General features: G+C 33.7%; 10 protein-coding genes, 1 long non-coding RNA gene and 6 other non-coding genes across 19 annotated transcripts; 6 read left to right on the forward strand and 11 right to left on the reverse strand.

Moving 5' to 3' along the window:
- Window positions 1-5,363: 5,363 nt before the first annotated feature.
- On the reverse strand, window positions 5,364-8,560 carry LOC25480537 (protein CHUP1, chloroplastic). The gene is made up of 4 exons (XM_013587005.3): window positions 8,318-8,560; window positions 7,785-7,870; window positions 7,111-7,695; window positions 5,364-6,439 (listed from the first exon to the last, which is right to left on the reverse strand). The coding sequence occupies exons 1-4, from the start codon at window positions 8,406-8,408 to the stop codon at window positions 5,504-5,506; spliced, it is 1,698 nt and encodes a 565-aa protein (XP_013442459.1). The 5' UTR covers window positions 8,409-8,560; the 3' UTR covers window positions 5,364-5,503.
- A 30,616-nt stretch (window positions 8,561-39,176) lies between these two features.
- LOC25486787 (translation initiation factor eIF-2B subunit delta) lies at window positions 39,177-48,344 on the forward strand. Of its 3 annotated transcripts, XM_013608508.3 has the most exons (8): window positions 39,177-39,278; window positions 39,375-41,121; window positions 43,691-43,825; window positions 44,660-45,015; window positions 45,727-46,471; window positions 46,588-46,684; window positions 46,769-46,823; window positions 47,251-48,344. In XM_013608508.3, the coding sequence occupies exons 2-8, from the start codon at window positions 40,662-40,664 to the stop codon at window positions 47,311-47,313; spliced, it is 1,911 nt and encodes a 636-aa protein (XP_013463962.1). In that variant the 5' UTR covers window positions 39,177-39,278; window positions 39,375-40,661; the 3' UTR covers window positions 47,314-48,344. The 3 variants fall into 3 exon arrangements, with proteins under 3 accessions (XP_013463962.1, XP_024632447.1, XP_024632448.1); XM_024776679.2 differs by lacking the exon at window positions 39,375-41,121 and having other exon boundaries at window positions 39,203-39,278; XM_024776680.2 differs by lacking the exons at window positions 39,177-39,278; window positions 39,375-41,121 and having other exon boundaries at window positions 43,687-43,825; window positions 44,626-45,015.
- A 767-nt stretch (window positions 48,345-49,111) lies between these two features.
- On the reverse strand, window positions 49,112-52,552 carry LOC25486788 (uncharacterized). The gene is made up of 4 exons (XM_013608514.3): window positions 52,208-52,552; window positions 51,976-52,097; window positions 50,174-50,329; window positions 49,112-49,454 (listed from the first exon to the last, which is right to left on the reverse strand). The coding sequence occupies exons 1-4, from the start codon at window positions 52,445-52,447 to the stop codon at window positions 49,361-49,363; spliced, it is 612 nt and encodes a 203-aa protein (XP_013463968.1). The 5' UTR covers window positions 52,448-52,552; the 3' UTR covers window positions 49,112-49,360.
- An 11,794-nt stretch (window positions 52,553-64,346) lies between these two features.
- LOC25486789 (E3 ubiquitin-protein ligase ATL6) lies at window positions 64,347-65,056 on the forward strand. Its single transcript, XM_013608515.3, has one exon. The coding sequence runs from the start codon at window positions 64,380-64,382 to the stop codon at window positions 64,968-64,970; it is 591 nt and encodes a 196-aa protein (XP_013463969.3). The 5' UTR covers window positions 64,347-64,379; the 3' UTR covers window positions 64,971-65,056.
- A 5,228-nt stretch (window positions 65,057-70,284) lies between these two features.
- LOC112419216 (zinc finger BED domain-containing protein RICESLEEPER 2-like) lies at window positions 70,285-72,644 on the forward strand. Its single transcript, XM_039830586.1, has 3 exons — window positions 70,285-70,444; window positions 70,836-71,553; window positions 71,900-72,644. Exons 2-3 carry the CDS (start codon window positions 70,850-70,852, stop codon window positions 72,042-72,044), a joined length of 849 nt encoding a protein of 282 aa, XP_039686520.1. The 5' UTR covers window positions 70,285-70,444; window positions 70,836-70,849; the 3' UTR covers window positions 72,045-72,644.
- Window positions 72,645-73,809: 1,165 nt separating this feature from the next.
- Window positions 73,810-73,896, reverse strand: LOC112419571 (small nucleolar RNA SNORD25). Its single transcript, XR_003009698.1, has one exon. It is a non-coding gene; the product is annotated as a small nucleolar RNA SNORD25 (small nucleolar RNA).
- A 119-nt stretch (window positions 73,897-74,015) lies between these two features.
- Window positions 74,016-74,100, reverse strand: LOC112419636 (small nucleolar RNA snoR8a). The gene has a single exon (XR_003009761.1). It is a non-coding gene; the product is annotated as a small nucleolar RNA snoR8a (small nucleolar RNA).
- A 74-nt stretch (window positions 74,101-74,174) lies between these two features.
- LOC112419630 (small nucleolar RNA snoR97) lies at window positions 74,175-74,285 on the reverse strand. Its single transcript, XR_003009755.1, has one exon. It is a non-coding gene; the product is annotated as a small nucleolar RNA snoR97 (small nucleolar RNA).
- Window positions 74,286-74,449: 164 nt separating this feature from the next.
- LOC112419612 (small nucleolar RNA Z278) lies at window positions 74,450-74,565 on the reverse strand. Its single transcript, XR_003009737.1, has one exon. It is a non-coding gene; the product is annotated as a small nucleolar RNA Z278 (small nucleolar RNA).
- A 64-nt stretch (window positions 74,566-74,629) lies between these two features.
- On the reverse strand, window positions 74,630-74,721 carry LOC112419605 (small nucleolar RNA Z223). The gene has a single exon (XR_003009730.1). It is a non-coding gene; the product is annotated as a small nucleolar RNA Z223 (small nucleolar RNA).
- Window positions 74,722-74,782: 61 nt separating this feature from the next.
- On the reverse strand, window positions 74,783-74,867 carry LOC112419637 (small nucleolar RNA U36a). The gene has a single exon (XR_003009762.1). It is a non-coding gene; the product is annotated as a small nucleolar RNA U36a (small nucleolar RNA).
- A 1,786-nt stretch (window positions 74,868-76,653) lies between these two features.
- On the forward strand, window positions 76,654-77,775 carry LOC25486791 (protein ASPARTIC PROTEASE IN GUARD CELL 1). The gene has a single exon (XM_013608517.1). The coding sequence runs from the start codon at window positions 76,654-76,656 to the stop codon at window positions 77,773-77,775; it is 1,122 nt and encodes a 373-aa protein (XP_013463971.1).
- Window positions 77,776-78,363: 588 nt separating this feature from the next.
- Window positions 78,364-86,369, reverse strand: LOC25486792 (DEAD-box ATP-dependent RNA helicase 27). The gene is made up of 12 exons (XM_013608518.3): window positions 85,900-86,369; window positions 85,005-85,190; window positions 84,691-84,879; window positions 83,920-84,003; window positions 83,112-83,153; window positions 82,807-82,878; window positions 82,422-82,721; window positions 80,290-80,328; window positions 80,089-80,193; window positions 79,750-79,818; window positions 79,531-79,656; window positions 78,364-78,854 (listed from the first exon to the last, which is right to left on the reverse strand). The coding sequence occupies exons 1-12, from the start codon at window positions 86,242-86,244 to the stop codon at window positions 78,738-78,740; spliced, it is 1,674 nt and encodes a 557-aa protein (XP_013463972.1). The 5' UTR covers window positions 86,245-86,369; the 3' UTR covers window positions 78,364-78,737.
- Window positions 86,370-92,711: 6,342 nt separating this feature from the next.
- On the reverse strand, window positions 92,712-93,903 carry LOC112419024 (uncharacterized). The gene is made up of 2 exons (XM_039830587.1): window positions 93,181-93,903; window positions 92,712-93,100 (listed from the first exon to the last, which is right to left on the reverse strand). The coding sequence occupies exons 1-2, from the start codon at window positions 93,529-93,531 to the stop codon at window positions 92,981-92,983; spliced, it is 471 nt and encodes a 156-aa protein (XP_039686521.1). The 5' UTR covers window positions 93,532-93,903; the 3' UTR covers window positions 92,712-92,980.
- A 6,100-nt stretch (window positions 93,904-100,003) lies between these two features.
- Window positions 100,004-100,688, reverse strand: LOC120578211 (uncharacterized). The gene is made up of 3 exons (XR_005644150.1): window positions 100,584-100,688; window positions 100,339-100,472; window positions 100,004-100,253 (listed from the first exon to the last, which is right to left on the reverse strand). It is a non-coding gene; the product is annotated as an uncharacterized lncRNA (long non-coding RNA).
- Window positions 100,689-102,975: 2,287 nt separating this feature from the next.
- On the forward strand, window positions 102,976-110,558 carry LOC25486795 (kinesin-like protein KIN-8A). The gene is made up of 7 exons (XM_013608521.3): window positions 102,976-103,580; window positions 105,607-105,880; window positions 106,743-106,793; window positions 106,888-106,980; window positions 107,072-107,437; window positions 107,718-108,407; window positions 110,115-110,558. The coding sequence occupies exons 1-7, from the start codon at window positions 103,168-103,170 to the stop codon at window positions 110,151-110,153; spliced, it is 1,926 nt and encodes a 641-aa protein (XP_013463975.1). The 5' UTR covers window positions 102,976-103,167; the 3' UTR covers window positions 110,154-110,558.
- Window positions 110,559-122,071: 11,513 nt separating this feature from the next.
- On the forward strand, window positions 122,072-124,316 carry LOC25486798 (isoliquiritigenin 2'-O-methyltransferase). The gene is made up of 4 exons (XM_013608524.2): window positions 122,072-122,556; window positions 122,662-122,975; window positions 123,349-123,413; window positions 123,693-124,316. Exons 1-4 carry the CDS (start codon window positions 122,141-122,143, stop codon window positions 123,987-123,989), a joined length of 1,092 nt encoding a protein of 363 aa, XP_013463978.1. The 5' UTR covers window positions 122,072-122,140; the 3' UTR covers window positions 123,990-124,316.
- The last annotated feature ends 12,809 nt before the right edge of the window (window positions 124,317-137,125 follow it).

The following is a 137,125-nucleotide window of genomic DNA, read 5'->3' on the forward strand; positions in this document are numbered from 1 at the left end:
CTCACTCATGTTCATTGTAGACATAGAGAAGAAGAGAGAAAGCATAAAAGTAAATAACAAGAAAGTAAAGGAAAAGAAAAGAACTTTTATTAGAAAGACAATTGTCACTTATTGAATTCCAAAGAAAAGATGAATATTTGTGATGGCTAACTACTCTATTTATAGTTTACATTCGACTTAGAATCTAAGCAATTACATCACTAGAATGTTCCCCAAGCAAATGGCTTTTTGGTAAGACTAAAATAAAATAGCTTAAAATCTAAGCAAAAGCAGCAAAAGGCTGTCCTGGGAGGTGCCACGGCCGTGCCAAGCTTAGCACGGGCCGTGCCAAGCTTCTGACTTGAGGGAGATGTATTTTTGTCTCCGAATCTTTGTATTTTTCCACCGAATCAGCTCCAAAACCCCTTTCTTTCGCTCCAAGACTCAATCCATCAAATATTCATTCCTGAAATATAATAATATGCAATTGAAGTAAAATAGCTCAAAAAGGAAATAATATTAAAATAAAATAAACTTAAATCTAATTAAAACGAAACTAAATATTAAACTAAAATAGATAATTATTGACTCATCATATATATAAAAAAGAGACTAAATAAAATAAATGAAGAAAACAAAATAATAAAATAGAAATAGAATCAAATAATAATAAAAATAAAAGCAAGAATTAAAATTGTCCCTCTTGGTAACCAAAATGAGGTACTTCAAAGTAACCTTCCTCCCGAAATTTCGTCTGAAACAACGAAAATTCTCGGCTTTAAAAGTACAAATAAAATGGGTAAAAACAGAGAAAAGTGGTCAAAATTTAGGGTATGACACAACCGAACTAAGTCGAACCGCATGCTTTTGTATCTCACGGTTAAAATGACTTTTTTCTCAAAACCGCACCGCGAACATCCCTACTTTACACAGTCCCCAAAAGAACGATATATTCGATCTCTAACCCTCTTTATAGCTCAAATACTGACTTGAGCGTCGAAGAACCTACAGGTACACCACCCTCATCGTTAAAAACATTCAATTAGCATCAAGCTTACCACACCAGACGTCGTTCTTCTGATCGAATCAGATCATTCATAACATTTAAAGAGTGTCCCAAATCAAGAACACTCATTAGAAGACCCTTTTTAAAACTCTATCGATCTAATCATTTCTCAACCGTGGCAAGTATGACAAGAGCAATGTTATTGAGCCACATCATCTTATGATTATCCACGTTCGATGAGGATAATAAAATATGTAGCTGCACATATTCTATAATAGATTTATTTGTCATCATGATAAAAAAAAGGGGGCAGAATTGAGGCAAATGTTCAGGCGCGCATACAAATTTTCTATTTTTCGGTCTTCTCCTTCTCTAACTTAACGTGACTCTCCCTCTCTCAGTGACTCAATCTCTGTTTCAGTTTCATTTGCTTCTCCCTCTCTTAATTTGCGCCTCTTCCTCTCTCAACTCTCAGTCTCCATTTTCATTCCTCCTCCTCTTCACTTCCTCCAGGTTTGTTCCATGTTTTTTCTTTGTTATTTTTTCTATTTTGTTGCTGAATGTTGATGCTTGTTAATGGGTGAATCAATGAGTTGATTATTTAAATTCCAAACTGCAATTTATAATTGTTGATTATCCCTAATTTTGATTTCTCAATCCCTAATTTAGAATTGTTGATTCTTCTCTTTGTTTGTCCAAAGAGAATTGTTAATTTCAGAATTTTGATTCTATGTTGTATAAGTTGATCAAGTCCAATGTAATAACTTGAATAATGAGAAGGTAAGGATTTCTTAGGATTATTACTTCAAGAGGCTCAAATTTTCCTAAATAGCTTAAAACAAGTTAAATACTTTCATGGATGTGTGAATAAATTAGAAACTTTGCTCATTGTTTGATATATCAATATAGCATAATTGTTATAACCACTTTGTAGTATTTTTGGGCGCCTGTTGGTGTGTTTGTTTGGCCTGTGATGCTTTGATTTGGCTAAGTTGTTATAGCAGCATTTTTTAGCTTGTCATGTAGGTGTTTTTGAGGGGCTTTGCTGTCATGTAGCTCTGTCATTTTTTAACTGCATTTTTTGTTAAAAAATTCATGAATAAATTTAAAAAAAATGGCTTAAATATGAAAATTGTCCCTGCAAATATCTAACATTTTGGTTTTTAGTCCCTGTAAAAATATTTTTTTGGTTTTAGTCCCTGCAAATATAAAAAATTTGGTTTTGGTCCTTGGTATTTTGTTTTAGTCCTTGTAAAATTGATTCATATTGGATTTAGTCCTTGTAATATGTAGAATATTTGATTTTAGTCCCTCAAAATGAGGATTAAAATGAATATTTTAGGGACCAATTTCAATATGAAATGATTTTACAAAGATTAAAACAAAATACCAAGGATCAAAACCAAATATTCTATATTTGCAGGGACTAAAACAAAAAAAATATTTTTATAGGGACTAAATCCAAAACGCCAAATATATACGGGGACCATTTCCATATTTCAGCCTAAAAAAAAATACACATTTCAGCTAAAATGCATTCCTTTACATCTTATATTGTATAGTGTGATTACTACTGTAATTTTGTGCATTCAAAATTATTGTTAAAAGATTCTGATATTGAATATTGTTATAGTTTCTGATAAAGCCATTAGCGCAGATGTTTATTCAAAATTATATTTCTGATAAAGCCATTAACGCAGATGTTTATAGTTTCTGATAAAGCATTACTGCATTCAAAATTATTCGAACATTCACTCGAAAGAGGTCGTAGAAAGGACATTTACCTCCTAATTTTATTTAGGATGCTTTTTTTAGGTTATATTTCATCTTTCTTATTTCAAATTGTACTTTTGTTGAAAAAATGACGAACCTCTTTTATTTTAATTTATGACTATTTATATATATTATGTCACATATCAATTTGCGATAAACTTTTTGTTCAGACTCTATAAAAATTCCTAGCTCCGCCACTGCATAGCATCATTCACAAACTTAACCGATTTGATCCGATAAACTATATGCACTATGTAACATATAACCCATAGTTTTACAAAGCTTCTCTAATACATATTTGTTTGATCCAAAAGTATTGAAATAGTGCCAAGTTAATTCAAATTAGCATTTTTATCTCCTAGATAAGATTCTACAGACGAAATGCAAGAGTGAATTTGAAGAGAAAAAACAATGTGAACAGAACAGAAAAATGAAAGCACTATGAAAAGCCATTGTGTATTTTAACTTAAATGTGCAGGTTACCCTAACAACATTCAATTGGTAGTATTTTTCACAATTATTTGGACAACATTTTCCACCAAATCATAAATGTAACTGAAAATATATCTATAGAAACATAAAATTTGCATTTTTAAACCAAGTTGTTTTGACTCCAGTGACAAGGAGCTCCTTCCAAGGATGTATCTGAGGAATACCGGATTCGATTTCCAGGGGGAACAACGCTTGGCCAGTGCGCATGCCTCTACGCACGAGCCGGATTAGTCGTCCACCTTTGGTGGGTCAGAAACCAGTGAAAAGCCAAAAAAATAAAATTGGCATTTTTAATAAATCATAAATATATTAAAATATCCACACAATTTTCAAGAATTATGGAGAAAACTCCACACCTTGGGAGAGGTAATAAACTCAAGAGATATATCATATATATATATATATATATATAGTGGAACATTGGAAGTAAACTTGTGTTCTTTATCATGCTTAATTCGTAGCATCAATCAACTTGCTCTACAAGCCAAGATGATGGTGTAAACCCTTGAAGTAACGGAAAATCCAAGACAACATAGCAAGTACAACAATACCAAACCCACAAGTGAACAAAAAGCCCACAATGAAAACAAAGAGAACGGCGAAAACCGGAACCAATATTGGGCTTAACAAGATGATCATTGGCGCAAAGAGGATAAAACCCATGATGGTTACTACGAATGTTAGGCATGTGAGAAAGAGAGAAATGGTGCAAACTATGAAAAGGGTGAAGAGGCCAAAGAGTTGGGTTGAGTTTGAAACATGTTTCCTTAGCAATGGTGATGATGATGATGAATTGGTGGTGGGTTTTGGTGGTTTGAGTGTAAGGGGTTGGATTGAGTAGTAGTGGTCAGCCATGGTTATTTGATGGCTGGAAATTAGGGAGTTAAAATATTGAAGTTGAAGTGAAAGTTGGAATAGCCAAAGAGGATAATCATAACTTGAGGGACATGACATGTGTGACATGCAGGACACACGTGGAGGGTATTGAATCTTTGGTCATCGTCTAAAAAAAATAATCAGACATTGATTTAATGATTTATTTATTGTGAAGGATGTTTGGTTTAATTGATAAGAGTTGGCTTGTGCTCTAAAAAAATTGGGTCCAATTTCTACGGTTGATATCTTTGTCAACATTCTTTGATTTTTAAGTCTATCCAAATAGATGTGCCGTAAAATTAAACTCACCCGAACTTTCTTGTATAAAAAATAAAAAAATTGGCTTATCAAAATTTAGAGTGAGGAAATGATGTCTTAATCCAATTCTAAGGGAGTTCGAAACGGAACTTATAAAGATACAGTAACTCCGTGTGTTGGGTGTTAATAAACTCCGGTAATTCAGAGTTTAATATGAAGGTAAGTAAAATTTAGGAAAATAAATAACTGTTTCATTTAAAATTTAAGTTTGAATTTTCTCGAATAATTTTTAGGTGGTGTTCATTAATCACTTGAACTCAATCACTTGACAAAAACACTTGTAAATCTACGTTCAAATAAGCTTTTTTTATTCAAGAGAAGTTCAAATAAGTTGATAAGCTATTAAACCCTTTTAAACGTTAAGAGGGTTTAAAATGTAATTTCTGATTAAAATTCTTTCAGCATCACTCAGTTCACCAACCGATAAGAAATTGATGCAAAGGATTTATCTTAATACCAATAATCATCCGTTTGCTGCTAATATTAAAGTTGATGATCAGTCTATTAGACGTAAGGACGTACCAAAAGAAACAGTAACTTTGCATTGTCATACTTACTATAGCCTTTTCCCGTAATTAAATTGGCCTCACTGGGTAACATTGCGGTCACATGAAAGTTTTTAATGTCTATCTAGTCTCATCGTTTGGGACACCATGAACATATGAAATACGGATAGAGACATCAGACACGAGATTGATACAGACACATGACAATGAAATGACATAGTTGAGCGTAATCATGATTGTCGATGTCGGATACAACTTGTGTAGATACCGGGAACGCTTTCAATCAGAAGTGTCCGTGCAACAGAGCCATGAACTGTATTTCTAAATGTATCCTAGTGGCTGTTTCGCATCTATACCAATTAGAGCACTTTAGTTGACAACTTTTTCACTTTGCATTGCCACAAACTATTTGATTCTGTAATATCAGTTGAAATAACTGCAAGTTAAAATTTAAGGGTTATGTTTCAATCTAAACACTGAATTTAAGAGTCAAGTTCTGTGTGTGACATAACAAGCTACACACTTAATATAATATAAACAAAGAAGGGTAATGTTAATTGATCCTGAAATATGCTAAAAGGACTAACAAAAGGAAGAAATATACTAGCAGCTGCACCAGCAGGCTTTTAATCCTATCATCTGAACAACCAATTTGATCCTTGATATTGCTACCTTCATTCTCTGCGGAGGAATCGACTTTTTCATGGTTACAAACCACATTTTCATATGAGTTGCTCATTTCATCATCATATTGTTCTTCTTCCTTATGTTCCTTCAACTCCAAGCATGTAATAGTTGAATTCAGATCAGAGTTAGTTTCATTTTCATCAGTTACATCCTCAACTTCTTCTTGCATAACATGATAAGTCGATTTTTTAACCGAATCACTGAAAGACACTCTCTTCAATCTTGTCGGTGGTTTCTCTAGATTCATAAATGGACTATCACCACCAGCACAACTATTCTTTGGCTTTGATAGATTCGATTCAACCATCGACATCGAAAACCTACGTATTAGTCCAGGTCTGCTTGGTCTATTTCCACCCTTTTGCGAACTCTTCTCATTGTAATATTTTGATTTCTTCCATCTCTTCAATTTATTAAGCAAACTAGAATTGCTACTGCTGTTACTTTGACTACTAGAAGAACTTTCGAGGGTGGTAGTTTCGATTTCATCAAAATCATCGAATGTAGCATTCGAAGAGACGGTGTCATGTTCAGAATCAGATGCGAATGAATGAGCTTTGTTGTCGTGCAACAATTCTTTGCCTAAAATCTTGGTGCAGTCTTGTCTTGTGGCCTTTCTAATTTGCTTTTTATTATGATTGTTGACTTCATACCTTAAGCATATGAAAAGCCATCTTTGGTACACAAGCTCTTGTACCAGGTCAAATCTGTTCCTCTGCAATATTTCAACTTGTTCTGAAAGTTGTTCATGAACATGTTGTAAATCATTTATTTCTTCTTGTATCTGGATCACTTTTGTTTCCTGTAGAAAAAATTATCGAGCATAAGAAACTTATGGCTTAGTGCTTCAACTAGCCTTAAACAATAAATTTAAGCTCATGGCTTATTTTGAAATTATGAGTTAACACAACAAAACTAAACAACTATTACCTAGAACCTATTATTCTAACAAAATTTAGTTTCAAGTAATGTTCATTAATTATAGGTAGAGTACATTTAAAGTTCTTTCACTCAATGACTTTTAGGATTAACCATGAACAAACATGGTTTCTGGTTGTATTGTATTATAAGAAACTCCTTTCACTTTGCTCTCAGGACAGTCGTATTGAAAACAACTCAAATCTCACATCGAAAATTGATAACGTCGGAAAAGAGCTTATAAAGAGTGGCACATCTCACCTTATAAGTCGGTTTGTAATAAAGAGTTAGAATTATATACAATATAAAAAATCTAATATGATATCAGAGTTTATCCATTCGGGTCATCCACAGAATTAACCAGTCGCTAAACCCAATAGTATTGGATGTGAAAGGGTATATCGAACAAAATCGAAGTACCATATTAAAAACAGATAAGTTTTAAATATTTTAATAATTTAAGATGGTATATTCGGAATAATCCAAGTCCCATATTAATGAACATGAGAATAATGAACTAAAAAAATCTATTTCTTCATGATGCAGTGTTCTTACCTCTGATTTGTTTCTTGCTAATGCAGTAGCTAACTTAGTTCCTACTTCCCTCTTTTCCAATTCAAGCTCTTTGTTTCTCCTCTTCATTTCCAAAACTTCTAATTCTCTATCTTCAACATGTTCATGTTCCTTATTCACCGTAGCAGTAGCAACGTTATACTTCTCGAATTCGTCTACTTGCTGTTGAAGCATCAACATCTGATCCTTGACATGGCTTCCAATCATATCCTTCTTACTTTCCATCTCATTTATAATTTTATTTGCAATCTCTAACTGCATTTTACACATGATATCCTCTTCTATTTTTTCTTTAATAATTTTGCTTTCGAACCGAAAAGAAGCAATTGTTTCTTCAAGAGATTTTAATTTTGCTCTCTTTTTCTCCAGTTGCATTTTCAGTTCGGAAATGACGAATTTCTCTTCCTTCAGTCTATTCAATTCAATAAGTTTCCTTTCAAGGCTTATTTCCCTCTGCTTGTAATTTTTTATTAAATTCTGCAGCAACTCCTTTTCAGTGATATACTCCATATTTTCACAACTTTCAATTTGTGGCATTTCAATTTTAATCTTCTTCTTTTCTTCATTCTGTAGCAAATTAAAGACAAATCATTTTTTTGGGACACATTTCTACAGAACTTATCATAAAAAAACAAAAAATAACACATAAAAGGTACCTGTATTACATCACTAGCATAAGCAATGCTATTTTCCATTTCCTCAAACTCATGTTCAGAGTGTGAATTATCACTTCTTTTGCTTGCTGAAGGCATTATGGAAAAAATATAAAAAAAAAATCCAACTTAATAAAAAAACATAAATGGTTATTGTGAACATAGCTCAATCGATAGAGACATTAAATAATATATGCACGATCTAAGGTTCGAACTTCAAGACACCCCACTTATTCACTCTAATTTTTTATTATTTTTTTTATATAAAAAATAAAAAATAAAAAAATTCTAACTACTAGATTACTTGATAAAAAAACATAAATGAATGAAGTGGAATAGGGAGTTATAATATTTATCTCTTAGAGAAATGGTAATTGAGCTTATCTCAATTAGTAGGGACGTTCATAATATATGTAGGAGTCGGGTTCGAACCCAGAGACCCTAATTTCCTACTTCTCTACATTTAAAATGTGTAACCTCCAGCCATCGGACTCCTTAACCAAAAAGTGTGAATTAACTAGGAAAAATTATGGTACCTTGAGATTTTACCAAATGGTTTCTTTTTGACGCAGAAATATTGAGTGCAGCAATGGAAGCTACAACGATGAAGCTGAGTCTGATAATCATGTTGTCCAGCAAACAAGTGAATTAGTTCAACATTCACTACCTCATTATCTCGTTCATAGTAATAGAACAAAGACAAAGTTAAAATATCAATACGATTGAAGCTCATCACTTAGTAGTGGTTGGCTTTCGTTTAGACAATTCAATTGAATGCTTTTGGAAGAAAGTGATATACTATTTTGTATTTATTCTTCATGGTTTTAATGGCATGCGTATATCAAAACTCAAAATGACAAACATCATGGTAGGACACAATGTGATTTCATGCCACGTGCTTGTTGTGCTTCAGAAAATTTCTTTTTAATGTTTTTTATCTTTCTACATATTTAAACTTTCTCTTTTAGTCTTTCTAAAAAATTTCATCAAGTAATAATCCTCCTAAACTTTTTCATTTGCATCAATGTTGGGAGGGTGTTATGTAGATGTGGGATTTGACGTGGAAAGGCCATTTTTTGGTGTTATATTGTCAAGAGGAGTTACTTTTCGTGTTGTTCCAAAACAGGCCTTTGAAAAGGGTAGAACTTGGTGGTAGAAGTTTGAACCGAAGAGGATGTTCTCGATATAGTCCACTTATGGGGTTCTTACCAAGAGTGTGGAGGTGGAAGGGGCGTTGCAAGTTAAGGTGGTTCTTAGGGCCCATCAAAGGTGGTTGTTTTCTCTTGACAAACTTCAAAATAGCGTTCGTACTTGGGATAATTTCCTTAGGTGTAGGGTGGTCACTATTGGGTGTTGTCTTTGTGGTGATCATGTGGATTCGGCATCTCGCCTTTATGTTGTGCAATATCACCCTTTTTGTGTGGTACGATATTTTTTCGGTGGTGAGGTTGGCAGTGTCTCCTCCATCGGAATGTTGGCCATTCTTTCATGTATTTCTCAGGGCTAGTTTCTAGTAAGAGCAGGCCCATCCCACAGTATGTGCAAGTGTGATATGACGCCATGCCTCACCATTTTGTGGGCCTCGAGCATTTGGCGGATAAGTCAAAGCTTTCTTCTTGGAAGTGGTTCTTTGGTAAGAATCCTAGTAGCCTCGCATCCTCCTATGAATTGGAGGCTCACCCCATTTGTTGTTGATTTTTTTTAGGTATTCGCTTTAGCATTGAAAGTCACTTGAAGTCAGATCACTGTAAGAGTTTATGTCTTGAATGTTTTCTTAAGGTGTTGATTTGAAGTTTTTTATTATGTATAACTTTTTTAAATCAAATGTTATTCAAATATTAAATTGTAGAGTTGGATTTAATTTGGTGGTTTTATACATAAAATTTACACGGCCGACGACAAACAACCGATTATGCCCGCACTTAAGTCATCACTCTTCTTCAAGAGCAACGACTTGGGGGACTACTGTTCTGGACTGGCCAAAAGGACCTTTGGTCCATTTACTTAGGCCCAATACAACCCAAAGCCCAAACACTATGTTTGGAAAAGTTACATGCGACACACCCCTTTCCCACAAGGGGGTGCACGGAGCGAATGAGACTGGTTCAAACGAACCACAACATCTCTCTGCACGTTCCCGCAATAAACTCTCTGGTGGTTACACTTCCCACGATTTTGTAACCGCCAGAGCCAGGTGTACCATTACAATGGCTCTGCAGCCCTCCACCTCTATAAATAGGGGACTCAAAGCAGTCCCCCAAGGTAGAATTTATCTCTTCCTTTAAACTCTCACTCTCTGATCTCTACCGACTTGAACGTTGGAGTGCCTGTAGGTACACACCCCCCATCTGCTCCAAGAAGCATTCTGACTTATTCCACCACCACTCAGACCACCGCATTTAAAGCACCGGCAGTCACCAATTAAGTCAAAGTCGTATAACATCACAAACATAATATTCAGAACCTTGAAGAATATACTATATCATCTCAATCCATATTAGTAGAAAATATCATTACAACTTAAGAACCAAAAAGCTTCACAACCATAATGACACAATTCAATTCCAAACTAGTCACAACACATATATAATCACCAATAACCATCTTCATAAGAACATCAACAGATAATCACCTTCGTCGTCTCACACAATTACACTTATTCACCAAATACAAATCATCGTCAAATTTTATGCATATGGACTCATTTCTAAGACCTATATGAATGTGGTACCACACCTATCGTCATAATTTTCCAGAGGTATGTTACTCGACTATCATCGTCATAATTTGCCAGAGATAAGTTACTGGACTTTCATCGACGTCATTTCGTCATCATGATTCCTAAACACAACTCTATATGTATGCATGAGAGAGACTCTTCAAGTATTAAAATATCATAACATCATCAACAAATCAGAATCATAGATGCAGACTCTTCCTATTATGCACAACATCAAGACAAAACACATCATTGTCATTCATATCGTTATCATAAGTAAACATCGTCGTTCTCATCATCAATGTATATTATACATCATCATTCAAATTATCATCATAAATATACGCCATCATTCTCATCGTCAATATAAATTAGACATGGTCATTATTGTCATCAATATAAAATAGACATGCATTTTATCATCATCGATATAATTAGTAACATCACCCTCATCATCATTATAAAATGAACGTCATCAATATGTCTGAATGAAATCAAACCAAAGCTAAAAGAAATTTCATACATATATCTACAACTTTCATGAAGAACCCTATATCCAATTCGATATAGAGAGGGGTGAAAAGGTTAGTTTGCCTAAACCTAGGCAGAATGTACGACCGTGCTGAACTCTGTGTAGTATTTTGATCATAACTTAAGTTTTTGAAGTTCTATTGTAGTCTCTCCAAAGCCACATGAAAACTGACATCCATATCTACAACGTTTATGTTTACATCAAAACCTAGTTCAGAACATAAAATAGTCGAAAATTGGTTTTCCTAAGCCTCGGAAAAAAGCACGACCCTGCTGACCCATGTGTAGTATTTTGATCATATCTTGAGTTCTAGATTTTTAAATGAGGCCAGAAAAACGCCCAAATAAAGCTAACACTCATCTCTACAACCTTCATGAAGACACTAAATCCTAAATATTAACAGAAAAGTCCCGGTGTTTATATTTGTTTTCGGTTACAGAAATCGCAGATTTTCTGCGCTTTCGCCTTAGGGGACCTTTCCTAACTTCATTTTTAACCCTAAACTCGCCAAACTCGACCCTAATCTTCACTCTGTGATTACCTATCATTCAAACACTAGTCATTTGTTAACCTACGGATTATTCATTCTTTTTAAGACTAAAAACTTAATTAAAAAAAAAACAAAAAACTAAACTAGTTTTCCTCAATTCTCGTCTTTCAACTTCATCTTTTTAATTCGTTCATCATCATCATTCTTAATAATGTTTCTAATTCTTTTTTAACCTCTCACGTCTAAATTTGCACATTAATTAATTATTCCCTCAAAGGGCTACAACCGTCGCGGTGAGCCCCGAATGAACTTTGAGAAATATAGCTTTCCCATTAATCTCAGTTAATTTACACTCATGATCTCGAACTCTTCTTTCTCACCCCATACCTAGATTGAAACTTTCACACTATACAAGAGAGCATAGAGAACTGAAGGACAACAACAAATCTGAACAACCGATTGTATACATGTTTCCTCTTCATCAATTACGAATCTATCAAACCAATGATTCAATTTGTTTCACTCACGGTGTGGCCGAATGAAGATTTTGGCAACATATTTTGTGTCACGCCTCTTAATCTAATGGAATGTGCATCACGCTTCTAACCTAATGGGATGGGATGTGTCTATATATACTAAATATTTGGGCTTTTTGATCACATTTATATATTGTGGTTAAGGTCATCCGTATTACAAAATTACTTAACTAATATTTTATTAATTATTTTTCTTAAAATGATACTATCTAATAATTCTTTTTTCTTAATTATATTTATATTTAACATTAACAATTTACTTTTCTTCTAAATCAAATAAATATGTATAAAATTATCACACCATAAAAACTAAGCATATAAGGGAAATAATCAAAATATTACTAAGACACCAAGATAGTTATTAATTATTAATAAAATAAATAATTAAATAAGATGATAGTTAGAAATAATTAAAAAAATATCAATAATCTTAACAACAGCCATAAAAAAATCCCACTATTCAAATGCGAATAAAATATATTATTTCAATCAATGAATTAAATCAGATTAAATTAACATCCACTTGCAATGGTTTGTCATTTTTTCCATCCACTTGCTAAATAATCCTTCCCAGTATAATACCTACAGAGCTACTATATAGGTTACAAACCTACTATATGAGTTTGTCTTATTTGGATTTATTTTTCTATATGTTATCTTTGTTGAAGTGCATTCCATCCCTTGTAGGGGTGGACAAACGGTCGGTTCGGCCGGATTTTGGTTCAAAAATCTAAATCCGAACGTCAACCGCGGGTGGTATTAAGCAGTCCAAATCCGCCCATCACAACACTCGGTTATTGCGGTTTTCGGATTGGGTGAAATACGGTTTCGACGGGTGGGTTGAACCGGGTATGAACAAACAAAATCCTCTACAGAGCCATGAAAGTTCAGAAATTCTCCATTGATGAAAGCACCAACAATATACATGAAAGAATAAAATACAAAATAAAAAATCAAACAACATCCTATACAACAAACATTTGATAAAAAAAAAAAAAAAAAAAAAAACAATACAAACAACAAAACCGCAAATATCATGAAAATTCTTTCAGATCTAGTTGCGGTTGCAGCTTGTCTTCTTTTTCTTGAATCATATTTGGAAGCTTGTGTAGATCTTTGAACCTTGAGCAGACTTAATGCAAATGTTACATTTACTTTTGTTCCTTGAAATGTTGGCAATTATAGAAAATAAGTTTGTTGAAAAAAAAGAGATAGATTATTTTGTATGGAGAAGAAGAAGAAGAAAGATTATGGCAGAGAGAAGAGAGATGGAGGAGTGTGAAAACATGAGAATTTTTTTTTCTGCCCTAGTTTATGCAAAAAAATATAAAAATGCCCCACTTTTTCGAAAAATTGCGCAAATACCCTACTTTTTCAGAAGTCCCTGATACCACTCCACTTGGAGTTGCGGGATACCCTAAAAAGTCACAAATTTTTTGTCGTTATTGTACCCCGCTACTTGGAGTTGCGGGGTACTTTCCTATTTTTTTTTTTCTATTTTTATACTACCCCGCTACTTGGACTTGCGTTTTAGATTTTGGTTTTTTTAAAAAAAAATTAAATACCCCTCTACTTGGAGTAGAGTGGTATAATAAAGACAAAAAAAAAATCAACGGGTAATAATTACTCTAATAATAAAAAACTAATTAAAATTATATAACAAATAAAATACCATAAAATCTACAATTATTTGTGGAAATAACCAGGCATTCTACAAACGAAATAAAGACTAGATTTCTACTGGTGTCTATTATTAATGCAATCTTTGCGGGAATGACCAGGCATCCTACAAACGCCGCATCTTCTCTCAGTTTCCACATCGTCCATCTCGGTCCTAATGCGAGTAATTGGTGGACGACCTTTCTTTGCCCTACACATGGACTTGTTAGGAACCACCTTCAGTCCTTCATAATTAGGCCAATATGTCTGGTGGTGAACCACGTCGAAGTGGATGTTGTATACGGCGTATACACACTCATTTGTAAATTTGTTATCGATAAAAGTCTTGTAGTCGTGACAAAAGCTAGAACATGCGGCAATGACATGTGAGCATGGTAGGTGTAACGCTCTGAATCGTCCACAGTCACACCATTTATTTTGCAGGTCCACCTTGTATTATCCCTTTGGAAATCCTTCTTTATGGTCGATGGTTTCACGGACGGAAAAGGTATACCGATCCCGGTCAAACTGAGTGACATGATGACTGTTGGATTTAATCACCTCATTCTTGAGATATTTCATGCTGTTTTCTGAGAATGGCTCACCAGAATTTACCCTTGCCGCCGCCTCATGTCCTCTTTTAGCAAACAAGGCCGCCAACCTGTAATATGATACTTTCACAATAGCTGTGATCGGGAGTCCCCGAATACCCTTATACACGTTGTTTTGTGACTCTACCAAGTTACTTGTCATATGGCCCCATCGTCGACCATCATCATGTGATTGAGTCCACTTTTGTTTGGGAATATTGTCGACCCATGCTAAAGCATTTCGGTCTGCAACAGCAATTTCAGAACGGTAGTATTCGAATGTAGGGGATGTTCATGGCGTAACCTGCATTGTTTTGAAAAAAGTTAGATGTGTCTTTTTAAACAAATATGTCGAATTTACGTGGAAAGAGATATGATTTTTACCCATGCCTTCAACTTTCTTCTTAAGTTCTCCATCCTTGAATGATCTCATAAAGTTTTGTGCAATGTGTCGGACACAATACACATGGCTTGTCGGAGCATCGTGCCATCCATTCTGTGGATCATCATACGCGCTCTTTATCGACACATGTCTATCAGAAATGAGGCATATGTTCTCCTGTGGGGTGACATGCTGCCTTAGATTTTTCAAAAAGAAACTCCATGCCTCCTTGGTCTCGCCTTCCACGATTGCAAAAGCAATGGGAAATATCTTGTTGTTCCCATCTTGCGCAACAGCTAACAACAATGTTCCTTTGTATTTACCATACAACCAAGTTGCGTCAATTTGAACAATTGGTTTGCAGAATTTGAACAATGTTCCTTTAATGAAACAAGAAAATATAGTTGGGGATCGGCAGTTTTGGCTTACCTTTATCGTGGCTTGTGTGAGGCATCACACCCAAATATAAAAGCACTATCTGGATGTCATTTCCTGTTACAAGTTTGGGGATATTATCGGTAGAGTTATATCGCTCCGAGAAATGATAACCCACTCCAGTGGTCGCTAGGATTAAAGTAATCGTGGTCAATTAATTTATTTATTTTTATTAATTTCCTCACATATTCTCGCTTCTTATTAATATTATTACTTGATAAATTAGCTACTAATTTGTTTATATCATTTGTTAGATGGACAGGTGCAGGTTCAAGATACTACGAGAATCCAAGCCATGACACTATATCTTACAGAAAAAAGTTTGATGACATACTGGAACATCATGTAATATTATAATTGATTTTTGAATTATGAGTTTATATATATATATATATATATATATATATATATATATATATATATATATATATATATATATATATATATATATATCAAAATTGTTATCCTTACACTACAACTTCTCTCTTGTGCCAGTTTAAATGGAGACCATACAAGAATGTTCCACACAATTTGCCTGAAGACTATTGGGAGTGGACTGTGTAACGCCCTACTTCTATTTAAGCAATTAAACATGCGAATAATACATTTATTCAAGAAATAGAGGTTACGCCACATTCAAAATTCAGAACGGATAGACATGTATATAAACCTCAACAGTTACAGCGGAATATAAATCAGAGTGATCAAAATATGTACATGCCATGAATAAATAAATCATATCTCAAAGATGAATCTTAAAAACCCAAACATACGGGCAGTCATCAATAAAACAATAATCCAAAGGAAAATAAAACAACCTAATCTAGACCGACACAACAAGCCTAGATCAGAGCCGACTCAACACCGATATCGGAGGAAGCTCCCGATATCCCAAGCAAGACTCACCGAGCACTACTCCTGCACAACGTCTACTCACCCATACAGGCAAGTAGGCGGTTAAAACCACTGGGGGTGAGTATTACATCAACATAATCAATAATACAGATAAGCAGGAATAGCATAGCCAATATCATGTAATGAATCAAAATAGATAAATTCCATACATGCATTATCACCACAATCCAAGTCTCGCCGACATAAATTCAATGAACACATCATCATCAATATTCATCATTCACAAAATTAATCATAACATGACACAACAATTCATCAAATACAAACATCACCGTTAATCACGTACAACCACAAGTACATCAAGTAATTTCACAACTAGGACTCATGCCACAACATGATATGATCCTAGACACAACTCTATATGCATGCGGTACCAATCTCACCAATAATTAGGCCGTCGCCCATGATGCCGATAGAACATCATAATCATCACCAAAATCATCACCATTTAGATATGTAAAATATCCATATCCATCAGTCATGTATAAATGAACATATGACTCAATAATAATGCATATGTCCACACAACAACTCATCAAATTCTCACCAATATTATTTGCATTTATGCAATCATACCAATAATTCATCACCACATAAATAATCATCATCATATCACAATAACAATGTATATGAACTCATCGATCTCATCTTATCATTACAATAATTCTCAAGTATTAATTAAGAGAACATACAACACACCATGTTAATATCATATCAACGTATCATAAATTATCCATACATCCCCATTTTCAAGTAAACCAAGTTTCAAATACTCTAACACTTTTAAATGAACTTATAACAACAGACTTTGAAGTTTGGAAACTATCCATAAGGCTTGGGTTGACTTAGAAACAATGGTGCGGAAGTTTCGTAAAGTTTTAATAAAAAATCCTTAGAGTATTTTCTTCATAACTCAAAAACAAAATAATATTTTCAAGTCAAACCAAAGCCAAAGGAATACCAACTCAATTGTCTACAACTTTTATGTTTTATCCAAAGTCCAAAACAAAACAGAAATATGCGGAAACGATGCAGGAGCGCGAAATTGGGAAAGCTGTCACTGGGCAGCTCGCCTCGCGAGTAAGGGTTACTCGCCATGGCGAGCAATTCCAGTGGCTACTTGCCACCAGCTCGCCTCCCACTCGCCTCGCGAGTGTTGACAGTTTGCAGAAAACTCTGTTTTCGTGAAAAATCCATTTTCACCCCAAAATCCCAATTTTCAACTTCCCAATGCCCAAATTGATTCCAAAGTTTACCCAAGCGTTTTTAGACATGAAAAGATACTCAAAATCATATACAAACTTGAATCAAACATCAATTTAAACAAAATCACCATTTGACCCATTTTCTCAAAACAACAACAACATCTCATTTTTCATCAACAACCCATGAACATGTATACCCATGTCATGGTTCACTCACAATAATCATCAGTTAACAACAACAACATCAAAGAGCATGAATCACATCTTATTTCTCAACAACACATCAAAAATTCACCAATTGGGTATAATTTCACAACTTAACAATTATACATGCTTTGAACATGTAATTTCACCCACAAACATACCATAATCATCAATTCATGCACAAGAAAACAGCATCACAGTAAGAGCACGAATTTAGCATCAATTGTTCATCAACCCATTTTCGTAAAACATGAGAAAATGCAAAAATTTGAATTGATTATGATGAAAACAAACCCCCTTACCTTAGATGATGTTTAATCTTAACTTAGGCTTCACTTTAGCTCCTAATTGCTTCAATCTTCAAGTTTCTCCCTTCCTCTAACCTTGTTCTTCCTTCACCTCTCACTTCTCTCTCTAACTTAGTGAAATGAAAAGGAATGAATGAATTTGCTCTCACAACCCTAATGTTATTTCCCCCCAGTGGGCTTAACTTAGTTTTAGTGGGCTTAACCCGTTTCTATTCAAACCACAATTTTAAAAAGTTTTTATACACTCAACGGTAATTACTAACAACGGTAAATTATAACCAACGGTCACTAAACGGTAAAAACTAATCACTACACTAGTAACTTAGTAAAATAAGGGTTCTCACTAAATATTAAAAATAATTCTCACCAAAATTACCATTTTACCCTTACCCGCCAAATGACCAAAATACCCTTCTAATACGGTAATCCATGTAAATGCACCCAATGACAATTAAATACACACAAGCACAATTAATCACACACAAACACATAATAAAAGTAATTAAAATAAATCTAGCTAAAAATCGGGCTGTTACAACTCTCCCCCCTAAAAAGAATTTTCACCCCCGAAAATTACCTGAAGGAAACAACTCCGGATACGAAACCCTCATCCTACTCTCCGGTTCCCAAGTGGCACTCTCACCAGTTGGTCCAATCCAAATCACTTTGACCAAAACAATCTCTTTGCCACGCAAACGCTTCAACTCACGATCCTCAATCCTAACCGGCCAAGTCTCAACCGTCAAATTATCTCTTACTTCCAATTCATCCACTTGAATCACATGAGACGCATCATGCACATACTTCCTCAACTGAGACACATGAAACACATTATGAAGATTCGACAAAGACGGTGGTAACGCAATCCGATACGCTACAACCCCAACCTTCTCAATGACATTAAATGGTCCAACAAAACGAGGAGTCAACTTCCTACACTTCAAAGCACGACCAACACCGGTCACAGGATTCACCCTCAAAAACACATGATCACCAACATGGAACTCAATATCCTTTCTCCTCTTATCATGATAACTCTTCTGTCTACTCTGAGATGCCTTCATCTTCTCCTGAATCATCTTAACCTTTTCCGTAGTTTCTTGCACAACTTCCGGTCCTAACAAAGCACTCTCTCCGGACTCAAACCAACATAACGGTGTCCTACACCTCCGACCATACAAAGCCTCAAACGGTGCCATTCCGATACTAGCATGAAAACTGTTGTTGTAAGTAAACTCAATCAACGGTAAACATTCGTCCCAACTGACACCTTGCTCTAAAACAGAAGCTCTCAACAAATCTTCCAAACTCTGAATAGTCCTCTCTGTCTGCCCATCGGTCTGAGGATGGTAAGCAGAACTCAATCTCAACTTAGTTCCCAAAGCAGCTTGCAAACTCTCCCAAAACTTAGAAGTAAACCTCGGATCCCGATCCGACACAATACTAGAAGGAATGCCATGCAATCTAACAATCTGCTCAATGTAGATCTTAGCCAACTTCGCTACCGACATGCCAGTCTTGATAGGAACAAAATGCGCTGACTTCGTCAACCGATCAACAATCACCCAAATCGAATCGAAACCCTTACTAGTCTTAGGCAACGCTCCAACGAAATCCATAGAAATGCTATCCCACTTCCACTCTAGCACAAACAACGGTTGCATCAAACCCGACGGTCTCTGATGTTCAATCTTCGATTTCTGACAAACCAAACAAGCATAAACAAACTCAGCAATCTCCTTCTTCATTCCAGGCCATCAAAACAACCTTTTCAAATCCTGATACATTTTAGTTGCTCCTGGATGAATACTCAAACTACTTCTATGACCTTCGTCCAAAATCTGCCTCTTAAGCTCAAGAACATCTGATACACAAACCCGATCACGAAACATCAAGACACCATTCTCATCCAAACTAAAGTCTCCACCTTTACCTTGATTAACCAACGTCATTCGATCCACGAGTTCCAAATCTTCCTTTTGACCATTCTTGATCTCTTCCAATACATTACTTGTCAGCTTCAACATTCCCAATCTCACACCATCCGGTGTCAACTCACTAACCAAACTCAAATCTCAAAACTTCTCAATCAATTCCAACACTTTAACCATCAAAGCAGACATATGCAAAGTCTTTCTACTCAAAGCATCAGCAACAACATTAGCCTTCCCGGGATGATAACTCAACTGAAAATCAAAATCCTTAAGATATTCTAACCATCTTCTTTGCCTCATATTCAACTCTTTCTGATCAAACAAGAACTTCAAACTCTTGTGGTCACTGAATGCCTCAAACTTAGAACCATACAGATAGTGCCTCCAAATCTTCAATGTATACACAACGGCCGCCAATTCCAAATCATGAGTCGGATAATTCTTCTCGTGCACTTTCAACTGCCTTGAAGCATAAGCTACAACCTGACGATTCTGCATAAGCACACCATCAAGACCCATCTTAGAAGCATCACAATACACCATAAACGATTCCTTCGGATTCGGCAAAATCAACACTGGAGCTGAAGTCAACCTCTTCTTCAACTCTTGGAAACTCTTCTCACACTTGGCATCCCAAACATAAGCTTGTCCTTTCCGAGTCAACTGCGTCAATGGCAGTGCCAACTTAGAGAATCCCTCAATGAACCTCCGATAATAACCGGTCAAACCAAGAAAGCTTCTAATCTCAAAAACAGACGTAGGAGAATCCCATTGCAACACCGCATCAACCTTAGACGGATCCACAGAAATACCACCCTTAGAAATCACATGACCAAGGAAACTTACTTCCTCCAACCAAAATTCACACTTAGACAACTTTGCACATAACTGGTTCTCTTTCAAGACTTGCAACACAATCCTCAAATGCTCAGCATGCTCTTCCTCAGACTTCGAATACACCAAAATATCATCTATGAACACCACCACAAAACGGTCCAGATAAGGATGAAATATTCTATTCATATACTCCATGAAGACACCTGGCGCATTGGATACTCCAAATGGCATCACAGAATACTCATAGTGTCCATACCTCGTTCGAAACGCGGTTTTGGGTATATCTTCCGCCTTTACTCTAATCTGATGATATCCTGATCTCAAATCAATCTTACTAAACACCTCTGCACCGACCAGCTGATCCATCAAATCATCAATCCTCGGAAGTGCATACCGATTCTTAATCGTCACCTTGTTCAACTGCCGATAATCCACACACAACCTCATACTTCCATCTTTTTTCTTAACCAACAACACTGGAGCACCCCACGGCGAAACACTCGGTCTAATAAACTGCTTCAAGCAACTCTTCCAACTGTTTCTTCAATTCACCCAACTCTGATGCAGACATCCGATACGGCGCAATCGAAATAGGACTCGTGCCTGGTACCAAATCAATTGCAAACTCAACTTCCCTCTCCGGCGGTAACTCGGTAATATCATCTGGAAAAACTTCAGGAAACTCTTGCACAACCGGCAATTCACCAACTCTCTTCTCACTACTCTCCTTCAAGGATGCAAACATCATAAACACACAAGCTTCACCATCCAATGATTTCTTCACTTGCTCCGCGGTCAAGAATTTCCTATCTAACTCTTCTACCGACTTAGAAAAAGTCACACTCCTAGTCCAACAATTAATGCTAACCCCAAAAGCTAACAACCAATCCATACCAAAAATCACATCCATATGCTTCAACGGAAGACAAACAAGATCCAACTCAAAATCAACATTACCAAAATTAACAGGACATTTAGCACACATAAAAGAAGTAGTCACCGAACCGCTAGCCGGGGTGTCAATAACCATTCCCCGCAACAAAGGAGTTACAACCAATTTCAAACGTTCAACACAACTAACCGAGATAAAAGAATGAGTAGCACCAGTATCAATAATTGCAATCAAAGGAGTACTATTGATAAAACACATACCTCGGATAAGATTATCCGGCTGTTCCACCTCTTCTGCATTCAAAGCAAACACTTTCCCCACCGCCTTCTTTGGCTTGGTACAATTGGTACTAATATGACCCTTCTCTCCACAATTATAGCAAGTGATCTCCCTCTTGCAATCAGCCGCTTTATGACCCGCTAGTCCACACTTGAAACATTTCTCACTCTTCTTGCAATCATTAGCATAATGACCCAAAGTTCCACACTTGAAGCACCTGACATCCTCTAAACTCGCTTTAGAGCCTCCACCAGATCCCCTCTTCTTTCCCTTATCCTTGTTGTACGGCTTTCCAAACCCATGACTCTTTCCTTTCCTATCCTTCTGTGCCTTGTAATAATCAGACTTAACCTTCCCAGCATCATCAAACATACGACACTTGTGCACCAAAGTATCAAAGTCTCGGATCTCCTGAACACACATATACTGATAGATGTCCGGCCTAAGCCCACTCTCAAACTTCACACACTTCGAAACCATAGCATCCTCAGCATTGATGTAGGGACAAAACCTCGAAAGCTCCTCAAACTTCGCCGCATACTCGGCTACCGACATGATCCCTTGTTTCAGATTCAGAAACTCCACTCCCTTCCTAGTCCTCAAATCCTCTGGAAAGTACTTCCCCAAAAACTCAGCCTTGAACCTTGTCCAAGTCACAACCTCTCCACCAATCTCAAGTCTTCCCTTAGCATTGGTCCACCAATACTCAGCCTCCTCAGCAAGCATGTGAGTCGCCAACCTCACCTTCTGATCATCACTAGTCACCATAGCACGAAAGATCCTCTCCATGCCTTGCAACCATGTCTGAGCTCCATCCGGGTCGAACCTTCCCTTGAACGTAGGTGGATTGTTTCGCAAGAAACGATCAAGCCTCCGCTCCTCAGCTTCTCCCTCATTCCGACAACCAATCGCCGCTTGCTCATTCGATTGAGCCAACACCTGAGCCATAGCAACCAAAGATTGTGCAATCGCCGCATCATCACGACCTCCTGCCATCTCAGCACTACACAACCAACTAACCGATAAGAAACAACACAACAAAACAAATGTCGAAGGTACTAAGCTACCATTCGCACATAATAGGGAAAACAACAAAGATTAATCCAAACACGAGTGACCACGGCTCTGATACCAACTTGTAACGCCCTACTTCTATTTAAGCAATTAAACATGCGAATAATACATTTATTCAAGAAATAGAGGTTACGCCACATTCAAAATTCAAAACGGATAAACATGTATATAAACCTCATCAGTTACAGCGGAATATAAATCAGAGTGATCAAAATATGTACATGCCATGAATAAATAAATCATATCTCAAAGATGAATCTTAAAAACCCAAACATACGGGCAGTCATCAATAAAACAATAATCCAAAGGAAAATAAAACAACCTAATCTAGACCGACACAACAAGCCTAGATCAGAGCCGACTCAACACCGATATCGGAGGAAGCTCCCGATATCCCAAGCAAGACTCACCGAGCACTACTCCTGCACAACGTCTACTCACCCATACAGGCAAGTAGGCGGTTAAAACCACTGGGGGTGAGTATTACATCAACATAATCAATAATACAGATAAGCAGGAATAGCATAGCCAATATCATGTAATGAATCAAAATAGATAAATTCCATACATGCATTATCACCACAATCCAAGTCTCGCCGACATAAATTCAATGAACACATCATCATCAATATTCATCATTCACAAAATTAATCATAACATGACACAACAATTCATCAAATACAAACATCACCGTTAATCACGTACAACCACAAGTACATCAAGTAATTTCACAACTAGGACTCATGCCACAACATGATATGATCCTAGACACAACTCTATATGCATGCGGTACCAATCTCACCAATAATTAGGCCGTCGCCCATGATGCCGATAGAACATCATAATCATCACCAAAATCATCACCATTTAGATATGTAAAATATCCATATCCATCAGTCATGTATGCATGAACATATGGCTCAATAATAATGCATATGTCCACACAACAACTCACCAAATTCTCACCAATATTATTTGCATTTATGCAATCATACCAATAATTCATCACCACATAAATAATCATCATCATATCACAATAACAATGTATATGAACTCATCGATCTCATCTTATCATTACAATAATTCTCAAGTATTAATTAAGAGAACATACAACACACCATGTTAATATCATATCAACGTATCATAAATTATCCATACATCCCCATTTTCAAGTAAACCAAGTTTCAAATACTCTAACACTTTTAAATGAACTTATAACAACAGACTTTGAAGTTTGGAAACTATCCATAAGGCTTGGGTTGACTTAGAAACAATGGTGCGGAAGTTTCGTAAAGTTTTAATAAAAAATCCTTAGAGTATTTTCTTCATAACTCAAAAACAAAATAATATTTTCAAGTCAAACCAAAGCCAAAGGAATACCAACTCAATTGTCTACAACTTTTATGTTTTATCCAAAGTCCAAAACAAAACAGAAATATGCGGAAACGATGCAGGAGCGCGAAATTGGGAAAGCTGTCACTGGGCAGCTCGCCTCGCGAGTAAGGGTTACTCGCCATGGCGAGCAATTCCAGTGGCTACTTGCCACCAGCTCGCCTCCCACTCGCCTCGCGAGTGTTGACAGTTTGCAGAAAACTCTGTTTTCGTGAAAAATCCATTTTCACCCCAAAATCCCAATTTTCAACTTCCCAATGCCCAAATTGATTCCAAAGTTTACCCAAGCGTTTTTAGACATGAAAAGATACTCAAAATCATATACAAACTTGAATCAAACATCAATTTAAACAAAATCACCATTTGACCCATTTTCTCAAAACAACAACAACATCTCATTTTTCATCAACAACCCATGAACATGTATACCCATGTCATGGTTCACTCACAATAATCATCAGTTAACAACAACAACATCAAAGAGCATGAATCACATCTTATTTCTCAACAACACATCAAAAATTCACCAATTGGGTATAATTTCACAACTTAACAATTATACATGCTTTGAACATGTAATTTCACCCACAAACATACCATAATCATCAATTCATGCACAAGAAAACAGCATCACAGTAAGAGCACGAATTTAGCATCAATTGTTCATCAACCCATTTTCGTAAAACATGAGAAAATGCAAAAATTTGAATTGATTATGATGAAAACAAACCCCCTTACCTTAGATGATGTTTAATCTTAACTTAGGCTTCACTTTAGCTCCTAATTGCTTCAATCTTCAAGTTTCTCCCTTCCTCTAACCTTGTTCTTCCTTCACCTCTCACTTCTCTCTCTAACTTAGTGAAATGAAAAGGAATGAATGAATTTGCTCTCACAACCCTAATGTTATTTCCCCCCAGTGGGCTTAACTTAGTTTTAGTGGGCTTAACCCGTTTCTATTCAAACCACAATTTTAAAAAGTTTTTATACACTCAACGGTAATTACTAACAACGGTAAATTATAACCAACGGTCACTAAACGGTAAAAACTAATCACTACACTAGTAACTTAGTAAAATAAGGGTTCTCACTAAATATTAAAAATAATTCTCACCAAAATTACCATTTTACCCTTACCCGCCAAATGACCAAAATACCCTTCTAATACGGTAATCCATGTAAATGCACCCAATGACAATTAAATACACACAAGCACAATTAATCACACACAAACACATAATAAAAGTAATTAAAATAAATCTAGCTAAAAATCGGGCTGTTACAACTCTCCCCCCTAAAAAGAATTTTCACCCCCGAAAATTACCTGAAGGAAACAACTCCGGATACGAAACCCTCATCCTACTCTCCGGTTCCCAAGTGGCACTCTCACCAGTTGGTCCAATCCAAATCACTTTGACCAAAACAATCTCTTTGCCACGCAAACGCTTCAACTCACGATCCTCAATCCTAACCGGCCAAGTCTCAACCGTCAAATTATCTCTTACTTCCAATTCATCCACTTGAATCACATGAGACGCATCATGCACATACTTCCTCAACTGAGACACATGAAACACATTATGAAGATTCGACAAAGACGGTGGTAACGCAATCCGATACGCTACAACCCCAACCTTCTCAATGACATCAAATGGTCCAACAAAACGAGGAGTCAACTTCCTACACTTCAAAGCACGACCAACACCGGTCACAGGATTCACCCTCAAAAACACATGATCACCAACATGGAACTCAATATCCTTTCTCCTCTTATCATGATAACTCTTCTGTCTACTCTGAGATGCCTTCATCTTCTCCTGAATCATCTTAACCTTTTCCGTAGTTTCTTGCACAACTTCCGGTCCTAACAAAGCACTCTCTCCGGACTCAAACCAACATAACGGTGTCCTACACCTCCGACCATACAAAGCCTCAAACGGTGCCATTCCGATACTAGCATGAAAACTGTTGTTGTAAGTAAACTCAATCAACGGTAAACATTCGTCCCAACTGACACCTTGCTCCAAAACACAAGCTCTCAACAAATCTTCCAAACTCTGAATAGTCCTCTCTGTCTGCCCATCGGTCTGAGGATGGTAAGCAGAACTCAATCTCACAATAGTAACATTTTAATTGATTAAATACTTAGTGTTACTAATATAAGAGAGAATTTTTAAAATAGTTTAAGCTCAAATATTGAGAATATATGATTTTAAAAGAAATTATTCTCAACGATCCTTTTAAGATTTGACAAATTTTTGAAGTCCACGCATCAAGAATACAATATCAACAATTCTCAAAATATATTAGTTTATACAAGATATATGAGACAAAAATATAAGAATGAGTCTAAAGATTCTTCAGAATACTAACACTTTAAAAGAATAATTTACATAAGTGTTATATTTTAGACTCAAATTTAAAGAATGCATGATTTAAAAGAACGTATGATTCTCATATTAGTATACATCAAATTAAATATTTAGAGATTTCATGACCTAATTTAAATCCCAAATAAAAATATTAAATAGGTTATGAATGTGTATAATATGTATGCTTAATAGGGTATGGTAACCTTATATCATGCATAAATATATCTAGATAAAATTAGGACAGATCAGCAAGAAGAATAAGGCGACGCCCATTTAAAACAGAAAACAGAAGAGATTGGACTCGGATTAGTGCAAAAGTTGGATCCGGTAGATAATTAAGGGAATCTGACCCGACACCTATTTTCCCATTATAATTCGCACCATGTTGTCACGAGCTAGATGCGTTAGTGGGTAGTTTTTTTTTAGCAGTTTCTTCTTCGCCCAATAGCTGAAACACGTCGTTATCGACCCGCGGGAGACCCGACTGTTTATGGTGATTTAATCAGTGAAACACGGTGATTGTGGTATGGATCTTATCGATATTGAGAGAAGAAAAGAATCCATGTATTAATTTTGAGAATTATCGACTTAATTGACAGATGTAAGGAATTAGGGTTCATCCCGAAATTCGAAACTAGGACTGGTTTAGAGTGCCCATCGATTTGTTTTAATTTGTAAGTAGCACGATTCATACCTTTTATGAGGAAAAATCTTGTAATTTTTTTTTTTTTTTTTTTTTTTAGAATAGTTGATCCGTTTCAACGAATTTACATGTCGAATATAAAATAGGGTTTATGTGAATTTCAATTCGGTATCACACATGTTGTTTGGCGAAATAGATTTCTGGAAATAATTCATGTGCATGCTTTATGAACTAACTATGCAAATTAGGATATCATCGGATTCACAAAAAATTAGAAAACCCATAATGGGAAAAGACAACAAATTCGAGCATGTATGCATCAGTTTTGGCATTCAGAGAATAATAGCACTAGAATTCATTTAAATCGCAACAGCCAAAACCGAAAGATTCAATATTTAACAATAGCCATAACATGTATCTATTTGGCTCTGATACCAATTGATAAAAATTTTACTGTTTAGCCATGAATCACCATATACAAATTATAAAAGAACCTTTATACATCCTAATAAGAAATTGTGTACCTTGTATGTTTAGGTTCATGAAGGATAACTATTGTTGTAAGAAGGATGAGAGAGATGACTACCCTCATTCCGTGTAGCACTAGAAGAATTCACAATAGTTTAACCGTCTGGTGGGATGACGTTTAAATAGCTAAACGGCTGAGGGCAGGGACCTCTCATTGGGATTAGCTAAATGGTCCAACCCATCACGGTCCATTTAGAAAGAATAGTCCGATCATACATATTCATCAACTAATGAGTGCTTAATACAATAGACCATATTATAAATTATAACATTAATTTATAATAATTGATTATTGTCAATCCATAATTGATTAATTAAATAATTAATCCAACAAAAATAAGTATGGAGAAGTTGGAAACAAAGTGGCAAGAATATGTTATTGTGAAGAACAAAAAAAATTAAACAAATCAAATAAGCGCCACTTTGGAAGGAATGATACAAAATGTGTGAAGGGATGGAATTAAAATCATCAGGGATAGTACTTATATTCTGTGTAAAAACTGGCATAGTTCTAAAAAACTTTAGAATTAAGAGATGTGGAGTGAATGTTTAATATTTTTGAGTAAATTAGTTCTCAAAGCAAGTGAAGGTTTAACCCGAAGATAGTTTTGTTACTATTATATCAGGTTAAACTAATGAGTTCTTATACACATACCACCTAAGGTGGCAGAACCACTCCATACCATCTTTGTGTGGCATTTATAACAATAAAAAATGAGTGCTGACCACTTTGACCATTAATATATAAAAATAAAAAAACTGTCAGCTAACAAACAAACACATTATTCATCTCTCTCTGCCTACACTGCTCCACCGGCTCTCTTCCGTTTCTGACTTCGGCGACGGTAACAACGACGATGGAATACGACATCGACGACAACAACTATTCTCATGTATTTCGCCACCACAATACACACTCAGATCTGTAACACACTTTGTCTCCCCCGTCATCCTTTTCATCTCGCTGCCCCTCACCACCACAGCGCCGCCATCCACTGTCCTCACCATCACTACAACGTCTCATCCCCACCACACACACTCAGATCTGTTACAGAGAAAGATCCAAAGAAGGATTGAAGAGGCAAAAAGAGAAGTGAGTTTGAGATAAAGGAAAAAAGAACGGGAGGGAGGAGAGGAAGAAGACGACAGTGGGTGAGGAAGGGGGCGGTGGGTGGGGAAGGGTGACAGAGGGTGGAGGAAGGGCTGAGGGAGGGTGATCGTGAAGAGAGAGGAGAGTAAGAGAAAAGAGGAGGGTGAGAGTGAAAAGTGATAGTGGAGTGAAATTTCTATATTACCCCTGCCACATCAGCAGTGGTACAAAGTGTGTACAACATTGAGATGTCTATCTATCATTTTCCTAAACTAATTCACCACTTGCAGTGCTTTTGTGATACCTACAAAGCTATAATCTTATAGCTATGTGGCAGCCACACTATCAAACTAAAACATTTACACTTTACAGCTATTTTGGAAGCAATCACACACAAACTCTATTGAATATTTTATGTCAAAAAAGGGGTATTATTTAAACACAAGCAATCCTCTTCACTTGCCATTCACTTTCCTTCCCCATTCTGCTCAAACTCTTGTCATCTTCATCCTGCAAGATAATTGAATCTATAGTTGTTATTTTTCAAGTTGTTTGATAAATTTGTCCTTCATGATTGAGAATTATGTTTTTATTAATTGTACTACATGCTCTATGATGCAGGTGGTAGGTACATTAGAGGATTAAAACAACTCTTCTTATTGGGTTGTGTCCTCTTCTCTGTAGGGATATATGTACATATTCATGTATTCAATAGCTTATCCATGCAATTTTTTTTACCACTCCATTGTCTCCGATCATCATGTTTCGACAACCAACTCATGGGGACTCATAAAGGAATCACAACAGCAACAGGCACAATAATTGGAATACATTTCCTAAAAGTTAAATTTTATTTTGAAAGGTGTAAATATTGTTAATAGAAAGTTCTATGGAGAAAAAGATTTTCATCATTTAAAATAGTTTAACACCCAGACTCGACATAAGATTAAGGGTCAATAACATAAAATGGCAATCCATCTAAACACCCATTTAAAAAGAAAACCAACAGAATTTCTAACAGTGCTTGCATGCTATTCAAGAATGGTTGATGATTTACTACACTAAAAACATGTAGAATTGAAAGCATTATTGTTGCATTAACTCATACAAAAAGGACAGGAAAAAATAGGACTTTGAAATTTTTTATGCAAACTATCCACAAAAGAAAAAGGAATCTTTTTTAAAATATGATTTCTTATGAAGTGCATAATGCTACTACCCAATTTTTTTTTGCCTCAGTCCAATCTACACTGAAATTTTAGCAAAATTAGAATTCTCCTATACTAAAGCTATCATAAAGACTATGAATCCATTCAAGTCAATGAAGCTATTTGATGTGATTTTGATTTTCCCCTCCATTAAAAACTTTATTAGTATATTCTTTATTGTTAAAAATTCACCAAAGATTCAAGATGAACAACCCCTAACAGAATACAATAACTATAACAATATAGATCAAATGAGTTTAGACAATACAAAAAATTTAAATTTAAGATGACTATTTTTGTATTTAAATAGTAGATATGAGTTCAATTACAAATTATCTTTTATGATGTTGAGACATAATCTAAGCATCATGAAATTAAAAAAAAAAATAAAAAAAACAAGAAAATACATTACAAGACTTCTAAAGTATGAATTGTAATAGTTAAATGAGAGTACTTACCTCTGTACTAAAATTTCTTAGCGCAGCATCATATATCAACAAGGGTATAGCTTCCTTGCATTATTCAGAGCAATCTCTATTTAATTGTCATCATGATACATTGGTGGCAGAGTGATTTAATTTGACATGAAGACATGATATTCTTAACCAAATAAAAGAAAAGCATATCATGATAAAGTATGATGCAATATCAAACAGTGCAAGTATAAATTGTAGACATAAAATCCAAGAGTAACAATCATCTTATGTTGAAATGCCTAATGAAGGCGGCGTTGCTCCGAGGAGAAGAATGGTTGTGGTTGCACGGTCATTGGTGGCCAGACAGTGGCCTGCATTTGCGGTAGTAAGCGGTGGTGATCTGGGTGGTCACTGGGTGTACTAGAAGGATTCAAGGAAACAAAAAGAGGGTCGTTTTTGTTGAATAACCGAAAGGAAGTAAAAACAAAAGTTAAAAAGGAACAGGTGACCGATATTTTATACAAAAATATGAATTCTACATATGAGTTTTGGGGATCGAAAGTAAAGATGAATAAATTTTGGGGATTAAAAGTTAAAGAAATTTTTTAGAGAGACCAAATCAAAAAGTTAACATATTTATAAGGATCAAAAACATATTCAACCATATTTTTATGACTATTTTTTTGTGATAATTTTTGAATAATTTTACATATATTTATGTTCTGTTCATATTTACCTCTTTCTTTATCTCTATTGTTTTTGCTTTAAAATTAGATGGAAGAAAAAATTGTCTTAAAAATAATTGTGTTTTTGTTTCAAATGAAAGAAAAAGTTGTCCAAAAAATAATTCTACAAATATCAATTCTCTATTTTAAAGTAGTACAATTTTCAAAATACAATTTCTATTTTTTTTTTTTTAAATATGCAAAATGACCATTTCAAATTCCTACTACATTTTTCCATTGAGTAAAAAAGGCTAAACTTTGTATATTAAAAAGGTTAACTTAATATTTTAAAATATCACAATTTTAAAGTTTCAATTTTAATTAGTAAAAAAAAATCAACTTTGATTTTGGACTAAAAACAGTGATGCAATTTTTGAACTACACTTTCGATTTAGTAAACTATACTACATTTCTTAATTAATGTTCGCTCAATTGATAAGTATTTCACTATGTGCAGGTTTGTGGCTTCATCATTTTTTTTCTTCAAAAATTTGATATGTAAAATTAGATATTAATATTCTCTTCTCTAATGCAATCATCGTTACCATTTGACACCGCTTTGCATTTAAATTCTGTAATTTTTTCACTGTCATGGTAGTTTGAAGATAATGTGCGTTATTTTAATTTGAAAATTAACGACGATATCCATCCGTTCGTACGCGCACGGGTACCAAACTATGTACACAGTTCTTATAAATTTACGCGATGCCACCATAAGAAGCAACATACATACAAATAAAATCACTTAAAAATTAAAATAATAACTAAAGAATTATTTCATGAACATATAATTATATATATATATATATATATATAGAAATATAATATGGAAAATTTGGGGTGTTACAACTCTTCCCCCTTCAAAATAATTTCGTCCTCGAAATTCAGAGCAGAAACTATAAAGTATTTTAAAGACTAACTCACCATAAGCCTCACAATAAAATAACAAAAAATCAAAACAAGTTTTTATTTTTTTTCTTCATAAAGACTCTCAACAATAAAATGAAGATTTTAATAATCACAGAGGCAAATAGATCAACCATGAAGCCCTAACACTAAATTCATGACAACATCAAACGAGTAGTAAAATATAAGAGCTACAAACTCATCATAGTACCACTCCTAACAAACATACACTATAACCCAAATATAAATTTTAAATTTCAACAAATAGATTAACTAAATAGAGCACCGATAACTTACTTTCTACACTGAAGCAACCCGTAACACATAGACTCCCTGCACTAATTTGAAAGCCTAATATAAAAAGTCGAAACAAGGCTCTAAATTAAAAATTACCAGCACCCTACATATATTTTATTTTTTTAAAATATCTACTTACTTATGTTGATTATCCTTTCTCTAAGTCTCACAATTATGCATTTACAACTTCTCAAATCATATTATTCAAGATTTACTAGAAGCACTAAAATTAAAGTGAAATTCAAGTTAACTATCTACCTCAAACTTTATCACCCTACAACACAAAAGGTTTACTAAAATCAACAAAACTAGAATATGATCAAGGGTTCTCTCTAATAGAAGAGAAGTAATTTCTATCCAACTTATGTCAAATCAATTATGAAAAAATAAATATCTGACCAACATTCCAGCACCACAATATAACCTCTAAATCTCTAACTCGATCTAACTCTTAATCACTAAAATTTTAATCCATCAAAATGTCCAATAGCAAATTTCTTTCGCACATATTCAATATCTCTAGTAACCAACCATACTCAATTGATTAATCATGCAAAAGCTTCAAACTAAAATATCCAAAAGAATTTAAAAGACATTGTTCTTACCCACTTTCTTCTATCACCAGCATCACCAAAAATGTCACACCCGTACCACACAAGCAACTCACAACGAACTAAGACCTCCCATCAAAGCTTTAAAATGAAATCACATAGACTACAAACTATAAAATTACCATATACAAGAGCATAGAAAGTAAGGAGAAGAAAACTACCTACGCCAGTTTCCAAAGAAAATATAGATTTTATTACTTTTTGTTAGTTAACCTTATTAAAGACTCACATTTCTATCTAATAAAAAGTATAACTACCTAGCAACTTCTATATAAATTCATAAATTTTTAATTAAACTCCAGCCCCATATATATATATATATATATATATATATTATTAATTTTTTTTATTTTAAGAATTCATAACCAAGTGTCAACTAAAAAGAACATCTTCAAAATTGAAATTAATAATCTATCAAATTCACAAACACTATAAATATCGATAGTCCTTTGGCATATAGAGAACAACAACTCTTACCAACTTCTAAAATATGTTAAGGCTGCTTACAAATGACTTGGATAATTCCATGCCAATATTTCACCAACCAATCAATTTAAATTAGCTCACAAACACTTACGTAACATTGAAACAAGGATCCAAAATACTCTACACAAAATTTTCTATAACATACATTTTTGCACAACAAACAACCTTCCTAACAGAGAGTTATTGCACAATAATTCCTCGTAAAGTTATAGATAAGTTATAAAAACATAGCATATAAAATTGGTAGATAGTTGCTCAAAAAAAAAAAAAAAAAATTGGTAGATAGACCACATGTAACACCCCGTTTTCCCAACATAAAAATTCTTAAAAACATTTATCAGAGTAAGCATCATAAACAACGGGATATCACATAAAACATAATCCAAAACAGTTAAATAATAATTTAACCAATATCTTAAACATTGCAGCGGAAATTATATCATAGTCATAAAACGTTTTGGCACGCAGGCCCCATCAACAGTTCATATCATAATCCATATCAATATTTAAAATAACATATTAGTCACGTAAGAGAATGAAGCATGTATAGCATATAACCCCATCCCGTTACGTATCAGAGCGACCTAGACGACACAGTGAGGCAAGGCCACTCACAGAAGCAACTGCACACTAAGCACGATCACCTGCAAGTTACCCATACGAAGGGCAACATTTTCAAGCAGAAGGGGTGAGATTTCATAACAAAATAATGCTAATCAAAGTAATTCGAATCATGATTAACATTAACATCATACTCATTCTTGGATAACTTTGCATATTCGAATAACAAGTATCACGTATTCACATATTCAATAAACAAATATCACGTATTCACTTATTCAATCGTCATCAACAACATAACATTATGCAAATGACAATGTGACAATGCTCTTAGACTCCTTATATGCATGTGGTACCAATCGTCATCATAAGTATTAATATACTTTAATCGTGCGGAGGACAAAGCTCCTAATAATCGTGCGGAGGACAAAGCTCCTAATAAACGTGGTGAGGACTAAGCTCAATGAGATGCTATGCATGGACTCTTATGAACAAAACATCGTAATCAACATATCAACATGCATCCAACAATTTGGAGCTAAACGTCATCATTTCATCATATATAAATATATACAATGCACTTAGTTAAATAACAGCAGCAGCATAATCAAGTCACATAACAGGATGATATCATTATATCAACAGCACATCAATTATATCATGATTAAACTTCCATATCTTACATAAATGTACAATACATTAATCATACTCAATCAATATCAACATATCTTAAACAGCTTTACAGACTACATTTAACGTCATCATTAGGTCTTATTATCATAAGGGGGTTCGCTCTTGATCAAAACGTGCGACACAGATCGCACAAACACTCATAACACTCAAGGCTGGAGGTGCTCGCGAGGCGAGAGTTCTTGCTCGCCATGGCGAGTACGAAACAATTCCCAAACTAAAGTTGTTCTGGGTCTAATTTTGCCCTACATTCATTCCTAATCATTACTAGGTATGTTCAGGCACTCTAAGGCATTCAAGGTCCAACTAAAAAGTCGAAAATACAAAATCTAACATGCTCTCTGCCTTAGCTTGCTATGGCGAGTAAGGTCGCTCGCTATGGCGAGCTGCATTGCACAACTCGCGAGGCGAGGGAACAAGGTTCGCGAGGCGAGCGATGAATGTTCATCACTCGCGAGGCGAGATTCATAGCTCGCCGTGGCGAGCGATGAATGTCGCTACGGCCAGACTTCCTAAATTCACAAAAACACGACGATTCACATGGTTCTAAGCTTGTTTTTGATTCCAAAGTTCGTCCTAAACATTATCTAAGGTCTAGGAACACTTTCTACATCAATTAAACCAATTCTCACCGTTTGATCATCAATTCTAAGGTTTTGACCTAGTTTTCGTTTTCTCCAATTCACTTCTAATTCTTGTTAACTAATCATCAGAATCACATTCAATTAACAATACTGAGTTATTAGTCTCACCCTTACCTGGTTATGAAGAAATCGCAGCCCTCTCTATGCTCTTCTCCCTTCTAAGCTTTTTCTCCCTTTTCCAAAAGTTTTCACGTACAATGAGTTTCTAAAATATTAGGTCTTCTCCTATTTATATCTCATCCTAATTACTTATCTTATCTCACTTTCTCCCCCAAAACTATCTAAAATATCAAAACAACCCTTAACTAAATATTTTATATTATTTTCAAATCTTTATTTTATTTAACAATAAAATAAATCCCTTAATCTTATCAAATCTTCCAAAACTCATAACTTATCACGTCATCGATCAAATCATTCAAATCATCGTAAATCATCAAAGCATACCAAAATCATGCATGTATTATATAAATATAATATAATCGCCTAAACTCGATTAAATAAACAATTTAACGAAAGTGGGCGTTACACCACACACTTGATAATATTAATTAACTCAGGAACACCGAAGATCTAACTTATCACGAATACAAACACCCTAATAATTGTAAACAAAACAATCAAATGATCATCATGAGAGAAACAAAAAAAACTATTAATAGTATAATTGACTCACACTTAATTGACATTATACCCACTCAGACTGACTGGACAGACCTGTTCTGATGCCACTAATGTGACACCCTAAATTCCAATAATAATTATTACTATTATTTAATTAAAAATAGAGTTTGATTCGCAGCGGAAAGTGTCAAATAAAAACTTCTCTAATGATATAGGAATTCTTCCACAAGATTTAGGAGATCACATTGACTCATAACAAACATAATTCAGATTTCACTTCATTAAAAATTATAGTAATATTAACATTGAATCTTTTTCTTTTGAAAATACTTCATTTTAAATCATAGACAATGGTTTTCTTGTACAAAATGAAATAAGTAAGCATATCCCTTTTCCCGTGTCACTATCAGAGCGGTGCTTTTTCCTAAAATAATAGAAGACATAAGATAAGTCTTCACGAAAGGCATGTACTTGACTCCAAGACTCATAACCTATATAACTACGGTTTCGCAACCGCAGGGCCAAGCCAGCAAGCACAAACAACGAAGGGGTGAGTTCCGAGAACATGTAATAGTATAAAAAAAATGAAAAGAACATGTAAGCAACTAAGTCAAAGTCCTATCACATCACAAACATAATATTCAGAACCTTGAAGAATATACTATATCATCTTAATCCATATTAGTAGAAAATATCATTACAGCTTAAGAACCAAAAAGCTTCACAAACACAATGTCACAATTCAATTCCAAACTAGTCACAAGACATATAGTCACCAATAACCATCTTCATAAGAACATCAAAAGATAATCACCTTCATCGTCTCACACAATTACACTTATTCACCAAATACAAATCATCGTCAAATTTTATGCATATGGACTCATTCCTAAGACCTATATGAATGTAGTACCACACCTATCGTCATAATTTTCCAGAGGTATGTTACTCGACTATCATCGTCATAATTTTTCAGAGATAAGTTACTGGACTTTCATCGATGTCATTTCGTCATCATGATTCCTAAACACAACTCTATATGCATGTATGAGAGAGACTCTTCAAGTATTAAAATATCATAACATCATCAACAAATCAAAATCATAAATGCAGACTCTTCCTATTATGCACAACATCAAGACAAAACACATCATTGTCATTCACATCGTTATCATAAGTAAACATCGTCATTCTCATCATCAATGTATATTATACATCATCATTCAAATTATCATCATAAATATACGTCATCATTCTCATCGTCAATATAAATTAGAGATGGTCATTATCGTCATCAATATAAAATAGACATTCATTTTATCATCATCGATATAATTAGTAACATCACCCTCATCATCATTATAAAATGAACGTCATGAATATGTCTGAATGAAGTCAAACCAAAACTAAAAGAAATTTAATACATATATCTACAACTTTCATGAAGAACTCTATATCCAATTCGATACTGAGAGGGGTGAAAAGGTTGGTTTGCCAAAACCTAGACAGAATGTACGACCGTGCTGAACTCTGTGTAGTATTTTGATCATAACTCAAGTTTTTGACGTTCTATTGTAGTCTCTCCAAAGCCACATGAAAATTGACATCCATATCTACAACTTTTATGTTTACATCAAAACCTAGTTCAGAACATAAAATAGTCAAAAATTGATTTTCCTAAGCCTCGGAAAAGAGCACGACCCTGTTGACCCATGTGTAGTATTTTGATCATATCTTGAGTTCTAGATTTTGGAATGTGGCCGGACAAACTCCCAATTAAAGTTAACACTCATATCTACAACTTTCATGAAGACACCAAATCCTAACTATTAACATAAAACCCCGGTGTTTATTTTTGTTTTCGGTTACAAAAATCACAGATTTTCTGCGATTTCGCCTTAGGGGACCTTTCCTAACTTCGCTTTTGACCCTAAACTCACCAAACTCGACCCTAATATTCACTCTATGATTACCTATCATTCAAACACTATTCATTTGTTAACCTTCCGGATTATTCATTATTTTTAAGATTATACAAGAGAGCATAGAGAACTGAAGGACAACAACAAATCTGAACAACTGATTGTATACACGTTTCCTCTTCATTAATTTCGAATCTATCAAACCAATGATCCAATTTGCTTCACTCACGGTGCGGCTGATTGAAGATTTTGGCAACATATTTTGTGTAACGCCTCTTAATCTAATGGAATGTGCATCACGCTTCTAACCCAATGGGATGGGATGTGTCTATATATACTAAAAATTTGGGCTTTTTGATCACATTTATATATTGTGGTTAAGGTCATCCGTATTACAAAATTATTTAAAAAGGCCAGTGAACTTGAAGATTTCGGTTGTTAGTGCCTACTTTTATCCTACAAATCAATCTACAAAGTTACTCTCGTAGTTAACCAATTGTAGAAGCATTAAGAACATGTAGCAGTCTAATTTAAATCTCAACACAAATAAAATAAATAAATTAAATGAAAACTTTATTAATAAATTCCAACAAATAAGAAGGGATTCATCGTGGAACCCTGATCAAGAGGTTTAGTTGCTCATGGCAACATACATCATAACACGAGTCCCTGCTTCGGATATTGTAAAAAATCATCAATGGTCTTAATTTCCATGACGTATGCAGATAACGGTACAACACATATATCAACTCGTTCCTTGTCTGAACACGTCGAAACTTTATTATTTAACATTCTACTTGTTGGTGGTTGTTGGTATACGTACCCTCTCACTTGTATTATTAAATCACAACATCATTCTAATATACATTTTGTCATAAAATTTATCATACAGTACTTTAATTCTTAAATAAATTCGTTGTCACCTCTTCGATGCATTATTTGTAAAACCAATTTTTTTAACATTTATTATTGTTTGTGTCTCTTTTGGCACTTCGCCTCATCTATTACAAAAGGCTAAAATATAAATAAAATATATAATATTTAAATTTAATAAAAAAAAGATAATGAACTTCGACAATCATAAGAATTTAAGAATTTTATGTGAGATATTTAATAAGGTTAAGATATAATTTTAATGAAATGAAGGGATAAATACTACTTATTTATTTATTAGATACATTGACATTTCTTCAAATTTTATAATGACTTCTTGTAACTCCTAAGTGCTAAAAAAAAATTAATTAAAATAAACAAAGGATTATATTTTTGCTTATAAAGCGCAATCATAAAAATTATATTTATTACATGCATATGACAAAATAATATGGCTCAAATTCACATATTTCTTCATGCCTTCATCCTCTTTCTTTCTTTATTTTTTGTTGTAACTAATGGTATTGTCATTTTTCCCGTCATTTTCAATTTTATCTAATACACAATATTATATCACCTTTTGATAACACTCCCTTTCTTCTTATTTGACAATGCAGCAATCCCTTGCATTACTCTCGATGATTGTCCAGGGAAAATTTTTAATTTACTTTTTAGGTGCATTAATAATATTTGTGTACTCGTTAAATAGTGTAACAATACACATGTTTATTAAACTCAGTACTTTGATGTTACAAGGCTAAGCTCTTAATGATACACATATGGTTTATGTTATTTTGATCGTCAATATATTTATGATACATAAAACTTAAGACAATATGTGTGTAATACATTATTAACACCTAGAGTTTTTTTTTATAAAGAATAACCCTAACTTTCCGAAATAATCATAATCCTCCTTTAGAAAATAAAATAAGAGTGTATCATTTTTTTTAAACAAAATGATTTGCTAGACGATTAGAAATATATGAGTGAAGGACATATTATGGTATCGAGTCTTAAAGGCTAGATACGGGGAGGAGGGAGGGCGTTTGAAGGAGGGTGGTAGGCATAGTTCTTGGTGGCGGCGGATGATGTGTGGTATCCGCAATGGTGTCGGTCTGGGTGTTGGGAGATGGTTTGAAGATAATGTCTGTATGGTAGTCGTAGGAGGAACTGACACTTATTTTTGGACCGACAACTAGGTGGGTGGAGTTCCATTACGAATTCGCTTCCCCCATCTTTTTGAGTTGGCTGAAAAAAAGTGGGCAACGGTGGAGGACATGGAGAGGCGCATGTGGGAGGTTGGGGGTGATGCTTGGGGCTGGCGTAGGCGCCTTCATGCTTGGAAGGAGGAGAGCGTTACATAATGTTCTATCCTATTGCATGATGTTGTTTTGCATGCTAATGTTCATGACAGATGGAGGTGGCTTATGGATCTCGCTCACTGTTATTCAGCGAAGGGAACTTACCAGTTTCTCACGACGATGGACGAGCCTCCTAAAAGGAGATCGATAGAAGAGGTGTGCCATAAGCAAGCTCTGCTTAAGGTGTCGTCTGAGTGAGGCATTTTATTGCTCGGCGTCTTCTACGACGTTGTTTGATTTCCGTCTTGTTGCGATGTTCATTTTATTCCTATTAAAATATTCGATCAATAATTTAAGGGTTTACGCTACAAATCGGGATACACGTGGATTTTGATTTTTTGAATTTTATAATATTATTTATAGAAATTTGACTTTCATTTACTGTAAACGCATCAGGCTCTCTTTACTGCTACTCGTAAACTGATCCCTGATTCATTTGTCAGAACAAAACTTTTGTCTTTTATATTCTCACCTAAAATATTATTCCTCTTTCGATCCAAAAAAATTCATTCATCTTTCTCATTGTAAAATCCACGCGCCATGGATGTTCGACGCGCTCCACGCGCCGTTATCGACCCCAAACTACGACGCGTCGGTTTCTTCGACCAACCCGAACCCGAAACCCCACCGATTCCACACTCTCCACCCTCCGACCCAACCAACCCCGTAATCATTCCGCCGCCACGTCTTCTCTCCGAACGAACCGCCGCCGTTCCCGTCCCTGAGTCAAGGTTCCGACGTCAGGAACTCGACGATCAGGTGCCGATTGGAAGCTACAATCCTTCTGAGTCGGTACTCGGAACCTCGCCGACGGCATCAATTGCGTCTAGCGGTGTTGGGATCATTGATGGAGAATTCTCTGAGGATTGTTCTCGTGTGGGATGGTTGCGTGGTAGTGATTTGAGTTTTCGTGGTGGAAGGTTGGATTTGAAGAATCGTGAAAATCTGGAGGAGAATGTGTTTTCTGCTGTCACGGCGAATTTGGATAATCTTCCTCGAGGTATTTGTGTGTTGTGATTGTTGTATACGTTTCATTCATGTGTGATCGTTGTTTTTGTTATTGAATTTAATTTTGGAATATTCCTTGTGTTCTAGTTATTACTTGGAGTGATTTGGATTGAAATTGTATAGATAAAGTGAAGTGATGCCAATGAAATTGAAATTCTATAGCATTACTCCGGCTTTAAATGGCCTCTAGTGCTTTAAATGGCATATCGCATGTGGACAACAGGATTGGTCCTTTCGGATTAGTCGGGTCATTATGTCGGTTACAGAGTTTTCAACAAAAATTCAAAAATACATAGGCTCAAAAGTTATGATTGTAGTATTTTATAACTTTTTATATTGCATCTTAAGGTATATGAACCACGAAATCGGACACCATATAGGACACGGATAGACACGCATAATGATTTGATCACGCTTGTAAATGTTTGTCGCTATGTTAGGAGTAACAAATTTAGTAGATAAAAGTGCTCATTGTGGTACTTAGCTCTTCCACATAATGGACTAATCTTTTGGATTTGGCTCACCTCATTGGCTTAAGTCATAACACAGTGTTTGGACACTGAGACGTATCAGTGCTATATTAACGTTTGCTAGCTTCAACAATTTGTCACATTATTGAGTTTGCTATTGTATGCCACAGGGTTATTTTATTTTCGTTGATTTTAGCAGCATTTTATTTTATGTTGGGTGGACTAGGCATATAGAGTTCTGAATTACATTCTTTATATGGTTTTCTGGTTTTTAATTCGTTAGGATTCCCTAATCCTAATGACATTGGTTGTGGAGTGCAGACCAAGTGGTAGGATTTATTGTAAACAAATGTAAAACTTTCTTTGAAACTCAATATTTAGTTTATGAGATATTAGCAAATTATTATTGTTTATTTGGTGTGGCACAATGCAATTGAAGCATGTTCTTTTTCTTGGTTCATTTTTCCATCTTGGTTTTCTACTCATGCACAGATCAAATCCATTTGGAAGACAACATTGAATATTCAGTGCATGAAAACCCTACTTGATTATCTCTCGTTATGTTTTAAAAACTCTAAAATCTATCAAACTTAAATATATTACCAATCGATATTGTTTGCAGCATCCAAGTCAGTCACCAATATATTTATTATAAAGTTTTTGCCTATTGCTTGAAAATTCCCATGAGGTAACACTCTTGAATAATAGTAACACTCTTTCTCCACGAGGTAGATGTATATGAACCAAACAATCTCATTGTATTATGCCAAAAATCAATTTTTCGAAAGGCCTTACAAGTTTAGGTCTTTTTGAATGGGTTTCGTTATAAGTTTCCTTGATCTTCCTCTATCACTCAAATGTACATAATATGACTAATTCAATAAAAATATTCCTTTTAGCTAGAGAGGCATCTTATGATTACAGAAAATGCTTGAAGCATTTTTTCATTTCACCCACTTGGCTTGGAATCGGATCCTATGATTTGCATCTCCCTCATTCTCTTCATTTCTTTTATTTATGATAAACTCAAGATGCTTCAATTATATAATTTGTAATATAGTATGATCTCAACCAAAGCCAGTGCTCTTATTGCGTAAAATGTATTCCATATACCCTGTTTCACTTTTATGTAACTGGAAACTGTGTTATCTCCACTACTCAAGTTTACTATTTACTTCCTCTTTCAACATTTCCAGTACAACTATGTCATCTACAAAAACTACAAATTAAGGCACTGGCTTGTGGGTATGCTTATGCCCTTGCCAGGACCATATCCTCAGGCCATCCATCTTGATGTAAAGCTTAAGCAGTTAGATGGAGGATCAGGACCTGGCATATATAATATATCTTTAATTTGATTTATAAGATTTTCTGTTACTGTTTCTGCTGTGTCATTTATGTACTAAGCACTAACTTACATAAATTTGTCTTTTGTGATTATTAGTTTGTTGCCTAATCAAAGCCTATATGTGTTCTATGTAATGCTTTCTAAATGGAATAAGTGAACTCGAGTCTTTAGAGAAGGTTAAGAATCTTGAAATGATCGTTACACTTTGCTAAGTTCTTTATAAATGCATTTAATAAAAAAAAGCCCTTCCTTTGCCAGAATGTAGGATCTGTATTTTAACACTTTATTTTTTGGTGTGTTTTAGTTTTGCACCAGAGGATATTGTAAATGGAAAAATCTATACAATTGCTTAATCAATAAAATAATGTACGAAGTGGCTAATCTTGTGCCTTAGTTTGTGATGTATAAATGTACAAATATTCTTGGAGATGCTTTAAGCCTATTCTTCCTGTTAATCGATCAACTTTTACTGGAATATCTTGTGGTATTGGATGTTGAAAAATTATAAATAAAAATGAAGGCAGTATAAACCTAATTATTGATTTCCTAAGGGTAGTAGTGCAGTAATAAATTTTGTTTTTCAATCTATTTATCTATATATCATTTTTCATTTGTCATAGTAGATTATGTTGTTATTTTATCCATTAAATCAACCCCACCTTGTGTGAAAGGGATTTTATTCTCTTTTTTTTGTATTATCTTATTCTCTTGGATATTAATAATGCTGAGCAAAACTCTTGCAGAAAAGAAGCACGAGACTGTCACAGAAGTATGCCCCAATACGCCATCAGTTTCACCGCCATTGAAATCAAAAACTACAAAGGCTGAGAGGCGAGCATTGCAGGAGGCACAAAGAGCTGCAAAGGCTGCTTCTAAAGGTTGTAGTTAAGATTCATTCTGACTTAAATTCTTATAATTTTTGGATTGACACCATGTGTATCTATTTTATAACAATATATAAAGGGAATAGGGGATTTTGGGCCGGTGTTTTCATTATGCAAATTATACCCTTAAACAAATTTGGCTATAAGAATGTTATATTGTTTGTGTTATTGAAAAAGATAAGAATTTATATTATATTTGTTATATTGTTGGTTAAAGATAAACCTATTTTGTTATAATTTGAATTTCACAAATATCTATTCTATAACAGTGTATAAAGGGAATATGGGATTTTGGACTGGATTTTTCATTATTCCAATTATACTCTTAAACAAATTTGCCTATAAGAATGTTATATTGTTGGTAATATTGAAAAATATAAGAATTTATATTATGTTTGTTATCTTGTTGGTAAAAGATAAACATAGTTTGCTATAATTTAAAAGTCACAAACATCTATACAAATAATTTTAATCAAAATTTCATAAAAAATATTGTTTATAATTTACAAGCGTTAGCACAGTAAAAAAAAACGAACGCTAGTCCCTATAAAGTTTTAATCCTAGCCTTTATCCTCACTCAATATTGACAACTGTTTGTTACACTGGACATTGCTGTTTCCTTAATAAACCAAACACAGATCAAGTTTCTCAGAAAAATTTCAGCAAGTTCTCAATATTTGGCCCGGAAAGAGAGAATATGGAGTTCACTGTTTTAGTAGATGCTTTTAACATCTTAGTTTGTTATCTAGTTGCTGATATTCAGGAATTCTATGTCTTCTATATTATTTTTGCAGTCTGTGGTTGGTTTGATTGTTGTTCTGTATCCAGCTAATGGAAATTCAGCAGTTGCTGAATCTGGCAAAGCAGCTTTAGCTAAAAGTAAAAATCAGTCTTCACTAAAGAAAGATGGTCCTCCGGTTACATCGGAAGTCACTATTGATAAGAAATCTGGGAATCGTCCCCCTGAGAAAGAGAGGAAAAAAGATGCCCCTCCTCAACGAATGCAGTTTGATGATCAAAACAGAGTGGGAAAAGCTAAAAGGCGTGCGCTGGTAAATCAAACTGAAGCAAAAAACAGAGTTGAATTATTTCGGCATTTGCCTCAATATGATCATGGGTCTCAGCTCCCTAATCTTGAATCAAAGCTTTTCCAATTGGACTCCGTGCATCCTGCTGTGTTCAAGGTACTCTTTTTGCAATTTTGTAAGGTTGGTTCCGTATAATGTAAATCTTCAGATTAACACCACCACCGACATCAACCGATCCTTATCCGACCATGTGGGGTCGGCTGCATGGATCAAATTACGCCATAGTGTTCTATCATAAACCATAGTTCTGTCCACCTCATTAATCTCTAGATTTTTCTTAATAGTTTCTCTTATAGTTTACTATGTTATCATATTTTCATTTTAAAAAAATATTTATAATTTTAGTTAAGGTCTTACAATTTGTGTCGCAATAACAACTTTCATGATCTTTCCCCCACTTCTCCTCTCCCAAGGTAGGTTTTAGATTTTGACAACCTTTTGAAGATTAATGTGATGGCATTTTATATTTTTCAGGCTCTACAACCAATTCGAGTGTTTATTTTCTCAAAATTATTCTTTTCTATCCAGTCTCCCATTTTCTCTTATATTTTCTACGAATATTGTGTTATCAATAATATTAGCCTGAGTATTTGTGCTATTTTCTCTTGAATTAGAACCTGTATCAATAATATTCCTTCTGCCCATATAGATGCGTGGTGACTTCTGCTGCTTCTCAAGTCAATTTAGTTGTGCTTTTTTATTTCCCATCTTACATTCTTAGAACCCTCTTTTTTGGTTTGAATTGCAACTAAACTTATATAAAATGGCAATTTAAGCATGGTGCTCATCAGCTTATTTACTTGTCAGGTTGGACTACGTTATATGGCTGGAGATATATCAGGGGTTAATGCTCGTTGTACTGAAATGCTTAGAGCGCTTCAGGAAGCCATTATAGACTACTCGACTCCTCCTGAAAAAGTACTTATTCGGGAGTTAACTGCAAAAATCAGTAGTTACATTTCATTTATTAATGAATGCAGACCACTTTCTATTAGTATGGGAAATGCAATTAGGTTTGTGAAGCGTCGAATTGCCAAGTTGCCCTTAAGTCATACTGATGTTGAGGCTAAAACAGCTCTGTGTTCTGATATTGACCGATTTATTAATGAAAAAATAATTATTGCGGATAAGGTGATTGTTGGGCATGCTTCTACCAAAGTTAGGGATGGTGATGTTCTTCTTACATATGGATTATCTTGTGTTGTTGAGATGATTCTCTTATCTGCTCATGATGTTGGGAAAAAATTCCGAGTTGTCGTGGTAGACTCACGGCCAAAGCTTGAAAGCCAGGCCTTACTTAATAGGCTTATCGCCAAGGGCCTGAGTTGTACGTATACTCATATAAATGCTGTTTCTTATATCATGCACGAGGTTACAAAAGTTTTTCTGGGGGCTTCTGCCGTTCTGTCTAATGGAACTGTACTTTCAAGGGTTGGGACGGCATGCATTGCAATGGTGGCTCATGCATTTAGTGTTCCTGTATTAATCTGTTGTGAAGCTTTTAAGTTTCATGAAAGGGTGCTACTTGATTCAATATGTTGCAATGAAATAGGTAAGTTTGAGCATCAGCTTGTAAATGTTGAACTTTCCAGCTCTGTCAGGCATGAATGCAGCCCTATTTTGAAACACCATTGGTGATAAAATTAACCGACTTAAAATTACATACAGGTGACCCAGGGGCTCTTGCCACGGTTCCTGGAAGAATGGACATAAATTATCTGGAAAATTGGACAAATGAAGAGAATTTGCAGCTTTTGAATTTAATGTAAGATTTCAATATTCCATTTAATTAAAGTTGAACAAACAGCCCCTGAAAATTGGACTGACTGATTCTTATTTTGTTTGCTAGGTATGATGTTACTCCTTCAGATTACGTCTCAGTTATTGTTACGGATCATGGAATGGTAAGTTGATCAGTGTATAAAGTACGAAGTTTTTGGTCATCCAGTGTGCCACCATCTAATCTATTGAAATTAGGCAACTTCTATTTACTCGTTTCCTGCATTCTATTGGAATTTTTGGAATTCTAACCTCTTCCATTATTATTTTGCTCTTGCATCCGTATTTTAGCTATTTATGATATAATTTGAAAATTACATCATTATTAATTTCGAAAATAAGAAAATTACATATCTGTCCTATGCTCGAGAACAATTGATCTTACCGGTCCATAACTTAAATGCAATTAGTTTCTAGATGCACCAGGTTATTATTTTTTTTAGCACTGATGAATAATGTTTACATTTGGATATTTTCGCATCCTCGTTCTTTTTAATTATTGTTTTGCTTAAAGTTTCAGTTTCAATCTTTCATCTGTTTTTGTTGTTGCAGATCCCTCCTACAAGTGTACCTGTGATCGTGCGTGAGTATGGACAAGAGCATTACTTGATATAGATAGAGATAAGTTAGAAAGTGACATTACTGACAACCCGCAACCAATTTTGAATAGAACTTTACTGCATACTTGATGTCTAGTTACAAAATTGATTTTTTTTTTTTTTTTTTATTCTTTTATTTTGCTTTACCTCTCCAAATGACTCTGGAGATATACCAGTTTTGATCCATGTAACTCCTCTGCATTCTCCAGGGACCTTCCCACCATAGTAGTGGATAGGCAGATTAGTGTTAGCCACCTGTGTATGGACCTTAGCCATGAGTTTTTCGGCCTATACGCTAATAACACGAAAACACTTTGGTCCTAGGTTTTCAATCTCTATTTTTGCGCTTAGTCTTGCTTATTTGGTCACATCCCTTTTCTTGCTAAAGAAACTTTATCGCCATGTCCTAGGTGATCCATTCATTGAGTCCTTTTCCATTCTACTCCCTTGTTATGTACACATGTACTCTTATTCAATATCATACTCTAAAGTTATATTCATTCTTATATGTTCACTCAATTACGTTGTAAGAGCTTTTATAATGTTTAAGACTTAAAACTAAGAGTTTGTGACTGGGAAAGTATCCTGCCAGGAAAACAACAACTTTATCAAATCTTTTTGCATTTTAAGCTCTATGAATGTTGAGTTCTGCCGTCTATGCGACTGTTTGGTTTGTCTCTGCAATACGTTGAGCCAAATCACGATGAAAGACCACCTTAATGCAGAAGCAAGACTTGGAGCTTTTAAAAGGTTGCGATGGAGACAGTGATACAACTTACATGTGAGTTTGAACATTCAATAATGTAAACTTACACTCACATGTGTATCTTTTATGCTCTTGTTGTAATTTGACAAAAATTGTAGCCATTGTCCGATGGATTTCTGGATACATTCATATGTACTAGGCAGAGTGGGTAACAAGGTATTTCCAGCAACTCATGTACCTGTGCCCACATCTATAATACACAGTTTTGTTAACATAGTTAATTTGACATGAACATTTGAAGAGGAAGAAGAGAAGAACCCATAGAGGCTAGGTTTCATAAACATAATGAGCAAATTTTGAATGTGTAGTCTATAAGAATATATACCATATAATTGAAAAGTCTAAAATACCCTTTATTGATAAATAATAACTATGTTATCTTAACAAATTTTACACTGCCTATCGTGAGTTTTTATTTTGAATTTTTAAGTCTATCTAATAGGTTTGGGTTTAATATTGTCAAATTAGCATATTCCATAGAATACATTGTATGATGCTGAAGATGAAATGCGTCTAAGGACCCTCGTCATAGACCACCACATATTTTACTCGTCCATCCTAAAAATAAATCAAGCTACCATAAAAATATACTTTATAAATCTAATATGTCACCATATTTAACTTCAAGACAAATATAGTGACATAAAACCTAGTCAAATTACTTGTCTTAGTATATGTCTCATTCTGTGTCCATCCAATATTGAATACAATACTATTTACAAGATAGAATTTTTTTTTTTTTTTTTTGGTCCAGTAGCCTAGTGGCTGGAGTTCACACAATTAAATGTGGAGAAATGGGGTGTCTGGGATTCGAACCCCGACCCCTCCATATATTATGCAATGTCCCTACCAACTGAGCTAAGCTCACAGAGACTGAGAAATAATTTTTTAATTGATGTCGGAAAGCACTGAAAATGAGACATAAAAAAGTATGTACTAGTTCCACTAAAAATTATTGTGTGAAGGTACACATGTTCTATATATGGTTGTTTTGTAGTGATAATTGGAGCAGGAATAACGTGAACAAAGTAAGAAAAATTGTGCTACGTCAGTGAAACATGTCATAGCATCTTCGGCGTTATCTACGCTGTGCAAGATTCGTATAATAATTTTTGACAAGTGACAACAATGAATGGATTTTGTAAAATGTTGTAACAAATCCTTTACACAATCAGAAAATGAAGAAATTAAAATTATACTACTATGTTATTGCATTTTTCTTTTGTATTGTATACATTGTATGTGTGATTATTGAGAAGAAAAAGAAAATGCTGAAGTGAGATATTGTGTCCTTTGATCAGCTTCTCCTTGTTCTTCTTGATCTCCAAATAATTGCAGATGGGTTTGGACAGATTCTGTATGGAATTTTTTGTGATGGACTATGAGGAACTCTGCAATAAAATTCTAAAACTCAGTTATTTCTAATAGCAGTATTAACAAATTTCACAAATATTTAAATTTGGATTGCATTCAGCAGTTGCGAGTTTATAGAGTCACTATGTCGATGATAGTCGAATTGCGATCAAATGATCCAGATTTCAATTTTTTTAAATTTTTTTAAAAAATATACATCAAATTTGGGGATCTCAAGTACTGTCTCATGTCGATTCAACGATCGCCAACATGTTAACCGGGCCTAAAAATGATTTTTTTAACAAGATGAATTTTTTAAAAATTTGAGACAAACACAACAATGCTATATCCCACGAATTCCTCAGCAACGAATTCCATGAATAGTGAAATGCGGTTATAATTTTGTATTATTTTAATATTAAAAAAAAAATTGGACATTACGTGGAATACAAGTGGATGTCATTCTTATTCTTAGTTTTTGTAGATTTTGGTTCCATTTCTTTCCATGAAACTAAAATCTACAGAAACTAACAATAAGGATGACACCCACCTGTATTCCATCGAACGTCCAATTATTTTTATTTTTTTAATATTAAAATAGTACAAAATTATAACCGCATTTGTCTCTTTTCATATAGTATGTGTAAACAATATTTATTTCTAATGATATTTAAACTTGTAAATTTCTAATATCAAGTAAATAAAAGTTTCATGATGAGGATTTTTTTATGGTGAGAATGATTGTAACGAAACTTACTGTAATGTAGAAATGTCAATATGAGAAAAGTCCAAGTTGGTTGAACTATCTATCATGGGACTTAGTTGGTCACCATGATGAGTAGGTTGTTTAATTGCAAGTACTCTGCAGTTGAAATTGCTTGATATACTATTCTGAGAATGGGCCATTGCTAATCTGTAATAATAATAATAATAACAAATCAATAAAATCATTGCTTTGAGTTTCTTAATTTCTCTAATAGTGCTACAAAGTTGCATGACATAATAGATAAATTTAATTAAATAAAAGGAACAAACTGAATTCAATGCATTTGGTATCTGATTATGAGTTATGACACAGAATACAAGGAATATGTGTCAATTGAAATTGAGATGGTTGTGTAAGTCTTTGATTGAGCCACCACATGACTAAGCCAAATATTTGTTCTTATTAGTGTCAACCTAGAAAGCACGGACACGAGACACGATACAGACATTGACAGGTCGATACCGTTAATAATTTGAGAAAATTACATAATTCAGTGTAATTATAAATATTGGTGTCGGACACCGGAACACGTTTAATTTAAGGAGTGTCCGTGCTTCATATTAGGATTCATCTTTTGTTTTTCTTAAGGGAAATCTTAGGGCACTTCCTAGGCATTTACACAGAATTGAGGAGAGGTTGTTAAAGTTGTTTCAACAAATAAAATGGTAAATATTCCTTTGAAAAATAGAAGAAGTATATTTGTTAATTTAGTACATTTTAAGCATACCTCACACCTAGTGAAATCAATTTTCTGTATATAGTTACAGATAGATAAGATAGCAATGAGTCCTACTTTAGAAGAATTCCTTATGTTGCATAAACTTAAAGGATAGATTGGTATATTACATAGTTAGAACATAGTCATTTCTAAACGTCAAATAGGTCCCTTCTTTTATTAGAAAAACAGATAAAAAAAGTGGGTCCAAAAATCTTTTGACATGTTCTGGCACCTTTAATGAAGGCACGTGCATTTGCCAAACTTTTTGTGACCAAATTTTGAAGCTCTCTGGCAGAAAACTATTTAGTTAATGCAGCCAAAGGAACACAAATTCATGTGAAAAATTTTGTGAAGAAAAAAATGTGACTGTTTCTAATTCTGTTGTTAAAACTTAGATACATCAAATTTAGTGACTAATTTTATTTTTTCTGTCTCTAAAATTTTGTTAGTTTTTTCAAATTTTTTTAGTACATGAAGGTTGGGATCAGCCAGATTGGAATTCACGGAACACAGAAGGTTGAAGTTGACCTCTAACCACAACCTAACCATTTTCTTGTACATAAATATATATCCAGAAAGAAACTTTTTTTTTTAATTAGCTCATCCAAATTGATACAAGAGAGAATCGAACCTGAGCATACTTTCAGGTCCCAAGTCAATACCACTAGGTCAATCCAAATGGGTTATCCAGAAAGATACTTGAATTTCATGTTTTCATTGATCGACCATGATTTTTATATCAATGTAAGATGAAGATATGAAGATCGCTTCCACTTATAAATACATGTTCAGAAATTAGATCTTATATTATTCAATGTGACATGCTTAACGCCCGCGTCAAAATGAAATTTGTGTCAAAAAACAATGGATTCTTAAGGAGGATGAGAACCCAATTATTATTAGTTATTAACAAAATTTTAAAAGAAAATCTAATGTTAAAACCTTAGTGATCAAACATTTAAAGAAACCAAGTTGCCAATACTAACAATAAATAACAATTCCAACATACTACTATAATAAACTTTCATTAATTGACCTGAAAATTAAAATGAATTATTTTCATATTAGCACTTACTTGTAAAGAAAACTATGATCATGGAGTCCAACAACAAGCATAGAAGCACCAATTTCTCTCACAGTAGCTGCAATCTTTGTTCCTTCATTCTCCCCTTCTGTCACAATAATCTCAACCTTTGTCTGCAACACAATCCTAAGTTTTTTTATATGACACATATCAATTAATTTGAACATAAAACAAAAACAAAAACAAAAACTTATGAACTAAGAATCAAACATAGTATACATACATTGGGATAATCGTTGCAAATGTCTTGAAATGAAAGTGCTAATCGAAAACCGTCGAGGCGAAGAAGACGAGCTTTGCTTCTACTTCTACTTCTTCTTCTTGATCTTGTGTTAGAAGAATTGTAAACATGAAGAAGTGTGATTATATCACCATATCTAATGATGTTTATTAGAGCCCATTTTAGGGCTGTTCTTGCTGCATCTACATCTTCTACCACCACTACTATTTTCTTCACATCCATTTTCGTTTTTTTTCTTTCTCTCTATCTCTTTTCTATCTACTCTACCTTGTTCTTTATTTATATTATCATTAACTCAACCAAACTTGTCTCTTTCTGATTTTTAGACTTTATATATATTTTAGTTTTGATTGATTAAAAATGAGTTTAATATTTAGTCCATAACAGAATCATATGAAATGTATGACAGGGAAATGTCCATGTATTGTTACCTCATGTGGAATTGCCGGCTCTTATGTTAATTATTTGTCTACAAAATGAATGAAATGATAGAAATTGAAATAGTAGATAGAATAAAATTGAAATGATAAAGAACAATTTGAAGAGTGAAATGACAAAAAAAAAAAATTAGCATATTTTATTGGAGAGAAATAAAATGAAAGAGAAGTGATTCATTAAAGCATAGAGAAAAATATAATTATCTTTTTTACAAAAAGAAAATATAATTATTGATTTTCTTTTTGTTACAAACAGAAAAGAGAAAAAAGAAAAGAAAAATAGGCTAATGCTGGCAAAAGAGATGCCTAACGCATTATCAAGCAACATGGAAGATAAATTTGAAGGAGTTGTATATAAAATCACTAATCTCACATAACTTTTAGCATCCAACTTAGCCAAACAATCATCATCAAAGTTACCTTCCCGAAGAGGATGACACAAATCAACAATCCAATCTTGACTCAAGATCTTCTTAATTAAGATAATCAAGTTACCAACCCACTAGGGTTGATATGATGGTGTTGGCTTGGGACCTTTGGCGTGTGTTCCTCCTTAAAGTCTCAAGTTCGACTATCCTTGATGCCAATTTAGGTGAGTTGGTTTAGCTTCTTCAAATAAAAACTAAGTTAATAAAGTTACTAAATCTGTAAAAACACGTTAAGTGGATCCTAAACAAACTGAATCACATGCAAGGAATATGAATAACAAATAGCCCTTCGAAAACCAGTCGACCAACACAAATCGACCATGGTAAAGTGCGAGAATCTCAACAAATAAGATACAAGAGGGATCAATATTATCATAGAAACCTCCTAGAAAAGAGCCTTCATGATCTCGAATAGGACCACTGAATCCCGTTAATCTTGAATCCCTAAATGCGCTACAATCCACATTAAGAGAAACCGATACAGGAAGGGGGACTGCCACGACACACTCCTGACTAAACCTTGGATGTGATTTGAATCAGAGTTCCCAAATGCCATTGTAAGATGTCGTAATATGGCTACAACTTGAGTTGAGATCTCCAACCCAGAATGCTTTGTTCCCTCAAACAGATAAATATTTCCCGAACATCAAATCTTCCAAATAATAATTGCAACAATAATGTCATGTCTATTGATGTAAGATTTGTACATGTCATAAAACTATTTACACGTGAGTATAATAGGATCGTTTCCGTAGGGAGTTGCGTATTTCATAAGCATTTTCACAATATTTGTCACATTAAGTGTTTGGGTATAAATTGTTCGTTTCTGTAAAACTATTTTCCTATTCGACATAAAAGTAAAACAATAAGAGATAGGGCCATTTCGCTTGCGGTCAGAGACATCAACCAAACGTAACAGCTGCAATCTCTCGATCGATTAACGGATTCTTGCTTTTTAAACGATATTATCACAATCACTCGACAATATCATTCGTGTCCAAATGATATCGTTATTTTTAAGGGATCGTTTAAACATCGATTTCCCAAACATTTAAACGATCACAAAGTCGATTGGATAATTTAATTGACGATTTCCCAACCGATTAAATTACCCAAAAGCATTAAAACCTAGATTAAAAGTGATTATCAAAAATTAACATCCATGTCTAGAGTGATAACTTAAGATAGATTGTTATTCTATTTCTAGATTCAAAAGTATGTGTCCATATCATTTTGAATCTCAATAAAACATTAAATGCAAGAATAACAACAATATTGAATAAATAGCTATAACCATATATTAAATTATCAAAAGATTACATAATAGCTTGTTTGAATACCTCAAAACCACAAGAGTAGATGTAGCTACATATGTCTATGATAGCTTTGCAAAGGATGAAGAAAAGATGAAGATTCCATGACATGATCCATGATGTCTCAACAAATCTTCGCTTGAATCTACTCCTAACTACCTTGCTTTGTGTTTCTCTCTCTAGAAAAGCCCCAGTCTCTCTAAAAACCAGAAAAATGTAAATAAAACAATAATGGAATGGTTGGAAAGAGAAGAGAAAACTATTTATATGGGCTACTTCTGCGAAATTTCGCTAATAGCTAAATATTTCGCTATTAGCGAAATGTGTGAAATATGCCTCTGCACCAATGGAGTTGCTCCATGTGGCCCTTAACCACTTGATCCTCCTGAGTTTCACCTCCAACTACGCTGATAGCGAAACTCCCTGTGACATTTTCACCAATAGCGATATTTTCGCTAATGGCGAGTTTCTTGAAATCCTGCTTCTGACTTCGCCCCCAGCTTCGCTGATGGCGAAACTCCCTGTGTGCTTTTCGCTAATGGCGACTTTCTTGTGAACTTTTGGCAATTCTTGCTCCTTGTTTGTATTTTCCTGCACAAAAGGGTAAAGTAAGACATGCAAAGCATAAATGGCATTAAGGCACATAATTGAAGCTTTTCCATCAATAATTTGTAAAACAACTCATCAAACATGCCTAAACTAACACATGAATTAGATCATTTTGAGCACTTATCATCTATCAACTGCATCTTTGAACCAATCTTTAAGTTTTACATCTGCACAGGGTGCTAGGAAATGAGGCAAGCACCGATGCAAAACCTCCAAGGCGCGGTCACATAGAAAATGCAATACAAAAAGTCTTCACTAGTGCAATCACAAATTCGACACACATCTGATTATTTTTTAAGGATTACATACTAATTAGGTATTTAATTCTAATATGATAAGAATCTTTTTATTTTTTAAAGGATTTACATCTCAACAAATGATAAGTTTTTTCTAGGTAAAACAACAATAGGGATGAAAATGTGAAATATCTCTAAAAGTTATTTGTTTCCCACAGAGATCAAACTAGTTACTTTCACTATGTCAATTTTCTACTTGTGTGTTTTTCAAAAGGAGCTTCTACCGTACATTGCTACATTTGGTTTAAAATTAATAAATTAATGTTCATTTTTGTGAATCAAAGAGTTATTTGTAAAGTTTTGTACTTAAAAAAAAACCACTTCAAAAGAAGAAGAAAAAATGTCGTCTCGTTTTATGAGTTTACGAGAGTTATACTAATTTTTCTAAAAAAAATTTCAATATTTACTATATTTTGTATTAATAAATTCAAAAAAATTGAATGATATTTCGTTGATACTTTTGATTATTGGCAAAATTACACTTTTAGTTCCTTAACTTAATTTCAGGTAACAGTTTCGTCATTTATCTTTTTTTCATTTCAATTTGGTCATTTTTGTCCATTTTCATATGAATTTTTAAGCTTAAAATTCATGATTTTATTTTTTTATGGTCTTTCAATCTTCAAATCTATGATCCTCGTCTATGTTTGCATAAGAATATTAGATTTGAAGCTTGAAAATGTATATAAAAATGGACAAAAAGGACCAAATTGAAATGAAAAAAAGATAAAAGATCAAATTGTTACCTGAAATTAAGTTAAGGGATTAAAAGTGTAATTTTACCTTGATTATTTTTTTAAAATATTTTTTAAGCTCTGCTAAGGCTTTCACACAACATTAGGGTTTCTCCTTTCCCCACCTTGTGCAACCTTTGTTTCACTTCACCCTTCCCTCTTAAGCCAATCCTTCATCACTGCTTTGCTATTCTGTTGAATATCAACTATTTATTTCACAATTGTGTTTGATAAATTTGAGGAATCACAACAGCGTTAATGCCCTTGGCATTGCAAAGGTTGGGTTACCATATCCTCATTATATATTGAACAGAAGCAAAAGCCTCCGTAACGGTCGGACGATAATAAAAAGTCATAGCAAAACCCGTCGCTACTTGGACTAAAAAACAAGTAAGTGTAATTCCTCCTAAACAATAAAATATATTGACATGAGGAGGAACTTGTTTACTAGTTATATCATCGGCAATCGCTTGAATCTCAAGACGTTCTTCGAACCAATCATAGACTTTATTGAGATAGGTAAACCAAAGGACCCCCCCTAAGAACCGTATATGAGAATTTCATCTCGTACGGCTCAAACAATACCTTCGAATTAATTGTAATCACAAACATGTTTGGAAAAGTATACAACAACTAGGGTTTTCACGAGAGGACCTTTCGAGGTGAAACCATAGCCTTCACTTGTCCATGGCCATTCGTGTCCGATAGTTCATTTCTGAAGCAACCAGCTCAGCAACAACATCAACAACTCTCTTTCGCACATGCGTTAACTTCTTCCAATAAATCAAAACCTCTCCCGCAGCCGACATTTCAAGGTGATTCCTTATGTATGAAAATTACACAAGCTACTTATGCCAAATATATTGGTCTATATGGCCAATAAGTTTATAAGCTAGGGGGTGAATAACGCTTTGAAAAAGTTTTTTGGAGTTTTAATAAAAAGTGAATTGTATTAAATTGACTATTGGAAACACGCGTGAACAATCACAACAATAAACAAAAAGATAAAACTATGTGCTAATAAGATTCAATATAGAATTGAGAGATTCACAATACAAATCTTATTACAATCAAAACTTAATGTGTCTTGAACAATTTGCAAAACTTAGACAATTTCAACTCCCTTCCTCCACGGGGTAGTTCTGAGTCGTAGAACGCCAAAGGTAGTCTTCCTCCACGGTTGGAGGGGGCCAGCAGGTTGACACTCATGAGCTCTTCGAATTTTCTCTTCATGCTTCCCATGCAGATGTTCAGCGTTCCTCCCGTGATGACGTTGGCGGAGGGAAACTGTTCCCAGGTGCATGTGTAGGGGTGATTTCCACGTTGTCAGGGAAATCGCCCAGATGTTCCACAAACATGGCGACTATATCTTGCCAGCTTCGTTGCCATTGCCGATGAGTTCGACGGTCTTTCTCTCCGCCTCGGGGGTCTTGATGAATTGTTTGAGTCGTCCTCGTTGGATGAAGAGTTCAATGGCATCCTTCAAGTGGATGCAGTCATCAATGACGTGCCCGTGAAACTTGTGGAACTGACAATATTTTGTTTTGTCAACTCCCTTCCTCTCCTGAGATTGAGCCTTTGGTGGCTTGACGCCAGCTTTTGTTATATCGGCTACTGCGATCTCGGCGAGGATTTTCCCTGGACATGGCCAAGGGTGTATACTCGGTGAAGTGACTGTTGGGTATTTTGCCTTCACGAGTTACCTTGCCTTCCCTCTTTTTCTCATGGAAGGGCTTTTTGGAGGATTCAGCAGCAGGCTCCTCCTTCCTGGATTTGTTGAGGCTGTCCGCATATAGCTCTTCTTCATATGCGATGTAGATTTTTGCGATCGCTAGGAACTCGTTGAGAGTCCTTGGGCGATCCAAACAAACAATTTTCTTCACGTCTGTTCCTTCGCGCAGACCTTTGGCAATGAGGTACCTCTTCATTGTCTCGTCAGCACCTCTTACCTGAACAACTTCTTTGTTGAACCTCTCGATGTAATCTCGGAGAGGCTCTCTCTTTCCTTGAACAATGGCATCAAGGGATGCCACTGTTTTTGTTTGCGTCCTTGAAGCGGTGAAGTGGTTTGTAACCTCGTAGAAGAGGTTGCTCCATGAGTCAATGGAGTTTCTCCGCAAGTTCTTGAACCAGGTGACGGCTCCTCGTCGTAGTGTAGTGACGAAGAGTTTTCATTTTAGGGCATCCTGCACCGATCGGTATGTGAGAACTGCCTCAATGTTCTCGATGTCCTCTTCTGGATCGGTTGTCCCGTCGTATGAGTCCATCTGGGGAGGCTTTTCTAGTCCGCGGGGGATAGGAGCTTCTCGAATGCGCCATGTGAATGGACCATAACCATTACGGTCATTCTGGGCATCGCGAGTGTCCTCAGCGCTAGAGGAGGACCAAGAGCGTCTGTTGCGTCTTGGTGGGGATCTCCTTGGAGGGGATCGTCTAGGAGGAGATCGCCTCAAAGGGGATCGTCTGGGAGGAGACCGCCTTGGAGGAGTTCGTCTAGGTGATCTCCTTCTGACTGATCTCCTGGTGTAACTTGGAGATCTAATGCTTACTAAATGCCGCGGGGATCTGGAACGTGATTGGAGGGGAGCTCCTTCCTTTTCTACTATGTGTCGGGGAAGGAATCCATTTAGTTCAGACTAGTAGACGCGCTTGCTCCAGGTCCATCAGGCGTCGGTTCTGTTCCTCGATTAACGACGTCTGTCGTTGAATCATGCGGAGCAGGTTGCCGACGAGGGCACCAGTTGATGTGGCATCTTCAGGTGTCTCTGTAGGTCGGGTATGACCTTTCAGAGGCCTTTCTTGGAGAGGAACTATTTGTATCGGTTCCTCTCTAGGTGGATCCCAGGAGAAGGTGATGATGTCATACCATCTCGTTGAGGGATGCGAATCTCACTTCGTATCGGGGAGTTGGCATCGTTGGCAGCCATGATAATTTTTTGGAAAGCTTTAGTTTTTAGTAGTGCGAAAATGGGGAGAGCTTATATTTCCCACAGACGGCGCCACTGGTCGTACCTGATCAGAAGGTGACTCCCGGTGCTTTGAATGCGGTGGTTTGAGTGGTGGTAGAATACGTCAGAATGCTTCTTGGAGCGGATGGGGGTGTGTACCTGCAGGCACTCTGACGCTCAAGTAAGTAGAGATCAGAGAGTGAGGGTTTAGAGGAAGAGTTAGATTTTACCTTGGGGACTGCAGTGAGTCCCCTATATAAAGAGGTGGAGGGCTGCAGAGCCGTTGTAATGGCACACCTGGCTCTGGCGGTTACGGAATCGTGGGAAGTGTAACCGCCGGAGAGTTTATTGTGGGAACGTGCAGAGAGACATTGTGGTTCATTTGAACCGGTCTCGCTCGCTCCGTGCACCCTGTAACACCCTGTTTTTCCAACGTAAAAATTTCATTTAATTAATCAGAGTAATTCACATAAACGGAATGTCACACTTCTTTTCTTAAAATCATAAACGGAATAATTAACTAATTATCCTTCAAAATTCAATAACATAATATTTAATAGTTCGCAGCGGAATTTATTCGAACATCTAAAATAATTTTGGCACGAAGGCCTCATCAAAGTATCTCATAAAAATCCAATTAACAACTTAATCATGTAAATTCATAAGCAATACGTAAGGAACAGAAAAGCATGTAACAAAGTTCCCATCCCGTTACGTATCAGAGCACCTAAAGACACACATGAGAGATAATCCATTCACGACAGCAATCTAACAGCAACTTAAACTCGATCATCTGCAAGTTACTCATACGAAGAGCAACATTTCCAAGCAGAAAGGGTGAGATTTCACAAAACAATAATATCAAGCATATAATTCATTAATTATATTTAACAACATAAATAACTTCATCTATTAGTAATAATAATCCTTTATGTAATGATTCTTAATAACTCAACCAACTTCTAATTATCATTAACTTCATATTCATCACATTATAAACTTCATCATATAGCACATAATAACCAAATCATCACCAACATAGATCATCACATCATAAATATCATCTTTAACACACAACGTAATCATCATCTCATAATAACTTAGACCACACAACATAATCATCACTTAATAATAATAATCATATACAACACAACATAATCATCACTTAATAATAATATAAACAACAACATATTCATCATCTCATAATAATATAAACGACAACATAATCATTAACATTTCATGGTTTGTCATCAACAACAACTTCAACGATTCGACGTTATAATAACATAAGCAACAACATATTCATCATCTTATAATAATATAAACAACAACATATTCATCATCTCATAATAATATAAACGACAACATAATCATTAACATTTCATGGTTTGTCATCAACAACAACTTCAACGATTCGACGACGACAACGTCAACCTGTCAATACAACTACGTGAGAGTACACCACCTCTTATGAAACAACGACATCAGAGTACACCACCTCTTATATAACAACAACGTATAAGTACACTACCTCTTATAAAACAACGACGTAAGAGTACACCACCTCTTATAAAACAACAACGTAACCTCTTATACAACAACAACGTAAGAGTACACCACCTCTTATAGAATAATAACGTAAACAGTCACCAACAACAGCTTCAACTACGACTTCAACAACTTAGATAACAATAACAACTTAAAACCCCGATACTTTGGAAAGACAACTTACAATTTTACAACTTAGACAAACACTTGCAACTTGATCAATATGCAACAGCAACAGAAACAACACAAGCAATTCACAACATGACAATATTAATGAAAAGCATCAACAACTTAAACATCATATATTCTCCACATAAGGCATATGAACATTTCACATAACCAACAACAGCAACATAGGCAGCACTTAAACACCTCAAGATATAACAACATCAAATAATAATCAACATCTTAAAACATCATATATACATATAACACTTCATCAATCATGGACAATATCATATTCACAACATATACATACATATACTAATTCATCAATCATAAAAAACATCATACTCATAAACATATACATGCATATAACACTTCATCAATCATGAACAATATCGTATTCACAAACATATACTAATTCATCAATCATATTCAATTATTCACTGTGACCTACGTGCACTAATTTGACCATAACTCAAGTTCTATAAATCCTTTTGAAGTCAAACCAACGGCATTAGAAAGCTAACATCAATACCTACAACTTTAGTGTTTACACCTAAGACCAATTATGTACCAATCAATACCAGTTTTCATTTCAAATTCGGACAAAGTTGTGCTGAAATTCATAAAAATTCACTGTGACCTATGTGAAGTAATTTGACCATAACTCAAGTTCTATAAATCGTTTTGACGTCAGACCAACGGCATTAGAAAGCTAACATCCATACCTACAACTTTCGTGTTTACACCTAAGACCAATTCTATACCAATCAATACCAGCTTTCATTTCAAATTCAGGGCAGAGATGAAAAGAAAAATCAGAAAAAGCAACCTATATTATTCAACTTCACTTTCATTCAAACTCATCAAAATCATCACTATTAACCCTAATTCTCAAATTCTCAAAAACTAAACCTACAACATGTTAAATACAATTTTCAGAATCATAGACTCAAGATTATTGAATGTTAGTCCCACCCTTACCTTAAGAAATCGATTGCAAGGTTCTCTTCTCGTTCCTCCTTTTCTCTAGGTTTTCTCCCTTTTTCTCCAAAAACTGGTTGTACGTGAAAAATTATTCTAACTTCTCACTTTTCTCTTTTTATAACCTTAACCTACCTATTTTCTCTTAACTCCACATATTCTCTTAAACTCTTCTCAATTCCCAAATCAGCCCCCAAAGTCTCAATATTCTATTTTAATATATATATATAATACTTCTACACCAAATAATATATATTATAATATGGGTTTGTCTAACATGTGCAATATTGCACATGTTAAAGGAACTAAAAATAGTAACTTTACATTGAAAAAGAACAATTATTTATTAAAAAGTTTTATAGTTAATATAAAATGCACAAGTTCCGATACAATTTTACTATTTTAAACTTCTTAATATATGCAAATTTGCACATGATAGAAAAACTCTTATAATATAATATGCTACTAAAACACCAACCTATAACACAAAAATAACACACATCATCATAAATCAAATAAATTATTCAAAAAGACTTTAAACTCAATAAAATAATCAAATAAAACAAATAATTCAAAGAGGGCGTTACACCCCCCCTCCCCCCCGCGGGGAAGGGGTGTGTCGCAAGTAATGTTGTCAGACGTGGTGTTTGGGCTTTGGATTGTATTAGGCCTAAGTAAATGGGCCAAAGATCCTTTTGGCCGGTCTAGAACACTTAGTAAAATCTGTTGAACTTAGGATGTAACTAGTTATTAATTAGGGAAACAAGCACCAAGGGGAGTGAACCTAGTAAGACCATTATCATCGACCTCTTCGTAAGGTATACTCTGATAGGGCTGCCTGTTTTTAGAACTACCAAGGGGAGTAGGATAATGTGCTATGATTGTCCTAAGATTCATAGATGGGAAGACCTTCGGAAACATTCGCTTTCATTGCCTTTGGAAACCTAGGAACGCCAATTTAAGTTTATGTTTCAATTACCTTTGAATTAGAAAGACCCCGCACGTAAGGATCATCGTGCGATCAGCAGGTGCAGTTAGCCATCGGAGGGGGGATTCAAAGAATCCAAACCATTGCTCACTAAACGCGACATGAATGTTATTTAATTCCAGCAAATGAATAGGGGGATTCAAAGAATCCTAACCGCTGCTTACTTTTGTGAAACCAAACCAAGTAACTTGCTCTGTTGCAAACAGATAAAAATTGCAATGTATAACCCAAGTTAATAGCTTACAACGGCAAAATTCCTACAAATAATATGATAAAATCTAAATCACCAGATTATCCATGCTTCCAGATATGTAACGTTGACGTCCAAATAATTGATTGAATCTGTGATTGACTGAAGTTGAACTTTCAATAAGAACCAAACGAACACCGCAACAAGATGCAAATTCAAACAACACCGCACAAGACAACAACCAACACAATGTCGCGCTCAAACGAAAAAATCACGAAAAAACACAAGAAAAAAATTGATATATGTGAAAGTCACTTATTTAGATTGAAATAAAGGGAAAAAAAGATGTAGAGAGGTGATTTTCTCGATGAGTGAAAAAGAAAATGAACTTAGAGAGAAGGTGGAGTTACTCTCACTAAAAAATTAGGACCGGCTGAAATTTCGGTATAGTAGGCATTTTTATTTTTATTTTGTGGGAGGTCCGCTATTTTTAAAATAAAAAACAAGTTTAATCAAATCAAATTCATGCATTAAGCATAAAACTAATCTAATAGAGTATATTAAAGTATATAATTTTCTTATATTTATTTTAAACAGATTATTCTAAAATCTTTTTAAAACAATTTTTTTTCTTAAGGTGAATTAATGTGTTTTAAGCGAAGATATTTTTTTTTTTGCAAGCAACACATTTTTTACTAGAACGAACATAATTTTTTTTTAATATATATTATTTTAATAGAGTCAACACTGGTCAATGTCAAAGCTCGTTTGTCGTCAATAATGGTTCGACGATCTCATGACAGCGGATGATGGAGCTCTTGTAGCCCATGTGGATGGCGGTAGAGCTCCAAAATTGACCATTGTCGGTACTCATATCTTACGGGTTAGAACTATCATTTTAAGATAAAATTTAATTTTTATATATTGTAAAGCGTTTTACACAGTCAACAAACCACAATCATTCAAAGTTGTGACTTTTTTTTTTGTAGTGTTTCAAAGTTGTGACTTTATAAAAAGATAAGTGTGATCAAAGTCAAACGCTTTTAAGATAGTTATCTATGATAATTAATAATTTTAATAATATTTCAATTATTAAAGTAATTTTATTATTTACTTTTTTAACATTTCTTTTCAGTTTATTATTTATTAAAATAATTTTAATAGTCTTTTTTTAGAAAATAATTTTAATATTCTTTTTTCCATTCTTTTTAAAATTTGTTTTTGCTGCTTTTTATCTATTAAAATAATTTAATAAATTATTTATCTATTTTATCAAATGGATTTGTATTATCTTTTGAAGTAACACTTATCTTTTGAGTTTATTCATTGAATGAACAATAGATTGTTGGATCAAATTGCCACGTACGTATTTCATTTCTTTATATACTTACTTCTCAATATACAACACCTTATTCAATGGTGTTAATGCTCTCTACTGCTCCTACTACCTAGTATTCTATTCTTCACTCCAGCCTGTGTACATTGATCTCAGTTTGAGAATTGTTGTTTGAAAAATGGAATGGGTCCACTTGATCTTCCATGTAATCCTAGTATTCCATTTATACACCATCGAAGCACAATCATTAGAAACAACAACCATATCAAGAGACAACTTAACCATCATGTTTGTTGGTTTTTTATCTGCCTTAATTTTAATGGCCTTGTTTGCACTCTTACTCCGCCATTGCTCATCCACCTCCTATAGTTACAACTGTAACCTAATCACCGATCTATTCCGCCGCGGATTCAACCGTCGAGTCATCAACAAGTGCCCTATCCTCGTTCACTCCACCGGTAAAACGACGCTTGAATGTGCCATTTGCCTAAATGAGTTTCAACACAACGATAAAATAAGGTTGCTTCCGAAATGTTATCATGTTTTTCACCGAGATTGTATTGATGTTTGGTTACTCTCTCACATGAATTGTCCTATTTGTCGCTCCAAACTCATCCCTAATGTTCCAGAATCAGAGCAGCAACAAGAACAAGAACATAGTAGCACCATTACGGTGCCAGGGGAAGTGGCATCGGCTGATAATAACGAGAATGTTATTGTCTCTCCACATTCAACGGATCATTCATTAGCGGAACATTGCGCCATTTAACTTCATTCACTGTATTGGGTGAATTTTGATGAACAAAATATTTTTATTTTTGTAGAGGTTTATGTACAAAATATAAATAATGTGTGTTATAAATAAAAATTCACTTTGGGTTTATAAGACCTAGCTCAAATGCTCAACTGAAAATGCCGATTTGATTAGACTAAACATATTCACTAAAGTTCAAATGCGTGATTATACAGTTATGAGTGTGAGTTTTAGGTTGTGTTTATCACTTTGTCTACATATCCAAAAAGAAAAATTAAAAACGACTTTAGTTATTTAATTTTTTTATGGTGATAAAAATAACAACATTAGATCATAAATCAAAAGGGAAGAAACACACAAGAATTAAAATCCTAACAAACATCTTCTTATCTTGTCTGTTGCACAATTCATGACAAATGAACATTGAGAAGGCTCAATCTTAATTTTCATCATGTTGGCAGAGACGGATCTAGCATATGACATGATGTGGATGTAGCCACATAATTATGAATTTTGGGATCAATTCAAATTCATCATTAAGCTTAATTACATTAAGTCAAACAAAGGGTCAAATGAAGCCTAACACTTTCCCTCTTTGATGATGGTAAAACTTAGAACCATACCATGTTGAACTTGAAATAATATGTGAAAAGCTCCCCCTAAAGGTGTTCGCTGAACTAGTTCAATTAAACTTGATGAAATCTTCTTCCCCTTTGATATTATCAAAAAGAAAACGAGAAAAATCTATTAGCAGTAGCAAACTCGATTGAAATGTTGCCTTTTGTCTTAATCTAGAGATATCGTCGAGATCAAGCTCATATTTTTGTACTTTAGTTATCTTTCTATATGATCGAAGCACGTGTCTTGTATCTAGTTTTTGCAGACCGTGGTTATGGTCTTATACAAACTCATGTATGACCAACTTTTCATTTATATGTGAAAGTGAAATTTTTTTCTTTGCAATTTGTTATAGTCTCGTTTTTCTGAAAATTCCCTCATAATCATATTTTATCTCTTTCTTCTATGACCCTTCCTTACAATAAACAAATCTACACAACGATATACAACCGTCTTCCTTCTTATATTTAAAATGTTTTCTTCAAGCCAAAATTGATAAGACTCATCCATATTGTCCAAGACCGCTCCAAACCTTGGCTTCCAATCAACCTTCGATGATGTCGTGTTTTTCTCAAACTATCTAAACGAAGCAACGTAACCAGTAAATAAAGTAATCTAAGACAAAAAAAATTGAAATTCATATCCAAAAGAAATGAATGAAAACTCATGCAATGAAGAATCTAATAGAAACAAAACAATGCATGCAAAACATTTTAGAAAACGAATGAAAAGAACAAAATTCTCATGGATCAATCAATACCCTTTGACTTCAACAACGAAAATTCTCAAGGATCAATCTTCACACTTCTCCTATTTCACAACAACAACAATGTAAACAACATAATCCAATCCATTAAAAAAAACATAGTATATGTAAACATTGGGAGGGGTTCTCTATCATCCTAAAATAAAATCCTAAATTTCCTATAATCAAACCCTAATAAATTGAAGCTAGTTCAAAAGGTTTATTTTATTTTCCTACTTAAGTGTAGTTATTCTCTATTTTGATTTTATTTCAGAAGGTTTGTTATCATGACCATGAGCATTTCAATCATTAGATGATGCGGCGGTGGACAGACAATGAATGGCAGATAAAAAAGCTGATGTTAGTAGCGAGTTGAAGTGCTATTATAGAGGAAGGGGGAACAACACATGTTTCTATTTTCACACTTAATATAATTTATTTAGCCATTTTGTTTTTAAAATAAAATAATATGCGCCGCATGTCTCAATTTGATTGGGCAAATGAAGTGCAATCCCCCCCTCCCTCTCTCGCTCCCTATCTCTATATTTATCTCGGGTAGCACGTGTGTGACATAGAATTGATGTCATGAATGGATTGTCAGTTTGTACTTAGATCATCCATACTACTATTCAGATACTTTTTCAACCGAGTGTGTGCAGATTCGACTCTGTTTGTTGTAGTATTCCCCCATATGAAGGTTTTTGTCAATCCAAAACCTCACAAACTTCTCCTTAACTGGATCCAAAATTGTCTTTTCAACATAATCCAAAAACATAGAAAATTTTGCGCATACAACTTTGAACTGGGTCCAATTATCAATATATGCTTCCTCCGTTTCGGAGTCCACAATATCCAACCATGCAGCCATCACAATCTTCACCACCAAAGCAGGCTTGATCGCTTCCCCCTTCTTGCCTTTGAGATCCTTCACTTTGACATTGATCAATCACAATGTTACAATCCATGTAAAATAGAGAGAAAAAAAAACCATGTGTGACATTGTGATTAGTCATGTCACCAATTCTATGTTACCAAGTACTACCTATTTAGCTCTCTGTGTTTGACCGGATTTAAAAAGTTAAGTATGTGCAAAAGATCTCCGCTTTTGTAGAGCTACACTAATTTTTTTTTTTTTTTAAATTCTAAAATCTTAATCATCAAATATATCATAAAAAAAAAAAAAAAAAAAAAATTGTGTACTTAGGTAGCTCACATGAAACAAACACTTATCATTTTTGTTTCATTTTGAAAACTTTCATTTTTACAAAGTGAATCATTTCACTTTATAGAGTGAATCCTTTCACTTGTTTTTGAAAGAAAAAATTGATTTTTATTGTTTTTTTATGCGAATCGTTTCACTCATCAAAGTGGATTGTTTCAATGTCGAGAGATAAAAAGTGAATCATTTCGCTCTTAAAAGTACATCAATTCACTTTGTTATCTTAACAACATATTTTGCAACTATATTTTGACACTTGTTTCAAAATCCTATATAAGTGAAGCACCTCACCGTTTCTAAAATATGAATTTTCACAATCTCTTCTCTCAAACCCTCCTCTTTTACCTTCAACTCTTTTAAAACTCTTAGATATTGATTGTAAAATTTAGAAAATATGACTTACTTAGATAGGAATTCTTTGTATACTGGTTTGTGATCTTTCACCTCCTTTGAGAAATTGAGAGTTTTATTCATCCGATATCTAAATAACAATTGATGGCTTGTCAATAATCAAATGAAAATCAAAGATTGAGTGCTTTATATCGAATGAGACCCGGGATTTTCGAAACGCCTCATGTGAAGATTGAGGAGACTCTCGAATAGATCAACTCGTCAGATTGGTTGCATAAGAGTGTCAAGGATATTTGGAGGTTTTGATTGCTGGGTGTCAAGGTTCAAGAGTAGCACCAAAAATTGTTGAAATATGAGACTTGTGGAAGATATCTCAAGTCTCAAGGAACAATATTGGTGTAACATATTTAAAAAAAATAAAAATAACTCCATTGACTTAGGTCTTTGGGAGAGGATAAACCAACTAGTGAGAACGGTGTGGCTAAACATCTATAGATCGTCATGTTCTTTCTCTTTATCTTTTAACTTTTTATACATCATACATCATATAAGAAAATGCATTAGAGAACGTCAACTTAGTAAAAGTGATACCAACTAACTCAAGCTACATAAGATAATATTTGTTGGTCTTATAAATGGAATCCAACACAAGCACAGAAGAGAACGTGTTAAACAACTAGATGGATTCGGGATGCACCTAGAAAACATCTATGATATCATCTGAATCATATACTTCATTTAGTGATACACATACTTAATCTCAAGTAATGATTTTATTTAGATACTACATTTATGATCTCTGACCTCTAATAGACTGCATATACATGTGACATGCATTATAAATATGCTTAATAGTAGTCGTAGGTCGATTGTTCCTATTCCTTAAACTAGCAAGAAACCATTTAGCCAGTCAAGTCACGAAGGAATTTAATGTCATTTGGATTTAGACATCTGGCAGTTTTATCACCTTCTAACTCAAGTGGCATCTCATGGTTGTGTGTTCTACTACCAACTTCAAGGTTCTAATCACTAGCAATCAATAAATAACATCTCACACAAAACAGACACTCACATTTCACTGAACTAGATATCTTTCTTATGCTTGGACAGCTTGTATTAGGAATAGGATCCTCCTCTTTCACATATTAATGTATTTCGATGAACAATAGAAACAACTAGAGGTACAACAGTTGGAGGTACATCAGCTGGAGGAGCATCCTCCACTTTCGTCTCGTCAAAAGGAATATCAACCAGAGGTGGGGAAACCTCAGCTTTGGCATTGCCGGAATCATCCAAAACTTGAGGTGAAACGATCAGCAACACAATCGGAGGTTCGATAACTGATGCACAAAATCATAGTTAGGAAAACTGGACAGTTTATGGAGTTTTTTATACCGACCCAAATTGTTAATTGTGTAGAATCTAAACTCATCAAGTACAAGCTTGGTGACATGAACTAAAGAAAAGTGCACATAAGTCAATTGAGAAAGGTTTTATAGTCAGTCACTTTACCTAGGGCCAAACAAACGTGCACGGTCGGGCAGATTCGGTCCCAAATAGCCAATCCGACCCATATGAAGATCCAATATCGACCGTTCCCAATATAGTCACCTTAACGTTTGAGAAGTATCCAACCTAGTTTCCAAATGTGGTTGCTATTAGTGATAAAAGTCCCCTTGATGACCATATTGCTACTAGTATACTACAAATTATGTTATCGCCCTAAATAGAGTTGTTTCTTTTTTAAGGTGAAAATGTGTTTCGTGAATAAGTTGTTAACTTATTACAGGTTTTTCCAGCCTCCATGATCATTTCGAACACTACATAGATTTACTTAAACCACACCTGTATATTGAACCACCATTTTCTCATAGAGCTTTTTCTACTATGTACATGAAATTATATCTAATCAAATTCATATTTTCAGGTAAAAATAAATTGTTATTAAAATGTCAAAAAAAAAAATGATTTTTTAAGTCAAATATTATTGTTTGTCCTTGCAACTCTCTAGCAGCTTGCAACACAAGCTAGGGATGTCAATGGGGATTTTCAGAACGGGTCCCCGCGGGGAATCCCTGTTCGGATCCCCATGTTCGGGGAAATTTTTTCCCCGTGTGGCGGGGGTGGGGAGAAATATTCCCCTGTAGCCACTTCGGGGCGGGGATCGGGGAAGTATCCCCTGCCCTGCGGATTCCCCAATACCAGTGAAAATACTGTAATATCCTTACCTTTTTACAAAAACCTTAATATTTACCCTTGGTTTTCTGGACTTTTCACATGGTTTCATAAAATAAAATAAAATAAAAAAGTGTAAAATATAAAAGGCTTCGGGTTATTGGAGATTGAGAAACACAGAACAGAAACACGGTCTCATGGTTCCAATTTTGAAACCCTAGTTGAGCTGCGCCTCCCAACTCTACTCATCTAAGCTTGAATCGCCTTCATCCAAAGCTTCAAGCTTCAATCGCCTTCATCCTCCTTCATCGCCTTCCATCTCAAATTTTTGCTTCTCTTTCTCAATACTTTCTGATTCTTCTGCTGCTCCTGTTCCTCAAAGTAAGTTTTCCTCTCAATCTCAAATTTAATGTTATAGTTATGTTGAAATCATGTTGTTATGTTAAAATTATGATTCTGTTTTTAATTTTTTGTGAATTTGGTTGATGTTTAAGTTAAGTTTTCCACTCAATCTCAAATTTAATGTTATAGTTATGTTGAAATCATGCTGTTATGTTAAAATTATGATTATGTTTTTAATTTTTTGTGAATTTGGTTGGTGTTCAAGTTAAGTTTTCCTCTCAATCTCAAATTTAATGTTATAGTTATGTTGAAATCATGTTGTTATGTTAAAATTATGATTCTGTTTTTAATTTTTTGTGAATTTGGTTGATGTTTAAGTTTGTAGTTTCCATTTAACTTTTATATTTGCCTTTTCTGTGTGTATGTGAAGGTTTTTATCTAAAAATGGCTAATGAAGAAGTTCAGTCACCTAATGATGTTTCTCCGACACAACAAACTCAAACAGCTCTGGATGAGACGAATGTCGAAAGTCAAGAACCTGAAGCCGTTCGTGAGCCTAGTGTAAGTCCTAACAAAAGAGGACTCAAATTTGTTTATTGGCGTCATTACAACAGGCAGAAGTTCGATGGCAAGTTTAAGGCTATTTGCAAATATTGCGAGAAGAAACTTGGTGGTGAGACAGCAAATGATACTACTCATTTAAAGGACCATCTTTCAATATGTGCAGCTCGCAATAAAAGAAGTCCAATGCAAATCTTGCTTAAAGTTTCTGAAGTGCCGGGGAAGGGTAAAGAATCATTTGTTGCTGGAACTTATACTTTTAATCAAGATATTTCTAGGACTGAACTTGCGAAAATGATCATTCTTCATGAATACCCCATCATGATGGTCGACCATGCTGGTTTTCGAAGCTTTATACATTCTCTTCAACCTTTGTTCAAGATACCTTCTCGCAACACCATGAAGAATGATATCATGAAGTTGTGTGAAAGCGAGAGAGCAAAGCAAATGAATTCATTTGGTAAGAATAAAAGTCGCATTGCAATAACTACCGATATGTGGACTTCTAGCAATCAAAACAAAGGGTACATGGCTGTCATAGCTCATTACATCGATAATAATTGGAATTTGCAGAATCGAATCATAAGGTAAATATTACTTCAGCTTTTTTTTATAGCTTTGAAATTTGCTTGTTAAAGTTCTACTGACATGTTGAAAGATCTTTATAGCTTTGAAAGCCAATAAATGATGGCACGGTTCATTAGTTCTGCTTGTTAAAGTTCTGTTGACATAGGGAGAATTATTACTTCATTAGTTTTGCTTGTTAAAGTTCTATTGACATGTTGAAAAATCTTTATAACTTTGAAAGCCAATAAATGATGGCACGGTTTGACCATTTCTGCATCAGTACAATTAAATTGCTTTTACTTCTGTAATGGCTTGTTTAATGTTTGATTCATACTATAATTTAGATTCATTATGTTTATATTTTAGATTCATTTATGTGCCTGCACCACATATTGCTGAAGTGATTGGTGATTCTCTATCAAAATGTTTGTTTGAATGGAATATTGATAGAAAATTGTCGACATTAACTGTTGATAATTGTAGCACCAATGATGCTTTGATTGAATATTGATTAATAAGTTTGGAGTTGTGTCTTTTGTTTTAGATGGTGAATTGTTTCATATGCTTTGTTGCGCTCACATCTTAAACTTGATTGTTAAAGATGGTATGCAAACAATTGGAACTTCGATTGAAAAGATTAGGGAAAGTGTTGGTTATTGGGTTGCAACACCTAAGAGGGAGGAGAAATTTAAAGATACTTGTCAACAATTGGGTATGACCTATGAAAAGAAGCTTGCACAAGATTGTAGGACAAAGGGGAACTCTGCTTATTTGATGCTTGCTTCTGCATTGCCTTATGAAGAAGTTTATAAACGCTGTGCTATACGTTTTAGTCATTATAAATCCTTACCAAAAGATTGGAAAGTGGCAAGAGAAATTTGTGAACATTTGAAATTGTTTTTTAGTGTTTTTTAGTGTCACCGAGTTGTTTTCAGGTACTAAGTATCCAACTTCAAACCATTATTTTCCCAAAATTTGTGAAATAAGGTTGGCTTTAAGAGAGTGGCAAATTTTTTGTAGTGATACCATTTGGAATATGGAAGGAGATATGATTGTGAAGTTTGACAAGTATTGAGGTTTGATTAATGGGGTGATGGCAATAGGGGCTGTTTTGGATCCTAGATATAAAACGCAATTGCTAAATTACTTCTTCCCTCTTATTTATGGTAGTGATTCTTCTAAAGATTTGAAAAAGGTGAAGAAAATGTGTGAAGATATGATTTTTGAATATCAAGCAAGTGATAATATGGTTAGTAGTGAATGCAGTGCATCAACACTAGATGGTCCTTATGTTGAAAAGCAAGATTGGGAGCAAGGTTATATGAAATATGCGATGGAAAATGCTTCAACTAATGGGAAATCAGAATTTGTTTCTTATTTAGAAGATGGCATCTTGGTGAACAAAGAGAATAATGAGTTGCTTAAAATTTTTGATATACTTGGATGGTGGAAACAAAATGGTGTGAAATATCCAACTTTGCAAAAAGATTGCAAGAGACTTTTTGGCAATTCCAATCTCCACAGTTGCTTCGGAATATGCATTTAGTACTAGTGGCCGTGTTGTAACTCCACAACGTAGTAGGTTGAAGGAGCAAGGTAGTACATTTAATGTTAAATTCATCTTTTTTTATCATTTGTATTTTTGTCACCATACTTATAATTTAGCTATTTTTTCTTAGGTTATTCAAAGATATTGGCTTCTTTTGAATGTGTTGATGAGGATATGGATGATGATGAGGTAGGGTGTGTTTGTTTCAAGTTTACCAAATTTATTCCTAGGAATAACATTCCTTGGAATATAAAGATGGGAATTTTATTGTAAAGAATTTAGAAAAAATATGTTTGGTTACCTTTATAATATTCCTAGGAACCATAAAAATAAAGATTATAATAGGTAAATTATTTATGAATTTATTCTCATCTCCATGGGAACTTTATTCCCACCCTTTTCGTTGAGAAATTTTTTCTATTCCCAGGAACATTTTATATCCGAGAATAAAATTTAGTAAACTTGTAACAAAGGCATATACAAACACACCCGTAGTGTAAAAATTATTATTGTTGACTGCTTTCATGTTTTTAAAGTAGTTATGCTTATGACTATATGACCACATTTTAAACAAGTTTCAGATGCATATCCTAACAAAGTTTCAACCTTTAAAAAAGCTGAAGCTATTGAATCATTATAACCAAATTGCAAATAATAACGACAGAAAGACATGATACAACAACAAAAAACAACAGAAACACTTGCATTAAAACTAATAGGATAACTAGTTAACTCAGTCCCTTAGATGTTCAATAATATCTGCGATCATACCCGCAAATCATTACAGGTCTGTTGAAGACTCATCACAGTTAACAAATAAACATCCCATTTAATCAAATGATCCAAAACAAAAATGGCTTTCAAAATTACAGTTTTGTTACCAGTTTCACAAAAAAGTTACTTAAATTAATCATAAAATTAGATAGAAAGAGGGGATTGCTCATATTCTATGGGTGTAAAGTGTCTGTCATGCCAATAGCATTCAGTACGAGGAATTTTTTATAATCATCACAACCAACCTCTTTCAATCTTAACCTACTCTAAAAATCAATTAACAAAAAACAAAGAATTTAAAGCTTTTTTGAATTGAAAAAATGTTGTGCTGATATTTAACTCCAGACTCGTGGGTTACAAGAGATGAAGCTGATAGACAACACCAAATATATGAGCTTCTTTTTTCAGACTCTAAATCCAATTAAAAGGGATAAGAGAATCCTTAGTTAAAAACTCAATGAAACTAAACAACAATAAACTACAATGATTTAACAGAACATAACAGAACAACGATTAAACCATTCTAATCCAAATTTTTCGGCAAAGATTACCGTAAAAATACAAAAATATGATAATATTGAAACATAATCAAAGCCTCATTGAATCCATTAATGTCATATGAATGTCCCTTCACCAAGTAGGTTCTCCCTGTAAACAGGGGCTTGGCTCCAAAACACCTCAAACAATCGGATATAGTATAATCATAGGCCAATCAAATTAACTAACAACATAAAACACACGGAAATAAAAAAAACGTGAATTGTTTAGTTTATGTTAGGCTCAGAATATATTACAGCTCTCTCAGTCACGAATTTTCAGAAGCAGAACTGGCATAAAGCTGAATAATTTGTCATCACAGCCAAATAAAACATAATTAAAAATTGAAACAAACAGAATTTAAAATATAAAAGAAATAAATTAAAATTTGGCTCATATTAAGAAATTCAACCATTATTCCAATATACTTCATACAAAAAACTCAGAAGCGCGGATAAAATATAATCATAGCCAAAAATTAGTGTTAAAAATTGAAATCTAAATAAATAATAATACAATGATGTGGCGAATTTTTTTAGAGGCATAAACATTGAATGGTTAAAGCACCACGTGAAAACCGCCTATGATTCAATTTGTGCCTCTATGACTAGCTTTTGATTTTCATGGAATATATTCGAAAACAAGCTAAAGGTGTAGTGAGGCAAAAATTAAAACATAAAGAAAAGAAAAGCAAAACAAATTGGCAATAGCTTTGACATAGATCAACAGAGTTTGGTATTCAATGAATTAACCATAGCATACTGCTGATTCATAACGTGTATACTACCGATAATTCATTAAAATAGCAAACATGTATAAATTGATAAAAGAAACGACTATGAGTATAAATTATAGATCTACAGCAGCCAGTGATAAACCCTAACTATGATACAAAGAATTGTTGAGTTGAGAGAGAAGGGACGCTGGTTATTGATTTATAGAGGCGCATCAAAACCCTAAAAATACCAATTTCAAGGGCTGAGTCAAGAGAGTGAAGAATGGATCCATAACTGGCACAAAAGCCCACTTTGAATGAAGACTATGTTTTGGAAATTACTCTTTGGGCCTCTTGAATTGCTCACATACCCCTGAATATATCTCTTGTTATTTTCGAATAATCGAGACTTATGGTGAGCAATAGGTGAATGTGTAATTGAAACACTATGAGTATATTATAGATCAAAGAAAGATATTATAAGATTAACTAACGAAGTATATTATAGGTTAACATTTCCCTATTTTTAATACTTTCCTGCACAACAAATTATTTTCAATTCTAAAATCGAAAGAACCGTGAGAAAAATCAATAGCAAAAAGAAAATTAAGTTAACTCCTTTTAAGAACTGCGATATTTTTACCATTTTTTGTTCTTTTTAAGTCAACTTATGTGTATCATTTGAAATTGTAAAATAAAATAAAATATATGCAATCAAGTTTTTTTTTTTTGTGGTGAGTCAAGTTTAACACATTATAAAATTCTCTTTTGCGAAAGTTTAAATTTTTTTTAACAAAGGATTAATTAAATATGAATTTTTATGTTTTCTGAACTTAAAAATTCATATTTTGTTAAAGAAATTTAATTTTTTTTGGACAGATTATTACAATATTCGAAACATTACTGCAAAAAAATCATTCAAAAATTTGAATGATACGCAAGACCTAAATTAAAGGCAATAACAAAATTTGGACTGAAAATTTTTCGGAGACCGAAAGTGGATGAAAAATTCAGAGACTAATATGAAAAGTAAAAATATTTATAATGGTAAAAACATATTCAACCCAAAAATCAAATTTAAAATTTAAACCCTCCGATCTTGATCGAACTGCTGAGATATGTACTACATGCGATCAATCACAAGATTGTTGTACCTATGACTACCCTAGATCAGTTTAGTACAGCTCAAAATGCTGGTAGGTTTCTTGTGGAAAACATGTGATAATGACCATTGTCTACACATTTTCTAACGACTGCTCTAATGTTTCATTTGAACAATGCAAGTGAAATGAGTTTCCAAACCCCACACTCATCAAATTAACTCTTAGAACAATAATACTTATAAACATCTAATTCCCATCTCTAAGTGTCAAAATGAATATTCTAGTGACATATTTTTGTTGTATAATTTTATTAACAATTCAACTATCTCATTCTGCATCTCCCTCACCTTCTCCTTCTAGATCAATCATTAGTATCCCACTATATCACAAGAAAATGCTCAATAGCACCTATATAACCACTAGAGGAATTCAACATCCTCAAATGGAAACTACATCAGATATATACCCTCTAAATGATGCATATGCAATATTTTTATGGATTGGTACTCCAGTACAAGTTGTATTTGTTATGATAGACATAGGAAGCCCAATTTCATGGTCACAATGTGATCTATGTAATAATTGTTACCCTATGCAACGCCCTCCTTTTAATACTAGAGCATCAAGTACCTTTAGAGAACTTGGTTGTTACACAGATACATGTTTGATCACAATGATGAGGGAAGTTTTTGGAAACTGCACTGGATGGACATGTAGATATAATGTGAAATATGGTACCAAGGATGAATCTCATTCCTTTGGTGCAATGGTGACTGATACACTTAATTTTGAACATTCCAATACAGAGATTAAGAATTTCATCATTGGTTGTGGAGATTCATATGAGGGTTCATTTAGGACTCAATTCTCAGGTGTTCTTGGTTTAGGACGCGGTCCGCTTTCGGTTCAAAGTCAGCTCAATGCAAAGGCCTTTTCTATTTGTCCTGTAAGTCAAGGATCAGAGAATCCATCATCTCTTGATTTTTATGATACTCCACCTGAAATTAACCAACATGGTGTTGTTGGTGATAATAGTTCCATTATGGTTCCCTTAAGTGAGAACAGTGGATACCCTTTTTATTACTTTTTGCAATTTGTTGGTATAAGTATTAATGGGTTTATGTTGGATATTCAATCTAGAGTTTGGGGTTACGGATTGAACTATGATGGTGGTGTTATTATAGATATAGGAACAGTGCTAACTTATTTACCAAGTGATGCTTATAGTGTGTTCAGGTCAGAGATGCTTAGAACAAATCATAATCTTACAGTGAAGCCAAGATATGAAGGGTTAGAGTTTTGTTATAAAGATGATTCATCTAATGTATTTCCAACTATTGAACTTCACTTTCAAAATGGTAATATTGCAGGTGAAAATTTTGTGTCTTACAAGTTGAACAAGAAACAACTACTCTTAACACCAGAAGAAGGCACTGTTTGTCTATCATTTGCAGAAGGAAAAAGTTCTGCTCTTACTGTGATTGGAAGCAACCAACTCCAGGGAACTTTATTGACGTATGATCTAGTCAATGAGATCCTTGTTCTTACATTTAATAAGTGTTAGGAGATTAGCAGAACATTGGTTGTTTAATTGATGTATTACCATCTGTATAACTCTTCTGTCATTAATCACTCTGAAAAAATATGTATGTGATTTTTCCTATGTAAAAATCTCTAACAATGAATATTTAAGTTGGTGAATACCAAAATCTCATACTTATGCTAAATGAGTTTGAAATAACTTCTATTTTTAAGCAAAATTTAAAAAACTTCCATTTTTAAAAATACAAAGAAAAATTTATTTTTTTTAAATCTAAAACAAACGGAGCCCTAGTTAATACCTAGGTTACGGTGGTTCTTTTTTTTTGTCAAGTAGCCTAGTGGCTTGATTCACACACATTATGTGTGAAGTGGGGAATCCGGGGTTCGAACCCCGGCCCAAATTATCCCTGGATATCTGTACTTCTAGGTTACGGTGGTTTTAACTGTGAAGTGAGAATTTCATACCCAATTCAGAAGATTTTTTTTTATGTTGCCAATATTTAACATCAAGATTTATAGTAACAAACTTTTACTCTCATCACATTGCCACCAGCGAACTACAACAGCAACTAGTCTGTAACATCAACTAACTATCAGAAAGAGATATATGTGGCTGAACTGAGTATTGGTGTTGCTTTTCAAAAGCTTCATTTGAAAGTTGGTGATAGAACTTACAATAACAAATAATCTAACATTGGAAATGCAGGATCAGAAACAAATAATCGGGTCGAACAATGTTACAGTTCAAAATTGCACATAACACATTCCAGTCTTAAACTTCTAATCAACTTAATTTAATGTTTGACAAAGTTGCAAAATCTATCTCACTATGTAAAAATGGGATTCATGCCAAAACTTTGGGGTGGGGGGTGTGGGGGTTGTAGGAGGAAGATGAGAATCCCATCCATGTCTCCTGCAAACAATGCTTCATGAGTAGCCGCTTATAGTCTGTGTATCTTTTCTATAAGGATTGTTGTCGCCTAATCAATGTCTTCTTCCTCCTTCCACTTTTTGAATTTTCTTCCTATGCTTCGAAGCGCTGCTGTCTATGTTCAGACTTATCTTCGGTGGGTTTGTAAAACAGAATGAAGTAGCAACAGCCTACACAAGTACAATAAATAGTACTGTCAACATATTGTTATTGTAGTCATCATACCATACAATTCTAAACTGTAATTTTTATCTACCGCTAAGTCTTCATTGGTGGTGTATAGTAGGAAACAGTTATTCCCCAAGCCAGAATAAAGAGGCTTGGGAGAATTATGCATGGTAGCACAGGAAAGGAGATTTGCTAAATTTCATACAAGATAAAAGATGTCGAGTAAGAAATGCATGAATGGATCTCATTCATGAGAAAGAAAAAGGGGAGAAGAGTAGAGTGGGATGGATAACAGAGGGTATTAACACACCACTCTATTTGTATTTATCTTCAATCCCAGAAACTATAATTTTATCAACGTAACTAAAAACGTGTCTAACAAAGGAATTCTAACATACGACGATGTAACCATCTTACTCATTTTAGTTTCAACAATTTATTCTTCTATTATTATTAGTCATTCAATTGTTATAATCTGACTCTATTATGAAGTTTAATATTAAATGAAAGGAAAATATGAGGAGTCCAAGAGGCCGTTGATTTATTTCAGGTTGGTATGTACACAACTTCAGCCATGGATAAATTAAGATTTGTATCTGACTATTTGAAAGACATGGATATTCATGCAGTTCAGGAAATTTGAAAACCATTATGTAAAATGTGATGAGAAAGTTGTACCTGTAAATCAAGGCGGTGAACATTGAATATTTCCTTCATAGAATGTGCATTATATGCCAATATATATGACCTATAAGCTTCTTTGGCCAGAGTGTTCAAATGATAAACGCTGGCCACCATCTTCTCCTGCAAAATCCAGATGATAATGTGTAAGATATGCTGCAATTGGTTCTGTATTAGATCATTTTTTAATTGGCACTTGAGGAAGGAGGAACATACCAGTTGAGATTGTACATTTGAAAGCTTTTTATCATCAAATGCATACTCTTTCACAGGAACCTTTGCTGCCTGAAATTGAGCACAAAAATAAAATTCATGATTCGGGATAATGCAAGAATAACTTATCAACCAATATAATAATATTTTCAATTCACCGCCTAATTTTATACACTTCCAAGGGACAAAATATACTGCCTTCCCCCATAACAATATAAGCATAACACATTCAAGGTTTCCTCAAGAAACCTATATTGCAACTTTTAAGATCAAGGTAGTGCATTCACTAGAAGACTCTAGTTAACTGTGTAGCTTTCCCCTATAAAGAGAGTAGAATCTGACCTTCAAGTAGCGAAGAAATTGCAATTCTTCAGGAATCAGGAAAAGTAAAGCATTTCCTTTTCCACCTTCTCCACGAGCTGTTCTACCAACTCTATGAATATATTCCTGGAAGCCATAGAATAACATATGTTAGACTGATATATAATAAGAATATAAATAAACAAATTGAACATGATCATGACCATAAAAAATAGGAAGCACCTTTGGTTCATCAGGTGGATCAAACTGCACAATCCAGTCCTACAAAGCAGAAAAGGAGAAAAAGATAAACATTTTGTGTCACTTAATGATATCAAATTAACAGAACATAACTATAGCAAAAATGCAACTCAACATTTGACCAGTTTTACAATAGTACTGAGAACCAAATTAAACAGAACAACTCTAACAACTGGGAATATGGGAAGCTCAACTTAGTTGATGTTTTTATCCTGTATATTGAAACTTTTGTACTATTTAGTTTCTCTTAGTGTATTATTGTTGGGAATATAGGCCCTCACTTAGGAGTATACGGGAGGAGAGGAGAGGAGAGGTAAGGAAAGGCCCGTGGAACCAATTGGGCACAAAAACTTTACTCAAAGATAGTTGATGTGCTTTTCTTGTATTAGTGGGACATCACCTAGGAAAGTGTATGAGAGGAAAGGAGAGGTAAGAAAGGCTCGCGGAACCAATTAGGCACAAAACTTTGACTTAAAGATAGTTAGGGGCAACCACCATTAGTTACGGGCAACTAGGGGTACTGAGAAGAGCATATATGGGGAGTAACAGAATAATATTAGAAGCGGGAAGAGGAGCATAAGGAGCATCCAGTTGTAATTGTGGAGTGGGTATGACAAGTGAGGCTCACAAATTCTCCAAGAGTTACTCTGCTTTATTCAGCCTTTCCCTTCCCTAACCAGCAACGTAGTCAACCACGAGATTCTACATAGGATCAGGAGGGGTGTGAAAGATCGTAAGTTCGTATCTTGAGGATCGTAACACGACTCGTAAGATCCGCGACCTAACATATAAAAATATATCTACACATATATAAACATATATCTACACAGACATAAGCATGAAAATAATATAGAAAAGAAAAATAACACGGTATTTGGGTTGCACCTTACATTTTTTATCATTAGTTGCGCTCAGCGCTCATTATCATTATTATAATTATTTATTTTATCATATTATTTAACAATACTTTTTGTTCTACTTTATTGCTAAGCTTTAAAAATAAAAGAGGATAATCTGATAGAAAATAAAAGTGTTTGGGCCATATAACTCTATTCCCCCATCCCCACAAACAGAGTCTAAAGCAAAAATAAATAAAACTGAGTTGGGTGAGGCCCAAGCTCAAGCTTTCTTTTCCTTTATTGCTAAGCTTTAAAAATAAAAGAGGATAATCTGATAGAAAATAAAAGTGTTTAGGCCATATAACTCTATTCCCCCATCCCCACAAACATAGAGTCTAAAGCAAAAATAAATAAAACTGAGTTGGGTGAGGCCCAAGCTTTCTTTTCCCCTTCAGCAAAAAACCATAGTTGTGCTGGGTATACAACCAATTCACATATAGGTAAAAACAGAGAAGGGAAGTAAGAGAGTCACAAATGGCGGTGCAAAGAGGAGCTGCGAGCGCAAGGAGGAGTTGTGGTCGCAGGTGGTGGCGCCTTTCCACACGATCAGGGTTTTTTGTTTTAAAAAACGGGGCATTCGAGCAAAACACAGTCAGGACGAAATAAAGTCCATTTCAACACCTTTCCACGCACACGATCCCACCGGCAACTCACGATTTCACCCACAACAGCGCACTCCAGCAGTTCTGGTCATGTCATAACACGGACCAAGGGCCTTGGGAGGCAGGGATTGTACAATCCTACGACGCAGCTCACACAATCTTGACTGCACTGCAAACCAGAGTTCCGATTGATCCAAGACTAGTGAAAGTTGCAACAAAAAATAAACCACACCTTTTTCCTATTTTTCATCCAAATTTCAGATCCAAACCTTTCAGATATCTTCTACTGTTTTTTCTTTGATGTTTACTAGATACCCCTATTAGGTTGGTACCCTAACATTTACCACTGGATTTCATATCCAACAGTAACCCAGGCAACAATGCTGTAGAGGACTGCAGACTGCAGTGTTCCCCCTTCTTTCAGTATCTTCATTATATTTCTTTTATACCCCACACCACACTCTTTTTTAAAATAAAAAAGGAAAAGAAAGGATGGTTATATGGATGCAAATCTCAACTGAAGTTTTGCGTGAAAACGTCAAGAGTCTGACAACTTAATTACATTGCAGGTCAGAAATATATACATGTAACTTAATTGGAAAGTATAACATACCACAGCAGGTATGTCAAGTCCACGAGCAGCAACATCAGTACAGAGCAATATCCCTTTTTCTGCTTTGCAAAAATTGAAGAAGGTACTTGTCCGGGAATTCTGCTTTTGTTTTCCATGAATATTTAAACAGTCTAATCCAATGAACTTAAGAAGATCAGCATGGAATTTGACAGAGTTGCATGAAGAGAAAAACACCATCACTTTTTTTGATTGGTATCTCTTCAAGAATGAATACAGAACAACAAAACGTTTGGCACAGGGAACAACAACATAACCCTGTTCCAACCCTTCAACAGTGACCTGCATCGATGCGGAACGTATTAGATACTATGATAATGCTGTAAAGAAAATTTCAAAGGATGTGATAGAAGTAGGTAGGCATCACCTTTTCTCTCCCAATATCTACATCAACATAGACAGGAGGTGTCTGAAAAGACAAGCGGGCAAGATCCTCAACCTGTAATTAAACAGGAAAGTATTTCAAAAAACAGAGAATAACTAAGCAATATGCTTGCATTCCCAAGATTTCCCACTTTCAAAAATAGCATCCATTAACTTCAAGTATATCCAGTGAAAATAGACATTCACGTGACAATTTAAAATTTAAAATTGAGTGGAGTTGACAAAATTGAAACAAGGATTTGCTTTAGGGGAAAGGTTCATGATGAAAAATAGAAATTAACAACAAACCTTCTTTGTTTGTGTGGCTGAAAACAAAGCTGTTTGCCTTTTCTGTTAGAAGAAATGAGAAGCAGATAATTAGCCAAGCTCATAAAATTAGGTAAGACCAAAATCTAGATATAAAAAGCTGCATTTAGCATACATTCAGGAAAACTAGGGAAGATAATATGATGAGTATAGCAAGTTAGCAACATTGTCCCAGCCTAAAAACCTTGGCACCGAACCTTTAAACGTATTAACAAGATACCACAAATATTTGAAACCTTTACAAGAACAGATATCCAGAAAATATACCTACCTACTAGAAGAGAAGCACTATTTTTTTGTCAGAAAAAAGACCAGTACTTTTAGAATGTTACAAGTTTGGATGCACGCAGCTACATATTCAAAATCAATACACTCACTAGCAGTATTAAGTTAACTGACAGATGAAAAATACTAGCAGAATAAACTACTCTTTTGGAGATGAAAACCTTGTGTTATTTAGCATCTTGTTGACAAATTACAAAAGTAATCATACATATATTGGTCAAAAAGACTCTACAGGTTTCAAAACTTCCTTCTGAAAAAAGTTACCTATACATGTTTCTTCTTTACAAATCTTTGAAAACATATAATATAATCTATTTGGTTGCATCGCAAACTTCCATTAATTTTCATCAACAGTACAAAAGACACTGGAAATTATCATTCTGAAGCTATCTACTGCTAATTAATTTTCAAATGTACTTCCCTCTATATAATGAACACTTATAATTGCTTAAGTATTTTTCATGGGGCTGGACAAGACTAAATTAAACTCCAAAAGTTCCAATACCTTTGGAAGTATATTAAGGATCTGCTTCATTTCCTCCTCGAAGTTTGATTCCAATATCCTGTCTGCTTCATCAATCATGAGACACTGTCGAATCATGCAAGAGCTCAGAGTAAGAAACCCCCAACACCAGAAGTTATAATGATAATGATATATAAACTAACATAGAAGGAAATACTCCATGACAACCAGAGAATGACTTCTCTGTTCCCATCAATGAAAAAAAAAGCAGAGATAAATAATAGGACATATACAAAAGAAAAAGGGTGACTGATGCAAGCTCCATACACAATGGAGAATAAATCAAAGTAAAAGAAAAGACCCTTATCGAGAGAAACAGCTTCTCTGCACAGCCAAAACTACTCAACAGAAATCATGAATACCTCTCATATCCCCCATCACTTACTCTAAAACCAACCACCTCACCTTAATTCCTCTTAATGGGATTATCAATGTTAATTGATCTATCATATGATATTTCAGTACTACATATTGATGCTTGCATAGAAAAACAACTAATTACTTTCCCCACAATTTGATTTTATGTTTTATTTTCCTTCTAAACAACAAAAGGATGTTCTAAATTCAAACTGGTACCAAGAGAGGACTGATAACTTATGAGTTAATATTTGTCACATACTTCCCAGTAATTTGTCTACAAAACCATTACAATGAACGAAAAGCATGAACAGATATCAACATTGTTTGTCACTTGTCCTGTCAGTGTCGGTACTTTTTAAATCCATGTAATTAAGAATCAAATCAGTTACTTACCTTCAAGTTTTTATATATGAATCCTTTTGTATTCTGAAGGTGGTCAAGAAGACGACCAGGCGTTGCAATCAACAGATTTACTCCTTTAACAATGCGCTCAGCTTCTCCCTTTCTACCCACACCACCAATAACCTTTCCAAGAGTTTGCGAATGATAACCTTTCATTAGTTCACTTGCCACAGCGTGTGTCTGAAAAACCAAGTCGCGAAATCAGTCAATATGGACAACCAAATATAATAAAAAACAAGAAAACAAATAAAAAGTTGTGTAAATCAAAATAAAATTAAAACGAGGAAACGAGCATGCGTGTATACCTGAATGGCAAGCTCTCTAGTTGGACAAATGACGATAACACCAGTTCCATTACGAGGTGTAAATTGCACATTGTACAACAATTCCACAGCTGGAATTAAAAATGCAAGTGTTTTACCAGAACCCGTCCTAGCAGCACCAAGAACATCCTTTCCCATCAATAGTGGCGGAATCGATTTCGCTTGAATCTGCATTCCAACATTCATTGAAGTAAATTATGAGTCGGTTGATCGAGTTATTTAAATTATCTACTACCATAAGCACTTATGAGACTTTTTGGGATAAATTATGAAAACAATGTCTAACATGTTCATAACGTGGTTTCACCTAATTTCCATAATACGAAGACAATTTGACTTTATTTACGATCTGATTAAGTTATATGAGACTGTTTGGGAGAACATACGAAATAAGCTTACGACAATTTCATAAGCTTTTTTCAACTTATTTTCATAAATTCTTCAATACAGCTTATAAAACAACTTAAAAATTACAAAAACAATTTAACATTAGGTATCATTTTGCTATAAAAATACTTTATGCTAGATTATACAATAAGGGTTTGTTTGCATTAGGCTTATTTTGAGCTTATGCAAGCTTATGCAAATAAATAAGTTTTTATGTTAATTTATAAGTTCTCATTAACGAAAATTGTATCTTTATAAACTGTTTTTCCATAAACTACATTTACAAACTTATGAAGCTTATTTATTTGCATAAGCTGTTTTGCATAAGCTTAAAATAAGCCTAATCCAAACGGGCTCTAAGAAATTATAATCAAATTAAACTGTTTATCTAAACATGGCTTAAAACCTTCATTTTATTACTACCTATTTGATTAATTAGTAAAAAAAATAAAAAAATTACAGCTCACAGTTATTAATCAAAAAATGTTACCTGAGTCATATGGGTAAAACTCATAGCAGCAATAGCCTGAGAAGTACGTTCAGATAACCCTAGAGACGAAAAAGACTCAGTACTCAGAATTCCAGAAGGCAAAACATTTTCAACTTTCTTCTCTTCTACTTCTTCGACTACGTCGTTGCCGTCTTTATCGTTATTCTCTTCTTCTTCATCTTCAGATTCTGTGTTTTCATTATTCTTCTCCTTTTGTTGTTTTTCAAGTTCTTGTTCCAATTTACGAGATCTTTTTCTCTTGCGAAGCTTCTTATTCTTCTTCTTGTAACTGTCGTTGATTTGGTTTTCCGGTGAGGTGTGGTGGTCGTCGTCGGATTCGGCCATGATTGGTTTTGGTTTTGGAATTGGTGAAGCAATGAAGCTGCTGGTTCTGGTTGTGCTGTGGTTTTTGTGAAACAGTGTCTAGCTGCGGTGTGTGTGTGTTAAACCCTAATATTGAACTTCTGCTAGTTTCATTTTCATATGCTTTTCTATTATTAAATTAAATTCATTTTCTACTTCAATAATAATAATAATCCTATCCAGAAGTTCTAGCTCAACTGGCAAAATGTCGAAATTGTTAGGCCGGATGTCATGATCGGGGTTCGAACCCCGGTACCTCCACTTATGTGTGTGAGTTTTTAATGGCTTTGTCATTTCGTCTATCTACCCAAAAAAATAATAATAATAATAATCCTCTCAAAAAATATATATATAAAAAAAATATGAAAACAATTTGGTATAAATTGAGATTATTTCAAAAAAAAAATCGAATATAAATAAATTGAGATAAAATACAATAATTTTTTAATTAAATTATGTTTATTTTCTAGACTACTTTTTTTTTTAAGGTTAAATTGACTCATCTTTTATTGACTAAAGCAAAAAGTGAAAAAAATCAAAATCAATTGATATCAATTGATTTGCCTTAAGTGGTTGGTAGGTTTCCATTTTATGAATTGTTTGAAAGAATTTGAGTTTGATTTTTAGTGTGAACAGTTCTCAGTTCTCGATTAAGGTGAAGCTAAATGAAATTAATTAATTTATTAGAAAACATTCTGTAATTATGGAGTAGTTTATTGCAACGCCTTGTGCTCAATTAAAATTAAAGTGCCATTTTAGAAAAATTTAAAATTCTCAAGGGAAAGCGACTGTGATTCATGCTCGTGAAGCTCTGTTAGGGTTTCTTTGTGTTACAATTTCACAAATTTAGTAAGACCACTGAGCTTTGCTAAGGTTGTCTCCTCCAAAGTAAGACTTATGATTTTTTTTTTCTCTTATTTTGTAAGGAGAGTGCCATGTATTCATAAATTTAGGTTTTTTCTACTAACGAATTATCACAATGAGGCAATAGTTTTTCGTTTTTATTGTTACTTTACTGAGTATGGTGCAATGATAATGTGAGGAAGACATCATTCTTGATGATGATTTCGACCAAAAAGATGTAGGCTAACTAAACATATGTCTTCTTTGTCGTTTCATGTCAACATGAGCAATTAGGTTGAAGTCGATGAAAGAACGTCTCAGAGAAATCTGGGAGCCTAGAAGTGGCGTCACAATAAAGAAGGTAGTGAATAAGCGTTATATGTTCCAGTTTTACCACAAGGTAGATAAGGAGAGAATTAAGTGAAGAGGTCCATGGGACTTTCAAAACCATATGTTGGTTTTAAATAAGGTGAAGCAAGGATATGTTTTCACAAACATATCGCCATATCATATTCCTATTTGGGTGTAAATTCATCAGACACTAAATGGGTATATCAAACACAAATTTGATGAGCAGGTTGGGAATGTGTTAAAAAGGTTTCTAGAATATGATAAAAACAACAATATTGGGTTTTGGCGAACATATATGCGGGTCAAGTTTGATATTTATGTGAGGAAGCCAACGAAGCTTGAAGAGTGAATCAACAAACTATGAGGCGAATGGTTTACATTTACATTCAGATACGAGGGGATTAGTGGTTTTAGTTTTCTCTGTGGAGTTCTACGACACAAGATTTTTGCCCGAAAGTTATGGAGATGGAGGATAATGATAACTTCAGGCTCTATGGCCAGAATTGCAAGCAAAACATCAATGTCGTAGTGCAGTCATTGGCTATGTGAATGGGGAGAACAACAGTCAATGTGCAAAATAACACAGAAGAAGCACAAGACACAAAATGTAAGAACAAGTCTGGACGCAACTAAACTCAGTTAATCACTAGTACATGAGTGGGTACACGTTTAATTCCTAGGCAAACAAGTAAGAGGGAAGCAATTGTACATGTGAACAGGTTAGTGCATTATAATAACATTTGTTGCTTAAAACCTAGATGTTATGGATTTTCAAGACTCCATATATAAGGAGAGAGATGAGGAAGGATTAAATATATATATATATATATATATATATATATATATATAGCAATTATATTGGTTCCTCTTACAATCCAGGAGTAGTCCAGTCCCCTTGCACTTCCAAGAGATTTTCATTATAATCACAACTAATTACAAATGCTTAAGGACACAAACAAGAGACTTCAAATGCTCAAGTATACAATCAAGAAACTTCCATGCTCAATCACAAATGAAAGAGACTTCTAAAAGTTTACAAATAAAATATTTGTTTTACACTTGATATAAAATAAGAGGTGTAAGCAATTACTAACAAAGCAGACTCTATGAACTTGTAATTTCTAAGATATAAACTTAGTAAGAAATTCTCAAGTGTTCTATGTGTTTTTTAATTTGAGAGAGTAAGAGCACAATTACAATAGCATAGTGTTATTGTTATTCTTCGCAAGGATTTGAGAGATATTGGAGAGGTGCAAGCGTATTAAGAGTTGTTGTGAAGCTTCAAATAATAGACGTTGGAATGTTATCTTATACGGTTAATGTTGTTGGCATAGACATTTGAAATCTATTAGTGCAAGTAGAATTATCTGTTTCTTTCATTTTGTTTTTGAATTTGACTAAACATGTGATCGAGAAGAAGACAAATTGTATTGCTGAAATTGACCCTTCCCATAAGAAGACAAAGCTGGCTAAGCTTATGGGTCCCTCAAAGTCTCAATGACTCATAGTCGGGGTGACTCAGAGTCTTCACTTGTTTCTCAGTAGTTTTTTCTCTTATGATCTAAAAGTTGACTTCTAGTTGACCTTTCTTCAGATCTTCTACCAAGTCTTCCAGCTTCTCTAGTGCTTCAGACGCTCTTATACATGTTCATACCTTGTTAAATTTTAATATATGGTCCTCCACACTTGAACATATATTAGCATATCAAGTTGTTATTTAATACTTTGTTATCATCAAATATTTAGAGACATCAAACAAACCAATTTTGTTCCAACACATTGATGTTTTATTGGTATTTTAGCACAAAATTCTTACTTTGAAAAGAAAATTTTGCACAATTTTTTTTTCAAAACGATTTAAAATTTAAGACGGAGGGAGTACTATCAAAGTCTAAGGGGTAAGAAAACAATACTCTCTCCGGTCATTAAGATAAGAAATTTTTTAAAAAAAGTTTTGCTCCTTTTTATAAGAAAATGTCATAATTTTTAAGGTGTAGTTACTGTTAAAAGAATTTTTTATCCATCGTTAATGACTTATTTATTTACTAGTCGAGATACCCATGCTGAACACGGGTAGTGTGGCGCGGCAAAATAAAACAATAGTGTATAATTTTATAAAGTATGTACACTTAGTATTCAATTAAATTGACCTGGGAAAATATTGAAGTAATAGTATACAATCTAAGTAAGGATTTATAATATGGAGTGAAATAGGAAGGTATCATAAATAGTAATAATATTACACATTATAAAGTATTAATCATAAATGATTACTAATTACCACATGAACAGAGTGATATGACGACAATCTTGAACATTCAAATCGATTGAAAAGGAAAAATGAACATGAATTTTTATTTTTAACTTTGAGCAGGAAAAATAAACATGCAAATCGATTGAAACTTAAATCAATGAAAATATTAAGACGATATTGGATGAAAGTGAAAAGAAAATACATAGTTTGTTTTGTAGCCATTTTGGTATTGTGGTCCCTAGCTGAAACCGACCTGTCGGTGTTCAATGTTGTGAAAGGAAAATACATAATTTTGTAGCCATTTTGGAAACGTTGGAAAGGGAAAGAAGCGAAATCCAGTTCACACCATTTAATAATAATAGTTGTTAAATGGGCCTAGAATTTGGATTAAGATTAAAAGGCCAGATTTTTACCAACTTATGTTATTGCATATTGTAGAGGTTCTAATAACAATTTATTGATATAAAAAGTTGATTGATGAACAATAGTAAAGCATGGATTAGATGATTATTGACACAACAATATTATAAGAACAATGGTGAAACAGAAAGGCATAATGTTCATAATATGGTAGTGATATTACAAAAATTAAATTGCGATAATTAGGTAAGAACAATACTACAATAATAATCGATGATAGATTATAAGTTAATAATGTCTAGATACTTTCATAATGGAAACGATGTTTTTGGCCATGATTGAGTCACATTTAAATTTCAGAAGGCTTTCTGGATAAATTCGATTGGTCAAGCAGAAGGCTTTCCATCCACGTCCAATTATGACAGTTGGTCCTTGATTTATCGTTTCCTTTTTGAATATCAGTTTGCAAACAATGATAGTGTTAGAGGTGCCACACAATCTTAGGTACTCATGATTTATAAGTTGAAGGAAATTTTCAAGGTTTGTTGGTAGAATCTGAAATGGAAGAAAATAAATAAGGTATATTTTTGTTTGAAAAATAGTAAAAAAAAATATTGATTTAGAAACATAATGAAGGATAGAAGAGTTACCAATTTTGAACTAATTGGATCTTTGTCTGGCATGTCTACATCAAATGTAAGATCTTTAAGACAGGAAGTAGTATGTTTATGATATGTGGATATTCATTTTTTGGTGTAGAACCATTGAAGATTTTGATTTGGAATGTACTATTACCCAAATATGTGAAAGACATAAGTGGATTTGAAGGTATATGATAAAAAAATCTGAATTGGTGCCAACCTTCTGTAAGTATTGGCATAAGCATACATTTGTTAAACTGAACTTGATGACTATTTCCATAACCATCTTGCAAGCTCCAGATGTCTATTAGTTCGTCGTAATGTTCAGCAACAAAAAGGGGATCTTTTTCGCAAATTATCTGTTATACAAATAAATAAAACAATGTTACTAAAGTGATGATAAAAACTCAGAAAAATGAAGTGAAAAAGAGTAGTATTACATCAGTGCGGACAGCTATGAAGAATGGTCTATTATGCTCAGATGTCATTAAAGGAGCAATGCTGCAATTTACGGATCTTTCATTGGTTGGTACTTGACTAATTGGCGATGAAGTTGATTCCATTGAGTAGTGAAGAGTTATATGATTTGGCAGTGTAAGATGTATTTATAGTTGAAACCTATTCTTAGATTTGAGTCATACATTAAAAAAATAATGTAATATATTATTTGACGTGTAATTTTCGATGTATCTTGTTTGTCCTTATTGAGTTTAATAAAAAACAATATAATATAATTTGTTTTGTATAAAAGTATATGAAGCGAAATGTCAAAAGTCTGTACATAATATTCCAAAGGAATATATAAGCATGCAAGCAAATAGTGTTAAAGCAACAAAACACATTAATGTAAAATGTACTATTTTGGTCAAAGTTATAGTTGGCTATCATAAATGATTGTTCGAAAGCCAAAGCTTATTATGCATAGTAGTTTAGAAATTTATAGTACTCCCTCCGGTCTCAAATGTAAGCAACTTTTCACTTTTTAGGTTCATTCAATAAACAATGTATGTGGTCCATATTATAGACTATGTACATCATTTATTGAATGAATCTAAAAAGTAAAAAGTTGCTTACAATTGAGACCGGAGGGAGTATACTATTATATGAGTTATTGAATTGTCATATCAATCATGTGCATAAATTAATAAGGTGAAAGATATATATAGTGTTGAATAAAAAAATTAAAATTAATTAAGTAATTATAACATATAACATATATATTTTAAAGTATTTTTTTTCTTATTTAAAGCCATTGACATTGACATTGACAAATTTATTCACACCAAGTAGAGATGAATCCTATAATATGGACTTCGAAGTTGTCAGAGAAATCAATGGCTATGGTAAATATAGTTTTTATGCCGCTAAAAATTTTATAGTTATTTATATTGATTAAAATCGCATTCAAAAACACAAATTTCATCGTTATAATTTTGCATATATTTTGCAGCATTTTCCAAAACATGTTAGTGAACAACTGAATATCAATGAGAATAATAGCTTAAATGTCATAGATGAAGAAACACAAAAGACATACGTATGTGAAATTGAAATTGATCGCATGAATGAAAGTTGTAAGTTCATTGGAAAAAGATGGTTTGAATTTATCGGCTCGACTCAATCTTTAGTTGGGTCCTTTCTAATGTTTAATTTTGAAATTCCAACACGAAGATTGTATGTTTGTCCCGCTGAGTTGTTATAAAATATTTGTAGTAACTATGTTTTAAATTAGAAATGGTATCGATAAGAGTAATGTATTATTTAAAGTTATTGTAAATTGAAAAAAATTAAATAATGTTTTATCATAATCAATTTCATCGTAGTTTATCATATTTAAAAAGGAAGAACATACAATATGTTATCGCTACTATATCCTATTGAGGTGATATGCAGGTATTAAAAGGTAGAAATATACTAAATAATTGTAAGGTTTGATGAAATGAAAATATAGAAGTGAAAACTTAAAATGTAGATTAATCTCAATAGAACATAGAGAATTGATGAACTGAGTACAACATAATTAAACAAACCTGACAGGAATTAAAGTATAGTGATATTAAACACACTACATGGTGAAGATTAAACATAGTAGTAGATGAAACACATTGAAGAAGTTCTTAGGCAGATGCATTAGATGTAGATGTTGAAGCAACTTGGTAGACATGACACTTCACATTATCGGAAAGGTCCAATTTCAAGCGAATAGTTTGGCCAATTTTGAATCGGTTTGCTTTGTAGAAATGATCCCTTTTGGTTTCAAATTGTGTTGTCAATTTTCCATCATTGAGAAAGTAAACTTCAAAGTTTTCTTCTTTTCCACTATCGCCACAAAATATGAGACCTGGTATCGATATTGTTTCAGAATTTGGCTAAAATCATCGTTGACTGTCTGCACATTAAAATAGATAATTTGAATAAATATGATACATTTAATGTTAATACTTTGAAGCATGAACTATTTATTAAAACCTTCATTGAGCTGAGAAAGTCATGTTCATCAAGTGTAATGTCACAGTAGGCAGTTTGATGAGGTACTGTGCTGCGACTATGCCACTTAGGGAGTTCACTATGGTCAGTCACCTCCTTGAACATTTCCACAACAAACATATTGTTTCCGTAATAACCAAAGACAACTTCTACATCTTCAGGAAACTCATTGAAGTGCTTAACCTCAATCCATCCGTTAGTCAAGAGAGGATTAAGAAAACTTTTGGTGCAAGTTAAGAGGTGGCCCCTGTCATCTTGATTAAGAACATACCATGAACCCTTGAGTTGATTGTAATATTTTTGAGTAAATGATGGATCCACCTCAGCATACATCTAAAGAAATATAAGAAAAACAAACAGATCTAATTGTTAGGAAAATATTTAGTCTTAAGAAATTGCAGGTAAAAAATTAAATTGTGATGAATTAATATAAAGCTAACTTGTACTGATAACTTAATAGCAGAGAAAGTTTCAATGGGCTCCTTAGCAAGTACTTTTCTTATTGCATCCATTGTAAAATAAATCTATGTTGAGTAATTATAATGATGTATAGAGTTTGGGATTGCAGTGAGTATTTATATCAATAATGTTGTTATGTAGTTATTGTCAATACAAATTGAGTTGGTGAATTCTTGAGCAAAATAAAGTATTATAATATTTAGTTTGGTTGTTCTATGAAAAGTACTAATTTAAAATGATTTTGTGCATTGAAATGTAGCAAGCAGGATTCCTTATATTTATGTCGCGTGAACATAGTAATGAGTTTGTCTTATTGTGGCATGCATTTAACTTGATTAGCCATTTCATTGAGTGTAACTTGAAAAGCATAGTTTATTGAAATGTAAAAGCTAAATCTACCAAAGACAATTCATGAGAAAGCTATAAAGTTAACATAACTTGCAGCAATATCAATAAAATGAGAAATACAAATTCATTGCTAAGTCTAAAAAGCAACAATTTCCAAGTCATGCCCAGCTTCACATTTCTGCAGCTGCAGCTAAACTTGATGTGTGTTCCCATCATTAGGCATTCTTTACTGCAAATAGTGTACCATATGTAAACAAAAGTATTCAGTAAAGTAATGAATCAGTAGGTGGTTGATTAACACTTACAAATCAATGAAGAGTGGTTTTGTTCAAGTCATTCATCCAGTCTCATTAATGAGTTGATATGATTTATCAATTCATTCAGTATTTATTCTAATTTTGATTGAGTTATATTTGATCACATGGTATAGGCTTCTTGTATAACATAGATGAGCATATGAATATTATATTTATATTAACAATTCAGAGGCCAAAATATAATTTGAGTATTATATAAAAAATGTAGAAAATAATGACCATGAAGATTAAAAATTGCAAGTTATGGTCATGTTTATCAGTAGCCAGACAAAATTGAAGCATGTACCCAGGTAGATCAATCTGTGTATAAAAAAAAATTACAATTTGAAAACTTAATGATATTAAAATGAAATTTTTTGTTATGATACAAACAATCATATATATTGATGTTAATATTGACAATAAAGTTAATGAAAACATGGAAATAAATTTACTCAGTAAAGGTTATCAAAAACTTCCTTGTAAACCACATTTGTGGTGCTGGAAAGTGGTTTTTTTTTCTAGATCATGAATCAAGATTTTTAGACCAGCTTTAGTCCTGACCTTGGAGAATGTAACGTACAATTGACCATGACTGAACACTGATCTTGGCAAATATAGACCAACACTGTCAAGAGTTTGGCCTTGTGACTTATTTATAGTCATTGCATAGGATACAATAATAGGAAACTGTCTTCTGATAAGTTAAAAAGGCCAGGGAGATTGAGAATGTGACATGGACATTCTTGGTATATATGTTAGGTTGCCAACATTTTTACCTGAAATGATCTTAGCTTCAATCACATGATTAGCCATCCTAGTAACAATTAGTCAAGTACCGTTGCATAATCCCTCTACTTGATCTAAATTTCTTAATAGCATTATAGGAGTCCCAACTTTCAGTTTAATTTTATGGTTTGGAAGTCCTGAAGTTCTTAATGTACTTAAGAATTCTGGAGTGAATAACTGAAAAGACTGGCATTGATCGTTAACTTTGACCTATCTATGGAATCAGAGCTGAAGTATTCTTTCTCTTCTCCTTCATGAATAAAACAGAATTAGTTTAGTGAATATGTAGTAATTTTGAATGTATATCATAGAGTCAATCAATAATGAGGATTGTGCATACCTGGAATAATTGAAAGAACATAGTCATTGATTGTATCAACCGCATCTATGGTTGATGCAAGTATAGGTCTTTGCTGTAGATAATCAGGATTGTTGTACATATTCAAAAAGTTTGGATAAGTACTTTTCATAATAGCATCAATTAGATCATCAAACTCCTTAATTAACAGGTCATCAGGTATTTCAAAATCTGCAATGCCATCATTTGCCTCAGATATCTTTCCCTCACCAACCTTTAGTATCCATTCGGAGAAAGTCTTTAACTCATCAGCATCAGATGATCCAGCATTAGATCGTAGGCGCATATTTTTAGTCAGTGTTAGAACAATACATTCATCCCAAATGTATGAAGAATTTATTGATGAATGTACAATGTCTGACCTGTCAGCTCTTGGTACAACTGGTAAAATTTGCCTAAAGTCTCCTCCAAACACAATGACCTTGCCACCAAATATTTTGTCACCGTCCACAGTGTCAGACATAATGTCTTTTAGAGTTCTATCCGAAGCTTCAAAACAGAACTTATGAGCCATTGGTGCCTCATCCCATATGATCAAGTTTGTAACTTTTAACAGTTTTGCAAGATCGCTATTACCATCAATGTTACATGTTGAGTTTTCAAATAAAGGCACAGGTATTTTGAATTTGGAGTAAGCAGTTCGCCCTCCAGGTAACAAAAGAGAAGCAATACCACTTGTTGCAACAGTTAGAACAATTTTACCCTGACTCCTCAATGCAGCAGCTAAAGTTGTCCACATAAATGTTTTGCTTGTTCCTCCGTAACCATGTAAGAAAAACACACCACCATTTTGTCCATTAACAACATACATTATTTTATGATAAATGCCTCTTTGTTCATATGAATTTGTATAAAATATATATTAAAGCTATGAATTGATAGTTAGAAATAATCGAAATAACACTAATGTATTTGCACTTTACCTGTTAGAGTACTGAATAGTCTTTTGAATTCAAACTTCAACACATCTTCATCATAGTTAAGCTCATCATAAATCAATTTGTTACCAAGCTCTTCCATGACATAATCTGTTGGGTATGCAAATCCTTTAAATTCCTTTAAAGATCTTCTATTCTTCTCCATGTGCTTTTCAATTAATGTCAGAGTTAAGTTATTAATTTGATCATCAGTGAGCTCCAAATCTGGTAGGATTAGAATATAATAAAATGAGAATAAAATTATTCAATAATAGAAAAAGATATAAGTATAATTATACCTCTGTTATTAGCCACTCATCTTTGTTCGTATAGAACACCATCGCTTAACTACTTCCACGTGTTATTACAAACATGAACTGGCATGTCCATTGTCGCGGTAAGTAGCAGAGTTACAAATAGTATTCTTATGAAAACATCGGTTGCCCAAACACTCATTTCCTTTATTGCTTCTATATATTCTTTATCATCCCCCAAGAAGCCCATTGCATAACATGCTTCCCTAAAAGTATCGTAGTAAATGTTATTGACAGTTTTAATATCTTCATAGGAAGTTTGTCCCTTGACAAATGCTAACCATCTTTTTCCTCAGCTCGACAGCAGAAATCTTGAGTATGGAAGCAGACAACTCATCCCAGAAGATGAATCTGATTTTTTCTTCCTCATGGACATCAGTGACTTCAACCTTGTATTTAATAGATTAACAACAATGGATTATAGTCATGATCAGTGCGTTAAAAAAAGTCTTTAGAATTCACATTGCATTGTGAAAATGAGCAGTGATAAATCATTAATTGGTTGTGATATTACAATACAATATACCTTGGCAATGGCTCATCATTTTTATGTTTATGATAACACATCCACTTATCACCTTCGAGCTTGACACTTCTAGTGCATTGGTTGCATCCATCATAAGTCCAACCATGTCTTGTTGTATTTAACTTTTTGATTTCGGCAACGGTGACACATGATAACTCCTGTACTCAAAAGTCTATAATGGTGAGAAAGAATAAAAGATGGATAATAGTTCAGAAGATAATAGTGCTGAAAAAGTACCTGACTGATATTAGAAATCTCAGCAAGACTAAGAAATTTGGCATTAGACATTATGTAACGCCCTATTTTATTATTTATTTATTTTATTGAGTTTAGATGTCTTTTTATAGTTTAGTCGATTTATTTTGATGGTGATATTTTGTTATGTTATATGTTGATATTTATTAGTATAATATATATGTTATGTGGTGTAGAAATATATTTGTTATTTGGTGTGGAAATATTACGTTATTTGGTGTAGAAATATTATGTTATGTGGTGTGGAAATATTATGTTATTTGGTATAGAAATATATATGTTATCTGGTGTAGAAATATATTTCTTATTTGGTGTAAAAATATATATGTTATAGAAATATATTTGTTATAGAGATATATTTGTTATTTGTTATAGAAATATTTTATATTTGTTATAGAAATAAGTAGGTTAAGGATTTATATAAAAGGGGAGAGTTAGAATTAGAAAATAAGGATGACGTGAAAACTGTTTTTGGAGAAAAAGGGAGAAAATCAAGAGAAGAGAAGAGTCAGAGGAGAGAAAGCGGTAGAGTCCTTCATCGATCAATCTAAGGTAAGGGTGAGACTAACCTTCTTTAATCATAAGTATGTAATCCTGAAAAAAGGTTTAACCTTGTAGTCGTTAATAGGTTTTGATGTTGTAGAATTAGGGTTTGAAACTAAAATTGATCGTAGAAAGAGTAGATAATCCGATGAATTAAGTTGATAATTAGTAAATTTCTAAAATAATGTTTTGGGTCAAGTTTTATATGGTTTTGAGTGCCTTATCATGTATAGAAATGGTTAGCAAGTTTTGGAATCAAATTTGGGCATTGGGAAGTCAAAATTGGGATTTTGGGGTGAAAAATGAGTTTTTCCCGAGAGTTGCACAGTGACAACATCTTCTGTTTTATGTTCTTGCGTCTTTTTCACATGTTTCTGTTTTGAATTGGCCTTTGGTGTAAACATGAAAGTTGTAGATAATTGTGTTAGCTTTCCAGTGGCTTTGGTTTGACTTGAAAATGATTTTTGGTTTTTGAGATACGATGAAAATAATTAATGGAGGTCTTAGTGAAATTTTATGAAAATTCAGCATAACTGTTTCTAAGTTAATCCAAAACTTAGGGAATAATTCCAAACCTCAAAACTAGAAGTACTATGAGTTCAACTAGGGTGTTTAAGAGTATTTAACCTATGTTGTGATTGATCTAATTTGGTTTGACGTAAATATCTTTGTTGGATAATTTGAAATACATATATTATGTGAATGTTGTTGTTGAATAATTTGAGTTACATATATTTATGTGGAAAATGTATGATATAGAAAATAATGTTGTTATACCATTCAAGTTGTTATTATTAATGATGCTATGTTGTGAAGTTGTTGTATGTTGTTGTCTCTGCTTTATTGATTATTAAATCATTAAGTTGCATATGTTGGTTAAGTTGTTAAAGTTGTAAGTTGTTGTCAATGTCGTTAAATTTGTAAGTTGTTGTCGATGTCGTTGAAGTTGTTGGTTGTTGTTGCATTAGTCGTTGAGTCTATGCATACTCATACTCATTTAAGTTGAGGGCTTGATGCCCTGTAATGTATATTTATACAAATTATGTGTAGGGCTTGATGCTCTGTAAGTTAAGGGCTTGATGCCTACACTCAATACGTTGGGGACTTGATGCCCTGATTGGTACCACATGCATGATTAAGAGGTCGTAGTTGCATTTTTGTCTAGATGGTTCAAGATGCGTAAGATGTCTAAGTTGCATTGTCAAGTTGAAGTCGTGTCGTTGTTGTTAAGTTGTTATTCACCCATGTGTCGTTAATGAAGTGTTTATGATGTTGATTATGATGTTGTTTTATGATGTGATTATGTTGTTATATGATGATGTTTATGATGTGAAGTATATGATGTTATAAAATGATGTTATGATGTGATGTTTATGTTGCTGTATGACGTTGTGTATAATGTAATGAATATGAAGTTAATGATGATTAGAAGTTGATTGAGTTATTAATGAAGTTTTATAAGAAGAGTAATGTTATTAATTGATGAAGTATAAGTTGTTAAATGCTTTTGATGAATTATATGCTTATTATTATTGAATGTGAAATTTCACCCATTCTGCTTGGAAATGTTGCTCTTCGTATGAGTAACTTGCAGGTGATCGAGATTAAGTTGCTGTTAGATTGCTGCCGTGAGTGGACTATCTCTCACGTGTGTCTTTAGGTGCTCTGATACGTAACATGATGAGAACTTTGTTGCATGTTTTTCTATTCTTTACGTATTGTTTATGAATGTACAAGATTAAGTTGTTAATTGGATTTTTATGAGATATTTTGATGAGGCCTTCGTGCCAAGACTATTTTAGATGTTGAAATAAATTCTGATGCGAAGTTTTTGAATATTATGTTGATTGAATTTTGAAGGAAAATTAGTTAATTATTCCATTTATGTTTTAAGAAATGAAGTGTGACATTCCGTTTGTGATGAATACTCTGATTATTTAAATGAAATTTTTATGTTGGGAAAACGGGGTGTTACACATTATATCAGTATTTTGTGAAAATTGGGAGGCCTGACTGTATTGAGAAGCAATTTGAGATAAGGAAAGAGCATCTGATGGAAGATCTTTAAACCTAAGTCAAAACAAACATAAATCAAGCAATAGTAAAGATTCACAAAATATTGAGCATGTACGGGATACGAATAATTAAATCAAACATACTTCTCTTTGAACAGCGCAAAATCTAGTAATGGTGGATTGAACATAACTCGAGTTCCATCCCAAGTATTTGTGAAGCAGAGTGGGTAAGGAGCTGCAAATAATGGTCTTTTTAGGTTACCAATTGGTCGAATATCTTAGATGAAAATATTTGAACGAATTGACAAATATGTAGGTACCTTGTTCCGGCTTAACCCTTGCATGTTTGACAAGTATAACATATGGTTGAGGTTGAGTTCCATCAAATTTGTCGAATTCATCGGCACACAGCTTGGCATGGTCATCCCACAAGCAACAATGAAGAATATTGCCACTATAAAAGCACATGTGAAGCAATAGTAAAGAACAATAGTACTGCTATATTGCATATGTAAAATTAAAATAAGCCAACATATTCAATAGATGAGTAATTCAATTTATTTACCTAGCATCTTTGAGGGTAAAAGTAATCGATCTTAATCTCCCATTTCCCCTGTTAGTATTTGTCACTTCTTGAAAGGCTCCAATTACATCTTATGTAAAAAAAACAGATATCAGAAACCTTATCTACTGAAACATAAAGAGTATCATTGAAGTGAAATACTCACCAACCAACAAATCTCGCCTGTGTTTACCAGCCAGGACCTCACCAAAGTCCTTGAAGTTGAAGGATGTCATAGGGATGTCTGGAAAATCTTGCTTGGTAATGACAATGGCATCTGTGATAGTGAGTCTGAATGATGATCACAGGCCTTGACAACGGTGTCATTGTTGCTAACCTTAAAGTTCTCCATTTCATAAGTTTGGTTCAAAATCAGTCGAGGTTTAAATTTATTGAGTTATTCTTTAGGGAGCGTAATATGAATTACATCACCCTGTATGGTTGTAAATTTGTAAGTAGTCAGTAAAGTGTTATTGAAATGAACTTATTGAATGAATCAAATAGATAGAAAAGAAAACCATACCTCAACATCCTTAACGATCATTTCAAGATGTTCACTTTTGTATTTGCCAATAACTGGCCAAAGATCAACAATCCTCACAACAAGGACCCACACATCTTTACTCTGATCAATGTCTATTATCTTATCAAAACCACGAGCGACTTCTTCATCATCTTCCATTCTTCACAGATAAACAACAAAAATGACAAACAACGCATAATGTCAAGTACATAACTAAACAACAATAAGAGATCCTTAAAAGAATGGGATTATTTAAAGAGCAGCATAACATAACTTTATGATCTTTAAACATCATAACAGATGCAAGATAAACACATACTTTTAGTGATATTAAACACATCAAAAATTAAAACAAACAAATGAAGTGGAAGAGTTAATAAAGGTTCCATCTTTATGAAATGATCTGGAACTAACAAAAGAACACGATTTTGGATCTTAAAAATCTAGCAACATACACACAAAAAAACAGAGAGTCTAAGTGAATCTAAACACATCAAAACTTTCTAAATATACCTTCTAATTTGTATTGCTTTACTCTATTCTATCTCTGATTGTAAAAGGGTGGGTTAGTACCATCCTAATTTGATTTATTTTCTGGTTGCTATAGTGCTAGGCTGGCTGTCTTCGTTAACCAAACTATTTGATTAAAATGGCTAGGCATGTATATTATTATTCTTTTCTCTTGGCCCTTCTAAAGATGCAAATTTCTTTGTGAACACAACACAATAATTAGTAGCATGTAATCAGAAAAAGGATATTATTTCTGCTGAAAAAGGATACGATTTCTGCTAAAAATCTAGCAACTTCTTAAAAAAAAAACACATACTTGAAGTGAATATAAACACATCAAAACTTGTAAACACTTCAAAGCAAAAAAATGACATCTACAAATCAACAAAAAATTGAACCTTGAAGTGAAAGAACACAAATCACGAGCATGAAGTGAAACAAAACATAAAAAAAATTTGAAAAAAAATGGCTAGGCAGAATCACTTTTAACTATCTCTAGAAATACTTTATAAACATCAAACAAATATCAGTATAGTAGATCTAGAACAATTCTTCTAGTGCTATTCGAAAAAAAATTCTCAAGATAGTAAAACAAAAAAACATAGATCTGTTTTACAAAACAATAGTTTATGCGATTTTTGGCTCATAAAATTTGAGATTTGACAAAAAATGGCCAGCAACAGAAACAGAGTATGAAGAAGTGAAACCTTTGAGCAGCGAAGAAGTGATGTTTTCGTTGAATTTTTTTTGAGAGAAAAGTATGAAGAAGTTATGAGAAAGAGAGTATGAAGAAGTTTTGAGAGAAAATGAAGTAGTAGTAGACCAGGTTGGTAACAATCTTTTGTGCGAGTAATAACCTTATTTGGAGTAGACCGTTGGACAATAGGTTGCTTTGTCAGCTGGAACCGAGAAACCATGCAATTTGTTGATATTACCAAATTTAACCCTGTTTAGTTTATGTATTTGCATACTGAAAAAGGGGTAGAAATCTCATGGTAAGAAAAATAGAAGGAATCAATTCCTAATACAACTACTTGTTACATATGTACCCTTTAATAAAATGAATCAACAACAGTGTAATGAAAAAGGGTAAAAAAGTGAGAGTGCGGTAAAAAACTCAGGGTTCTCCCATTTCAAATTTTATTACCACATTACCCTTCAATAAAGTGAAATTAAAGTGTAGTTAAAAAAGGTAGAAGCAGGGACAGTTGTGCAATTTTGACAGGCATTTGTTTTCTCATATATATAATAGATTTATTGACAACGGAAAGTATAATAAGAAATTAAAATACCTTTTGTCAAAAACAAAAAAAAATTAAAATACCTCAAACATTTTGCCCGTTACATACATTCGTACACACACAATTTAAAGCTGACAGACACACACTTTCTATTTCATCTCTTTCGAAGAATAGTGTAGCAGAATTTTCTCACGAATCACACTCACACTCTCTGAGATTCATCGTGTCGTATAAACGAGCACAAAAAGAAGCTTTCAAACCCTAAATCTCAATTCTTCAACTTTATGAACAAATCGCAACAAGAATCGTTACAATGCCAGTTTCAACTCGATCTCACACAAAAAACGCTCCAATTCCACAACAACAACCACATCAATGTTTAAAGGAGAAATTGAAAGCACTAACACTCTTATACGAGCAACAAAATCTCAAGAACCGTTCTTTCAATCCTCCAAAACAAGAAGACAATGTCGTTGCGAAGAAGAAGAAGAAGCTTTCGTTGGTTGATGAGAATAGGATAATGGTGTTTGTGAGAGTGAGGCCAATTGCGAAGAAAGAAGCGGGTTCGAGGTGTTGTGTGAGGATTGTGAATCATTGTGAAGTTTATTTGACGGAATTTGCTGCTCAGGATGATTACTTGAGGTTGAAGCGGGTTCGGGGTCGGCATTTTACGTTTGATGCTTGTTTTTCTGATTCAGCTACTCAGCAGGAAGTTTATTCTACCTCGTGAGTTTGCTACATTAATAATTTACTTAATTTTGTATCTCTTACAAATATAGCATTAGTATGATTAAATTAAATGTATGTCATATTTGGTTATTTTCTAATTGAGGGGTTTGATATGGAAACTTTTATTTGTAAGATATCAAAGTAGGGTATGTTTGGATTGACTTATTTGGGTTTATCTACTGACATGAGATTAGTGAGATTGTTTTGGAGAACTTATGAAAACAGCTTATGACAATTTTCACAAGTTTTTTTGGCTCATTTTCATAAGTTCTCAAATATAGCTTAAGAAAAAAGCTTATAACGTATAAAAAAGCAATTTAACTATTTTGTCTTTTTCTATAAAAATAGCTTAAGTAAGCTTATGCATAAGTGCTTATCTTGCTTATCACTTGTGATATAAGCTCCAAATAAGCTGCTTATCCAAACAGGCCTAAGTGTTAGGATTCCCACAATGAGTTTAAAAATACTTACTTGCATTACTTAAGCCGTGAGGCTCTCCTGCCTAATGTACTAGTCTTTTGGGTCGGGCTCTGCTCATGTTCTTAAGTCCTAATATTTGGGTTGTATTAAGGTGCTTTACCGAATACCAATAGGTGAGTGAAAGCCTCCGTGGACGTCAACTCTTGAAGGCGTGACAATTTTAGGAGTTCCACATCGAGTAGTTAAAAGTGCTCAATGTGGTACTTAAGCCATGAGACTCTTTCACCTAATGTACTAGTTTGTTGGGTTGGACTCTCCTTATATGATTGATCTGGTGATAGGACACCTAGGCATATTCTTGAAGGAAGTGGGGCCGTGTGAGAGATATTGACTAGTGAGGTCCCATTCAGGGAATTTGGTTAAAGGGATGAAGGACTGAGGCTGGGTAGTGATGTTGATTCTGAAAGTTTGTGGTAGGAGAGATTTCTCTATGGTTTAGGAGCTTTTGCTCTGGATTAGGAGTATCGACTCTGGTTTATTTTCTGCATTTTTCTTTATTTTCTTATGGTAAAGCATAAACTAGTTTTTGTAGGTACATTTACATCATAATGTTACTACTTAAAAACTTGGTTTTCTTGTAGGAGTATAGTCAAATATGATTTAACAGCAGTATAAAACTTATGCCTATCGTAGGTTTACGGTTATTTAACTCGATCTTATATTTATTGAGACTGATTTTATTTACTTGATCTGAACCTTTTTGGTATACTATAATAAGTGATGCTTTATGTTCATATAAATAAATGATGTGGTTGTCATTCATGAGCTAGATCATTCATTTTGTTGAGAAAAGTCGCACAAAGTTGCACATGCCAACGATCAACCCACACACCCATGAATCTTTGATGAAACATGCAAGAACACACTGAAAAGAAAATAATAGCACACTCAGATTTTACGCGATTCGGCACCTATGTCCACGGGAACACCTCAACATAATTTATTCAATTCTCAGATAATTACAATAGTATAACCCACCCCTAGATATGTATCACACTACAATACTTCATTAAAGAGTTAAAAGGAATGATAACACCCACATAGTCACATCTCACACACTAAGTGATCACCAACACCATCTATAGGACATGTTTGGGGATACCTACATGATCACCCAAGGATGGGGATGTCTCAAGTCTTCACAAGTCCTCCTATTTATTGAATAGGGAAGTAGTTTCAGTTCATGAATATAATTTATTGGACAATAATTATCTCACATTCCCATGTAGCTTCTCTTCATTTCTCTAAGAATCGAGATACATCCCTTCATCTCTTGAAATGTATCTCTTAAATTTCCACCTATTTGCATTTATTTGTAAATTTGAATTGATTTCCCAGCACTTTCAAAATTGTGTATTTGTTATATTGTTGCAATGCAACTCTGCTTGTTTTGGGTTCAGTGTGTTTGCAGTTTCTCTTCTATCAGTATGACAGGGCTTGTTTTGACAATTGCTGCATCTGCATGCATTCAAAATCTTATGGCTCAAGAAGTCATTTATGTTTGATTTGATGTTGGGAAGTTACATTGACTTTGCTTTTTCAGAACCTCAGAACTCGTGGAATCAGTTCTGCAAGGGAAGAATGGGACAGTTTTCTGTTATGGTGCCACCGGAGCTGGAAAAACTTACACAATGCTTGGTACAGTGGAAAGCCCGGGAGTGATGGTGTTGGCAATTAAGGATCTCTTCAGTAAAATCAGGACGAGAAGTTGTGATGGGAACCATGTTGTTCATCTGTCCTATCTTGAGGTTTATAATGAAACTGTAAGAGATTTGATTTCACCTGGAAGACCTCTGGTTTTGAGAGAAGATAAACAGGTTCACTTTGTTATCTTAATAGCAATTTTTTATTTAAAAACTAGCAATGTTCAAGAGAAATTTTTGATAAGCATTCCGAGTTTATGCACTGTTTATAGATCGTGGACTGCATCTCATGTGTGGACACTGCAACCCCACCAAGCTTTAACTAAATTATAAACTGCATCGTTTTTCATTAGTCCACAACAACTGCAATCCATCCACTAATCCTACAATACCTCAACATGTGCAATTTAAAACCTCTAGCTTATGTTTATTAGGTTTTTATATTGGACCTAATTCATCCTTACAATTTCGTAAGAATGTGTTAGACCCAGTATAAAAAGATAATATAGACTTAGAGTCTATCCATTGGGCCGCCCACCATTTATATTCACGAACCAAACCCAATAGTGTTGCGCGTGAGGGAGTCTATTGCAAAAAAACCAAGTCCCACATTGAATAGAGATAATGCCTGAAATGAGGTGGCACTCCCACCTTACAAGTCGGTGTTGTAGGGATGAGTTAGGCTCAATATAACAACCTAATAATGTTTACTTGTATATATTTATACAGGCCATCTATACTTGGTGTAAGGATTTCTTTTTTCTTACAGGTCATGAATACTTAACTCATTAGCCTTAATAAAGAAGGCTGTAGTTTACTTCATATACCTGTTTATTCATTTTATTTCAATTCTTCACCTATTAGGGGAAACACCTTAAGAAAATTAGGTGAAGCACCTTGAAAAAGTATGCAGTAAGTACCAGTCACCTCTAGAATTTTTTGGTTGTGAAGAGATTGGTTGCTCAATAAATGCTCTTGTTTTCCTTGCATCCCATTTAATCACTTTCTGATTGTACACTGTCTAACTATATTATAGGGGATTGTGGCAGCAGGTCTTACACAATACAGAGCCTATTCAACCGATGAAGTAATATTCTGAACCATTCTAGTACATTGAAAGTTTAGATTGCTGTTTGAACCCTAAGATACTTTTTTGTTTTACTTTGCTCCTGCTGCTGCAGGTGATGGCATTACTTCAGCAAGGGAATCGTAACAGAACTACAGAACCAACTCGTGCAAATGAAACATCTTCACGTTCCCATGCTGTTTTGCAGGTGCATTTTTGAAGGTTGTTTCCGGAAAATAATGCAAAAACCTTTATATGCTGTGATTATGACATGCACTTAACTTATTTGTTACATATAGGTTATGGTTGAATACCGAGTTAGAGATGCTGCAATGAATATTGTTCACAGAGTGGGCAAGCTCTCATTGATTGATCTTGCAGGGTCCGAGAGAGCCCTTGCCACAGATCAAAGAACACTTAGATCTCTTGAGGGTGCCAACATTAATCGGTCACTTCTTGCACTAAGCAGCTGCATCAATGCTCTTGTAGAGGGCAAGAAACACATTCCATACCGAAATTCAAAACTTACTCAGCTCCTCAAAGATTCACTAGGAGGAACTTGCAACACTGTTATGATTGCTAACATAAGCCCGAGTAACCTCTCATTTGGTGAAACCCAAAACACCCTTCATTGGGCTGATAGAGCCAAGGAGATTCGAAAAAAGGTTGATTCCTCAAACCATTTCAAGCTTTCAATGATTATGACACAATAATATGAGTATTTTTTAATGTTGTCATAAATCGTCATACATATTAATTTTTGGTTTTCTTGAATGATATCAAGCATTTTTCTTACACTTTGTTGCTTTTGTTGGTATGTTCACATTTTTGTTTTATTGAATTTTTTGTTTGGTGTCATATAAATCACAAACCAATAAGTGTACAAAGGTACTCACTCTGGTGATGTTGAATAGTGAAACTGAAATCTGTTGTTCATTGATGCAGGCATCTGATGCGAACGAGGATCTATTACCGGTACCTGAGACAGAAATAGACCAGGTCAAGCTGGTACTAGAGCTGCAAAAGGAGAATCGTGAATTGCGAATGCAGCTAGCACGCAAACAACAACAACTTTTGAAACTCCAAGCACAGTCCTTGGCAGCATATTCTTCCCCAACACCACCATCAGGTTCATCTTTTCTTTCCACTCCTCCGACTTCGGTTCAACCAAATGAAAAACGAAGGACTAGACCCTCGTTCTTAACTGCAACTTATCTCACTCCGGAGACCAAGAACAAGGGGGATGAGATAACATTCACTGTAAGAACACTTTATCAAAAAGTAAAAACTCTGGAGTCAGAGATTGAAAAAATGAAAAAGGATCATAGTTTGCAGATAAAGCAGAAAGATAATATTATTCGTGATCTTTCACAAAAGAGTGGGAAAAAAGTGGCAGCAGCAGGGGAAGTGGGAAATAGAGTAGTAACCAGGTCTAGCATACGACCAAAGGATGAAAACATAGGTGAGTTAAAAAGTCCAAGTCATCGTTTTCAATCACCACTACCAAAGGTCAAGAAACGAAGCTTTTGGGACATAACTGCTGCTAACAGCCCATCAGTTGCTGCATTAAATGGGAGAAAAACTAGAAGTCATGTCATTTCTGAACCTACTGCACATCCATCCATGCTTCTTCAGGTTCGTTGTTTCTTCTCTCTCCCAACCACTATAAAGCACAAACACCTCTCCAAACTAGCGTCAGACGTGTCTTAGACAATAATACTTCTCGGACATGCCTTAGACACTCGTCTAACACCCCTTAACAATGTCAAGAAACTATATACTTTTCAGCTTGAGTGCTTCTCAGACATGGCTTGGACATGGGCCAAGAGAATGAGGAGACACCTACTTTGACTGAAAACTTCTTAGTCACTCTCATAAAAAAAATTATTAAAAAAGTCACCTTAGATTATATCTTAAATCAATTTCTTTTAAATAATATAATCAATTAAAATATATGAAGTACATAACCTTTGTTCATTGAAACATGAAGTCATATATATATATATCTTATTCTTTTAAGGCTCATCATCATCAGACTTAACTAGTTTTTTTAGAGACATGATTTATCATACAGATTATTTTTATAAGGACTTGGGTCCTGGTATACTATTTTTTGAGGATCATTATCATGTTAAAATTGCATCATCTTCAGGTTATTTTCGAAAGATTTTGTTTGAAAATATGCTTATTAACTTTTTATTTAGAAAGTGAATACATAAATATTTTTTTAACTTTAGTTTTGTTATGTTATGTTAAAATCACACATACACACACTTATGTGTATGTGTGGTATTTTAGTGTCCTATAAAGCACAAACACATCTCCAAACTATAGTGTCAGACGTGTCTTGACACTAATACTTCTCGGACACGTCTTAGACACTTGTCTTACACCCCTTAACAATGTCCAAAAACTATATACTTTTTAGCTTGAATGCTTATCAGACACAGCTTGGGCACGAGCCAAGAGAATGAGGAGACACCTACTTTGACTGAACACTTGGTCACTGAACACTTGGTCACTCAAATTGTTTTATAAAAAAAGTCAACTTAGATTATATCTTAAATTAATTTTTTTTAAGTAATATAATTAGTTAAAATATATGAACACATAACCTTTATTCACTGAAACAAGAAGTCGTATATATGTCTTATTCTTTTAAGCTTCATCATCATTAGACTTAACTAGTTTTTTCAGAGACATGATTCATTATATTTTCAGATTATTTTTATAAGGACTTCATTGCAAAATGATGCATTGGTTCTGGTATACTATTTTTTTTAGGATCACTATCATGTTAAAATTGTATCTTATCTTCAGATTATTTTGAAAACATTTTGTTTGAAAATATGCTTATTAACTTTGTATTTAGAAAGTGCATACATAAATATTATTTTTAACTTTAATTTTGTTATGTTAATCACACATACACACACTTATGTCTATGTGTGCTATCTTAGTGTCCTATATTGGAGACATTAATTGTGCTACAATATCTGTATCTGTGGCGTGTCCGATCCCCGTGATTGAGTCGGTGCATCATAGCTCCCAACTCCTGTCACTTTTTTTACTTGCATATATAACTGATATATTGATAATAAACATCAGAATATAATAAATATTTTTTCGAGGTTGTAAGGTCCAATAGAGATGATGGTTCTTAATTGCATTGTTGAAATCCTTTTTATCATGTTTAAAACATCATGTGCTCTCATTTGCCACAATGAGAGAGCATTATAGCATAACAGTTTTTTTTTTTTTCCTTATGTGATTGATCCAACTTGCTTGGTCCTGAGGCACCATGTTTTTGTCACAACTTTACATGTTCGTTACATTTTTCAGCCAGGGTTTGCTCGTCAAAAGGGAAACATTTGGAAGTGATCTAGGAAAGAGTAGAAGAAGTTCAAGGACAGAATAGAACAAATATGACAGAAGGTCTGGTATTTTTTAAGACCTTGGCTGTGGCACAATACGATGAACTGGCTGTGGCACAATATGAATTAGATCATTGCCACTTCCATCTTCAAGTGTCTGCTTGTGTAAATGAGTAATACAATGATAGGTTCTTTAGGCTTAGTTAGCAGCAGGACTGGAGGGTTCTCTTTTACAAGCTTTATTCACAGATGTAGATTTCATGCTGTCAAAATCTATCGCATTTGGCACATGTGGCCGTTCTATGAAGCCAGACCACCGTGCAGGATTATGATTTTGATATTTTTAAAAAAAAAAATCTAGAATGCCTGCATGTCATTTTGACTGTATACAATGCAATTCCTTCATTCACCACCTCCCTCCACTATATTTTTAGGTATTGAAGCTATTGGAGAAAAGTCCAAAATGGTTATTATTATTAGTATTTTTGTACGTTAATTTTTTTTTCTTATTGGATTTGAGTTGGTGTACTGTCATTCCAGCTCACCAATTTCATTATCCTTTTAACGACCTTATATGTTAATGAGAGTGATTCAAGTCTACTAAATAAGTTTCACTAGAATTTAAAGTCAACGAATTGTTTATGGTATCAGCTTAATAAACATTTAAGTGAAGTACACATTTAAAATATTTTATAATTAGAAATGTAAACATGTCAAAACAGAAAATGGTATCAGCTTAATCAATTCACTATATAGAAACTAATGCAATATATAATATTGTTATTATCATCTAAATAAATAAAGGTGTACCAATGAGATTGAAACCAGAGAAGAGGCTAATTTTTCATAATATAGCTATCCATCCAAAGTTGAAAATGGAAGATAAAAGCCAAATGAATGTAGCATGTGTAGAACATTTTGAGAAAATATATCTTGACACAAATTTGACAAAGAAGCTATTATGGTCATACGTTTTTTTGATTTTTTTTATTACTTTCTTCTCTTTTTTCCATTCAAGTCAATGTTTATATTAGATGTATATACCATGTCCATTTATGATGTCTAATTTTTGTGTCAAAACATCACTCTTCAAACATCTTACATCTAATCTAATATATTTCCAACTTGCAACTTTATAATAAGAACGAGTATCGTTATTGAGTAAATCCCCAATTTACTATCTTAGTTCCCAAAGCACATCTAAAAATAATAAAAAAATCAGCAACGTTTTGTAAGTAGTCCGATTTTTGTGTCTATTTATAAGTAGTTTTTACGGTATATAAAAATATTTAGCCAAGACTTATAGACAAAAATGAGTACAAATTACTTATTGTTATTTTAGAACTAAGTAGCAGCAGAACAATACTTTAGAAATTAAATTAGAGTTTTACTCTTGATTATTGGAATCACTTTCTCAAATGTTAGAGCCAAAATATCAAAAATATGTTGAGAGAGAATAATCTTTTCAAAATCATTCATACTATTTGAGAAGATAATTAAGATGTTGATTTTATGGCTACGCTTGATGCTTCATCTGACCTTGACCTCTTCGTTCACAATTCTCCTCTTCAAAGGCTTGGAGACATCCTTGCAGCCGATGCCTTTTTATAATCATTCTTACTATTCGAGAAGACAATCAAGATATCCGAGAAGACAATCAAGATAACAATTTCATGGCTAAACTTGATGCTTTATCCGACATTGACCTCTTTGTTCGCAATTCTCCTCTTCAAAAGCTTAGAGACGTCCTTGCAGCTAATGCTGCGGGAACTTTCTCTAAGATTAGAGTCTTTTTCTTTTTACCGTTTGTTCTTTTCTTTTAACCTTATAACAAAAAAATGTTTGTACAAAAGCACTTATGAAAGTAACAAATCTTTAGAAGAGCAGAGTGTGCCCTGAGATTCCTCATTTCTTTTGAAAGAAACTGAAAAATAGTTACAAACTGTGTACACCCAGATATTATTATATAGATCTAGCTACTCTAACTAACTCTGATAAAAAAACCCTACTCTAACTAATTTGTACTTCAAGACTAACTAAAAACTAGAATTCTTAACCGAATTAACAATAGATTACAACTCATATAACTAAATCTAGTAACTTAATTAGTGAATCCATAATACTGTTTTCTCAAATATTTGCTCTCAAACTTTCATAAAAAATATCTCTCAGACAGTAAAATAAGCCGATCAAGAGTTACAATCCAATTTAAAAAAACGCTCATTAAGCCGTAACTCCTATAGAGTTCGATCAAATTACGATCAGATAAATCCGAAAGACTTATGAGCAATTCATGTGGCGCATAAAGAAACTTCTCCATTTGTTATGGTCCAAATATGTTAAGCACTAAACTCAAATTACATTAAATATTTTAAGTGATGAGTCATGCTTTTTAAAAAGATTTAGATAAATCTTTAGGATGATGAGTATGCAAATATATATCTTTTATAAAGGACATTAATGAATGTAATAATTATCATTACATCTTTGAAAACAAATTGACTCATTCATTCTCTAACCAAAGAGCAATCACAAGTCACAATGCCTAGTAGGCATAGTTTCAGCATTGAAGTCAAATTCAAGGTACCTAAGTTTTCCTTTTCCGATATCAAGGAAATGGCCTCCAACTCCGTCGTCACGGCGAAGAAGCTCTTCCACCGCACCAGCACCGCTGCGTGGGTCGGCGGAATCAGTTTCATGGTGCTTGTGCTTCCCCTCATCATGGCCTTAGATCGTGAACAGAAGATGTTGAATCAGCTCGAATCTCAAGTCTCAACAACCAACATTTAGGGAAGAAGATCATGAATCAGCTTGCATGTTCTTAATTTCTTCTATCAAATTTCATAGCTGTTATGTTTTTAGGTTTTAGTATTTTACCACGGAAATGCAATAGGTTGCATGTTATCAATGAAATAGATAAATTGTTGGTTCAATTCTGTTTTCCCCTGTTACCTGTTTGATGAAATGTTTGATTCTATTCTATCATTTTATTTTTTTCAGTTGGTATGTGTTTAAGAAGGAAAGTGATTATGCACTAATTTTTTTGTTTATGGGTGTTACTCAAATTGGTCTATGGTTAGAGAAATTAAATTGTTGGCCTAGATTCAAGTAATGTTATAAATTAAGTAAAAGAATATCACCGTTAAAGTGCCATTGAAGAGTCCATTTTCAAGTCCTCGTAAGCTTAGCTCAATTGGTATGGACAATGCATAATATATAGCAAAGTACGGGGTTCAAACCCCAGTCACCACAAAAAAAAAAAAGTCCATCTTCAACCCAATACTAAATATTATACTATTGATTTTGTATTACCACTAATTTACAAGTATCTTTTTTTTTTTTTATCAGGTAGCTTAGTGGCTGGAGTTCACACATTTTAAATGTGGAGAAGTGGGGTGTCCGGGGTTCGAACCCTGGCCCCTGCATATAAAATGCATTTGTCCCTACCAATTGAGCTAAGCTCACGGGGACATTTACAAGTATCTTTCTATGGAGGTACTTGATGATTGCAACAATTAATTACATAGTCTACAATAACTTGCAAATAGAAATAACTCGTGTCTGTTGGCATGGATGAACATTATGTTGATGCTAAACACTGCAATGTAGAAATCATAATCAACTTATCAATGGAGAGAAACTTTAAAGTGTGTCAGACAGGTCAAAAGAAAATACATATTTGGTTAGCATATTCTGAAATGGCATATTAGAAAATTGAAACTATGATCACAATATTTCCAAAAGTGTTATGTTAATGTGATATTGCAAGAAAATAATGTTAATGTGATATTACCCCAAGAAAATAATTTGTAAACTCGTTTGAGTTTAGATAGTTTACTAACCTTGCCTGCTTCGTAAAATCTGGCAAAGAAATGAGTAATCTTGTTGTGAAATGAGGAAGATGAACTGTTTTGAAAGAGGAGAAAATAAAGAGAGGTGTTTTAAGAAAAAATATATCAAAATAAAAGCTAAATGCAAAATATATTAAAAATCAAACCAGTTAAGCACAAGATGTGCCTAATGGAAAACTGTGTACAACGTCAAAGTAACAAACACGGGAAAGACAGAAACCACAATTACAAAATGGTGTAACTTATACAAAGAGACGGCATAGACCATCAATAATGAAAATCAAAAGCAAAACCCGATTTATTTGTCTTTAGCCACCACCAAAAATGAAGTTTAATACTATCGAGAAGTTGATATTTAGGGCCAAACTTATTTAAGATGAAGAAACAAGTGTTTATCATTAAACCTCTTAAGCTAACTGAGATTTAATATTAACCATTAAATTGGTCTATCGTTTATCATTTCACTTTTTATTTATAATCTATTTTTATAATAAAAGATAAAGTGAAATAAAATGATTTTTATATAAGTTTATCTTGTCTCTACAAATGTGCATTGAGGTAGCATAATTGATCATCTATTTTTTTTAGTGGCAAACACCACGTGAAACTAACACACACAAATATAATGTCTTAAGATCAAATTCAAATAAAAATATTCAGTCTAAACTATATCTAACAGACGAGTCCATCACCCGTTACTTGACCATAGACTTATATACAATACCATAAAGAGGTTTTTTTTTTTCTTTCTTTCAACCGTTCAAAATCAATGGTGACAAATATAGTCTACTTAATTATAAGTTATTGATGTCGAAAACACATCATCATTGTTGTGTTATCCTTGATGGATTCCATCCTTGATTAATCTAATACCTTCTCTAAATATAGAATTTTGTTGGCTAAATTATAATAATTTAGAAAGTTTGTAGTAATTATAAATTTGTTACAATTATAATTATACTGAATTTTCAAGTTTATTATTTAGGAGAAAAAATTATTTATTGTCCTATCATAATATATGCTGGTTACTATTTGGATGAGCTACTTTAACTTCTCTAAAAAAAATATATATGTTGGTTACTAAAAAAATGTACAACAATTAAGGATACTGTAAAAAAAATGTAAGTTTAGATGAAATTTTAAAGTAAATCATATAAAAAGGATAGGGAAAACATTTGTGTGAGGGATAACCTTTGTGTAATCAACCACAGTTGGTTGAACAGGGTAATCACTCTACTAGTTCTACCACCGCATGTGGCATTTATTTTAAAAAAAATTCTCTCTCCCGCTCCTCACACCCCTTTCTCTCTGTTCTCTGTTCTCTCTCGGCCTACTATGATTCTTCTCTCTCTCTCTCTCTCTCTCTCTCTCTCTAAATCTTTATCTTATTTTCTCTCTTCTCCCTCCCTCGGTCTCTAAGACCTCTACTTTCTCACATCTTTTCTGGATGCCTTTCGTCACTGTCTCATATTTTTTACATCTTTAAGGATGTTGTTGTTTTTGGGTTTTGTTTAAAAAGGTTGTTGATGTTGTGTTTTGGAGAAGAGTGTGAGGTAGAGAGAATATACACGAAGGAGAGAGAGCTTGAGGACAACGACGACGGTGGTGAGAGATGACAACAATGATGTTTATCTGAGAGCGACAGTGGTGTTGGTAGTGAGATTTGAGGTCGGTACGACGACGACAATGATGAGATATGAGAGTCTGAATGACGACGGCAATTGTGAGATATGATGGTCGAGACAATGGCAATGATGGTTAGATCCGAGGGCGACAATGACGGTGAAATTTGAGGTTGAGGGCGATGGTGGGTGGTGCGGGTGGTGGTGGCTGATGAGAGAGAAGAAAGAGAGAAAAAAGAGGGCGAGAAAGTTGTTGATTGTGTTGGACAAAATTGTCCCTTACTGTTTTTAAAGGAAAAATTGCCCCATTGTAATTAATAAAAAATGCCGCATAGGAGGGTAGAGAACGAGGGTATACCACATGGGAATGTCTATGTATCACTACTCTTCCAAATTATTTAAACAAAGAACTTCTACACGACCCTACTCCTAATCGTGTAATGATATAAAATACTCATTTATTGTTGTAAATCATAATTACTTTATCTGGTCATATTTATAAGAGAAATTTAAATCAATAAAAGTTAATGTTTCTGATCCAAATTTTGAACTAAATACATAAAGTTTTGTTGACTCAAATGTTTCTTATAAATAAGACCAGATATAGTATCATTTTGATCTCTCTGTCTCTTCTAACTCATCTTACCTTATTAATTCCTTCGTCCACACTCTATATACTCCATATGTCCCAAATTATAAGGAAAAAAAAAAACATTTCATACTTATTAAGAAAACTAAAACATAATAATTTAGAATATAACTTTTTATGTTCATCTTGGAATAAGCTTCATAGGAAGTTGCAAAAATAATTTTCATTGATTATGGAGAAAATATGAGGGAGAGAAGATTGAATTCAATTTACATTTAATTTTATAAGAATAAACAAAAGTGTGTTTTGAAAAAGATGATTTTTATTTTTTAAAACAACATCATTAAATAAGTTAAAAGATGTTTTTTTTTCTTTTCTTATAATTTGGGACAAAGAAATTGATTTTTTTTTTTTTGGTACAAAAAGAAATTGAATTTTATTTGCTTATTATATGGACTGAGGGAGTGCATATATAACTATATGAACTTCATTGTGATTTTCTGATCATTATCTCACCTTCTATTAAAGCATGTGTTGGGACATATAAGTATGATAGTGTGTGAAATGAAAAATCCTAGAAATTCCACAAGGATGAGATTATAAAAAATATTAGTGTAGTGGAAGTAGTCTGTTTGGGATGAACCCTAAGGAGTATCTAGTTTAATAAATGGAAGACAATATAATCAATATGACAACCACAAATGTGTGCCTACCGCCGACTCGACTTGCTCTGGGCGCAAAAGTGTATTTTTTTTTTGTGAAACTTAAATTTTTTTGTTTTAATATACGTCACACTTTTGTATACGTCAACTTGAGTTCAACACACGTCTTCACGTGTCATGCACACACTCGTTTGTGCTCTCCATTTTTCATTGGTCGTTTCCGAGTCATCTTTTTTTTTCTTGGTTTTCATATAATATAAAGGGTGCTTGAGTCTGATTCCAATTCACACTAAAACTCAGCATTTTTGAGATTTCTCTCTTCTCCCTCTTCTGCTTGAGGCACTTTTGCCGCTTCTCCTTGAAGCGGGAGTTTTTAGCCTCTTTTTACGTCTTACTAAACCTTGACTTTGTCTAAGATCCAAGACTCACATACTTGGTAAACTAGAAAAGGAATCAACTTTTTATCGCTCGGCTGTCCTAGCTTACGCCTAACCTTCTATTGTTGGGATTTTTTTTTTGTTTAAACCTTAATTATCTATCTCTCAATGTTGGCTAACAGACTAAATATTATAGGTGTAAACAAAATCATTAATCATTAATTTCAAAACATAATAAATATACATTTTTTTTTAAAGATAATAAGTATACATTTAATATCCCCTAAAAAAACTATATGTATTTAACATAACATGCACTTTAGGGCTCCGTTTTCGGTAGGAGACCTGAATAGGTCACCTACCGTAGGAGACATGGCTATTTTTATTTTTTTTGGCAAAATAAATATGAACTATTGGATAAAAGTAAATTAACTTTGGATCAAAATGCTTACTATATACCTCCCACACCGAATTACTTTCTTTTATTCTAAATTACTCTTCTCTTTACTTCTAAATTACTCTTCTCTTTTATTCTAAAAAAAAAAAAAACAGTCATGTCTCCTACCGTCATGTCTCCATCATTATCATCGTCGTCCATAACATCATCATGGTTAGACTTAGAGACATAATCTCGGCGCCGTTTATGGTAGGAGACTTGAATAGGTCTCCCACGGGAGGAGAAATTAAAAAAGACTGATTTTTTTTTTTTTTTTTTTATAACAAAAATGACATGTGTTGCGGTTAGATTGACGAAGAACACGATCTTACCATAATCCTTCTACACTATTTTTTTTTCATTTGGTAGATCTAAGAGAGAGACGTGTACTATAGCAACTCCATTGTTGTTGCTGCACTTTCTGTTGATTGCTATACCTCCAACACAAATCGTCGTTTTTTTTTCAACACCAACACATCTTTTTTTGTTCTTTTTATTATATTTTCATTCGTAATTTTTCATTGACCAGTTTGTGTTCACATCTGAACTTAAACACCATCCCTCTCCAGATCTGAGTTCTGTGAGATTTTCCATTCCGATTTTGATTGTTTTGTTGTGTAACATTTGGTCTGGCGACGGATTTAATCACTTTCATCTGAGTTTAGTGATGAATATGTGAACTTTGGGTTGAATGAATTGAATAATTGAGAAATCAATATTTTCTGCAATTTTGTTTTCAGGTGAATTAGATTAAATGAAATTTGAGTTTAATGAATGTTGTTTTCTGCAACTTTGGGTTGAATGGATTGGATTAAGATTTCCAAAAATTCGTCGTTGTTGTTGTGATTTTCCGGCGCATTGTCGTTGTGATTTTCCGGCGGCGGTGCATCGCGTTGTTGTTGTTGTTGGGCGAGTAAGAGATATGGAGAGGGAAAGAGAAAGATGATGGAACATATTGTGAAAATAATCTAATGTTTAAAGAGTATGATAATACTATGATCTTCAAAAGTTTTCAAGCACATCCAATGGTTGACATCAATTTTGTAAAAAAAAAAAAAAAAGTCAAGTCACCTACGGTAGGAGACCCATTGAGGCCATTTACCGTAGCCTGAGCCTGCACTTAAGTTAAAACACGCGATAACCACTTTTTTTTCTTCTTTCAAAAGTATAAAAAAAAGTTTTAAAAAAAAATGTAAACTCTTTTTTACCTTTTTTTTTTTTTTTGAAACGTTTGTGTATTACTATTTTTTTCAACGAGGTATATTTCTATTTCTTCATAGGGGTCTCTGTTTTACGGAAAATAAAAAGTGTGTTCACTCTATTGAATCAACCTAAATAGTAAAAAGTTGTTTACATTTAAGATTAGAAAGAGAGTAATTTTTAATTTTCAAAGATTTAAAATATTTTAAAAGCGTGTTGACATATTTGTCAATCATATTTTCACGATAAGCCAAAATCGATGTTCTTTTTTAGGCTAAAATATGATTTTAGTCCCTGCAAATATGCCTCGTTTTGGTTTTAGTCACTATAAAAAAAAATTGTTTTTGGTCCCTGCAAAATTTTTTGTTTTTGAAAATAGTCCCTGACCCCACTTTTGTGATGATTTGCATACGTGGCACATTATAACTGAACCAATTTTGTAGTTTTTGGTCCCTGCAAAATATTTTGTTTTTAAAAAAGGTCTCTACAAAATTTTTTGTTTTTGAAAATAGTCCATGGATAGACTATTTTCAAAAATAAAAAATTTTGTAGGGATCAAAAACAATTTTTTTTTACGGTGACTAAAACCAAAACGAGACATATTTGCAAGGACTAAAACCATATTTTAATCTCTTTTTAATGTCTCTACACGAGATTCGGAAGTGCACGGTGATAATCGATGTTCTTAAAAAATAGAACACGCCATTAATATGTGATATGCAATCTATTTTAATGAGTTTTCTAATACTCCATGTGAACCAAACCAAGCACGCCATTTTTCGAGTTTTTTCTTATTATAGACTCCCACGTGAAAGATCACCTCATTCAGCTTTTTCTTATTTTGCCAATTTGGTTTCTACACTCAAATTATTTATCAATTATGCTTTTGGCTGGGTTTTAAAACTTCAACAAGGGATCAATCTGATCAAGGCACTGGTTGAATCAGATTGGTCATTAGTTGAGCTACATGATTATTGTAACAGAGATTTGTATTCTCATTTGCTAATCGTAGTGAAAACTTTGTATCAATAATATGATAGTAAAAAAAAAGATGATTGGAAAATGACATTAATTGAGAGGGGTGAATATGCAAATAAAAAAAATTGAGAAGTGCAAGCAACACTTTTTTTTTAATATTCATTTTTTTATTAGATGAAACTTATTAAATATCCATATTTTGAAAATAGGTCTTATATAAACTGGCGAGATCCACTAATTAAAGAAAAATTATATACTCCTTGACTACTTTTCTAGCTCTTCTCCAAACAAGAATAACAACAAAGGGCTAACATTAATAATTTGGCATGCGACAATATGGAAGATTTGAAAAGCGAGAAAAATATCATCTTTTCATGAAGACCTCTGAAGGTGGAACAAATCATTGATGAGATTAAATTAATATCATGGAGGTGGTTTCTTGCTGGGAAAAGGGGGGTCTTGCTTGTATTTTGAATGATTTTTGAATCCTCTTATATGTATTAGTATATGTAACTTAAGGATTTTTTTTGGATGAATCAAGTATCCCTTGTACTTATTTTCGACTAGTGCATATATTGAATACTACCTTTCAAGGTAGTGGAGTACATTGTACACATGACTTATTTTTCACTGGTGTCATGTTGAGTTACTTATCCGTATTCTTTCAAGGTAAATTCTTAACTAATCTAAATTGGTTAGGTATCGATTCCCTAAAGATAAAAGGCTAAATTGTCTTTTTAGTTCCTTAACTATTTATTTGGTATCGGTTTGGTTCCTTAACTATATTTTAATTTATTTTGGTCCCTTAAATTTATCTCTGTTATCATATTTAGTCTTTTCTGTTAGTTTTAATAGAAGAAACCTTAGGGTTTGTACAACATCATCAACAACAGCAAGAAAAAACCCAAAAACTCATAAAATTCATACACAAACCGAGAACTTCATAAACAACACAAAAATCCAAATTTTATAACAAAAACCTTAAATAAGAAAATCATTTTTCTATGTATAAGCTAACTTACCTTCTTCCTAATATCCTTTCCATACAAATTCCAAAACTATATCTCTTTCCATACAAATTCCAGAACCATATCTCTTTAAAACTCTATCTATTTCCATGCTGCCTTCCCATTATTTATAATTGTACTGTTGTTGCACTTATTTGCTTTAATTCAAACCACAATTTCATATTGCTGCATGCCCTTTCTTTTGAATTGAATTTCTAAGACTATGAATCAACACTGTGTCGTGCCCTTTTGATTTGTTGTGGTTGTCGTGGCTATTTTGTTTCAATGAGTTGGTTTTTTATGAAGGATTGGGGATGATGAGTTTAGATCCAAAAATGAGTTTTTTTTTAAGGAATGATGATGATGTGTTTAGATCTGAAAATGAGTTTTTGTGAAGGATTGGTGGTGGTGATGATAGATTAGATTGAATTTTTGAATTGGATCCAAAAATGGTTTCTGGATTTGTATTTGTTGAACAAGAAATGATGATGATGAAGAGATGTTGATTTGTTTTGCTGAGTTTTTTTTTATGAAGGTTGATGAAAGTGGATGAGGAAGATGATGAAGAAGTTGAATGCAGATGATGATTGTATAAACCCTAATTTTTTATTAATAAAATTAACGGAAATGTCTAAAATTAGTAACAAAGAGAAATTTAAGGGACCAAAATAAATCAAATTTTAGTTAGGGGACCAAACCGATACTAATTAAATAGTTCAGGGACCAAAAAGACAATTTAGCCAAGATAAAATTTATTTAAAATTTGATTTAATTTTTAAATAAATTAATATAAAAATATGGGATTTAATTGAATAATTATACACCTTCCGATCACTAATATAAACAAAAGTTTGATTTTTAAATTCATTCATTAAATGACTGTATATAGTCTTTATTATAGACTACATACGTCATTTAATGAACGAATCTAAAAATCAAATTTTTACTTATATTAGTGATCGGAGGGTATATGATATATGTACATATCTAACCACACTTCAAGGTAAATCATTCTAAATTGTACAATTATTTTAGGGGAATTTTAAATTGTACTATGCCTAACGCGTGGTTTTCAATTCGTATTATAATACTGTGGAGTAGTCAATAATATGCAACGGTTCATGAAAGGAGAAATATACAAAACAATAATTAATTAAAATGGAACGTGACAAATTTACCTATAAAAAGAAGTAGCACTAAATTGAGGGAAAGCAAACACACACACTCCATCAAAGCATAGCAATAAGCCAAAAAACAAACAAAGATACAAACATGAGTTCCTATACCAATGGCAATGGGAAAGTGAACAATGGTGACAGTAGTGATACACTCTCTGCTATGGTGTTAGGTTCTGTTATGGTTCTTCCTGCAGTTCTTAATGCTGCAATTGAACTCAAATTATTTGATATCATTGCTACCAGCAATGATGGATTTATGTCTGTCTTTGAAATTGCTTCAAACTTACCAAATCAACACTCCGACTTACCAAATAGACTCGATCGTGTTTTGTGCGTGCTTGCTAGCTACTCTCTTCTTTCTGTTTCCAATCGCACCAACGACGATGGTACTACTTTGAGAGTTTATGGGGTCACTTCTTCTGGCAAATACTTTATTGATGATGAAAATGATGGTGGTTATTTGGGCTCATTCACACCATTTACTTGTCACAAGGCTTTGTTTGGAATGTGGTAAGTATTTCTAATTGATTAATTTGCATGAAATCTTGATCTATATGTTGTTAATAGTCCATGCAAAAATGTTGATATATAAAAAAAATGAAATTTGTATTGTAGGTCTAATTTCAAGGAAGTAATAGTGAATGAGGAAATTGACCTATTCAAGAAAGTTAATGGGATATCTATGTATGAGTACTTTGGAAAAGATTCACAAATAAACAAAATATTTAACAAATCAATGACTGATACATGCAATGTTGAGATTAGAAAAATCGTTGAAGAATACAAAGGTCTTGAGGGAGTATCAACTATGGTTGATGTAGGAGGTGGCAGTGGACAAAGTCTCAAAACTATTATTGCCAAATATCCATCAATAAAGGGAATCAATTTTGATCTTCCTCAAGTCATTGAAAATGCACCACCTACTCCAGGTAACCTATTTCTCTTGTGATTACTTCTATATTTTGAACTTTCTTAAGAGTTTAGATAAATAAAAGGCTTAATAGCAGTTTTTATCCCCTAAGTATCAGAAAGTTGCGATTTTGGTCTCCAACAAAATAAAATATAATCCAGCCCTATAAGTATTGTCTTTTTTGCAGTTTTGGCCCCTCAGGTGTATTAAAAAATTGACCTGGGGCCAAAACTGCAAAAAGGACAGTATTTAGGAGGCTGGATTGTATTTTATTTTGTTAGGGGGCCAAAATTGCAACTTCTTAATACTTAGGGAGCCAAAACTGCTATTAAACCTAAATTAAACTATAAGTTTTCAAGAGTATTAATTGAAAATTACCAAATTTCAATTAGGGATCCAACATATTGGAGGAAGCATGTTTGAAAGTGTTCCACAAGGAGATGCCATACTACTTAAGGTTAGTGTGTATAATAAATAAGATATTCTATCAACACACTCTTCTAATTGTCGTTTATATTCAAATGAATCTCACTAAATCACGTGGTTCCCACGTAAAATTAATAGGATTCATTTATATTTCAACCAAATCGTGTGTCTCCTAAAAAGTGTGTTGATAAAATCATCTAGTATATAAAATACTTATTCACTCCAATTATAAAAATAACTTCATTTATTATGTATAAGAAATATAGTGCTTACAAAATTATTTTGTATTGAATCTCTCTCATTCTTTTAGAGTGTATGCCATAACTGGTCGGATGAACAATGCATACAAATTTTAAGCAATTGTCACAAAGCTTTACCACCAAATGGGAAGGTCATTATCATCGAACTCGCAAAACCAGATGTTCCAGAACCAACAGACGCATCTCGATTCATTTATGGTATGGATAACATCATGTTTCTCACGGTTGGTGGAAAGGAAAGAACTCTGAAAGAATATGAAAGTTTGGGTAAACGATCTGGATTTGTTAAGTTTCAAGCTGCTTGTCGTGTTTTCTCCATTCTCGAAGTGATGGAACTTTACAAATAATTATGGCTCACATGAATTGTAATTTTAAGCTCAAATCTGTGGAGGATTGATTGATATTTCTGCATGAGTTTTCCTACATCAATTTACCTCACATTGATCGTTAAGCTTTTCTTTTGGCTTGTAACTTTTATTTTAATCATGAACTGAACTCATTTTTACTTTACCATGGATCCGATCCATTTGGATTCTTCTGGTATTGTTTTTAATGAGATAGTTCTTTTGTACTTGTTCAAGTGTTTCTTTGGGTTTTGGTCTAATCCCCGAGATTATGATCTTGTAATTTATTTTTCAATAATAAATTTTATAAAGTTCTGCAAGTTTATGTCATTTCTCTTTTTCTCTTCTTTTATGATAACTTAATGCTTACATGATGCTGATGATAAGATTGATTGATTATAATTTAGGTCACCTTTCATTCTTCTACAATACAATGTAATTTTTGTAACCCATTATGAATGACATATTAAGTTATTTTTGGATAAAGTAATGGTCACCTTTTATGATAACCCATTTGTGGACTTTGCTGTGAAGTCGCATCAAACGTTGTATCCGCTATTGATGCTATTGTTGGGCTTGATGGCGAATCGTTATTACGTGGAGGACGTACCATTTTTGGAAGTTGCTTCTTATTTCTTAAGAACATACACAACAAGAATCACAAGTCTTAACAGAACAAACTTTCAAGAAAGATTTAAATAAAATCACAAATGGTCCCACTGGGCGTACCAATTTGTTTACCTTGGTTTTTGGTTAACAACCGTTGATTTAAAAATAGTTATTTGTAAGATCAACCAGTAAATCCCGGGGCATATTGTGTTTGTTATTCAGAAAGTGATGAATGTTCTTGATATTGTTATACAGAATTATGAATATAACCGTCGAAATTCAACAAAAGTTGAATCAGTCGAGATTATCTTCAAAGGAATAAAGTAAATTGCTTGAACAAAACAAGCAAATTGCAATGAAATTTAAATAAACAAACGTAAATTTCATATGTAAATTGGTACACAGATTCATACATTGTGACTTGTTACTCGTTTCTCTCTAAATGCAGATAGTTTGAGTGTAAGTTTTCTGTATGATTGAATTGTGACATGTTTTTCCTATAAAAAACTACTATTTATACTAAGTAACTACCTACACAGAAACGGTCGAACGTAACTTCTAATTGAATTTCAAATGATATCCTTCGACAGTAGCTGCTTGGCTCCTTTATTTGGCACCAACTTATCTTCTACTCATACTTGCCTGTCGATCCCTCACCATAGAACAACAAATCTCTTTAAGTCCATAAATTCGACCAGCCTGGTGGATCGAACTCTTTAAATTCTCTTCAAAACCTGAGTCAAACTTCCTTGACTGCATTTATTGTAGCCTGTGTTAGCCTGTATTTTCAATATACTCAATTTGACAAGAAATAATTTTGTGTCGAAGCTGATATTGGTTCTTGGTTACATTCCGGATGATTGAAGAATTCGACATATTCATTACATATTTAGTGGACTTGGCATATTTGAGATTGCAAAGCCATTAGTTCCGACTGCAGAAATTCAAATTGTTTGCGAAGAGACGAGATCAAGATGTCGAAGACACGTTGGAGCTTGTCAAGAGTTTGAGAAACATAGCAAGATACGCGTCGAAAGCTTTGTTTATGATTGTTATTTGCAGTTATTTCTTACTAGTATAAATGGTAGTTTTGTACAACGAATAATGGTCATGAATTATTTACAGAAATCCTTAAACACTAAAAGTATTCATGTCAAAGAGAGAAATGAATCCTGGGAAAATGTATGATTCCGTGTACGATGCTTTTTTCATTCATCTAATCCAATACTTTTTTTCTTTAAAGTCATTTTGCATTTACTTTAAGTTTTTTCCTTTACTTCTAAACGAAATTTGACTCAGATGAAATATTTATTTAAATTCATCTTTTTACATTCAAATTAATTTATGAACATAACCAACAAAAAAAAACTGAGAAATATTGCACAAATATGTCCTAGAATTTACTAGTTTAACTCTCTAAGTAATAAATTTAAAACTAGTAATTGTTTTTCAAAAACACTAGTAAATAATATCACACTCACTGTATCCAAGTTTTGTCTATATTGTTGTGTTCGTCTTGATTATACTAACACCGTCTCTAAATTATAATAATTATGAATTTTCTACAATTACATTGTTTTTTCAAGTTTAATATTTAGGAAAGAAAAGTTATTTATCTTCCTACCTTAATATATGTATATAATAGTTAAAAAAATAACTAATTGTTTCCCTAAAAAAATAACTAATTTGGTCAGCCGAGCGGTATTGCTTAAAAAAAACACTAATGTAGATGAGAATTTAAAAGAAACCATTTATTTAAAAAGAATAAGAAAATGTTCTTGTGACCTTAACTCACTTGATAAAAGATAATGCATAATATATGCAAGGGAGAGGGTTCAAATCCTGGACACCCTATTTGTTCACGAGAAATTCTAACATAGTCATAAACACAAATAAAAAGTGGTTAGACACACACATGAATAAAAAAATTAAAAGAAGAAATAATTGAATGATTTGGCTAAATTCTTTCTCATCATTCAATTTATCCATTTATGTGAGTGTTTCCAAACACATTTCATTTATATTTGTGTTCAAGTAGGACTAGCTCCTTGTTTCCTGAATTTCTCTAGTCGTGCTACTTGACCAAAAAAAAAAAGAAGGAAATAATTCGTGTGATAAGAGCCCCAGGTGTTTTGTGCGATGAGAAAATACCACTTAAGCTGAAAGGAAAGTTCTATCGGACAACAGTAAGACCGACAATGTTGTATGGTACGAAGTGTTGGGCAGTTAAGAGTCAACACGAGAGCCAAGTAAGTGTAACGGAGATGAAGATGTTGCGCTGGATGAGTGGTAAGACTAGACATGATCGGATTAGGAATGACACCATTAGAGATAGAGTGGGTGTAGCACCTATAGAAAATTTGGTAGAAAATAGCCTTAGATGGTTTTGACATGTAGAAAGAAGACCCGTAGATGTCGTTGTAAGAAGAGTAGATCAAATGGAGGAGAGTCAGGTTAAAAGAGGTGGAAGAAGACCTAAGAAAACCATTAGAAAAGATTTAGAGGTCAATGAGTTGGATCCAAATATGGTTTTTGATAAAACACTATGGCGTTATTTGATTCATGTATCCGACCCCACTTATTCAGATAAGACTTGATTATTGTTTTTTTTTTCTTTTTTTTTTTCCGCATTGATTTTCGATTCACCAACACATAGAGGTTTTGGTTGTTGTTGTTGTAAATGATTCGTGTGAGGGATAACTCTTTGTGGCTGTGTCCAGTGTCAACTAATATTGCTCTTGTTTGACTGATCAATATTTATTTCTAATTATTTGTGTCCTCGCTCATTTGTGCACACATAACTTCGACACAACCCTACTTCTAATTGTATAACAGTATAAATGACTTATTTAATGTTGTTGATAATGATTATAATTTTGATCTTGTCTCTTTTAACTTATCTCACCCTTTTGACTGATTTCTTCGTTCATAGTCCTATATACACATGTGAATAACGAGCTATATGCTGATTTTCTGATCATTATCTTATCTTTTATTGAAGTAAGTTACCACTTATCGAAGCACAATCATTGGCTGCATATTCCTCCCCAGGAACAAGGGAGAAGAGATATCAGATATTGATTTATGTTAGGATTTAAGAGTCCTATGTTTTACCAATAATTGTGTTCAATTATGAGATAGACGCCTTGTTTTAAATGTGCTTTTAAGTTTGTTTTAGGAATTTAAAAAATTATATTTGGTACTAATGAATGATGAGCCAATTGATAAGAAGTTGATTGATCCGTAATATCAATAATTCAATTCTCGTTGTCAACGTGATAACTTTTTTATTGGATGATCTATATTTATATCTATTAGCGCTCGTTGAACTTTAAGGTCTTTTCTGACCCTGATGAACCCCAAAATTAATCTCACCTAAAATTTATATTAGAAAAAAAAAATTATATTTGTTTTTTTTTTTTAAATGAAATTTGCCCTTGGGAATCAATTTGTGTATGAATGTATTCATCATATTATATGTATGGCCCAAGCCATTAAAATAGGCCTAGAGAAAGCACCGATCCCATAGTGGACAAGTGAGGGTGCTCTGAGTCCCTGCACATCATACCCTATATGGCTATTAAATTATAACATAAATTCGTCATGATAAGTACCACCAGGATAATATACTTCTATTTTTCTGTTTTTGGTTCATGACTAAGCTGAACCTACAATTAAAAATGTAAAGATTGAACTTCATAATGGCCTATGCACACTTGGCACTTCCAATTTTTTTGGTGCATTTCTTATTTTAAAGTTGAAGTAATGTCGACGTGCAAAGCTCTCTACACAGTTGACGGAATGGCAACGTGCCGAGCTCTATACATGGTTAACATAATATCGACATGCAAAGCCCTCTACAGGGTTGACGAAATGGCGAGGTGTAGAGCCCTATACAGGGTTGACGTAATGTCGACGTGCAGAGCTCTCTACAAGGTTGACGGAATGACGACGTTCAGAGCCCTATGCAGGGTTGACGTAATGTCGATGTGCAAAGCCCTCTACAGGGTTGACGTAATGTCAACTGCAGAGCTCTCTACAAGGTTGACGGAATGGCGACGTTCAGAGCCCTATACAGGGTTGACGTAATGTCGATGTGCAAAGCCCTCTACAGGATTGATGGAATGATGATGTTCAGAGCCCTATACATGATTGACGTAATGTCGACGTTCAGAGCCCTCTTTCAGGATTGATGTAATGTCAACGTATTGCAAGTATATTTGGCCTTTGTCTTTTTCCTTATTTCGACTGGGATCAAGTAGAGAAGACCACAACACTTTTCAGAAAGCAGGGTGCCTCGTTAAAAAACCTGCAAAACAAATCTCAAAGTTCGAGAAAGGATAGGATAATTTTGTGTTTCATCTTTATGCTCTTTACTGGCGGTATTATTCCTTCCATATGCATTTTTTTTCCTACATTTAAATCATGTCGTGTTGTTTGATGGATTCTCTTCTTTGTTTAATCTCGCCCTTGGCGGGCTTGTTTGCATCCCACCTTGATTTATCTGAATTATAACATTACTTCCGAACTTCAAAGTAATCAGTATAAATAAAGGAGTCTTAAATCGTACAATCATATTTAATAGAAACTAAATACTCTTTGTCTTTTTTAACTCATCCATATTTTCCACTCTTCATCCCATTCTTTTTCAATCTCCTGCTAGATTCATAATAATATTTTTACTTAATTATGTTGTGCTTCTATTCATCTTTGTTTCTTCTACTAAATTGGAATTGAATCTTCTATTTCATCCTACTTCTTCTCGTAAATCAGAGTTTGCTACTTCCTTATTTGAACTAACTCGCCCACTTCATACTTCTATTTTATGCTCATTCCTTGTCTCTTACTCCCTCCGTCCCAAATTGTATGACGTTTTGGGCATTTCACACATATTAAGAAATGTAATTAATATTGTGTGGGAAAAAGATATTATGAGTTGTTTTACAAAATTATCCTTAATAAATGATATGAGAAAGATAAATGAAAGAATTGAAAGAAGAAAGAGTAATAAATAGTTAAGGATATAATAGGAAAAGAAACATTAATGTTTCATTGGTATTGTAAAGTGACATACAATTTGGGACAAATATTTTTTCTAAAGTGACATACAATTTGAGACGGATGGAGTATTAATTTGAAACTAACTCGCTTGTTATCTTATTTTCTATGTCTTTATTTCCTTCTAGATCTTTTTCCCAATTTTATTCTTCTATTCGGGACCATTTTGTCTTTATCCTAACTTGTCGCTATTAGTCTATTATTTATGTTTTTATTAAGCAGTTAGTTTAGTTTGCAAAGTAAACGATGCATGAAAAGGTTCCAAAAAAGAGACGTGGGTCACTGATAGCATTAACCAAGAGGAAATAATTTGGGATAACAGACGATGTTAAAATGAAGGGATTACGTTACTATTTGCTAACAAAAAGATTAGAACAATAGTTACTTAATGTTAGGAAAAATAGTTATCTTCATTTAGTGAGACCACTTTACTTTGTTTCCTAGACCCTAATTTTTATTTCCGCATCAAACCCTAATTCTTCCTACAAAATCCAATGGTAAAATCGGTCACACCAAACGCCATCTCCACATTGCTTACAAATCCATCGACTGATTCTTCATCAATTCTTCCTGAATTTGTTGTTCAAGTTGTCAATCCCCAACAAATCGGCAACAAATACTTGTATTTCTTCTTTTAACATTCAATTTGACAATTGACTTGATTTTCTGTTTTCAGTTTTAAAGCTTATATATTTGTTTGATTTTTGGATTAGGTTTTCTGCGAGTGATGGGAAAACGAAACTAAAAGTAATTATTCCAACTAATCAGGACACAGAAGTGTCATCGGGGAAGACTAAGAACCTCGACCTCATTCGCATTGTCGATTATATTCTGGACGATATTCCCCAGACATCTGAGAAGTGCATAATTGTACGCAAGTTTGAACATGTCTGTGCAATCAAGAATGAACACACCGGTATCCGTATATCTGATGATAAGCCTTTAAAAGTTTATTCAAGAAGAAAAAGTGACCGGAAAATGGCTTCAGATAATCACGCCGAGCAAAATAAAGCCATCGGAACTTGTTTGTTTAACAATGCAGCAGTTGCTGCATCCAATCTCTTTAAAAAGGCTGCAGGCATTGATGATGATGTTAAGATTGTGGAACACTCATGTTCAAGAAAACGTCTACGCCATTCTAAAAATGATGCAAGCATGGGTGATGATGTTAAGATTGAAAAACGCACACGTTCAAGGAAGCGTCTGTCATTGTTTTTGCCGGAAGAAATCATTGTCAACATCCTACTCAGACTTCCTGTGAGATCCCTCCTTCAATTTAAATGCGTGTGTAAATCTTGGAAAATCCTAATCACGGATCCTCAGTTCGCAAAGAACCAATTTTTGAGTTCAACTGAGAATCCGCAATTGGTCTCTTCCCATTTTGGTCTTGCAAAATGTGAAATCATATCTTACCCTTTGAAGCCACTGTTGGAAAACAGATTAACCATAGTTAAACCTGTTAGACCCGTTATCTTCAGCGCGGGATATCAGATAATGATTCTAGGTTCATGCAATGGGTTGCTATGCTTGTATGAACAATCTCACTTCAAATTATGGAATCCTTCTCTCAAATTGGAATCCAAAAGATCTCCAACCATTGTTTGTTTTGAAGATTATGATCTCACGTTTCGTGGCTTTGGCTATGATAAAGTTAATGACAGGTACACAGTGCTGGTAGTTGTCCGTAATCGGTATAATTCGAAGGAAATTGTGACCATAATTTATACCTTTGGTGAAAATTCTTGGACAACTGTTCAAAATTTTTCATGTGATCATTATTGCAATTCTAACGAATGGGAAGGAAAATTTGTGAGTGGCACGGTGAATTGGATTGTTAATAAAGATCTTAATTCTCCTAATCAAGAAGTGATTGTTTCGTTTGATCTTGATAAGAAGACTTATGGGGAAATATCGCTGCCCCAGTATGATGGGGATAATTTTCGCAATCCTGCGTTGCATGTTTTGAGTAATTGCATTTGTGTGTCTTTCGATCACCCTAAGGAAACTCATTGGGTTGTGTGGATGATGAAAAAGTACGGAGTTGTTGAGTCATGGACAAAATTGAAAATCATCCCTCAAAATAAGTTAACTCCGGATATTCACAGGGATACCTTGTTCGTTTCAGACAATGGTGTTATTCTCCTGGCACTTGAGACTGGTAAACTTGTTGTGTATAGGTTGAATAATAATGGGAGGTTGAATTATCAGAAGATTTTGGGAAATGCTTCGATGAATCCTCATATTCACCATGAGAGTCTAATATCACCGCAACGATAAATCATACTATATGGTAGTTTTTTTCTTCTATCTAAATTTTCGCTATATTGTGCCAAAGCCTAATGCAAAGGACATAAGTTGAGATGGTAACAAGTTTCATCACATTAGAAGCATCAAGTGATAAAAAAGAGTAAAAAGAGGTTTCATTTATTATAACAACCAACGTAATATCCTATGTTATAATCATTATTTTGTATTAGTACCTTGTATTCCTTCAATCAACTTAATATCCTACGTTATAATCCTAATTTTTTTTTTTTGTGTGGTGCTATGTTATAACAACAAACTTACTATATCTTCTTTGCAGGAAATAGTTATTTATATTAATCTTTTTTTTTTTTATAAGGCAAGAATCAATGACATAAAAAAGGAATAGAAAACAGTCCAAAAGTTGAAATGTTTTGCAGATTAGTGCTCATATATTTTATTAAAGAAAAATACAAAAAAGAATTGGGGGACATAAACCTAACCCAGTCAATCCACACAAAGTGTATGCCAACCCAATCGGGTGATGCAAAGAAATAAAAACAACACCAGTGAGTGTCTAACATGTGGTGTATGGACAAACCGTCAGCACAGAATGGAACCAAGAACCAACAACTCCTTGCGACAGCAACAAACATAACGTCTCTTTCGAGCCAAACAGTCCAACATCAGCATCAGGTAGACCGATGAGGATTTTGAAACTCCCCCAAGTTATATAGAGTCAAACTTCGTGAAGGTGAGAGATTCTACCGCCAACACGGATACAAAACCCCACGCCTACAACCCATTATGATGCGATAGAAAGCTTGACGGCCATTTCTAACCAAATCCAATAGAAAGCAACTCAAAACCAATTGAAGGCCAGATCAAGGGATGGTCAATCAACGGGTCTGAGTACCACGAGTACCGCCAACACGGTAACACTCGCACCCACCATTCACAGCAACAACAGACAACAAGTGCATGACCATTTCTAGCATACGGCGACGCTGACGGCTACTTGAGCAACCCCGATTGGGGCTTTGAGTGGTGCAGCCAAGAAGTCGGCGAGAGCACCACCCTCTTTCCATGGCTACATCTTGAAAAACAAGTTTGGAATTGGGAGGAGAAGAGGAGGTTGGCGGGAGTTGTTTAAGAGCAATTTATATTCATCTTTATACATTCAAATCTATGAACATAATGAACATTCAAACATCTTTTAGAAATATTACACAAATATATACTAGTTTGATCCTCTAAATAATAAATTTAAAACTAATAATTGTTTACCAAAAACCTTAATAAACATTATAACACTCATGGTATCCAAGTTTTGTCTATATTGTTGTGTTCGTCCTGATTATATTAACACCGTCTCTAAATTATAATAATTAAGAAAGTTCATCTATACTATATATAAAGAAAATAGTCCCTTTTAGCCATTTTGGGGTGGCTTTTTCTTTTTCCTAAATTACCCTTAACTTTAAATATAAATAGCACATAAAACAAATAGATAGAGTAAAATCAAATATTTAAAAAAAAGTGTAAAAAAAACTCAATCCTTATTGTCCATGATATATCAATTATAATCTAAAACAATTTTCTTGTCAAAAAAAAATATAAAACAATTTTTTTCTATAATAATAATTTTTTTAAGTAAATATTAATGATTGTTGTTGTCATTAAAAAGATAAGAATTTAAAATATTTTTTTTTGTTATATTGTTATTGTCTTTGAAATAGATAACTTAAACAAGGTTAGATTGATTTGCTATAATTGGAAAACAACAATCATTTATATTTATACTAGCGAAAAAATGGGCACTCACGTGCCTGTCTTTCCGCTCTTTTTATTGCGCCAACGTTTGAAAATTGTGAATGACGTTTTTTTATGAAATTTTAATTTCGGTTAAAAGTAAAATTATAACAAATCAAACTAATTATGATTATCTATTTCAATGAAATCAACAATATAACAAAAAATATAATCTAAAATCTTATTTTTTTTTAATGTCACCAGCAACAATCTTTATTATAGAAAAAGTTGTTGTATAAAGGTATAATTAGGATAATGAAAAAATAAGTATATAAATTTATTATTATCTATTTGTTACATTTGTTATATTTGAATTGAAAAAGTAAGTATAAAAATTTATTCTTATATATTTGTGACATTTGTTACACTTTTATTTTAATATTTAAATTTATTCTTATCTATTTGTACATTTGCTATTTGTATTGAAAATTGAGGGTATTTTTGAAAAGAGAAAAAGTCAGCCCAAAAAGACTGAAAAGGGTTGTTTTCTTTATATAATACTAGCGAAAAGACGGGCACTCACATGCCCGTCTTCCCGTTTTTTTTAATTGCGTTAACGTTTGAAAATTATGAACAGTGTTTTTTTTATGAAATTTTGATTTTTATTAAGACTAAAAATATAAATGTTTGTTGCTTTCAAGTTATAACAAACCAAACTAACCATGATTATTCATTTCAATGACACCAACAATATAACAACAAAAAAATATAAAATCTTTTTTTAATGACACCAACAACGATCTTTATTATAGAAAAAATATTTAAGGGTATAATTGGAATAATGAAAAAGTAAGTATAAATATACTCATCTAACTTGTTACACTTTTTAAATGATATAAGAAAAATAAATCAGACATATATTTGTATCGTGTTTGTTACATTTTTTTAATATTTAAATTTATTTTTATCTATTTGTTACATGTGTTATTTGTATTTAAAATTGAGGATATTTTTGAAAAGTAAAAGGCAGCCCAAAAGAGCTGAAAACAGTTGTTTTATTTATATATAGTATAGATTTATATTTATACTTTTAATCAAAATCAAAATTTCATAGAAAAAATCGTTCATAATTTTCAAACGTTAACACGATAAAAAGAGCGAAAAGTTACGTGCCCGTTTTTTCGCTAGTAATAATTATGAATTTCTTTCTTTGTGGTGTCCGGAGTTTGAACTCTAGACCTTGCATACATTATGCATGCATTGTCCTTACCAATTGAGCTAAGATCACGGGACAATAATAATTATGAATTTGCTACTATTATATTGTTTTTCCAAGTTTAATATTTAGGAGAGAAAAATGATTTTTCTTCCTACCTCAATATATGTATACACTAGTTTAAAAAATAACTAATTTGTTTCAGCCGAGCGGTATTGCTAAAACAAATCATTTAAAAAGGATAATAAATTGATTTGTGCGAGGGATAACTCTGTGGTTGTGTCATCTAATATTGCTCTTTGTTTGAGTGATCAACGTTAGTTATTTATGTTCTTATTCATTTGTGCACACATAACTTCGACACTACCCTACTCCTAATAGAATAACGGTATTTTTTTTGGGTAGAATAACGGTATAAATTACCACATATACAAGCACAATCGTTGGCTGCATATTCCTCCCCAAGAACAAGGGAGAGGAGATATCAGATATTGGTTTATGTTAGGATTCCTAAGTTTTACCAATAATTGTGTTCAATAATGAGATGGACACCTTGCCTTAAATTTGCTTTTAGGTTTGTAGTAGGAATTTTAACAAAATTATATTTGGTATCAATGAATGGTGAGTCAATTGATAAGAAGTTGATTGATCCATAAGATCGTTCATTCAACTCTCGTTGTCAATGTGATAACTTCTTTGTTGGATGATCCGTAAATATATATGTTACCGCTCGTTGAGTTTTGAGGTTTTTTTCTGACTCTGATGAGCTCATGAGTTAATCTCAACTAAAATTTACATTAGAAAAAAATAAATTATATTTGTTTGTTTTCAAATGAAATGAAATTTGCTCTTGGGAATCAATTTGTTAATGAATGTATTTCATCATATCATATGTATGGCCCAAGCCATTAAGATAAGCCTAGAGAAAGCACCGATCCCATAGTGGACAAGTGAGGGTACTTTGAGTCCCTGCATAGCCTAACTGTCTTATGATGAAAATATACACATCATACCCAATATGGCTCTTAAATTATAACATAAATTCGTCATGATAGGTACCACCATGATAATATACTTCTATTTTTCTGTTTTTGGTTCAACAAGTATGTTATCCTCCTCGATGCTAATAATTGGCCTATGCACACTTGGCACTTCCAATTTTTTGGGTGCATTTCTTTTTTCAGAGGTGGGTTTGGGGATTTTGGTGCACTAATGTCTAATTGGAGTAATAATGGTATAAAGCAGTAGCAAACTTTGGGTGCACCCATTAGTTTTATTTAGAAGAATGATAATGGCATAAAGCAGTAGCAAACTTGTGGTTATTAAAGGGGAATCAGTCACTTTGGTTTCTGAATGGGAAAAAATTAGTCACTTTAGTCCCTGAATGCAGAGAAATTGCAAAACAGTCCCTGAATGTAGACTCTGTTACTCAATTTCAGAGACTAAAATGATTAACAGAGTCTACATTCAGGTACTACATTGATCAACGGAATCTGCATTCATGGACTAAATTGACTAACAGAGTCTACATTCAAAGTCTATTTTACAATTTATCTGTATTCAAGGACTAAAGTAACGACTCATTTCCTAGTCAAGGACCAAAGTGACTAATTTCCCTTAAATAAATCTTGAGAAACTGTTTTTAGGAACATAGCTATAAGCCACATTTCCTTAACTACACTATTTCTAAAGTTGCTAGAAAATAGTATAAAATTGAAAGCCTGAAAACAATGGGAAAGGGAAAAAAGGGTGTTAATCAAATTAGCCGCTAAAAAACCTTTCATGTTAACTGTGGTGGGAACTGAGGTATTAGTTTCAACTCAAGCTGCACAAATTACTAAGAATATTAAACTGATGAGATTGACACAGTTTTGGATTAGACAAACAAAAGAAAAGCAGTCAACAAAAGGAAAAAAGCAATGGCCAATATATAAACAAAGGAAAAAGAGAGGAAAAGATGGGGTTACTTGTCAGCTCCTGATATGTATTTTTAATTTTTTTTATGTGTACATATTTCTTTTGATGATTCCTATGATTAAGATTCAAAACAAATTATTGGGATCATTTCACAAATTATATTGTGCATAGAAAACAATGATTGGAACAATGTTAACTTTGGACATGTTTTGACCTAAGTATGTTGTTTTGTAATGTTTATGAGACATTGTCTGTCTACTTTAAATCTCATAGTTTTGTTTATAAAAGATGTTTAAGGATATGTTTGGATTGACTTAATTTATGCAAAATAGTTTAGATAAAT

This window comes from Medicago truncatula, chromosome 2 (assembly GCF_003473485.1).
Source record: "Medicago truncatula cultivar Jemalong A17 chromosome 2, MtrunA17r5.0-ANR, whole genome shotgun sequence".
Lineage (NCBI taxonomy): Eukaryota > Viridiplantae > Streptophyta > Magnoliopsida > Fabales > Fabaceae > Medicago > Medicago truncatula.

Coding starts and splice junctions, on each gene's coding strand:
- LOC25480537 (XM_013587005.3), bottom strand. CDS start 8,408: ATGATTATCAGACTCAGCTTCATCGTTGTAGCTTCCATTGCTGCACTC. Junction 7,871..8,317: donor CCATTTGGTAAAATCTCAAG/GTACCATAATTT, acceptor TAATGCCTTCAG/CAAGCAAAAGAAGTGATAAT. Junction 6,440..7,110: donor TAGCAAGAAACAAATCAGAG/GTAAGAACACTG, acceptor TTTTTTCTACAG/GAAACAAAAGTGATCCAGAT.
- LOC25486787 (XM_013608508.3), top strand. CDS start 40,662: ATGGATGTTCGACGCGCTCCACGCGCCGTTATCGACCCCAAACTACGA. Junction 41,122..43,690: donor TTTGGATAATCTTCCTCGAG/GTATTTGTGTGT, acceptor AAACTCTTGCAG/AAAAGAAGCACGAGACTGTC. Junction 45,016..45,726: donor TGCATCCTGCTGTGTTCAAG/GTACTCTTTTTG, acceptor TTTACTTGTCAG/GTTGGACTACGTTATATGGC.
- LOC25486788 (XM_013608514.3), bottom strand. CDS start 52,447: ATGGATGTGAAGAAAATAGTAGTGGTGGTAGAAGATGTAGATGCAGCA. Junction 52,098..52,207: donor TTTGCAACGATTATCCCAAT/GTATGTATACTA, acceptor ATTGTGTTGCAG/ACAAAGGTTGAGATTATTGT. Junction 49,455..50,173: donor ATTGACATTTCTACATTACA/GTAAGTTTCGTT, acceptor ATTTTATTGCAG/AGTTCCTCATAGTCCATCAC.
- LOC25486789 (XM_013608515.3), top strand. CDS start 64,380: ATGGAATGGGTCCACTTGATCTTCCATGTAATCCTAGTATTCCATTTA.
- LOC112419216 (XM_039830586.1), top strand. CDS start 70,850: ATGGCTAATGAAGAAGTTCAGTCACCTAATGATGTTTCTCCGACACAA. Junction 71,554..71,899: donor TTGCAGAATCGAATCATAAG/GTAAATATTACT, acceptor TTTATATTTTAG/ATTCATTTATGTGCCTGCAC.
- LOC25486791 (XM_013608517.1), top strand. CDS start 76,654: ATGGAAACTACATCAGATATATACCCTCTAAATGATGCATATGCAATA.
- LOC25486792 (XM_013608518.3), bottom strand. CDS start 86,244: ATGGCCGAATCCGACGACGACCACCACACCTCACCGGAAAACCAAATC. Junction 84,880..85,004: donor CTAGAGAGCTTGCCATTCAG/GTATACACGCAT, acceptor TTGGTTTTTCAG/ACACACGCTGTGGCAAGTGA. Junction 82,879..83,111: donor CAGCCACACAAACAAAGAAG/GTTTGTTGTTAA, acceptor GTTTAATTACAG/GTTGAGGATCTTGCCCGCTT.
- LOC112419024 (XM_039830587.1), bottom strand. CDS start 93,531: ATGTATGCTGAGGTGGATCCATCATTTACTCAAAAATATTACAATCAA. Junction 93,101..93,180: donor ACTTTCTCAGCTCAATGAAG/GTTTTAATAAAT, acceptor TTTAATGTGCAG/ACAGTCAACGATGATTTTAG.
- LOC25486795 (XM_013608521.3), top strand. CDS start 103,168: ATGCCAGTTTCAACTCGATCTCACACAAAAAACGCTCCAATTCCACAA. Junction 103,581..105,606: donor CAGGAAGTTTATTCTACCTC/GTGAGTTTGCTA, acceptor TTGCTTTTTCAG/AACCTCAGAACTCGTGGAAT. Junction 108,408..110,114: donor ATCCATCCATGCTTCTTCAG/GTTCGTTGTTTC, acceptor TACATTTTTCAG/CCAGGGTTTGCTCGTCAAAA.
- LOC25486798 (XM_013608524.2), top strand. CDS start 122,141: ATGAGTTCCTATACCAATGGCAATGGGAAAGTGAACAATGGTGACAGT. Junction 122,557..122,661: donor AAGGCTTTGTTTGGAATGTG/GTAAGTATTTCT, acceptor TTTGTATTGTAG/GTCTAATTTCAAGGAAGTAA. Junction 123,414..123,692: donor GAGATGCCATACTACTTAAG/GTTAGTGTGTAT, acceptor TCATTCTTTTAG/AGTGTATGCCATAACTGGTC.